Source organism: Pelophylax lessonae, assembly GCF_965119305.1.
Source record: "Pelophylax lessonae genome assembly, chromosome: 1".
Classification (NCBI taxonomy): domain Eukaryota; kingdom Metazoa; phylum Chordata; class Amphibia; order Anura; family Ranidae; genus Pelophylax; species Pelophylax lessonae.
In genome coordinates, this window is record NC_138768.1 from 206,298,811 (window position 1) to 206,442,989 (window position 144,179).

At 43.6% G+C, this 144,179-nt stretch overlaps 1 protein-coding gene across 1 annotated transcript; it reads left to right on the top strand.

The window, feature by feature from the left end:
* Positions 1 to 26,081: 26,081 nt before the first annotated feature.
* ISOC1 (isochorismatase domain containing 1) lies at positions 26,082 to 117,498 on the top strand. The gene is made up of 5 exons (XM_082243798.1): positions 26,082 to 26,599; positions 66,909 to 67,028; positions 69,149 to 69,352; positions 83,509 to 83,625; positions 117,126 to 117,498. The coding sequence occupies exons 1-5, from the start codon at positions 26,261 to 26,263 to the stop codon at positions 117,270 to 117,272; spliced, it is 927 nt and encodes a 308-aa protein (XP_082099924.1). The 5' UTR covers positions 26,082 to 26,260; the 3' UTR covers positions 117,273 to 117,498.
* The last annotated feature ends 26,681 nt before the right edge of the window (positions 117,499 to 144,179 follow it).

Below are 144,179 nucleotides of genomic sequence, written 5' to 3' on the forward strand. Positions count from 1 at the left end.
GTGGCCTGGGATGAAAACATCAGTACAAAAGTTTGTTTCCTCTTGTGACACCTGTGTTAGGTCTAAATCTGACACTTCAAAACCATTTGGGCTACTTTGTAGTTTACCCACACCAAAGGTTCCATGGGAAGTAGTGTCCCTAGATTTCATAGTGGAGTTACCACCTTCCAAGGGATTCACTACAGTATTAGTGTCAGTGGACCATTTGACTAAGATGGCACATTTCATTCCTATTCGGAGATTACCCTCTTCTAACGAGACAGCTGAACTACTTGTTAAACATGTATTCAAATTACATGGGATCCCTAAGACTCTTATTTCAGACCGGGGCTCACAATTTATTTCAAAGTTTTGGCAATCCCTATGTCGTATTCTACGTATTGAACGAAAACTAACTTCGCCTTATCATCCACAAACTAATGGACAAACTGAGCGAGTCAACCAATGCATCGAACAGTACCTGCGCTGTAATACCTCCTACCTACAAGATGACTGGGCAGATCTTCTCCCTCTGGCAGAATTTGCCTACAACAATGCAACACATAGTACTACTAAACAAAGTCCTTTCTTCCTTAATTATGGGTTTCATCCCACACTTCTCCCTCCACGTATTCTACCTTCCAGTAATCCGGTAGCCACTGACTACCTCACACAAATAAAGGACTCCCTGGATCTGCTTAACACCACCATCTCTCATGCCCACAGCCAACAAAAACGGTACTATGATCTCCGTAGAAGACCTTCTCCCCAATACACTGTTGGGGATCTTGTCTGGTTATCTACAAAAAATTTGAGATTGCGAATCCCCAGCAAAAAACTAGGACCTTTGTTTTTGGGACCTTTTCCTATCGAGAAACTCATTGGAACATCTGCAGTCCGTCTTACATTACCAATAAATTTAAAGATACATCCCATATTCCATGTATCTCTACTAAAACCCTACATACCAAATCAGGGAACTAGATCTACCACCTTGCCTCCACCTCCGGTGCAAGTGGAAGGAGGAGAAGAGTATGAGGTACAAGAAGTTTTGGATTCTCGAATTCATAGAGGAAAACTCCAATATTTAATCAGGTGGAGAAATTATGGACCTCAAGATGACACTTGGTTAGATGCTTCAGATGTTCATGCATCCAGACTTACTCAGAGGTTCCATATCAAACACCCTGAGAAACCAGCTTTGTAGGCCTTCTGGAGCCGGCCTTACGGGGGGGGGGGGGGGGTACTGTAAGATCCTTCGGTACTTTAGAGCTTTCATGGTTCCTTTCTTCCGGGTTGCGTTCCACCGCTCGGTCAGGTGGAACGCATATGGGCGTGGTGTAGATTGACAGCGCTCTGACGTCATCATCGGGCGCCTATTTCAACTAGCGGTTTGCATGGACACATTGTTCGTGCAACCACTCTCAGCAGATGCCTAACCTGACGCTGCCGAATCTTCCAGTGACACACCCCATTGCTGGACCGACCGGAGCTTCGCTACCCTATGCTAACCATTGCTTGCTTCTTGGATATTGATAAGTACCCCACAGGGGACCCCTCCTTATCAACACCGCTTGCCACCTATTAACTGCATTGCTGAACTTGATTGCTAGCTCTTGTACATCTTGCTCTCTAATAACTATTACCTGCATTGCTGAATTAGATTGCTAGCTCTTGTACATCTCGTCTACTAATACCTGTACCTGCACTGCTGAACTAGTTTGCTAGCTCTTGTACATCTTGTCTACTATTACCTACTGCCTGCTTTGATGTAACTGATTGCTAGCTCTTGAGAACACTAATCATTACCATTTACTATTGCACCGCTGAACCTATACTATAACTCCAGTGTATCATATTCACTGCTACTTGCATTAGTACCTGTCACTCTTATAACATCGCTTGCTGAGTGTTTGTACATGTGCATACTGAACCAGGCTGAACCACTATGATGAGTCAAGAGAGTTAAATCAGGTGATTTGACATACCTCTACAAGACTACTGAGTGGAACTCTGCAGCTGTAGATCCAATTCATTAAATAATCAACCAGAACGTTACATTCTGCCCACTGCATACCTCCACCATATGTAAGGGATTAGCTCGGTGGTAGGCGTGGATGACCCCTTGGGGGGTGCGTTTTCACAAGAAGATAGCCGAGAAATGCTTGCAAACAACAGTTTGGTTTATTAATGCATTTTTTCTTCACCAGACTGCGAGCGTCAAAAACCAGCAAAATAAAATAAAAGACAAAATAAATCCTTGCCTCTGTGGGCGGCTACCTTCTCACACTGGAACCTACCTAAGAGTCTGTCCCCAACCTACTGTTGGGCAGACTTTCTTATCCTACAGCGGATACTCAACAGTCCATGTTTTATCTCTTCACACAGCACATGTTCATTTAACAGGTCCCTTTACTCTTCACAATGAGAATGTCCCTCTTGCTTGTCTCTTCACATGACAAACATTCCTTTATTTCTTCCACATAGAAAGTTTGTTTTCTCACCTTTGAGAAGTCTTCACAACTGGTTAATTTCCCCTTCACACAGGAAATGTCCATTGGTTTCTTTTCACCTAGAAACGATCCAAGAGCTCACTTCAAGTAGTTTTCACACTTGTTACCCTCCTCAGCTTCACATCGCTTTAGGAGGTCTTACCCATGCTCACACAGCTTTCAGGGGGCACACGTCTGTCTGTCCTCCTCTCCCAGCCCACACGGCGACAGGAGGCAGCAGTCCTTCTCCCAGGCTTCCTCAGCGTCGGGAGGCACACATCTGTCTTTCCTCCTCTCCCAGCCCACACGGCGACAGGAGGCAGCAGTCAATAGGACTTCCTTTGGACAAATTATAGAGGCCTTCATTTCCTCATTCTGAACAGCTGAAGTCTGTTCAACTTCCTGCTGGCTAGCTCTGTAGCCAACACCCTATATTAATTGGTGAACTTTCTAAATCAGGTGGAAATGTATCTCCTGCCTGTGACTACATTCCCAGATTTACCTGACTTCCTGTCACATACCCCCCCTCTTGTTTCAACCCTAGGGTTGGGACACAGATTTCCAGACACGCATGTGTCAGGCACTTCTCTTGACTCTCACTGATAAGCCTCCTAGTATCCTCAAGCTTCCGGATGAAACTGTTTCTGTCATCTTCATTGACATATTTCTCATAAATGTCACACAGTTTGTCTCTCATCTCATATACACATTCCCCAACTGCATTTTTAGCATCATTTCGCTTCTTCTCAAGTTTCTCTTGCATACAAGTTTGTCCTATCCGCCATGGAGGACCGTGATCCATAGGCAACTCAATTGGGCTAGTCTTAATGTCTTCAACATTCTTGAGCCGCCTCTCTCTGCAATCCATAAATGTTTTCCACAAAACTTTGAGAACCTCTGCTTCACTAAGCTTTGTTCCAAGTAGGGACTCTTGATGTCCCTCTGTGACTTGAGTTGCCTCTCCATACAGCTGTACACAATCATTGACTCTTTGTTTCTTGAGCTTAGCTTGCTCTAAGATGCTGTGCAGAGGGCCTTCCATTTGCCACAACAGGCTGTCACACATTTCTTCAAAGTGACCCCTGTTCATTTTTCCAGAGACATCATCAACTTTCCTTCCACCAACATATGGGTCAAAGGCAACAACACAGTTGAACCCAGCGATCTGGGTGGTATCCATTATAGACCTCCTCTCTGCATCAGTGAAGAAGCATGGAACTGCAACACTTTCTTTTACAGGTTTCTTCAATGCACTTTCTGCTGAACTATTTGACCGCTCAAGGTCACCTAGTTCCTTTTCTCTATCTGAATTCCACATGGAATGTATCTCAAGATCACGATCAAACTTCTGCCACCTGTCTTTCACCAGTTCCATTTTGGAAATATTCCCTGAAAGGCACTTGAAATTCATTTGCTTCACGTTTTCATCAACAGCCTTAGTTTCCTCCACTAGGTGGCGTTTGCTTTTTTTCTCCCAGATTTATATCACTTGCTTTAGTTTTCTCCACTAGGTTTTCAGCCTGAACTGAGAAATCATCACATTTCTTACACAGCTCCTTTGTTTGCTGAAGCTCTAATGATAAATTTTCCAATGCTTGAAGTTTTTGAAGGAAAGGTTTATTCCAAAGGGGTGATTCAAGCCACATGTCATCACATTTCTGACGCTCACTCAGGACAGACCCCAAAACACTGATCCTTCTAAAAACTGCATCAGGCACACTATCCCCTCTTTGGGACAGATCCTCTGTTGCCTGTAATTCCTCTTCCAGTTCCTGCAACGGAATCTTCATCTCTTCTACTTGCTGTTCTAAGGCTCGCTTAGACTTTTCTAGCTCCTGAACGCTTTTCACAACATCATCCTTGGAGCTGACCAAATCTTCCATTTCTGTACACAGCTGTTGGTTAACTCTTTCTAGTTCAACCTTACACTCTAGAGCTTCCTCCAAGGAGCGAGCCAAGAACAGGGCTTTGCTCTCGTTATCACGCGCCTCCGTTGTCGCGTTCTTCTGCATATTTTGCAGACACAGTCTTCTCCTCACCAAGCATCTGATCAAACTTCTTTTTCACATTTTCAACAATTTCTAATGAACCAACGCTTTCTTCCATGCGTTTTTTCACATCCGCTATATGAGCTTGCAATGTTGTGACTTGCTCTGATAGGTTTTTCTTTGCTTCCTCCTCCTCTTTTAATTGTTCCAGGAAGCCATTTTTCTCTGCTCAAACTCAGCCTTTGACACCTCTCTTCCTGTAAGAGTTCCTGCGTGTCTTGCAGCTGCGATTCCAAGATAGAAAAATCTTCCGCAATTTCTCTAGATTTGCTGTCTGCTTGAGAAAGCTGATTTGTGACATCGTCCAACTCAACCTGCAGTCGGTTTGCCTTCTCTGACAGCTTAGCACACAATTGGTCACCTTCTGACACCTTGACTTGCGATTCCAGAAGCTGCGCCTCTACTCTTTCCCTCTTACGTTCACAATCTCCTTTTCCCTGCATAAGAGCCTTCACCTCATTGGCTAGTTTCTGGGAATGAGACTGTAATTCTGCCACACAGGCTTCTTTCTCCTTTAACTGCTGCTGGAAACGTTGGGCTTCACCTTTCCAACTTTCACAGTCTGCACGTAATTCATCTACCACATTGCTCAAAGTGGTGAGCTCATACACAGTCCTCAGTAATTTTTCCTCTCTGTCACTTTTCTCCTTGTCGCTGAGTGACAATGTCGTTTTCAGAGTGACATTCTGTTCCTGCGACTCCTGCAGGTCTATTTTTGTAGCTCCCAAAGACTGAAGACTTTTTTCCAGCTGATTACGCAACTCCAACATTTCACACATACTTTGCTCCTGCAAAGTCTTAACTTCAATTTCCTTCTCCATAAGGATGGTATCTTTCTCCTTTATAGTGTCTTGACGTTTTTGCAACTCGACCAAAAGAAGAGCAGTGGTTTCTTCCCACTGTGACACATGAGACTTGAGTAGTTCATTCGTTTCCTGCAAGTTTCTATGCTCCATCTTAAGCAATTCCAAGGCTTGTTCCTTTTCTTCCATTTTCCGTTGCAAGGCATCCAACTCAGCCCTGCACACATACTCGGTTTCCTCCAAACCGATGGCCTCCATTGGCTGCTGGCGTCTCTGTTTCCAGCCTGCCATGCTCTCGTGGTGAGCCTTTTGTTGAGCTGCAAAGCTCCGCTGTTTCAGCATCTCCCCCATTTTGAGTTTACTTTTCATCTGAGCACACTGCGTCTCCATAGCAGTTTCATCAGTGTTGCTAGGGACAACAACCTTCCTCTTTAGTAGACTCTCTTTAGGCATGGATGGGGCTGGTTCAGATGGTAGCATCCCCTCCATCCATAGAATCCAGTCTCTCATTTCATCTATCTTTGCATTTTTCAGGCGTTTTGATCGCCCCATCTTCAATAACTCCACAAACAAATTTTTCACAGTCCAGCAAAAAATTTTCAGACCACTGTCTCTTTAACACATGTAGTTTTTCCTCTCTCTTGCAAGATCTCTTTTCCTGCGCACACAGTTTGTGCAGTCCCTTGCACCAGACACAACAAAGTTCATCAAAAATTTTGAGACCGCTGTCTCTTTAAAACACGTTTTTTTCTCTTTCAGGATCTTCTCTCCTGCACACATAGATTGTGCAATCTCATGCACCAGACAAAGTTCATCAAACATATGCACTTCTTTGCAGGGATCTCTGCTTCTGTGTAAGATCCTTCGGTACTTTAGAGCTTTCATGGTTCCTTTCTTCCGGGTTGCGTTCCACCGCTCGGTCAGGTGGAACACATATGGGCGTGGTGTAGATTGACAGCGCTCTGACGTCATCATCAGGCGCCGCTGAGGGCGCCTATTTCGAATAGCGGTTTGCATGGACACATTGTTCGTGCAACCGCTCTCAGCAGATGCCTAACCTGACGCTGCCGAATCTTCCAGTGACACACCCCATTGCTGGACCAACCGGAGCTTCGCTACCCTATGCTAACGATTGCTTGCTTCTTGGATATTGATAAGTACCCCACAGGGGACCCCTCCTTATCAACACCGCTTGCTACCTATTAACTGCATTGCTGAACTTGATTGCTAGCTCTTGTACATCTTGCTCTCTAATAACTATTACCTGCATTGCTGAATTAGATTGCTAGCTCTTGTACATCTCGTCTACTAATACCTGTACCTGCACTGCTGAACTAGTTTGCTAGCTCTTGTACATCTTGTCTACTATTACCTACTGCCTGCTTTGACGTAACTGATTGCTAGCTCTTGAGAATACTAATCATTACCATTTACTATTGCACCGCTGAACCTATACTATAACTCCAGTGTATCATATTCACTGCTACTTGCATTAGTACCTGTCACTCTTATAACATCGCTTGCTGAGTGTTTGTACATGTGCATACTGAACCAGGCTAAACCACTATGATGAGTCAAGAGAGTTAAATCAGGTGATTTGACATACCTCTACAAGACTACTGAGTGGAACTCTGCAGCTGTAGATCCAATTCATTAAATAATCAACCAGAGTGTTACAGATTGCACGAACCTAAAAAATGGATCCAGCAGATATAGCCACTCATGTCATGCACCTAACCCAAAAAGTAGAAGCACTAGTCCATACCATCACGGAAGTGCAAAAAGAAAATCATACCCTAAGACAGCAGGTAGCCCGTGTATCACAGCTTACTGCTGCTCAACCCCGTGAACCCAAGATAAATCCTCCACAAGTGTTCACTGGTGATCGGAAAAAATTTCGTGAGTTTACAAATGCATGTCAATTGCTATTCAGTCTAAAACCTCGCACTTATAATACAGATCGCATTAAAGTCTGTACCACTATCTCTTACATGTCAGGTGATCCACGGGCCTGGGCAGATTCCTTTTTTGAAAAAGATGACCCTATACTCAACTCATACGCTGTGTTTCTGGCAGAATTTTCTCGCCTATATGAAGATCCAAATAAGCAAAGTACTGCTGACAGTCATCTTAGAGCATTAAAACAAGGAAGGAGACCTGTTGAGGACTTTGTAGTGGAGTTCAAGAGCAGGACCCTTGATTCAGGGTGGAATGACGCATCTCTGCGAACCCAGTTTAGGCTTGGGTTATCTGAAGCTGTTAAGGACGAGCTCGCCCGGGTGAATTTACCTGGCACCCTGGACGCTTTAATACAGCTCAGTATCAACATTGATAGACGGTTACGAGAAAGGAAGGCTGAAAAGACGGGAGTCTCACCACCTAATCCTTCTCGTTTTTACCATCTGAACCTACTCCTATGGAGGTAGGCATCATACGCTCTCCACTATCAACTGTTGAACGGGCTAGGCGGAAATCTCTGAATCTTTGCATGTATTGTGCTTCTGCTGAACATCTAATAAGCGTCTGTCCACTTGTCCGCAAAAAAGAGGGTGAGTTTTCACATATATTATTGGGGGGGTTAACGACTTCATTATCTAATCCCTATCTTTTCGTTCAATTGATTTTGCAGTGAGACCAAAATAGGATTACTACCAAGGCTATGATCGACTCTGGATCTTGTGGGAACTATATTGATACTAACTTCGTTGCTTTGAATAAAATACCTATTATTGCAAAATCCACACCTGTCTCTGTCAGTTTAATTAATGGTGTTCCACTATCTTCTGGCCCAATAACTAAACAAACCCAAGCACTTCTAGTTACTGCAAATGACACTCATACTGAGACAAACATCTTTGATGTGCTACCTTCACCACATTTCCCAATTATTTTGGGACTCCCCTGGTTACACCTGCATCAACCTAAAATTGATTGGAACAACCGCACACTGTCTTTCCCTTCTCATTACTGTGAGACAACGTGTAAAATCCAGTCTTACCCTAATATTCTTTCAATGGTTTCAAATCAAACCACACCACCACCATGTTATCAGGATTTGGCTGAGGTCTTCCTTGAGAAAAATGCTCAGGTGTTACCTCCACATAGGGATTATGATTGTTCCATTGATTTACTTCCTAACAATAAGTTAACTTTTGGACATGTGTATCCTCTGTCTCAGGACGAACTTTCCCATCTCAAGCAATACTTGGATGAGAATTTAGCTAAGGGGTTTATCAGACCCTCTACTTCTCCCACAGCTGCAGGACTTTTCTTTGTCCGCAATAAGGATCAAAGCCTTAGGCCTATCATCGACTATAGGCAATTAAACAATATCACAGTAAAGGATCGTTATCCTTTGCCTTTAATACCGGAATTAATTGAGCAGGTGCGTGGAGCCACCTATTTTTCTAAATTGGATTTAAAAGGTGCATATAATCTCATCCGTATACGTAAGGGGGATGAGTGGAAGACGGCATTCAGAACCAGGTATGGACTGTTTGAATACCTGGTAATGCCTTTTGGATTATGCAACGCTCCCGCAGCATTCCAACGCTTCATAAATGATATTTTCAGAGATCTACTTGATGTTTGTGTTGTAGTATATCTGGACGATATACTTATCTACTCACAATCTTTGTCTGAGCATGTGAGACATGTGCGACTTGTTCTTGCGAGATTACTCTCACACAACTTATATGTGAAACTGAAGAAATGCTTATTCCATATGGAAGAAGTTCCATTTTTGGGATACATCATATCAAAAAATGGCATCAAGATGGATAAAAGTAAGATCTCATGCATCTTAGATTGGCCTATACCAACTACACGTAAAGCATTACAGCGATTTCTTGGTTTTTCAAATTTCTACAGGAAATTCATCAAAAACTTCTCCACCATTGTAAGACCGTTACATCAACTCACTAGTCTGAAAAAGACTTACAAATGGACTGAAGAAGCTAACCAAGCTTTCTGCTTGTTAAAATCAAGCTTTACATCTGCTCCCATATTACGTCATCCTTACCCATCTTTGCAATACATCTTAGAGGTGGATGCATCTAATATGGCTGTTGGGGCAGTTCTCTCCCAAAGGCCAACAAGTACATCTCCTTTTCACCCAGTTGCCTTTTTCTCCAAAGCGCTAAGTGCCCCTGAGGTAAACTACCCAGTGGGTGAAAAGGAATTACTCGCCATAAAATTGGCTCTTGAAAATTGGCGACATTTGCTTGAAGGTACTCAGTTACCAATAATTATATACACTGATCACAAGAATCTTCAATACCTTCAAACCAACAAAACACTTTCTCATCGACAAGTTCGTTGGTCATTATTCTTTCTGAGATTTAATTTCCTAGTGACCTACAAACCAGCAGAGAAAAATAAGAAAGCTGATGCACTATCCCGGTTGACTGAAGATAGTTATGTAGAATTTCCTCCACGGCCTATAATACCTCAAGACCATATTGTGGATGTCGTTCGTTCTTTGAAGGAAGAGATTCTGCATAGCCTAAGACTGGATTCACCACCACCCCAATTACATTCCGATTCAGAGGGGTTTCTCTACTTTGGTGATAAGCTTTACATACCTCCTGATGTTCGTTCAAAGATTCTGGAATTAACACATGATGTACCTATGGCAGGACATATGGGAATGACTAAAACACTAAATCTGCTCACCAGGCAATTTTGGTGGCCTGGGATGAAAACATCAGTACAAAAGTTTGTTTCCTCTTGTGACACCTGTGTTAGGTCTAAATCTGACACTTCAAAACCATTTGGGCTACTTTGTAGTTTACCCACACCAAAGGTTCCATGGGAAGTAGTGTCCCTAGATTTCATAGTGGAGTTACCACCTTCCAAGGGATTCACTACAGTATTAGTGTCAGTGGACCATTTGACTAAGATGGCACATTTCATTCCTATTCGGAGATTACCCTCTTCTAACGAGACAGCTGAACTACTTGTTAAACATGTATTCAAATTACATGGGATCCCTAAGACTCTTATTTCAGACCGGGGCTCACAATTTATTTCAAAGTTTTGGCAATCCCTATGTCGTATTCTACGTATTGAACGAAAACTAACTTCGCCTTATCATCCACAAACTAATGGACAAACTGAGCGAGTCAACCAATGCATCGAACAGTACCTGCGCTGTAATACCTCCTACCTACAAGATGACTGGGCAGATCTTCTCCCTCTGGCAGAATTTGCCTACAACAATGCAACACATAGTACTACTAAACAAAGTCCTTTCTTCCTTAATTATGGGTTTCATCCCACACTTCTCCCTCCACGTATTCTACCTTCCAGTAATCCGGTAGCCACTGACTACCTCACACAAATAAAGGACTCCCTGGATCTGCTTAACACCACCATCTCTCATGCCCACAGCCAACAAAAACGGTACTATGATCTCCGTAGAAGACCTTCTCCCCAATACACTGTTGGGGATCTTGTCTGGTTATCTACAAAAAATTTGAGACTGCGAATCCCCAGCAAAAAACTTGGACCTTTGTTTTTGGGACCTTTTCCTATCGAGAAACTCATTGGAACATCTGCAGTCCGTCTTACATTACCAATAAATTTAAAGATACATCCCATATTCCATGTATCTCTACTAAAACCCTACATACCAAATCAGGGAACTAGATCTACCACCTTGCCTCCACCTCCGGTGCAAGTGGAAGGAGGAGAAGAGTATGAGGTACAAGAAGTTTTGGATTCTCGAATTCATAGAGGAAAACTCCAATATTTAATCAGGTGGAGAAATTATGGACCTCAAGATGACACTTGGTTAGATGCTTCAGATGTTCATGCATCCAGACTTACTCAGAGGTTCCATATCAAACACCCTGAGAAACCAGCTTTGTAGGCCTTCTGGAGCCGGCCTTACGGGGGGGGGGGGGGGGTACTGTAAGATCCTTCGGTACTTTAGAGCTTTCATGGTTCCTTTCTTCCGGGTTGCGTTCCACCGCTCGGTCAGGTGGAACGCATATGGGCGTGGTGTAGATTGACAGCGCTCTGACGTCATCATCGGGCGCCTATTTCAACTAGCGGTTTGCATGGACACATTGTTCGTGCAACCACTCTCAGCAGATGCCTAACCTGACGCTGCCGAATCTTCCAGTGACACACCCCATTGCTGGACCGACCGGAGCTTCGCTACCCTATGCTAACCATTGCTTGCTTCTTGGATATTGATAAGTACCCCACAGGGGACCCCTCCTTATCAACACCGCTTGCCACCTATTAACTGCATTGCTGAACTTGATTGCTAGCTCTTGTACATCTTGCTCTCTAATAACTATTACCTGCATTGCTGAATTAGATTGCTAGCTCTTGTACATCTCGTCTACTAATACCTGTACCTGCACTGCTGAACTAGTTTGCTAGCTCTTGTACATCTTGTCTACTATTACCTACTGCCTGCTTTGACGTAACTGATTGCTAGCTCTTGAGAACACTAATCATTACCATTTACTATTGCACCGCTGAACCTATACTATAACTCCAGTGTATCATATTCACTGCTACTTGCATTAGTACCTGTCACTCTTATAACATCGCTTGCTGAGTGTTTGTACATGTGCATTCTGAACCAGGCTGAACCACTATGATGAGTCAAGAGAGTTAAATCAGTTGATTTGACATACCTCTACAAGACTACTGAGTGGAACTCTGCAGCTGTAGATCCAATTCATTAAATAATCAACCAGAACGTTACATTCTGCCCACTGCATACCTCCACCATATGTAAGGGATTAGCTCGGTGGTAGGCGTGGATGACCCCTTGGGGGGTGCGTTTTCACAAGAAGATAGCCGAGAAATGCTTGCAAACAACAGTTTGGTTTATTAATGCATTTTTTCTTCACCAGACTGCGAGCGTCAAAAACCAGCAAAATAAAATAAAAGACAAAATAAATCCTTGCCTCTGTGGGCGGCTACCTTCTCACACTGGAACCTACCTAAGAGTCTGTCCCCAACCTACTGTTGGGCAGACTTTCTTATCCTACAGCGGATACTCAACAGTCCATGTTTTATCTCTTCACACAGCACATGTTCATTTAACAGGTCCCTTTACTCTTCACAATGAGAATGTCCCTCTTGCTTGTCTCTTCACATGACAAACATTCCTTTATTTCTTCCACATAGAAAGTTTGTTTTCTCACCTTTGAGAAGTCTTCACAACTGGTTAATTTCCCCTTCACACAGGAAATGTCCATTGGTTTCTTTTCACCTAGAAACGATCCAAGAGCTCACTTCAAGTAGTTTTCACACTTGTTACCCTCCTCAGCTTCACATCGCTTTAGGAGGTCTTACCCATGCTCACACAGCTTTCAGGGGGCACACGTCTGTCTGTCCTCCTCTCCCAGCCCACACGGCGACAGGAGGCAGCAGTCCTTCTCCCAGGCTTCCTCAGCGTCGGGAGGCACACATCTGTCTTTCCTCCTCTCCCAGCCCACACGGCGACAGGAGGCAGCAGTCAATAGGACTTCCTTTGGACAAATTATAGAGGCCTTCATTTCCTCATTCTGAACAGCTGAAGTCTGTTCAACTTCCTGCTGGCTAGCTCTGTAGCCAACACCCTATATTAATTGGTGAACTTTCTAAATCAGGTGGAAATGTATCTCCTGTGTATCTAAAAAAGTGTGATAATAGAAAGTAAATATATATAAAATACATCAAAAGACATAGATATATATAGTACACAATGATAAAGGATATACAAGGGTATAGAGTTTTTCAGAATACGAGTAAAAAAAGAAAAAAGGAAATGACAAAGGGAGGGAAGGGGGTGGGCGGGGAGAAGGAGGAGAAATAACGCTCACCAGAAAGAGGTATATTGAGCATCCACTGTGGCGGAGGGTTACTTCATAAATACACTCTCCCCGGCGGACACAGGGGATAAAATCTACATGATATCATAGAATCAACAGGTAAGATAATATAATATGAGAATGTAGAAAATCACCAAGCATCTCAAAAAGAGGAATTGCTATTAGTGATATTCGTTAACTACCTAACTAACCTATAGCCAGGAGCTGAAGATTTATAAGCCAGGGTGTGAACACCAAAAAAAATACTCACGAAGAACCCTTAAAAAGGCATTTAAACGGGCTCTGGCACAAAATCAAACGCATTTACTGTACAACTCACCAAAACCCAAACACACAGGTACTGTCAAAGCTATCACTAGATATATTCGGCCCAACACCAACAACTACGGAATATATTGTCTCAACTTTGGCATCTTCTAGCCGACCATCATATTATAACCAAGTATGTTAGAGACAATCCGGAGTTGGTCTTTCGGAGAGCTGTTTCTCTCCGAGACCGACTAAGGGTCATTATACAACTGATTTTAATTCTCAGATTGAAAAATTAGGTACTTTTCGCTGTGGCCAATGCCCATAGTCTTCGAAGGTACTACAGTACTTTTAGACTACCTAATAGGGACTTAGTTTCACCACGTACTCATGCACACTGTGGAACCAGGGACTTAATCTATCTAATGATATGTAGTTGCAATGCATTTTATGTTGGTAAAACTATTCCTGAATTCCGCCAACACATTGGCGTTCACCTTTACTACTCTACCAGTGGTAAGTTTACTACCATTGGCCGTCATGTGGGTTTACACCACAGGTTTGACTTTGAAGTAGTAAAATTCTCTGTCCTAGAAGTGATTCCCTAGAACCCCCATGGGGGTGACTGGGATAAGACAATACTAGAACATGAAACTATGTGGATCGAAAGGCTCAATGTCACCGCCCCCCTTGGTCTCAATGAAAAATTGTCCTACAAACCTTTCCTGTAAGTGCCAACCATCCCCTTCCCTTCCTTCATCCCCCTTTTCTCCCTCCCTCCCCCCCTTTCTTCTCTTCCATTCTGTTTCCTTTCCCCCCCTCCCCCGCGCCCCTCTCCCCCCCTTTCTTTTGGTTTCCCCTCCCCTCCATTTAACAGTGATTGCATTATGTTCCGTTATTAGAATTGTATTCTCAATTTATGCTGTAGATTGATCAGCCTGTCTGTTTACCATGTTGTCTAACTGTAAGAATAAATTCAATTTCTGTTTAAATAAAGAATTATATCAACGATACAGCCAACCTGCGGATTCAGTAGAGCGTACACAGCACCTGTTTTTAACATATACCGGCAGGTATACAGTTTTGACCATCACTGCACAGAATGTAAGTCATGATTATCTCTTTGAGTCTTCCTATACAGTCTTCCTATACAAACTGATGTATTATATTAATATCTGCATTGTTCTGTTCAATTGATTGATTTTTGTCTGATCAATTACCTACAGACCACCACCCAGGGTCTCCTCCCTCCCCCTTGAAGAAGGAGTATTTGTATAACTCCGAAACTAGTCGGGTCTGGAGCCTTCACCCTGAATTGGTGTGATTTATTCGAAGTGCATATGTGATGTATCCTACTTAACTTGCCTTTTATACTATTTTGTTAATTTTGCTTTTTCAATAAAATATTTAAACTTTTTCAAAAATTATTTTGTGTACATGTGAGTGCCTTAAAAATCCCACCAACAGGGGAAATTCCTTTTCTTTAAATAAATGTATGTTCTTTTTGTTTTATTCTATTAAGTCAGGGAGTTTTTCTCGTTCACCGGTGCTCTCCTGCATCCTGTGTGCGTGTGAGGGTGCTCCCTTCTTGATTTCCTCTCCAGCGGACGCGTGATGTGCCAGGCAGGGTCAGGGAATTTTTCCTCCCCGCTGCCGTGTATGCAGTCCAGCTTGGACTGCGTCCAGAGCGCATGCCCTAGTCGCGCATGCGCGATACAGCACATCCGACCCGGTTTTGCGTCATTTCCTGTTATATATAATGAATATCACTAATAGCAATTCCTCTTTTTGAGATGCTTGGTGATTTTCTACATTCTCATATTATATTATCTTACCTGTTGATTCTTTGATATCATGTAGATTTTATCCCCCGTGTCCTCCAGGGAGAGTTTCTTCATGAAGGAACCCTCCGCCACAGTGGATGCTCGATACACCTCTTTCTGCTGAGCGTTATTTCTTCTCCTCCCCCTTTGTCCCTTTCTTTTTTTACTTGAATTCTGACAAGCACTATACCCTTGTATATCCTTTAATATTGTGTACTATATATATATATATATATATATATATATATATATATATATATATATATATATATATATATCTTTTGATGTATTTTATATATATTTACTTTCTATTATCACACTTTTTAGATACACATTATAATCATTACCCTCCTGATGAAGCAGCCTTGATCTGCAAAACATGTTGGGGATTGCCAAATAATCTACCATGAAGGTGGTATATGGCTACACCTTGTATAATGTGTATTTATTTTCAATGTAAACAGATGAAATGCCTGAGCAGGCATCTGTGACGTGTATATATATTATTTTATGTAATGCTGAATTATGACATTATGTGCTATTGTTTTTAAATGGCTTGTTTAATAAAATATATATATTTTTTAGAAAAAATATATTTTTTTGTATTTGTCTGCATAATTAAGGTATCTAGAAAGACCCGTTTGGCCCTCCATGAGGAGACAGGTTAAATGGGGAACTTGTCTCCTCCCATTTTTGTATATGTCACAGCACATGTTGGCATTCATGGTTCCCTCAATGAACTGTAGCTCCCCAGTGCTGGCAGCACTCATGCAGCCCCAGACCATGACACTCCCACCACCATGCTTGACTGTAGGCAAGACAAAGTTGTCTTTGTACTCCTCACCTGGTTGCCACCACAAAAGCATGACACCATCTGAACCAAATTAGTTTATCTTGGTCTCATCAGACCACAGGACATGGTTCCATTAATCCACGTCCTTAGTCTGCTTGTCTTCAGCAAACTGTTTGCTGGATTTTTTGTGCATCATCTTTAGAAGAGGCTTCCTTCTGGGACGACAGCCATGTAGACCAATTTGATGCAGTGTGCGGCATATGGTCTGAGCACTGACAGGCTGACCCCCCACCCCTTCAACCTCTGCAGCAATGCTGGCAGCACTCATACGTCTATTTCCCAAAGACAATCTCTGGATATGACACTGAGCAAATGCACTCAACCTCTTTGATCGACCACGACGAGGCCTGTTCTGAGTGGAACCTGTCCTGTTAAACTGCTGTATGGTCTTGGCCACCATGCTGCAACTCAGTTTCAGGGTCTTGGCAATCTTCATATAGCCTAGGCCATCTTTATGTAGAGCAACTATTCTTTTTTCTGATCCTCAGAGAGTTCTTTGCCATGAGGTGCCATGTTGAACTTCCAGTGACCAGTATGAGAGAGTGAGAGCGATAATAACAAATTTAACACACCTGCTCCCCATTCACATATGAGACCTTTATAACACTAACGAGTCACATGACACCGGGGAGGAAAAATGGCTAAATGGGCACAATTTGGACATTTTCACTTAGAGGTGTACTCACTTTTATTGCCAGCGGTTTAGACATTAATGGCTGTGCGTTAAGTTATTTTGAGGGGACAATAAATTTACACCATTATACAAGCTGTACACTCATTACTATACATTGTAGTAAAGTGTAATTTCTTCAGTGTTGTCACATGAAAAGATATAATAAAATATTTACAAAAATGTGAGGGGTGTACTCACTTTTGTCAGATACTGTATAAACAGTGTTCAAACCACACATATGCGGTATTGCCGCAATCGTTAGAGCGAGAGCAATAATTCTAGCTATAGACCTCCTCTGTAACTCTAAACTGGTAAACTGTAGACATTTTAAAAACGTTGCCTATGGAGATTTTTAGGTACTAATGTTTGAAGTCATTCCACGAGTGTGTGCAATTTTGAAGCATGTTACATTTGTGTCCCCAGCAATTCCTCCAGATACATTTGTGTCCCCAGCAATTCCTCCAGATACATTTGTGTCCCCAGCAATTCCTCCAGATACATTTGTGTCCCAGCACTTCCTCTAGATACATTTGTTTCCCCAGCAATTCCTCTAGATACATTTGTGTCCCCAGCAATTCCTCCAGATACATTTGTGTCCCAGCACTTCCTCCAGATACATTTGTGTCCCCAGCAATTCCTCTAGATACATTTGTGTCCCCAGCAATTCCTCTAGATACATTTGTGTCCCCAGCACTTCCTCCAGATACATTTGTGTCCCCAGCACTTCCTCTAGATACATTTGTGTCCCTAGCACTTCATCTATATAGATTTGTGTCCCAGCACTTCCTCTAGATATATTTGTGTCCCAGCATTTCCTCTAGATACATTTGTGTCCCCAGCACTTCATCTAGATACATTTGTGTCCCTAGCACTTCCTCCAGATACATTTATGTCCCAGCACTTCCTCTAGATACATTTGTGTCCCCAGCACTTCTTCTAGATACATTTGTGTCCCCAGCACTTCCTCTAGATACATTTGTGTCCCCAGCACTTCCTCTAAATACATGTGTCCTCAGCACTTCCTCTAGTTACATTTGTTTCCTCAGCTCTTCCTCTAGATACATTTGTGTCCCCAGCACTTCCTCTAGATACATTTGTGTCCCCGGTAATTCCTCTAGATACATTTGTGTCCCCAGCACTTCCTCCAGATACATTTGTGTCCCAGCACTTCCTCTAGATACATTTGTTTCCCCAGCAATTCCTCTAGATACATTTGTGTCCCCAGCAATTCCTCCAGATACATTTGTGTCCCAGCACTTCCTCTAGATACATTTGTGTCCCCAGCAATTCCTCTAGATACATTTGTGTCCCCAGCAATTCCTCTAGATACATTTTTGTCCCCAGCACTTCCTCCAGATACATTTGTGTCCCCAGCACTTCCTCTGGATACATTTGTGTCCCTAGCACTTCATCTATATAGATTTGTGTCCCAGCACTTCCTCTAGATACATTTGTGTCCCAGCATTTCCTCTAGATACATTTGTGTCCCCAGCACTTCATCTAGATACATTTGTGTCCCAGCACTTCCTCTAGATACATTTGTGTCCCTAGCACTTCATCTAGATAGATTTGTGTCCCAGCACTTCCTCTAGATACATGTGTGTCCCAGCACTTCCTCTAGATACATTTGTGTCCCCCAGCAATTCCTCCAGATACATTTGTGTCTCCAGCAATTCCTCCAGATACATTTGTTTCCCCAGCAATTCCTCTAGATACATTTGTGTCCCCAGCACTTCCTCCAGATACATTTATGTCCCAGCACTTCCTCTAGATACATTTGTGTCCCCAGCACTTCTTCTAGATACATTTGTGTCCCCAGCACTTCCTCTAGATACATTTGTGTCCCCAGCACTTCCTCTAAATACATGTGTCCTCAGCACTTCCTCTAGTTACATTTGTTTCCTCAGCTCTTCCTCTAGATACATTTGTGTCCCCAGCACTTCCTCTAGATACATTTGTGTCCCCGGTAATTCCTCTAGATACATTTGTGTCCCCAGCACTTCCTCTAGATAGATTTGTGTCCCCGGTAATTCCTCTAGATACATTTGTGTCCCCAGCACTTCCTCTAGATAGATTTGTGTCCCCAGCACTTCCTCTAGATAGATTTGTATTCCCAGCACTTCCTCTAGATAGATTTGTGTCCCCAGCACTTCCTCTAGATACATTTGTGTCCCCAGCACTTCCTCTAGATAGATTTGTGTCCCCGGTAATTCCTCTAGATAGATTTGTGTCCCCAGCACTTCCTCTAGATACATTTGTGTCCCCGGTAATTCCTCTAGATACATTTGTGTCCCCGGTAATTCCTCTAGATACATTTGTGTCCCCAGCACTTCCTCTAGATAGATTTGTGTCCCCGGTAATTCCTCTAGATACATTTGTGTCCCCAGCACTTCCTCTAGATAGATTTGTGTCCCCAGCACTTCCTCTAGATAGATTTGTATTCCCAGCACTTCCTCTAGATACATTTGTGTCCCCAGCACTTCCTCTAGATACATTTGTGTCCCCGGCTATTCCTCTAGATAGATTTGTGTCCCCAGCAATTCCTCTAGATAGATTTGTGTCCCCAGCACTTCCTCTAGCAGGGTTCATACACATTTTCACCAATAAAATTCCATGACTTTTCGTAAATATTCATGACCTAATGTTTCATGAAATGTCTATGTATACATATTAAATAAGAAGAAAATCTATGTCACACCCAGCATATTTTTACTAAAATAAATGACAATCTTTGTAGTGTACAGTACCTCTGCAGTTAGGGTTTCGTTTCTGGATACAGCGTGACTCAAAATGGTCCCTTGTTTTACAGTGGATGAGATGGAAGCACCGCTGCTGCAGCTGGGAGCCGGTGTCACTTCAGGCGCACGGGTGAAAAAGCCAGCGATCGGATTGGAAGCTGTCAAGCACACAGCTGCAGACTGGTGCTTTGCACCTTTAGCGTGGCTAGACAAGGCTGCCTCTCCCATGTTCGAAATGTCAAAAGTTTTATGACACACACTGTACATTTAGCGGACATGATACAGGAGGTGGTCAGAGGCTGCGGACATGATACAGGAGAAGGTCAGAGGCTGCGGACATGATACAGGAGGTGGTCAGAGACTGCAGACATGATACAGGAGGTGGTCAGAGACTGCAGACATGATAAAGGAGGTGGTCAGAGGCTGCGGACATGGTACAGGAGATGGTTAGAGACTGCAGACATGATACAGGAGGTGGTCAGACACTGCAGACATGATAAAGGAGGTGCTCAGAGACTGCAGACATGATACAGGAGGTGGTCAGAGACTGCAGACATGATACAGGAGGTGGTCAGAGGTTGCGGACATGATACAGGAGGTGGTCAGAGGCTGCTGACATGATACAGGAGGTGGTCAGAGGCTGCGGACATGATTCAGGAGATGGTCAGAGACTGCAGACATGATACAGGAGGTGGTCAGAGGCTGCGGACATGATTCAGGAGATGGTCAGAGACTGCAAACATGATCCAAGAGATGGTCAGAGGCTGCGGACATGATACAGGAGGTAGTCAGAGGCTGCGGACATCACAGGTAGGTGTCCTTCTGGGTCCGCAGTTTGCCCTACCATCAGTCACTGGCCAGCAGCAGCCGAGGAGATGATCGTGAACCAATCACAGGTAGCGGGGAGGGCCGGCCGCGGTTTGCCTGGAGACACTGTGACTGGCCAGCAGCAGGGAGATAACAAACCAATCACAGGCAGCGGGAGCGTCACTGGAGGGCGGGCCCGGCCGCATGAACGTGATGACACGGGGGTGCGGTAACCGAAACGGTTACCGCCCCCTTCCGCGTCATCATCACGTTCATGCGGTCGGCCCGCCCTCCAGTGACGCTTCCGCTGCCTGTGATTGGTTTGTTATCTCCCGGCTGTTATTGCTGCTGCTGGCCAGTCACATCCAGGCAAACCGCGGCTGGCCCTCCCCGCTGCCAGTGATTAGTTCACGATCATCTCCTCGGCTGCTGCTGGCCAGTGACAGCGCACGGGCATACCGCGGACCCGGAAGGCAAATAGTATGTGGCACTGGCAATAATTTATTAAACATTATGGAATAAAATAATAAATTAAACTTTAAGCATCCTCTCCCCGCTCCTCCCCAGTATATATTTCCATGACTTTTCCAAAACCTTAGTGGAATCCTAAGTTTCCATGACCTTTCCAGGCCTGGAAAGTGTCATCTCCAAATTCCAAAACTTTTCCAGGTTTTCAAGGACCGTACGAACCCTGCTCTAGATACATTTGTGTCCCCAGCACTTCCTCTAGATACATTTGTGTCCCCAGCACTTCCTCTAGATACATTTGTGTCCCCGGCTATTTCTCTAGATAGATTTGTGTCCCCAGCACTTCCTCTAGATAGATTTGTGTCCCTGGCTATTCTGCTAGATAGATTTGTGTCCCCGGGACTTCCTCTAGATAGATTTGTGTCCCCGGCTATTCCTCTAGATAGATTTCTATTCCCAGCACTTCCTCTAGATAGATTTGTCCCCAGCATTTCCTCTAGATAGTTTTGTGTCCCTGAATATTCCTCTAGATAGATTTCTATTCCCAGCACTTCCTCTAGATAGATTTGTGTCCCCGGCTATTCCTCTAGATAGATTTTTATTCCCAGCACTTCCTCTAGCACTTTCTCCAGATATATTTGTGTCCCCAGCACTTTCTCTAGATACATTTGTGTCCCCGGCACTTCCTCTAGATATGTTTGCGTCCCCAGCACTTTCTCCAGATAGATTTGTGTCCCCTGCACTTCCTCTAGATAGATTTGTGTCCCCAGCACTTCCTCTAGATAGATTTGTGTCCCCGGCTATTCCTCTAGATAGATTTTTATTCCCAGCACTTCCTCCAGATATATTTGTGTCCCCTGCACTTCCTCTAGATATGTTTGCGTCCCCAGCACTTTCTCCAGATATATTTGTGTCCCCGGCTATTCCTCTAGATAGATTTCTATTCCCAGCACTTCCTCTAGATAGATTTGTCCCCAGCATTTCCTCTAGATAGTTTTGTGTCCCTGGCTATTCCTCTAGATAGATTTTTATTCCCAGCACTTCCTCTAGCACTTTCTCCAGATATATTTGTGTCCCCAGCACTTTCTCTAGATACATTTGTGTCCCCGGCACTTCCTCTAGATAGATTTGTGTCCCCGGCTATTCCTCTAGATAGATTTTTATTCCCAGCACTTCCTCTAGCACTTTCTCCAGATATATTTGTGTCCCCAGCACTTTCTCTAGATACATTTGTGTCCCCGGCACTTCCTCTAGATATGTTTGCGTCCCCAGCATTTTCTCCAGATAGATTTGTGTCCCCTGCACTTCCTCTAGATAGATTTGTGTCCCCGGCTATTCCTCTAGATAGATTTTTATTCCCAGCACTTCCTCTAGCACTTTCTCCAGATACATTTGTGTCCCCAGCACTTTCTCTAGATACATTTGTGTCCCCGTCACTTCCTCTAGATATGTTTGCGTGCCCAGCACTTTCTCCAGATAGATTTGCGTCTCCTGCACTTCCTCTAGATAGATTTGTGTCCCCAGCACTTTCTCCAGATACATTTGTGTCCCCTGCACTTTCTCCAGATATATTTGTGTCCCCTGCACTTCCTCTAGATAGATTTGTGTCCCCAGCACTTTCTCCAGATACATTTGTGTCCCCTGCACTTCCTCTAGATACATTTGTGTCCCCTGCACTTCCTCTAGATAGATTTGTATCCCCAGCACTTCCTCTAGATAGATTTGTGTCCCCGGCTATTCCTCTAGATAGATTTTTATTCCCAGCACTTCCTCTAGCACTTCCTCCAGATATATTTGTGTCCCCAGCACTTTCTCCAGATATATTTGTGTCCCCAGCACTTTCTCCAGATATATTTGTGTCCCCTGCACTTCCTCTAGATAGATTTGTGTCCCCGGCTATTCCTCTAGATATATTTTTATTCCCAGCACTTCCTCTAGATATATTTGTGTCCCCAGCATTTTCTCCAGATATATTTGTGTCCCCAGCACTTCCTCCAGATATATTTGTGTCCCCAGCATTTTCTCCAGATATATTTGTGTCCCCAGCACTTCCTCTAGATATATTTGTGTCCCCAGCATTTTCTCCAGATATATTTGTGTCCCCAGCACTTCCTCCAGATATATTTGTGTCCCCAGCATTTTCTCCAGATATATTTGTGTCCCCTGCACTTCCTCTAGATAGATTTGTGTCCCCAGCACTTTCTCCAGATACATTTGTGTCCCCTGCACTTCCTCTAGATACATTTGTGTCCCCTGCACTTCCTCTAGATAGATTTGTGTCCCCGGCTATTCCTCTAGATAGATTTTTATTCCCAGCACTTCCTCCAGATATATTTGTGACCCCAGCACTTTCTCTAGATATATTTGTGTCCCCTGCACTTCCTCTAGATATATTTGTGTCCCCTGCACTTCCTCTAGATAGATTTGTGTCCCCGGCTATTCCTCTAGATAGATTTTTATTCCCAGCACTTCCTCTAGCACTTTCTCCAGATATATTTGTGTCCCCAGCACTTTCTCTAGATACATTTGTGTCCCCGGCACTTCCTCTAGATATGTTTGCGTCCCCAGCATTTTCTCCAGATAGATTTGTGTCCCCTGCACTTCCTCTAGATAGATTTGTGTCCCCGGCTATTCCTCTAGATAGATTTTTATTCCCAGCACTTCCTCTAGCACTTTCTCCAGATACATTTGTGTCCCCAGCACTTTCTCTAGATACATTTGTGTCCCCGTCACTTCCTCTAGATATGTTTGCGTGCCCAGCACTTTCTCCAGATAGATTTGCGTCTCCTGCACTTCCTCTAGATAGATTTGTGTCCCCAGCACTTTCTCCAGATACATTTGTGTCCCCTGCACTTTCTCCAGATATATTTGTGTCCCCTGCACTTCCTCTAGATAGATTTGTGTCCCCAGCACTTTCTCCAGATACATTTGTGTCCCCTGCACTTCCTCTAGATACATTTGTGTCCCCTGCACTTCCTCTAGATAGATTTGTATCCCCAGCACTTCCTCTAGATAGATTTGTGTCCCCGGCTATTCCTCTAGATAGATTTTTATTCCCAGCACTTCCTCTAGCACTTCCCCCAGATATATTTGTGTCCCCAGCACTTTCTCCAGATATATTTGTGTCCCCAGCACTTTCTCCAGATATATTTGTGTCCCCTGCACTTCCTCTAGATAGATTTGTGTCCCCGGCTATTCCTCTAGATATATTTTTATTCCCAGCACTTCCTCTAGATATATTTGTGTCCCCAGCATTTTCTCCAGATATATTTGTGTCCCCAGCACTTCCTCCAGATATATTTGTGTCCCCTGCACTTCCTCCAGATATATTTGTGTCCCCAGCACTTTCTCCAGATATATTTGTGTCCCCTGCACTTCCTCTAGATAGATTTGTGTCCCCGGCTATTCCTCTAGATATATTTTTATTCCCAGCACTTCCTCTAGATATATTTGTGTCCCCAGCATTTTCTCCAGATATATTTGTGTCCCCAGCACTTCCTCCAGATATATTTGTGTCCCCAGCACTTCCTCCAGATATATTTGTGTCCCCAGCATTTTCTCCAGATATATTTGTGTCCCCAGCACTTCCTCTAGATATATTTGTGTCCCCAGCATTTTCTCCAGATATATTTGTGTCCCCAGCACTTCCTCCAGATATATTTGTGTCCCCAGCATTTTCTCCAGATATATTTGTGTCCCCTGCACTTCCTCTAGATAGATTTGTGTCCCCAGCACTTTCTCCAGATACATTTGTGTCCCCTGCACTTCCTCTAGATACATTTGTGTCCCCTGCACTTCCTCTAGATAGATTTGTATCCCCAGCACTTCCTCTAGATAGATTTGTGTCCCCGGCTATTCCTCTAGATAGATTTTTATTCCCAGCACTTCCTCTAGCACTTCCTCCAGATATATTTGTGTCCCCAGCACTTTCTCCAGATATATTTGTGTCCCCAGCACTTTCTCCAGATATATTTGTGTCCCCTGCACTTCCTCTAGATAGATTTGTGTCCCCGGCTATTCCTCTAGATATATTTTTATTCCCAGCACTTCCTCTAGATATATTTGTGTCCCCAGCATTTTCTCCAGATATATTTGTGTCCCCAGCACTTCCTCCAGATATATTTGTGTCCCCTGCACTTCCTCCAGATATATTTGTGTCCCCAGCACTTTCTCCAGATATATTTGTGTCCCCTGCACTTCCTCTAGATAGATTTGTGTCCCCGGCTATTCCTCTAGATATATTTTTATTCCCAGCACTTCCTCTAGATATATTTGTGTCCCCAGCATTTTCTCCAGATATATTTGTGTCCCCAGCACTTCCTCCAGATATATTTGTGTCCCCAGCACTTCCTCCAGATATATTTGTGTCCCCAGCATTTTCTCCAGATATATTTGTGTCCCCAGCACTTCCTCTAGATATATTTGTGTCCCCAGCATTTTCTCCAGATATATTTGTGTCCCCAGCACTTCCTCCAGATATATTTGTGTCCCCAGCATTTTCTCCAGATATATTTGTGTCCCCTGCACTTCCTCTAGATAGATTTGTGTCCCCAGCACTTTCTCCAGATACATTTGTGTCCCCTGCACTTCCTCTAGATACATTTGTGTCCCCTGCACTTCCTCTAGATAGATTTGTGTCCCCGGCTATTCCTCTAGATAGATTTTTATTCCCAGCACTTCCTCCAGATATATTTGTGACCCCAGCACTTTCTCTAGATATATTTGTGTCCCCTGCACTTCCTCTAGATATATTTGTGTCCCCTGCACTTCCTCTAGATAGATTTGTGTCCCCGGCTATTCCTCTAGATAGATTTTTATTCCCAGCACTTCCTCTAGCACTTCCTCCAGATATATTTGTGTCCCCAGCACTTTCTCCAGATATATCTGTGTCCCCAGCACTTTCTCCAGATATATCTGTTTTGTGTCCCCAGCACTTCCTTCTCTCGGCAGCTTCCAACGAACCGACTGTTGCGGCCACGCCCCCTCATGAGACCAGCTGACGTCAGCACGTGTTCGGTGTGTGCCAGAAGTGAGTAGCGGGGATTGCTGGGGCGGCGGGCGGTGAGGGGTCAGGGGTCAGGTAAAGGAAGTTGCTCTGTTCTAATGCCTAGTCTCCGAGGGGAGGGGGTCCGCTCTAGCTGGGCAGCCACAGGTTGGTGAGATGTGGGCGCACAGAGCCGGGTGTCAGGCAACCTCCAATCACAGAGCCCTTCTCACTTCCTAATCAGAGACACGCTGCTTCGTGCAATGTATTGCAGGCACAGGAGGGGGAAGGGGGAGGGGAGAGTGTGAGGAAGGAGAGAAGGCAATGACAGGAGGAGGAAGGAGTGTGTGTCTATCACCTAGGCTCTCCCCTCCACCCACTGCTTGCATCCTCCTCTCTCCTCCTCCCTCCTCTGGGCTGGCACTGACACTTGGTGTGAGGGGCTGGCCAGAGCACTTCGGTATAACCCCCTTTTTTGTGTCTTTGTCCGCAGCAGCTGGTGACCATGGCAGAGCAGCCAGTGTGTGCAGCACAGGTGAACAGCTGTCCCGGCATCCAGAACAACAGCAGTAGTGCTGCCCTGGGAGGCTGTGGTGGCAACAACAGCAGTGTGCCCGTCCTTTTCTGCTTCTCCGTGTTCGCCCGGCCTTCCTCTGTGCCCCACGGCGCGGGCTATGAAGTCCTAATCCAGAAGTTCCTCAGCCTATACGGGGATCAGATGGACATGCATCGGAAGTTTGTGGTGCAGCTCTTCGCTGAAGAATGGGGACAATACATTGACCTACCCAAGGGCTTTGTGGTCAGTGACCGGTGTAAAGTCCGCCTGGTCCCTCTACAAATTCAGGTCAGTGCCACCATCATCGTTACATTGCAATCATGTGAAATAGTTCTCATCCGTCATAGAGATTGCTTTAGGTTGAAACTCACCGGCCATCTGAAACTGATATTTCAGTTATGAGTGGGTGCTGGTAGGTTGGAAGACTTCAGCAACAAGATCTCCTCACTGACCCTGGGTCCAGCTACCTGCCATAAGGGGGGTTTCATTCAACCTGGTGTATGTGTGCTGCCCATATAATGTGGTGACTATAGTATTGCTGGCGAGAGACCATCCACAGCAGTAGGAGCCATGGGAATCCAATGTCAGCAGGAGCACAACCATCAACTCCCATAGGGAGATCTTTCTTCTCCGAAGATCTCAAGGGATAGAAAGGAAGCAACAAGAATATTCACTCCCCTGGGGTCCATCCATAGGTACTCATCAGTGTTGGGTGGAAGGAATGACGACAAGGTAGCTCAGATTCCCCAGAGTCCATTCATTACTAGCTCATCTTTTTTGGGTGGAATGAATGACTACAAGGTTATTTATTCGCTCAGAGTCCATCCATAACTCCTCTTTTTTGGGTGGAATGAATGACTATAAGGTTATACATTCCCCAGAGTCCAGTCATCACCAATTGATCAGTTTTGGGTGGAATGAATGACTACAGGGTTATTCATTCCCCCAGAGTCCATTCATCACCAATTGATCAGTTTTGGGTGGAATGAATGACTACAGGGTTATTCATTCCCCCAGAGTCCACTCATCACTAACTGATCAGTTTTGGGTGGAATGAATGACTACAGGGTTATTCATTCCCCCAGAGTCCACTCATCACTAACTGATCAGTTTTGGGTGGAATGAATGACTACAAGGTTATTCTTTCCCCCCAGAGTCCATCCATAACTAACTTTGTCTTGGGTGGAATTAATGACTACAGGGTTATTCATTCCCCCATAGTCCACTCATCACTAACTGATCAGTTTTGGGTGGAATGAATGATTACAACAAGGTTATTCTTTCCCCCAGAGTCCATCCATAACTAACTTTGTTTTGGGTGGAATGAATGACTACAGGGTTATTCATTCCCCCAGAGTCCACTCATCACTAACTGATCAGTTTTGGGTGGAATGAATGACTACAAGGTTATTCTTTTCCCCCAGAGTCCGTCCATAATAAAATCGTCAGTTTTGTGTGGAATGAATGACCACAGGGCTTATTTCTCCCCCAGAGTCCATCCATTTCTAACTCCTCTGTTTTTGGTAGAAGGAATGACTAAAATGAGCAGCATAAGTCATTCAATGTTTAGGCAGTTAATGTGCCAACATTTCCTTTCGTTAGCGACTTAGTGTTGTCATTGAGGTCTTTCATGTTTAGGACTAAAATATAGGGTGCATCAATATTGTGTAAAAGTAGCCCAGCTTGTTTCCTTGGTAGCTAAGGCACCAATGATTAATGCTCTTTCAGCGCTGCGTGCTTAAAAAAAAAAAAAAAAAAAAAAGTCTGGATGCTGCTGGCCTGAATAATTCTTAGTGGCTGTCTCCAGAAGAAAGAGTAGAAGCTGCTTCCACCATGGAATAGGTAGAAATGATCAGCTGAAATGATGATACAGTGGATCTGTACATGATTTACTGTAATCTAATAAATGGATTTTGCGGAGGAGTGCTGCAACCTGCGGTGTATTTTAAACCACAAAAGAGCTATTAAACCCTTTTTAACATTGCGTGCATTAAGCTGTTATTTTCCTTTTTCCTTTGTCTGGATGAGTTGATTAGGATAAAAGCTTTTCAAATAGTGAAAAACAAGCAGCAATCCTTCAGAGAAATCTGGTTATGGGTTTTGGAATACACTTTATAGCTTTTCATCCCCGTCAGAGCAAAAAAGGAACTCGTAACATGTAAAACAGAAAATTTCCCCCAATCTGTCAAATTTCTTCTGCTGATTTACTAGGGGAAAGAAGAAACTCCTAGGCTAAACGTCATAAATTTACCTTGACCTAGTGCATAAAAAAATAAATAAAATTAGATATGTATTGCATATTACATGACTGCTGTGTCCAGTCCTGGAGACTTCACTTACAAACAGATATTGGTAAGACAGAACGAGTCCAGAGACAGCTAACAAAAGTGGTGAAAGGTCTGAGGGATAAAACGTATCAGGAGAGACTTCAGGAACCTAATATGTACAGTCTGAAGGAAAGAACGGAAAGGGGAGACACGATGGAAATCTTTTATATACATCAAGGGGGTGAATAGGGCTCAAGATGGCAGGATTTTCAATAGGAAGCCAAGATCAAGAACACAGGGACAAAACTTCAAAATAGCAGATTTTCAATGCTTTCAGAAATAGAAGTGTTATTAGTTTATTTTAAGCAATTGACAAAATGGAAAGTAAATGAACAGAAGAGATATCCAAATCAATATTTGGTGTGACCACCCTTTGCCTTCCAAACAGCATCAATTCTTCTAGGTACACTTGCACGCAGTTTTTGAAGGAACTCGGTGGGTAGGTTGTTCCAAAAATCTTGGACAGCTAACCACAGATCTTCTGTGGATGTAGGCTGCCTCAAATCTTTCTGTCTCTTCATGTAAAACCAGACCAACTCAATGTTCAGGGCTCTTTGGGGGCAAAACCATCACTTCCAGGACTCCCTTGTTGTTCTTTATGCTGAAGATAGTTCTTAATGACATTGTATGTATGTTTGGAGTCGTTGTCCTTAAAGAGGTTGTAAACCAAAATTTTTTTTTTCACCCTGAAAGAGAAAGACATAATGAGCTAGTATGCATCGCATACTAGCTCATTATGAAATACTTACCTTAGAACGAGCCCCCGCCGTGCCGCCCGCTTACCTCTATGACGGGCGACATGTCCAGTCGCCCGTCTTCCGGGATCGCGGCATCCGGCCATCTGATTGGCCGGAGCCGCGGTGACATCACTCCCGCGCACGCGCCGACGGTCACGACACGGGACTCTGAAGGAACGGCACAAGCGGCCGTTCCTTCAGAGTGCATGCGCCAGTGACGTCACTGGCTGCATGTAAGGTAAATATCTCCTAAACGGTGCATGTTTAGGAGATATTTACAGTACCTATAGGTAAGCCTTATTATAGGCTTACCTATAGGTAAAAGTTGCAGAGGAGGGTTTACTTCCTCTTTAAGCAGAATACATTTGGGACAAATCACACTGCTCCCCGATGGTATGGCATGATGAATAAGTATCTGCCTGTTTTTCTCAGCATTGAGGACACCATTGATCCTGCCCAAATCTCCAACTCCATTTGTAGAAATGCAGACCCAAACTTGCGAGGAGCCTCCAACATGCTTCACTATTTCCTGCAGACACTCATTATTGTACCGCTCCCCAGCCCTTCAACGAACAAACTGCCTCCTGCTACAGCCAAATATTTCAAATTTTGACTCGTCAGTCCAGAGCACCTGCTGCCATTTTTCTGCACCCCAGTTCTTATGTTTTCATGCATAGGTTGTAGAAACAAGTTTGAGACTCAAATATGCATGGAAACATAGGAACTGGGGTGCTCAAAAATGGCAGTAGGTGCTCTGGACTGATGAGTCAAAATTTTAAAATATTTGGCTGTAGCGGGAAGCAGTTTGTCGAAGGGCTGGAGAGCGGTACAATAATGAGTGTCTGCAGCCTACATCCACAGAAGATCTGTGGTTAGTTCACCAAAATGTTTGGAACAACCTACCTGCTGAAGTCCTTCAAAAACTGTGTGAAAGTGTACCTAGAAGAATTAATGCTGGTTTGAAGGCAAAGAGTGGTCACACCAAATATTGATTTGATTTGGATTTCTCTTCTGTTCATTTTACTTTCCATTTTGTTAATTGATAGAAGTGTTTAATAGTTTGTTTTTTATTTCTGAAAGTATTCTTGGGGCCCTTTCACACGGACGTTCCGCATGTCCATGAATCATCCTATTTTTTTTGCGAATGATATACGGACATAATGTATGTCAATGGCATCGCGGATGTCAGCGGATGACCATCCGCTGACATCCAATTTTCTTCCTTTCAGTTCTGTTCCGTTTTTTGGAACGGAACAGAACCCTATTTTTGTTCCGTTTTAAAAAACGGAACGGATGCAAAATCGGATGTCAGCGGTGTCATCCGCTGACATCCGCAATGCCCATAGACTTACATTATGTCCGTATATCATCCGCAAACGGATGGGATGATATGCGGACATACGGAGCGGGTGACACAAGTGTCATCTGCTTCGTGAAAAAAAAAAAGTGCCGGAGTGGATCGCAATGCGGTCTGCTCCGTGTGAAAGAGCCCTTCAGGTGGGACTTCACCCAAACATATAGCTAGACTGACTTTTATGTTTACTTTCTGATACTAGGTACAATTTAAAGTAGTACAATTTAAAGCCCTACTTCAGCACTACTGTGAGATTTGATATGACTTCAGTGCTACTTCAGTGAGAGGGACCGTCCATGTCACAGGGAGGAACAGTAATGTTATGAACAAAAGTTTAATTAGCAAAGGGTTAATATGTAACTTCTTTCAGGCTTAAGTAAGAGAGGTGCCTCTAAGTGAAGCATTATGGTTACATTTAATGAAGGTACAACATTTAGCAACTTGCATGATTGATGATTTAAAACCGGCACATTTAAGTATGCAGGCATCCAGGATAAAGCTGTCCGCATAGACTGTCCTCCGCACCGCGGGCTGTCAGTTTGCAATCATGAGCGGGCTGACTGGCCTGCAGTAGAGAGATCCGAAAGCTTGAAGGACTCCTGTAAGTTGCTAAATGTTGTACCTTCATTAAATGTAACAATATTGCTACACTTACGCCCCTTTCACACTGTAGGGTCTATCGGCGGACTCTGTTTTTCTCAGCGGGGGATCGATCTGCCGATTCCCCCACTGAACAGGTCCCCGCTGTTCTCTATGGGGGAATCAGATGAGAACGGACCATCTGTCTGTTCTCATCCGATCCGCTGGACGGATGGAAAATAGGGTTTCCATCCATCCAGATTTGATGGATCGGAGGTCAGAGGACATGTCTCCGCTGACATCCGATGCCCCATAGGGATGAATGGGGCGTCTGTTCAGATCCGCCAAAAAAAACGGACAGGTGGATCTGAACGGTCTGCCTGTGTGAAAGGGGCCTTAGAGGCACCTCTATTCTCTACTATACTCTGTAGCTCCTGCTGGTTTCTGCTTTATGCATTCCCTATTGACACTTCACTTTGATATAGGAGTGCTTTAGATTACAAGTACGTTTCCAGGAACAAAATTATGCTCTCAATCCAAGGTTTTACTATAAAAGCGAAAATAGGATGCTGTGGGCATCAGATCCTTAATGAAGCGTATGTTATTTCACAATGCAAATTTCTATTTACTTTAAAAGAAACAATTGGTAATTTGAATCACCAATTGTTATAATAGGGCAGTCTTACCTCCAAAGCATGCTTAACATGTCTTGTTAGTAAAACAAAACTATCAGGTCAGTTAGCTGCTACGACTGTCTTGTTTTTAAAGGTACATGCTTCACAGGTATCTTTGGGGTCTTTCACACAGGCGATCCGATCAGATCCGCCTGTCAGTTTTTTAGGCGGATCTGATCGGATCCTCCATGCAGCTCTATGGGGCAGCAGATGTCAGCAGAGACACCTCCGCTGACACCCGCTGACACCCGTATCCGATCCTGTCCGTGAAATCTGGACGGATGGAAACCCTATTTTTCCATCCGTTCAGGGATCGGATCGGATGAGAGCGGACAGGCGGTCCGCTCTCATCCGATCCCCCATAGAGAGCAGCGGGAGCTGTGACACCTCCCTCTCCGCACTGCAAGCGGAGACGGAGCTGTCATCCGCCGGCTCAGCGGGGATCGGCGGATCGATCCCTGCTGAGCAGCACGGATACGCCTACGGAGGCGGACTTTGTGAAAGAGCCCTTCCTTATTCTTCCTTACTACTTGAGGAAGTCATTGACTAGCATGTGTGGTTAAAAGTATTTAAAGTACAAGTTCACTTTTTAACTAAAATTTGTGTATGGGTTTACCAACAGCACTCTTATTATACCCTTATACAGATCTCAGGTGCAGCATAAATCTTGTTTCTCACTCCCTGTACTTCCATTACGCTGGTCAATGTTATATCCATTTTTCCACTGGTCACCTGTGCTGCAGTGCTCAGGCATGGAAACTAATTCTGTAGTGATGAATGGGAAAGCTTTCTCCCATTCGTTTCTTTAGCACTTGTAGTTGTGTCTGCAGCACAAGCTGCTGGCGAAAAAATAGAGGTTAACCTTGTTCTGCATAATAGAGGTTTGGAAAGTGGGGAGCGGGTCTGCCTGTGAGGACATATTCGATAAATGGGTGGGGAAATAAATACAAGAATTTTAGTTCAAAATTAACACTGTGTAGATTAAATAAGAGGCTGGCAACAACACATTTCACATGTAGAGGTAAACAGTGGCAGCCTTGATATTTCCATTAAATAATTTTTTATTAGGTTGCTTTGTTTCCTCCTCAAGACAGTGCAGTATAGGCTCAGTATGTGGCTGTACATCCTCTATAGATCCTGCCTCTGTCCAGTGCTGAAGACAGGCACACTCTTAAAGCTGCATAGAAGAGTAAACCTGTCAGTTAATAAAGGCCTTTACCTTTCATTTATGTGCTCCAAAACCCACCTTCGTTAAGTTTTATTAGGGTCTATTGTCGGCACTGAACTTGTATAGGTAACATGTTTTCTGTAAGGGCTCATTCACACAGGATGTGCTTTGCTCATTGTTCTCAGAATCCATGTGATAGTTTTTGAAAACCTTCATTCAATTAACTTGCACCACATGGAAATATACCTTCTGTTTCCACCACAGACAGGTGCATAGCAATGTTAGAAAGAGACCATCAAATGGTAACCTATGTATTTCTCTAAATATAGGTATCCTTTGAATACACAACATGAGGTCCGCAAAATGAAGCATGCAATTTTCCACAAACATTGTAATGAAGCTCAATAGTAAAGCAGGCATTGTTGCAAACACTGTTTTTTCTGATGCCCTTTCATTGGAAAATACAGCAAAGTTTTTAAAGGGTAATTTTATTGATATTCAATGAAAAGACAATTCTAACAATATCCACAATGTATCAAAGTATAGAATACAGGTATTAGTCCATTCGATCACATAGTCTTGCAGTATCAAAATTTACAACAGTAGTACATCTTCCATGTTACAGAAATGGGTATAAGAAAGTCTGCGCGTTCTTAGGCCATAGCCCCTTGATCACTGTAGGAGCATATAGAACTTAACATATAAAAACAAAAAAAACTTAAAACTAAATTTTGGAGTATTTGTTTCCGCACAGAGTGAATAGTTATAGGTTGTAATTGTATCAATTTTCTGTAAATTGGCCTATTTTCCATATATCTCCACTTTAATATATACCACATCTACACATCTCTTAGACATTAACATCCCCAAAGTGAACCAACCTGCCCAAATTTTCTAAAAATGTTTGGGGCATCCCCTAGAAATGTACGTTAAGTTATACATAGGTAGTGCTTTGTTAACCTGGTCTATCCAGAATTTAAGTGTGGGGGGGGGGGGGGTAGGTTCTTTCCACATAAGTGCCAGGGCTTTTTTAGCGTAAAAAAAAATACTATCCTCTATAGAGCCTTTTTAGTGCTGGTAAGATCCTCTTCCCCAAAGTCCCCCAAGAGACACCTAGCTATGGAACAGATATTTGGAAGAACTAACTTGTCTTCTAGGAACCCAAGGATTGCCTTCCAAAATCTCTCAGTACAAGAACACATCTTAATCTTGTGGAAGTAGTCACCCACCTCAGCATAACAACAATGGCATTGTGGTGTGGTCGCTCTACCCATTTTCTATAAACGTGCCGGAGTATAAAAGACTCTGTGTAGGTAATGAAATTGTATAAGCTTGTCTCTTGCTGATATAGAGGATAGAGGACAGAGGACAACATAGACTCCACTACCTCTGCCCATGTTTCCTCCATTGGTGAGGGAATGTCAGATTTCCATTGATCAGTTATCCCAGTGTTTCTCAATACCGGTCCTCGGCGCACTAACAGGCAAGATGTTAAGTATTACCTTGGGGAGATGCAGACTAGAATACTGCAATCACTGAGCAGCAAATTATATAACCTGTGATTTATTTCAGTTATCTTGCAAACCTTGCCTGTTAGTGTGCCCTGAGGACCGGAGTTGAGAAACACTGAGCTATCCTATCCATCCTAGGAGAAGAGGAGGTCAGAAGGAGTAGATAGTATCTGAAAATAAGTTTTGAATGGTCGTCCTCAAATAAAAGGTTCTCTAATGTAGTAAGAGAGAGTGATACCTCTGTTGGCCCAAACTGTGCAGCTACCGCATGACGTAGTTGCAAGTATCGGAAAAAATTTTGATTAGGGATCTTGTACTCAATCTGGAGGGCCCTAAATGTTTTAATGGTATGATCCTCAAACAATTGGTGCACATATTTGATTCCAAAAGTAGCCCAACACTCCTCATCTGGTATCTTTTATATTTCAGTTAGTTGAGTATTATGCCATAGAGGAGCATTAGGTGAGTTGCTCAGAGGAGTACCCCCTATTCTGTTATTACATATATGAAATATTTTGTGTGAGAGTTTAGAAATATCTGCCTCGAGTTAGGTGTAGGGGCTGTTTCCATGTAAAACAATCAATGCCTCATAAGAATGAACCACAGCGGCTTGAGTAGCTACAGAGGCAATTTCTAGGTTATGAAAGAACCAACCAATGTATATGTGTTAGTTGAGATTCCAAGTAATAGCATTGCAGATTCGGCAAAGCCAAACCTCTAGCCATATTGGGGAAAATGCAACGTGTCAAGGGAGACTCTAGGTGGTTTAGGATCCCATAAAAATGAGGAAATTATATTGTTTATCTCCCCGAATTGTTTTTTGGAAATTTAAATTGGGGCATTGATGGAAATATATGTATTTAGTGGTAATTGGATCTCAATCCCAAGATACCTGAATTTAGTAACCACTTGTTAGGGGGCATCTGGAGTCATTTTAGGAGTAGACACAGGATCAAAAGGGAAAACAGTTGACTTGTTCCAATTGACTTTGAAACCCAAAAAATCCCTCAATCTTGAGATTAAGTGCTGTAGTTAAGGAGCTTATTTATCCAACAGCCCCTAACATCCCTATCGGCCCTTAAGACAGCTGCTAAAGGTTCTATAGCAAGGGCAAACAATAGGGGCAATAATGGACATCCCATGTGCCCCGTCCTATTTGAAAAGCATCAGTAATAATATTATTTACTCGTAAATGAGCCACAGGGCAAGAATAGATCAACCCCACCCATGCACCAAAATTGGGTCCAAAACCCATCCGCACAAGGCCCGCTAGTAAATAGGGCCTTTCAATAGAATCAAAGGCCTTATGAGTATCTAAGGGCACTACGATTCTAGTATCTGGGTTAGGCCCTACAGACTGCAGGATCATGAACAATCGGCGCATATTTGTAGCCGTTGATCGCATTGGTATGAAACCAGTTTGATCTGGATTTATAATAAAGGCTATTACCTTATTCAATCGTCTAGCAAGAAGCTTGGCTAGTATTTTAGCATCTACATTAATTAACAATGTTGATCGGTAAGATTCATAGAAGTTGTGCTTGTGTGGCTTGGGGATGAGGACAATTAATGCTTCCCTATCAAAAGCATCTTTATAAACTGCTAAAAAAAAATTGTGCCAAAAATTATTTATAGGTACAATACCATTCAATCGGGTATCTATCTAGTCCTGGAGTTTTATTGGGGTTCAGGGAATGTTTTGCTGCCTCTATTTCAGGCACAGAGATGGGAAGATCCAACTACGCTGCATCCCCCTGGGATATTGCTGAACCTCCTCTGCTCCATAACCCGCATGTGAGGTATAGAGGGTAGAATAAAATTTAATAAACGCATTTGCTATGTCACATGGAGAGGTGCAAACAGTTCGATGTTCATCATAGATGCAAGGAATAGAAATGGGAGAATGTTGGGAATGAACTAAGTCAGCTAGGAGTTTGCTATTTTTGTCTCAGAATTCAAAAATATGTTATTGGTAAAGTCATTTCTTTTGTGTCTTTTCTACTAGCACTAATTCCAGTTGGCGGGCATAATCTCTCCAGATCCTAAAATTAGAGGAGGATGGGTTCCTAATATATTCCACTTCAGCTTCTGTAGGGATCTGTTTACATTCTTTAACCTTCCACTCCCTGTCCGATCTAAATTTTATTTATGTTCCCCAATATATCTCCCCCTAATGGTTGCCTTAAAGCAGGGGTCTTCAAACTATGGCCCTCCAGGTGTTCAGGAACTACAATTTCGATCATGCCTAGTCATGCTGGAGTGCCATAGTTTGAGGATCCCTGCCTTAAAGGAATCCCAGGTAACTCCCTATGGGACTTCTTTATTTTCAGACCAGAAATTGCCAATAGAGGCAGCAGTCATTCTTTCAAAACATTCTTCCTTTAACCATAGTGGGCTTAGTCTCCAAAGTAAGTATCCTCATGACTGGTCCAAGGCCATAGTTGGTAGCAGAGGGGAGTAGTCTGATATAGCCCTCGGGAGATACTGGACCTCTACCACTCGAGGCAAAACATCTCTAGGCAGACAGCACATATCTAAATTAGAGTATTGTAGGTAGAGGAGAAACCGGAATATGCTCGGGCGTCTGGGTGTTTCCATCTCTCGGCCTCAACTAAATGATACTGTGTCAAACATGCTTTTAAGAGGGTATTACCTTCAGATGCAGCATTTAGTCTTTCTACATCAGGAGAAAGCACCGTGTTCAAGTCCCCTTGCCAATATAATTGGTCCCTCTGCCACTTGGAGCACCTTTGCCATCAGCACCTCCCACATATCCCACCACCTTTCACAGTGGCTATAAACTGCTACTACAGTATGGGGTAAGGTATTAATTAATAAAACCACCACCATGAACCTACCAAACGGGTCCATAACCGTCTTAGGGGTACACAATAGGGACTTGGTCACTAAAACAGAGACCCCTCTAGCATAGTTAGAGTACATGGAGTGAGAAGCGTGACCTATGAACGCCCGTTTAAGGGCTGGAGTTTTAGAACCTACCAATTAGGTTCTTGTAGGAGAATGATGTGGGGTTTGCATTTTTTGAATGTGATTAAAGACTAGAGCACGTTTTTTCTAAAGCCCCATACACACGTGCAGATTATCTGCAGACTTTTGTCTGCAGACTTACCTTTTCTATGTAGTGCAAGGGCCTGCCCGATTGCATACAAATTGAAAATGTTTAGGTTTGACCTCATATTATATGGTTTTGGTAAGTCTGCAGACAAAAGTCTGCAGATAATCTGCATGTGTGTATGGGGCATTAGAATTAAAGCGGAGTTCCACCCTAGTTTTACATTTTCTTACAAAAATACCCCCGGGACAGTCAGGGCTAGCACATTCCACAATGGCTAGCCTCTGATCTGTCCCGGGTTGCACTTACCTTTCAGGAGAAATACTTACCTTGAAATTGTCTTCTCCAGCGCTGCCATCTCAGGTGTGGGCAGCTTGAAGCCAGCGCGATCCTCTTCCGCGTCCTCTTCGGTCCTCTTCCTCCTTCTTCGGTCCCACGATGCACTGCACCGGCCCCGACGTCACTTCCGGGTCGCGCGCGTCATCCCTCCACAGCTTCTGGGCATGCCCAGAAGCTGTTTAGAAGGGAATGACGCGCGCGCCCCGGAACTGACGTCGGAGCCGGTGCAGGCGCAATGATTCCTGGGAGCGATGACGTTCAGCTCCCAGGAATCATTGCAAAAGCCAGGAAGTAACGAATCGCCGTGGCCGCCGAGGGGAGGAAGAAGGAAGTAAGGTGAGTATATTTTCTCTAAAAGGTAAGTGAAAAAAAAAAAAAAATTGCGATTATCCATTTGTTTTTCAGGTGACCGGGAGCGAGAAGATGGAGGTAAGTATAAATTTCGGGTGGAACTCCGCTTTAAGACCTCTCACATTCCATAAGTATGTTAAGGGTTTAGATGTGTGGTGCCATAAAACTGAGTAATTAAAACATAACTCCACTTTTGCTCAGAAAAAAACATTCCCCTCTGGGAGATCTATGTACATTACAAGGATTTTAACAAATCTTGTTGCAGATTCCTATCTTTTGTTATTCTGAAGAAATCATTGTTTGTTCCTCTGTGCCTCTGTGCTGAGTGAGTCAAATGGGAGTGATTTCATAATTGTCTGTCAGTTGTGGCAGCTGTTGGGCTCTAAAGAGGGAAGCTGCTGGGCCAGCATCCCTTTAGATGTATTCCTATTGGGAGTATCTCACCAAAATTGACTTTTTTGTTGCATGGAATGCCAGAAATCTGATTTGTATCTTATGCAAACTTCTGGGAAAATTGGTGAGCCAATCACACAAGCAGGACATTGTTTCTCGGGTGTGGTCAGTACACATTTTGTGTACAGAACAGCTCCAGGTAGCCATATTGCATTGCATTGCATTTTCAGAAAATGACAGTGGCTGCAAATTGAAAAGGAAAGGTAATTTTTAATAACATGCAATTACATTATGATTTGCGTCAAAATTGTATAAGTTATATTGTTTTTCCTTTATTTGCTATTTTTTTCCCCCCCCACAAAAGTGGAATCACCCTTTAAATCATAATACCGTCCATGATGGCGTAGTGGCAAAGGGCTCGTAGAAAGCACAGAGAACGATGTTCATTGTCTGGTCCATAGCATGTGATGGTATCAGTGGAAAGTATGGACATTCTGCAAAGCATGGAAACCTCTTCGGTGTGGACTAGAATAGAACAACAAAACTAAAGCAACAAGATTAGGTAACCAAATACGAAATGTTCCAAATCGTAGAAACGTGTCTCCAAACCCCCCCACCCTGCCCGCAATCCCAAACATACTACAGGCTTCCACCCCAAACATCAATGTAACAATGTCACCCTTGTGGGGATTCTTCTTTGTCCAGCCAGAGAGGAAGAGAAGGGTGTAGGTGCAATGAGCAGGAAAACAAGCCATGGACCGCACAGAGTTCATGTCCATTAGTATCATGCGGCAGTCTGAGCTTACTTAAAGAGGTACTACAGTCTTGATTAGTTGTGATAGAACAAACAATGGTAAACGCAAATAAGAGGGGCCTCGACCCACTGCCCTTAGATAATGTACTGTGAAATAGAGAGGGTGGATCAATGATCAAGTGCTTCCCAGAGATTCCAGCCACCTGTTAGCTTCCTTAGGCGAGGTGAAGAACTGCTTTGCCCCTATATACTACTTGGAGCCTTGCAGGATACATCATACTGTATGGACTGCGTTCTCACAGATGTTGTTTCACACTTTAAAATTCTGCATGCTGTTTCTGCATTGCTGCGGTAGTATGGTTGTTGTTGCTATAGAGCAATTCAGGTATATTCCTAGCATGTTGAAGGATTATTTCTTTATCCTTGAAGTACAGGAAGCGAGCCAGCAATGGTCTGGGATGCTGCCCTGGTGGAGGGGCCCTGAGTGGCACTCGATGAGCTCTTTCAATTGCAAATAATTGGGAAAAAAAAATCCTCCCCAAAGATTTGTCCACCCGATTAGAAATTCTTCCGGATTTTTGCCCTCAGACCCCTCTGGAAAGCCCAAGAACCTGAGATTGTTCTTGCGGAGTTGATCCTCAATGTCTCCCAGTCTTGCTTCCTGGGACTTTTGTTCCCCCGCTTCATCTCTAACAGTCACCAGAAGTGGGTTTAAATGATCCTCCACTGCGCTAATGCGCTGTTACATCAGTCCCTGCTTATAATCTAAGGTCCCTAACTCCCATTTATACATACAAATATTAGGGGCAGTTTAGACTGGTGCCAATTAACCTACCAGCATGTCTTTGGAGTACCAAGAGGAAACCCACACAGGCAGAACATGCAAACTCCCGAGCGTGCTTCCATCTCCATTGGGGGCAGCTGAAGCCCACTATTGTCTAGTTCCAGGTGTACAACGCTGCTTACGATATTATACATAAACAAAGCATGGCGGCGGGTTGCCATAGGTGCAGAGACGCATTGACTCCTGGGATTGATGACACTCCTATCCCAGGAGCCAATGCGCAGCTGCCTTGTGGCGAGATACACAGGAAGATAACCAATAAACAAGGTAAATTGAACGAAAAAAAAAAAAAACTGTCAATCCAGTTTTAGCCTACTAAAAAGACATGGGGCAAAGTGTGTAATGTGGGTGAAACTCCTATTTAAGTCCGAGCAAGAGCAAACGGATGAAAGTCCAAGTGAAGTTGGAATGGCCTGATCTACAGTATGTATAAAAAGGTTTAGAAACTAAATGATAGAGACACTGAACTAAGTGAGTAATTCCATGGTGCACCTTGTGCACGGAGAAAAGGTGTTGGCTGAGCATGCATAGAATAAGAAAATGTACGGCCGCATTCAGATGCAACTCACATTTATTCAAATGAATGAAATCCACCCAGCATCATAGAGGTACAGGAACAAGATAATCTTTGACACGTTTCGCACCCACACTAGTGCTTAGTCATAGCTACAGTACACATAGCAGAATCCGAGGTGTGTATATATAGATTAGAAAAAACAAATCACTAAATTGTTGATGCAATCCCTCTAATCATGTGCACTCCAAATTAAACACAGCCTGGGTCAGCCAGTGCAAATAAGGATAATCAAATTGACCCATGATATGTTGTTAAAAACACATCCTAGATCATTTTGCTACTTGCAAGCACCATCCATACTTCTATAAATAAATTTGTTACATGATATTTATCAAAGAACCTCACTATGCATGAGGAACAACATAATAAAATCTATGTAAACATAAAAAATGAAAACAGTATGTGTGTGCGTGTTATATATAATATAGAGAGAGCGAGATGTATGTATATATATATATATATATATATATATATATATATATATATATATATATATATATATATATATATATATATATGAGAGAGAACTCTTAATTTCTAGCAAGAAAAACTAATTTACACTGTGGGTCAGAAAATCTATTGCAGCGGGTTGGAGACATTTTTACATGTGTGTTGTGTTTTTATTTTTTGAAAAATAAATAAAATTGACCAAGGTTAGGCACTTTGCAGAACAAGAAACAAGACTTGAGAGTGTGTTCCCCACGCTCATTCATGCAGCCACTGATTAAATCTGAATAGAAAGAAAATTCCTTTATAATGGTAATATGAAAAAGTTGGGTAAATGGCCTAAAGATTTATGATGGGCTATCAGAATTACCCAAGGACATTAATCCTCCTTTTAGGCCCCTTTCACTCTTGTACGACTCCAAAGTTGTACCGACTTTGGAGTGCAACTTTGATGCATCTTTGACGCAACTTTGAATGGGTGCAACATGGATACGACTTTGGCTTTGACCAGTTTTAATGGACAACTGTTGCACACAAGTTGCATAGTATAACAATTTGGTATGACTTTCATGCAACTTCTGAGGGTTAACATTGAAGTCTATGGCCCTGAAGTTGCATGAAAGTCAGACCAAAGTAGTGCGTGAACTACTTTGAAGTTGCTGCAACTTTAAGTTGTGCATATATGAATGGTTATCATTGGAAAACATGGGGAACGACATGTCGTGCAACTCTGATGTCCAAAGTTGCATGACAAGTTGCACAAGTGTGAAAGGGGCCTAAAAGGTACAGAAATATAAAAAATCTCAGTGAACAAAAAGATTGAGTGCTTGTACGCATCTGCAGCTTCACTTAACACCAAATGGAATCCGTGCAAGTCTTCTTCAGAGTCCAGAAATCATATCCACCTTATGCGCAGCAGCACATTGTATGACTGATACATCTGCGGAAGCCTTCAGGATATCGGCAGGGGATTCAGACTGCAAAGGAAAAAAAAAGGCTGTGGAACAGAAGTTTGGACTCTTCACTTACTGTGAAATGTGAGAACCTAAATAAATGTTTCCTTCCCTGAGATCAGATTGGAGCATCTTTAGATTGATGGATGTCGGATCACGATTTAACAAGGACGCTTTTTGATTCCCTAAGGATAAGATGCAGTCACCATGGACACAAGTGGGGTTTTGGGGCTCGAATAGGTGAATTGCACATCCAATAATCCTAATCTGAATGCACTTGTTTGGTTTGTCATGAACTGCTTTGCAAGCATCAATTGACAAGCAGCAAGGGTAAGATTTGAATCACTCATCTGGCAACATTCACAGTAAAACGGTTAAACTGTCATGGAGTATACCATTACTTTATCCGCCAGATGGGTAGTGATTTATCTTCTGCTATCGTTCAACATTTAATCTGAAGCGATCTCTGGACAGGAGAGTAGATTTTCTGTAAGGAAGAAGAGCCACCCAGTAGACAAGCTAGAGGTAAAACTGGACCGCAATCTGCCATTAATGTGAGGCTACATTTATATTTACTGCTGTGGGTTTAATAACACTTTAAATTAGAGCAATGGTCTCCAAATTACAAATATGTGCTCCAGCATTTAATTACAAGTGTATCTGTACCTACAGTTTTTTTATTTTATTCCCCCTGCAAAGTCTCACTAATATCTGTTGATCCTGCCAGTTAATCGAACCTTATGCAGCTTCTTGTGATGGTGTGGCAACAATGCTGCACTGCTTCTGAATTCAAAAGAGTGGTCACTGTAATATATTCTGTATCTGCTTACACAATAAAAGGATTAAAAAATGTGGCAGGGATTGTGGTAAAAGGCATTCAGCACCTGGCTACATCTAGCCCTGCCCATTGCTTGAAACCCTCCCACGGTCAGCTGTAGTGTCTGGCAGGTGGAGCATGTGAGACAAAAGTAGATTTGGCTCAGTCAAGAAGGTACATTTTTTTTTTTTTTTTTTTTTTTTTGTATTCCTTTGAGGCTTGTGCATCACATAGTAGCTAGATTTGAAACTTGTTTAAACTGTCATACAAGAGCTGCTGTTCTTTTAATCAAAGAGGATTGCCGACTTACAAACTGTTTAAGCGGCCTTTGATGACTGTTCTTAAGCATCTGATTATTCTGAGGTCTGTCTGCTTCAAGTTTATTTTTTTTATTTATTTTTTATATATATATATATATATATATATATATATATATATATATATATATATATATATATATATATATATATATATATATATATATATAATATATATACACATTTGAGATTGGCTTATATTAAATTAAATATCTACAGTTTGTTTAACTATTTACACAAGTTTTCGCTCATTCTATGTGTGCAGTACTACCTTCCTAGTAGTGCTACACAGTGTTGGGTCTGATTTTCCTATCTCATTGTACAATAATCATAGGGGTTACTGTGAGTAATAAGCGTTTTCTCTTTAACCACTTAAGCCCCGGAGGATTTGGCTGCGCAAAGACCAGGCCCTATTTTGCGATTCGGCACTGCGTGATTGTAACGGACAATTGCGCGGTCGTGCGACGCTGTACCCAAATGAAATTGACGTCCTTTTTTTTTTTTTCCACAAACAGAGCTTTCTTTTGGTGGTATTTGATCACCTGTGCAATTTTACTTTTTGCGCTATAAACAAAAAAAGAGCGACAATTTTGAAAAAATAATATTTTTCACATTTTTTTTATATGAAATTCTCAAAAAAAATTTAAAAATCAAACTTTTTTAACATTTTAGGCCAATTTTTCTGCTACATATTTTTCGTAAAAAAAAATCGCAATAAGCGTATTTTGATTGCGCAAAAGTTATTGCGTTTACTAACTACGGGAAAGATTTGTCATTTTTTATTTATTTATTTTTTTAACTAGTAATGGCGGCGATCTGCGAATTTATTTATTTTTGCGGGACTGCGACAGATCGGACCCCTGACTGACATTTTTGACACTTTTGGGGGTACCAGTGACATTACTACAGTAATCAGTGCTCTAAATATGCACTGTTACTGTAATAATGACACTGGCAGGGAAGGGGTCAACTTTATGGGTGATCAGTGGGTTAAATGTGTCCCTAAGGGCATGATTTTAACTGTCAAGGGGCTTGGCTTGTTAGATCATAACAAGAGACATACGATCCTACATAGCAGGATCGCATAGCCTCTGTCATGATCTAAGGGAAAATGACCAGACGTCTGTGTTTACGTAATCGGAAATCGGAGCCGCCGGTCACTCGCGCAGGAATGTCAGTGAACGAGCGGGGGCGGGAGCGTGCCTCCTGGGCGAGCGACGTAGTACTACGTCGGTTTGCCCAGGAGCGGCTGACTGCCACAGTAAATATACTGTAGGCGGTCGGCAAGTGGTTAAAGGGTAACTCCACTTTCGTGGGGGGGAAAAAATAGCAAGTTAAAAAAAAACAAATACTGTATACCAGGGGTGGCGAACAAGTTCGACAAAAGGAGCCAAAATTTTAAACTGTGAGAGTCAGAGAGCCACACCACGCAGTGACCTGCCAAAACAGACAAACACTCACACCAAAGCATATAACTTTAACAATAATATATTAAACACACACTATAACATGCTCAGTCAGGTGTTTTTTGTTACCTTGTTGAAATGACCCCCACACACATAAATGTCCCCCATCAGAGACCCCCACACACATAAATGTCCCCCATCAGAGACCCCTGCACAATAATGTCCTTATCAGAGACCCCCACACACATAAATGTCCCCCATCAGAGACCCCTGCACAATAATGTCCTTATCAGAGACCCCCACACACATAAATGTCCCCCATCAGAGACCCCCACACACATAAATGTCCCCCATCAGAGACCCCTGCACAATAATGTCCTTATCAGAGACCCCCACACACATAAATGTCCCCCATCAGAGACCCCCACACGCATAAATGCCCCCCATCAGAGACCCCCACACACATAAATGGCAACTGAAGCATTGAAATCATTCACTGACCCAAAGGAGCTTACAATCTAATATCTGCAATAGAGAATAAGGCACACACCTTGAGGGGGAATAGGGGGATGCCAGTTAACCTACCAGGGATTACTCTGGAGCCAGCAAAAAAAAAAAAAAAACCTATGCAACAGGGAGAACAAAAGGATAGTTGCTGCGGAGCCTCGGCGGGGAAGATGCAGCTGAGGTGGGAGGGAGACACACGGGTCCCCACGCTCTCTGGCCCGTGCAGTGTTGGGAGATGGGAGACGTGATGACACAACCTAGGGGCAGGACTACGCACTTGGAGATCTCTCCTCGGAGGTCCCGCTAGACGAGCCACAGTATACCATAAGAGGCAAAGAGCCGCATTCAGTTCGGCCGGGAGCCGCATGCGGCTCGAGAGCCGCGTGTTCGCCACCCCTGCTGTATACAATTACAATACAAATCATATTGTAAATTGAATGTTGTTAAAAAATTACCTTTCCTTTTCAATTTGCAGCCACTGTGATTTTCTGAAAATGCAATGCATTATGGCTACCTGGAACTGTTCTGTACACAGAATGTACTGTATACTGACCACACCCCAGAGACATAATTTCCTGCTTGTGTGATTGGCTCACTAATTTTCCCTGAAGTCTACACTAAGATACAAGTCCGATTTCAGGCATCCCTTGCAACAAAAATGTCATTTTTTGGTGAGATATACTCCGAATAGGAACACGTCTAAAGCGATGCAGGCCCAGCAGATTTCCTCATTAGTGTCCTGCAGCTGCCACAGCTGATAGATAATTATAAAACCTCTCCCATTAGACCCACTCAGCACAGAGGCACAGAAGAGCACACAGGGATTTCTTCAGAATAACAAAAGGTAGGAATCTGCAACAGAGCTTATTATAATCCTTGCAATGTACATAGATCACCCAGAGGGGATTTTTTTTTTCCCTCAACAAAAGTGGAGTTACTCTTTAAGGCTCCTTTCACCTGGGTGTCATCAGTACAGTCATATGTTTTTTGCTAAGAAAAAACAGATTAATAACTATTCAAGTTACATCAGGAAAGAGTTATCAGAGGAAAGCTCATGGGCACCGCATCCCATCATTTAGAAAGAGGACACACGAGAAATGCTCTCACCAGGAGCTGGGATTTTTAAGGTGCCTATGACCCGATTATAGAGACTGATATTAAAATTCATAAATGTTATGTTGGTTAAAAAGTATGAACATGGCAAAAGATATACATATACACTGAACAAAATTAGAAACGCCCCCCCTTTTTCCTGAGCTGAACTCAAAGATCTAAGACTTTTTTTCTATGTACACAAAAGGCCTATTTCTCTCAAATATTGTTCACCAATCCGTCTAAATCTGTGTTAGTGAGCACTTCTCCTTTGCAGAGAGAATCCATCCACCTCACCGGTGTGGCATATCAAGATGCTGATTAGACAGAATGAATATTGCACAGGTGTGCCATAGGCTGGCCACAATAAAAGGCCACTCTAAAATGTGCAGTTTTATCACACAGCACAATGCCACAGATGTCGCAAGTTTTGAGGGAGCGTGCAATTGGCATGCTGACTGCAGGAATGTTCACCAGAGCTGTTGCCTGTGAATTGAATGTTCATTTCTCTACCATAAGCCGTCTCCAAAGGTGTTTCAGAGAAATTGGCAGTACATCTAACCGGCCTCACAACCACAGACCACGTATAACCACACCAGCCCAGGACCTCCACATCCAGCATCTTCACCTCCAACACTGTCTGAGACCAGCCGCCCCGAAAGCTACTGCAACAAATGGTTTGCATAACCAAAGAATTTCTGCACAAACTGTCATAAACCGTCTTAGGGAAGCTCATCTGCATGCTCGTCATCCTCATCAGGGTCTCGACCTGACTGCAGTTCATCATCGTAACCAACTTGAGTGGCAAATGCTCACATTCAATGGCCTCTGGCACTTTGGAGAGGTTCTCTTCACGGATAAATCCCGAACAGAAAAAAATTTAAAATTACTGGATCAAATAATTTTGGATGTTGACAAATATGTTCGATAGTTGATGGTAACTATGGAGTGATAATGCCGACATGTTTTCGTCAATGGATTCAGCTTCCTCAGGGGTTGTCACACCTAAGTAAATAAATGCATTGAAGTATAGTCATCACTGTATACAAGGGTATGTGTTAGTTTTAAATGATTTTAACTGTACAATATGAAACATATAAGCATTACATATAGATAAATATTAAATATAACTCATACAGTGCAGCGATACATATAAAGATTGGTGAGGGGCATCTTACCACTATACAATATTGATGGGTGTAGTAATCCAAAAGGAAATTTGTATTGGAAATAAGGTCCAAAATGTTCAGCAAACAAAAAAAGACACACTGGTTGTGGGATAGGCAAATCCGATCCTTGGCCACTAAAAATAGTATACCATAGAATTATTCCAGGAAGTAAATGGACAAAGCAACGCCCACAAACTGGGTCAACCCCCCTCTCCAAAACCACACACAGTCAAAAACACCACTGCTCAACCCCTTCAATGGTTATCAAATTAGGCATCCCAGATAGAAACTGCATAGATTGGAGAGCTATTTAATGGTCAAAAAGATGTTGGGTGGTTGTTTCTCTACAGCTACACGGGCACTCTCTGCGAGTGCAATGCTTCACAGGTTCCGAACAAAAAACATCCTATCCTTTAAAACTTGACTTTTAGTAAATTAAGAGCAGTGGCACTCTCCATTCAATCCACAGTTAAAAGTGTAGCACCTTGTTGAAAGTTGCATAGGTATAGATACTCATTATTTGAAATGTAGGATACAGCAATTGTACAGCTTTCATCTAGGTTTAAAGTTTATATTAAACATGTAGTGTGCCAGGTTACAACAGTTGATCTGAAGCTCCAGGCTCCTTCTAGAGACTAAACAGCCTCTCAGCTCTGGCTCCAGTCAGCTTCTGAAATCCCAGTTTACGCTGTAGTCTAGAAGTACACCAAAATATTTTTCTCCAACCCCAAAAATGCTTTCTATGCATTTCTAAAAGTCTCTGTGCTCTACTGTGGCAAAATCATTTCCACTTATTTGCATTTAGTCTACATGTTTGTCAGCCTTATTTTCAATAGGATACCCTATATGTTTGTGATATGTTGCTTTTAAAACAAACTAGTGAAAGCCAATTAACTGTGATGTTTCCCTTCTGGTAAAGGGTATGCAAAATCTATCAAAGAGCCTCTCCTCCTTTTTTTTTTTTTCCATCCCTTTTGGTCTGTAAATATACCATTGAAAGTGATTTGTTATATCTGTTGAGGGCTAAAAACTGATTCTGCTGGATATCTTGTCAACTAATAACTTTGTGTTGTCTGCCTGTGCTGCATTATTATCAGTTATAGTCTCAGTTATCTCTGAACTACAGCATCCCTCCCCTGTGTTATAGAGAAAGAGGACAATGCAGCTTCTCTATAGATCAAGTATGATGAGAGAGCGTTGTCACCCAATGATATGTGTATTATTCTATGTGCTACAAGACGGAATCACTGGGTAAATGTAAATGGAAAATAAACGTAAAAAAAGAAAATGTATGTGTCCACCGCATCAAAGAACAAGTAAGCTGCAGTATATTAAAATGTTTATTTGTTTAGATTTGCAACAACCCTGATTCCCAAAAAGTTGGGACACTGTGTAAAATCTACATAAAAACAATGCAATGATTTGCAAATTTCCATAGTCCATATTTTATTCTCAATAGAAAATAGAAAACACATCAAATGTTTAAATTGGGAAAATGCATAATTTTAAGAAAAAAAAAATATTTTGAAATTGTTAGCAGCAACATGTTTTAAATTTTGGAGGACAACAAAAAGCTGGCAAAGTATAACCCCAATTCTGAGAAAGTTGGAACATGGCCATGTTTACTACAGTGTAGCATCTCCTCTTTTTAGCAACATTCTGTAAACGTCGGGGAACTGAGGAGACCAACTGCTGGAGTTTAGGGAGAAGAATGTTGTCCCCATTTTTATCCGAGCATATGCTGTTCTAAAACCTGAATATATCTTTCAGCAGTGATGGTGTCTTTCCACATGTGTAAGCTGCCCAATCCATATGCACTAATGCACCCCCGTACCATCAGAGCTGCAGGCTTTTGAACTGAGCGCCGATAAAAAGCCTCCCCTCTTTAGTCTGTAGGACATGATGCCCTTGGCTGCCAAAAATAAAGTCAAATTTCAATTCATCTGACCACAGAACAGTTTTCCACTTTGTTACAGACCATTTTAAATGAGTTTTGGCCCAGTTAAAACAGCGGTGTTTTTGAATCCTGTTCAAATATGGCTTCTGACATGACAGAGCTTTACTTTGCAATTTTGGATGGCACAGTAAACCGTGTTCAGATTTTCGTAAGTATTCAAGAGCCCATGCCGTGATGTCCATCACAGAATTATGCCTGTTTTTATTGCATTGCCATCTGTGGGCCTGAAGATCACAGGCTTCTAATATTGCATTTTGGCCTTTTCCCTTGTGCACAGAGCTTTCTCCATAGTCTCAGATTCTTTTGATATTATGTACTGTAGATGCTGATATGTTTAAAGTCTGCAATTTTATGTCAAACATTATTCTGAATTTTTTTCAATTAGATGCAACTTTTCACAGATTAGTGAACTGCTGCCCATCTTTAATTCAGGAGACACTCTGACTCTCTAAGATGCCCCTTTTTATACCTAATCATGTTACTAACCTATTGTCAATTAACCTTATTGCAAAATGTTCTTCCAGCTCTTTTTGGAGACGTGTTGCTGACATCAATTTCAAAATATACCTTTTTTTTCTTAAAACGGTGCATTTTCTCAGTTTAAACTTTGATATGTTTTCTATTTCTGAATAAAATATGGGTTCAGAAGACCTCTGTGATCAAACCCTGGTGGGTGGGGCGAAATGCATCTGAAAGTGTGGCTGAAGCAGTGCTGGGCAGGTAAATGCATACAATTGCTGCCTGTTGCAGCATAATGGGGGGGGGGGGAGGTTGGCAGGTGGAAAAAATGCATCCCATTAATGCATTTTATGCTGTTCCAAAAATCAAAGCCTTAGTCAGCACAGCTCAGTTTAGAGTATTTCTATTTGGATAGTAAGCAAGAATAGAAACCGTATATATATATATATATATATTTTTGAGTGAGCTTCATGTTATATTACTGCCATTCCTAATGTAAATGGATAGAGAGGAATAGTATCTCTCTAAATGGTACTTTAAACTCGTAGAACAGGTGTGTCTCCAGGGCTGTCCACTTTCCCCTATCCTATTTGTATTATTCCTAGAACCCCTCCTGCATAGTTTACGAACCAGTGAAGGAATAAAAGGCATGCCCATTGCGGTCCATACCTATAAATAAGCGTCTTTCGACGACTATATTCTACTTTTGTCTCATGCTCTTAATATATCCCTTCCAAAAGAAGTAGTTACTCAATGTAAGAATAATTTCCCAAACCTGATGTGATTAAAAATGTAGGAATCCAGCTAACAGCACATATGACAGATCTATATGCAAAGAACTACTTACCAATACTACGCACTCTTTCAGATGACTTGCATAAATGGGATAAACCCCAATTCTCTTGGTTCGGTCTCGCAGCTATTCTAAAGATGAATATCCCCCCCGCATGTTATATAACCATTTCAATTAGGCTTACATTGACCTTTTTTCAGACTTGTAAGCGGCTCTGCATATAGTTTCTATGGAAACAAAAACGCCCTAGGATAAGCTTTGAGCAATTAACAAAACCTAAAACGAAGGGTGGAATTGGCCTCCCAGACCTTAGGAATTACTACCAAGCTTGCCACTTATTCAGGATTGTAGACTGGTCAGTTCACGACCGTATCAAAGACTGGGTCAAACTAGAAGACTCCTTCCTCTACGGTCCACACACTGGATTCTTTCCTCCCACATCCATCGGACCCTAAAAGACCACCCTCTAATTAACTCGACCCGAAGTGGTTTTGGAGAGGTATGTAAGCAATGTCAGCTTTCCTCAAACCCAGGACCCCTTATGCCTCTACAATAAAACCTGGCCTTTCTCCCTGGGATGTCTGCCCAATTCTTAGCAGACTCTTGGCCCTATTCTGACATACCAGCACACCATTTCTTCCATAGGTGTGCACAGCCTATTGCATTAGGGTGTGCACCCCAAAGCCCAAACACATATCCATGTGTATATACTGATGGTGTCAGTAGGGAAGAGATCGGTGTCTGTAGTTCTATTGTTGTTATTTTTTTATTCTTTTTTACAGTTTAATTTTTTTTGTTAGCACAGTTAGGGAGCTTTGGTGAAATATCAGGGATCTAAACAGGGGGAATCTGCACCACAAGGGGTAATTAGGGTGTGCCCAGGCACACCCTGTGCGCACGCCTATGATTTCTTCCGAGATGGCACTCTCTTGGACTGCAACATGCTCCCTGCATGTCTTAACAACAATCCCTTCCCGGATTTACTTTGATGTCCGACATTTCCTCCGCAGCATTAACCATCATTCCTCTGTATCTCGCTCCCCTACTCCATTTGATATGCACTCAAACCTCACCCCCAACAAGATAGGATTTCTAACATCCATACCATGATTCCATTTCCCTCAAATCAAGGAAGGCATGCCGCATATGGGAAAGGGATCTGCAGGTGAATTTATCTGAAGACCAATGGGAACGTATCTACACTATAGCCCATAAAAGCTCACTCAATGACATGATCCAACAGAATAACTATAGGACCCTCGCCCGATGGTAACAAACACCTGCCTTACTCAACAAATTGAATCCAGATGCCCCAGACAAATGCTGGCGATGCTCCAGGGAACAAGACACCCTTCTACATATTTGGTGGTCATGCCCATCAATTCAATCATTTTGGACACAAGTCTATGAATTAACCTCACAAACTTCCACTTAATCCCTAGAACATACCCCAGCCAAGTTCATTCTGCATTATTTAACTACACCCCCCGCTGACTCATACCGGAAATCCCTGGTCATACACCTGGTCAACGCAGCTAAGATGTGTGTCCCATCACATTGGGGATCCGCCCAAGGCCTGACCGACTCTGAATGGCTTGCTCGCATTGAGAAAATCGCAGAAATGGAAGCACTAATTCACATTGCACGAGACTCTATCAAAGTTCTCACGAAACCTGGGCTTGCTGGATCCAATTTCGCACCACAGCTAGATACTCTACCCTAACGGGATTACATAATCCCAGTCCCCCTCAGTAGCCAATTATCCACTTCAACCAATAATCATTCTTGTAACATGCCTGCAATTTGAGACAAAGGACCTCCCGCCCCTAAACAAGCGGTGAGTATGGGAGGACCCCTTTTTACAGGAGATTTTGCATGAGCGAGTATATTAACTGATCCCTAATTTTAAGTTGCCCTATGTGAAGACCGAGGAAGTTAATTACCTCTGCTCCCCTCCTTACCCTTAATCCTCTCCCCTTTAAGTCCCTTGCCCCCTCATATTCTCCCTCTCTACTCCCCCCCCCCCCCTTTCCTCTTTTCTCCTCTCTCAAGTTCATTCCTACCTTTCTCTTTTCACTCTTGCCATCTTTTCTCTCATATATATATATATATATATATATATATATATATATATATATTTATATATATATCTTCCCCATAACTTTAACATAGAGTGTGAGCTGTCATCCCGACATCCAGTGATGCTAAATTTACCAATTTTTCACCCCTTCCAAACAGACACAATCTATCTCTAGAAACCACCCTGTTATTCCTGAATAAACACCCAAGCTTGTATTTCAACCCATTTGAGCTAGCCTTAACACAAGAAGGAAAAGAGAGATACCACTTCAACATGCACCATGCTTCACAGGTTTTGGTCTGGTTGACTTTCTTGTTCTTGTTACAGCATAATCTCTTACTGAATGTCAGGACTCTCGGCTATTTAAGAGACTTTGATATGTACCAGTGATTGCTTTCACGTTCACAATGTACATCTCCTCCTATGTTTATCTATGTTTAATATGTCGACCATTTATATTGATACTGTTTTTTAATAAATCTTGTTTGAAGGAAAAACAGGTGTCTCCAAACGTTCTAAACAAAGGACCAGTTTACTGTCCTTCAGACTTTAGGGGGGCCGGACTGTGGCCAGTGGGACTACAAAACTGCCCTGATGTCAGTGCCTTCTCATTGATATTAGAGGGAGGAATAGTGCTGCATTTTTGGTGTCAGTAATGGGAATTATGCCTCATGATTGGTGTCAGTGGGAGAAATAGTATCTTGTATTAATTGGCCGGATAAAGGCAAGCAAAGGGCCGCATCCAGACCCCAGACCATAATTGGAGACCACTGTCATAGAAGATCAATCTGGGAAACAACTTTGAAAATTATTATGTAGCTCCTGTTGGACCAACTAATCTTATTTGTAAGAACAGTGAGACTTAAGTTCTTAGGAGAGAGCTCTATCCCTCCCTACAGGACTCTATGCTCTCCCTGTTAGTACTAAGACACATTGATTTGTGACTCTATGTAATGAAAGTAAGATCTTACATTTTGAGAAATAAAAGGTTTGGGCCCTAGTGGGTGAGATGTGTGGTTAGTTGAACGCATCACCCCCAGTTTATTGTTATTCCCACACTGTGGCCATTTGTATGTGTTTAATGATAAACTGGCTTCTTTGATTCAATACAGAGAAGAATGACAGATACTGTGTTTTTGCACAGTTTTTTTGACAGACTTTAAGAGCAGCGGGCAAAAGTCATTAAGAACAAGTAGTTAAAATTGAAAATTAGGCACAGTTCACATAAACATACAACCACTTTGCATTTCAAACAGTTTAGCTGTAGCAAAGTAAAAAAATACAATCTAACTTTCCACCATATGAAGGCAGACGGGGAGAATCTTTTGAATACATCTTATGCATATTGAGTTTAATTTAATTCCTATTTTATTTTAAAATGTAGACCCAAGTAAGGTGACAGTTTGTAAAGTAACCCCCTCCTACCACCACCACCCAGTTATACTCCTCTGAAATGCATAGTGTCAGCTGGTGTTAATTACTAAGGGGAGCAGTAATATCACTTCCTCAGTTGTATGAGAGTGCTCAGGGCTAGAAATTGTCTTAGACCTGAATGCTGTCACATGCTGTTATGTTCTCCACATACTTAGAAGCACTGGGTATTGTGGCTGTCTGCAATAAAGGCTTACTTGGCAAATGGTGTATTTCTGGAGCTTGTGGTTAGACAGGCACTTTGATGCCTTGCTCTGCATGAGCAAGGGGACTGTCACTTTAACCACTTGCTGACCGCCCTATAGCACTTTTGCTGCTACAGGGCGGCAGCTTTGCGCAGGACGTGATCCTGCGGGGTGGGGGTTTAGGGGCACGCGGGTCACTTCTGCTGTGATAATTCACAACAGAAGCCAATCTGCAGGTCCTTGGGACTCGATGTCCTCTGGCACCCGCCAATTGCCAGTAAAACACAAAGAACTGCGATATGCCTATGTAAGCAAGGCATCTCTCAGTTCTGACGGGGGAAGGGACCAATCCTGTGTCCCTGCAAAGCAAGGGCTAGAATCGATCTCTTCCCCTAGTGAGTGCAGCCCACTGTGTACACAATAACACTGGCTAGGCACACAGTTAACCCTTTGATCGCCCTAGATGTTTAACCCCTTCCCAACCAGTGTCCTTAGTACAGTGACAGTGCATATTTTTATCACTAAAAATAAACTGTATTAGTGTCCCTGGTTTCTACAAAGTGTCAAAAGTGTCAGTGTCTGCAACCACAATATCGCAGTCCTGCTATAAGTCGCTGATTGCCGCCATTACCATAGTATATAAAATAAAAAAAAAAGTAAATAAAAATTCCATAAATATATCCAATAGTTTGTAGACGCTACAATATTCGCGTAAACAAATCCATATACGATATATTGGTATTTTTTTACCAAAAACATGCACTAGAATACATATTGGCCTAAATTTAAAGATATTTTTTAAATTAGATGACCAGAGTTTTTTTAAAAATAAAAACCCCAGAGGTGATCAAATACCACCAAATGAAAGCTCTATTTGTGGGGGAAAAGACACAAATTTTATTTGGGTATAGTGTTGCACGACTGCACAATTGTCAGTTAAAGTAACGCAGAGCCGTATCACAAAAAATGGGCTGGTCATGAAGGGGGGTAAATCTGAGGGAGGTCAAGTGGTTTTAATCTTTCAGTCTCATGTAAATGAATATGCTCTCTGTCTCAGTTATGTTCTGAAATATGGCAGTATTATTGAGCTGTAAATTAATTGCGTGCGGACATTGGGTCTAGCTGATCTTTTAATGCTTTCTGTTAGAGCCCCAGTTTCCCATTGTTTCATTTTATTCCCCAGGTCTTTGGAGTTTATTTTTAAAAATTCCTTGGTCAGGTTCCATGAATCACCATTGTTTATAGCTGTTCAAAAAATATTGCTAAAATTTTCATGCTGTTTAAGATCATAGAGGAGTTTGGAATGTGTTCTCCTAACAAAGCTTGCTCATTTCATATGTGATGAAACATACAATATGATACATCCTATATATATCCCCTTGGTGACTGGACATATACAATACAGTATATCATCTTTTTTTTTTTTTTATCAGTGTAAACCAGTTTTATTTTAGGGAATTTTATACAACCTGCAGCTACCTAAAGTTCAGTTTAGCCAATATTGTTTATTTATCAGAGCTGTTTTTGGGTGTTATGATTTCAGGGCTTAAAAAATTTGCTTTGAATCTAGGAGCAAGTTTTTTTTTTTTTTTTCCAGTAAACCCTTTTGGGTAGATGTAACCTGTTCCCAAAGGTGTACATATCTTTTAACACACGCTCTCACAGCTGTTCTTGCTTTTTGTTTGCACACGTTTATGAAATAATTTTAGGCCTGAAGATTACATAAAACTCCCAAAACATTTATATATTTTCTGAAAGCAGACCCTAGAGAATAAAATAGTGGTAGTTCCAATTTTTTATGTAACATATATTACCGCAAAGGTCTAGGAAACACAACATTTCAGTAAAAAACAAATTGAAGTTAATTTTAGTGGGCAATAAATTACACAATTTTTGGTAAAATAAAAGGGCCGAGGTTCCACTGAGTAAATATATACCCAGCATGTCAAACCTTAAATTTGCGTGTGCCTATGAAATAGCGCCAAACGCCAGTACCCTGTATTTTCCATAAGCAACGCTTTAAAAGCCCCCTATGGTGCTAGAATTATTGCTCTCATTCATTTGTTTTTTTTTTTGGGGGGGGGGGGGGCGAGGCACAATTTTATGTGCTTGGGTCTAATTAACATTTTTTACAATTTCCAATTTCTTCTTTCATCACATGGGGGACAAAAAGTCCCCCTATGCGATTAACTTTTGGGTGATAGGTTCTCTTAATGAGACATCCAGGATCTAAATACAGTACACGTTGTCTCCAGGTCAGCAACAAGAAGGGGAGGGGAGCGGATGTGTGTCCGCTCTCTTCCCGGCAGCACCCGCTATGCTGGTCCCAGACAAACGTAGCTCGGGATGCATAGAGGGATGGCATGCTGGATGTGTGGAAGCATTCGGGCGGCTGCCAGATGCCTGGACGTACTTTCTTGTCACCATGGCGACCTGGGGCCTGGTATTTTTAAAGCCCTGTCTCATATGACACCTTGCTTAGGGCTAAGCTAGACAAATGTTTCTAGGATTCAGGAACCAAAAAGTATACAAGGCAAGAGGTTCTTAAAGGCCAATGGAAACCTTATTACCATGTTGTATCCAGGCTTACATATGCAGTAATAAATATGGGGCTCTTTTCTCTCACTCAAAGTGGTGTCCGGCTCTGCTGTGGTCTGACGTGCCTCTTCCAAACACTGTTCCAATTAACAGCGCTCTAGCTCCCTGAGCACTGCCGTTCATTGCAGCAGTGTCGGGAGGGAGGGGGAACATGTCGGACTGCAGCCTTTTTTGAACGAGCCAACTCTGTGCTGCCAGCACATGCTTTAACCTTTTCTGCAGTACTTACCAGTGCAAAAAAAGCTGTGAAGCTGGTCATAGACTGTAAAATTTATCTTGTTGATTCCCACGGGCTGAACAGGAGAAATCAAGAGAACTCTTATCTAATCTCCAATGTGGGCTATTGTATTCTGATAGACAGCATCCACAGCTATCCAAAGTAGTGGCTACATCTGATTGGATGCAGCCGCTGTTCAGCCCACATTTTCCCACCCGGCACTGCTTCGGTTTTCAGATCAAAAAATGCCTGGTGACAAGACCACCCATTGCTCACTCTGTTTATGGCCAGGTTTTGGAAGCTAGTCTCAGCAGCTTCAGGTACATTGTTGTGTGTCCAGCCACGTCACCACTCTTTTATTACAACAAACCTACAGAATACAGTCTAAATTGCTAGGGTTTTTTTTTTTTATCTATCCATGACCACAAACACAGATGGAACTCTTCTGTTATTTTTATCTTTTGTTCCTGTTATGTGAAATGACCTCCTGTGCATCAGCTGTAGCTTTCCTCCTAGGGAGTTAAACAATCCCAAGTGTGTCAGCATCGCTTCTCAAATTACTGGAAATAATAAGAAAAGCTGTATCATTTTCCACTGATTTTATTATCTTCATTACTACTTGATAAATGAAGTGCTAATACTTAAGCCTCCCAGCATCCCCGAAACTCTGGATATATTAGGCTATACACTGTATTCTACATCATGCTCATTTGTACCATACCTGTGCTTTTTTTTTTAGATCTTGGGACCACAAATCTGTAGGTAGATATTTTGTTATGTAGTCCTTGAAGGCTAACATTTGAGCTTTGCTTGATTCTTGGCAAGTTGTATTGTATTATGAACTATCTGTTATCATGAGGACTTGCAGTGGCAAGATACTCCTGCCAGAATTGACAGCTCTGTGGAATTGCAGCTGCCATTACAAAGCTAATTCACCATTATGCTGAATAATCAGATATTGTGGGAATCCAGCAGCAGGAAAGTGGCACCTACATCCTGGAAAATTTGAGGATTGGAATCAGGGCCAAGTATGACTTTAGTTATGGGCAGATATTAAAAAAAAATATACACAAATAAACAGTTATATTTGTAAAATATTAAATTGGAACTCCAGCTATGGGGTTTGCCCACAAATTTTCCATTGCCAATACATTTCTGGAGCAGAAACTGACAAGATTATATGCTGTTGGTATTGGGTGCCAACAACTCTCCACAAAATCTTTTTACTAGTATCTCCCCCCAGTTTATGTTGCGGTCAAGAGGAAAGCTCTTACTTGTATGTCTTTTGGTACTGTTCACAAATGTTGCCCAGTTTGGGAACCAGTATGGTGGTGGAGTTGGACAAAGAATTTGAACTTCAGATAAAAATGTAATCTGCAAGTATGGCGTGAATATGTCTTTAAATTTTTTTCTCTTTCGTTCATTGACAGACACCGCTCGGTATCTTCTAAACCCTTGGGTTTATGCTGCCCCCTACAGGAGTAGGACACTAGGCAGAAAAAAGTTTGACTGCGCCTATAGGGCAGGCCCAAGAGGTATACTCCCACTTCCTACTATAGGTCTTCAGTTTTTTTCTGCATAGTCAGGAGTAAGGACCTTGTTCCTTACTGGGATCTCTGGTCCTGGCATTTTTTCCTTTTTGAAACTGAATTTTTTTGCTTCTTTTTTATTATTTTCTGTTCCAGTTAGAACTACAATTAACTGCTGGACTGGGCGACAGACTAAATGTTCTAGAATTCTTACGGGTCCCCAGTCCAGCCAGCGAACACAACCTGACCTCTGCTAGGTCAGCGGCGACATAGCCCCACTCGACGGGAGGCTTGCTGTCAAGTAACACCTCGCGAGGACACATAGCCCTGGTCACAATCTGAGTCGCAGGGTGCCTCTGGCCTGCAGCACCCCATTCCAAGATAGTGCGGTGGTCTGCCTGGAGCGGTGCCCGTCTAGTCCCAAGGTGTGGTGAGTAGTGTCCCCTCTTCCCTTCTGGTGGTTTTTCGGGGTGGATGTGCGCCCCTCCCTGGGTTAGTCGGACAACCGAGTGCCCTTCCTTCCCACGTAACGCTCCCCCCTCCCTATCGGGGTCCCTCTGCGGCCTCTGCAGACCAACCCCCCCCCCATTCACCTATGCCTAGGTAATTATGGCCCTCCAAAATAGGACGAGCAAAAAGCGTTTCACTAGAAGGTATCCTTTTGAAGAGTCCCTGTTAAAGAACTGACAGTACCACCTGTGGTGGACTCTCAGGTTTCCAGGTTGAATAAAGCCACTCTTCTGGGCCACTGATTGAATTTCCTCCACTGCCCAATGAGAATCCTCTCACAAAGCCAGTTGGGAGACTGCCCTCTCAGTAACCAAATCTGGGAGACGTGACAGCCCAGCCAAAATCATGGCCCTGCTGTTAGGCACCCAAGGCCCATTATACTTTTACCTAGCACCTAACTGTAGGGTGCTACATCCAACCCACACCAAACTGAGTCAGATCCCTCTAAATCTGAGGCAGCCGCCTCCTATCAAAAACACTGCCAAAAATTCAGGAGTATCCCACAAACCTGGAAAGGGGGAGAAGGGAAAAACGAATGTACAAATAAATTACGGTGAAAAAATATAGCTTTACATACTCTGCTGTACAAATATACAAACATTTTAAGGTGCATGAGAACTGATGCACCCCCCACCAAACAAACTCGCTTGGTGGGGACCACGAAGAAAAATACAATGCAAATCTCCTAACTAACTATGTCTAAGATGATCCCACCTGTAGAGAGAAATGGAAGCAAAAGTTAGTCAACTGCATACTCATAGGAACATACAAGACTAACTATCTTGACAGTTGAATGGAAAGACCCTCCTTTTTGCTTTAAGGGCGACCTTTACACTCACTCCCTGACTACCTCTGCTGACCAGTATCTTGACTCGCCGGGTCCACTTCTTTCCAGTAAGAAGCCTGTACCCTGTCACTGGCTAACAGGCAGAGTCCTTTAATGAAGTAAAACACAGCGCCCTCTCTTGCTGCCTTTAAAAGTACTTCTTAAAGGAACAGGGCAAGTCACAGTTCTGTAAGACCTGCAGTCCTGCTGAGTCAGGGAAGTAGCACAGGGGTTCTGTAGGGCACCCCCCACCATAATTCCTGGTCACACTTGAACTTGCAACAAATGACATCTTCACCTTGTCAAAACTGTGGACAATTTCCCTCACTGTTATTTGTAATCCACAGAGACCCTGGCCCGATGGCCCAAGGGGTCTAATATAACAGCATTCCTTTCAGGACCCCGGCCCGATGGCCCAAGGGGTCTGCATTGAACTTAAACACTTTCAAACTTGTGAATTCAGCACCATATTTTTAAAGTTCCTTGATCAGTTGTGATGGCCGGCCGGCAAAACACAATTTAATTGAAATTTTCCAGATAAACTACTTGCCCCCCACAGATATAATAGTCAGGGTGAGGGAAACGCCTTGCACATCTTTAACTCTGATGGACCAGGCGTGACCTGATCCATCCGGGCAACGGATCTCCACCCTGTCTATATAGATGGAGCGCCCAAAGTTCCATTGAGTCTTTATACTGTTGCAGTTCTCCTTTAACTTCTCTTTCGGGGAGTCCCTGTGTGGCTTGGAGGTAAACAAGAAATCCCAAATCATCTCATCACACCAAAAGTCCCGGAATTTTTCCACCATCAACATCACTTCTCTGGGTGCATATAGATAGTCATAACTATATTCAAGTGCCACTTTCTTCTGTAACCATCTCTGCATGCGGGACAACCGGGGAATAGTCCTCCTGTTACCCCTCCCTTGTGGAGAAAATGGGGTGCACACTCTTTGTATCATGCTCTCATAGGCCACGTTCTGATCTCTGGCCCTAGCAATGTTTCCTGGAAGGGTGATGTCTGGGATCCTTTCAACATAAGCTTTGCAGAACCCCAATTTCTGATCCAAGGCCCTCCTCTCCATGGCTTCCTTAGCCTCTTGATCAATTACCACTGCTGCGTCAGGACCCGGGGAGCTGCTCCCAGCTTCTGACCCCCAGTCACACTCGGCTTCTTCCACGGAACCACCCCAATCATCGATCCCATCTTCTACTGATTCATACTTGTGTTGAAAAGACGGGGATCCGATGGGTACAGGCTTTTTTCTTCCTCACTACTGGTGCTAGTGGGTGAAGCTTGAATTGCTGCAGGTGTTTCAAGCTGCCGAATGCTAATGTTGAACATTTGCATTGCTGCGAGCAACCCTTCATATGTACTTCTAGCTTCATCCCACTCTCCCGCAGATCCGGCCTCACACTTGGCTTGATACTTGAACAACAGTTCTGGGCACAAAAATTAACTTTTCCGACTTTTTCTTCTGCCATTACCAGGGGCAACCGGCCCAGTAACCAATGGCAAAATCCCGGACGAGCCCCCAAATGTAGCAATATTTCCAGGCATTGGGCCTGAGGTGGGTCTGCCATTGTTACCGGAAACACTTCCAACACATTTAAGTTGAAAACCCAAGTGTGAGAACTGAGACAATGACCATTCCGGCATCTTTGGTTTGTGCGGTTCTTTTATAATGGGGATGGGAGAAGGGAATGAGTGGGATACTCCTCTGGCTCAACTAGGTTCAACTGGGACACTTTGTAGAAAAATGCCTATTAGGGCTGTCCTGATGCCAGCTGAATGCCGACCAACGCTTCTTGGCGCTTTAAATACTGTTCTTCTGAAACTTCGATTTTAACTCCTTGGTTAACTCCAGAAGATCCAGGACTGTAATGATCCTTGACTCTTTGACACTCTGTCTAGCTCAAAAGTCATATGTATGACGCCCTCCACTGACTGAGGTAGCTCCTTGTAACTGCTTGTACCACTGCAACTCTTAACACTGTACACTTAACTCTTCAGGGCCCAACCGATGGCACCCCCTCTACACTTCAGGGTCCTTTCACTAGGCAACCCCTTTACACTTCAGGGTCCTTTCACTAGGCAACCACCTTTACACTTGCAGGCTCTATGATCCCTGGGACCTTCACCGGAGTGGTCCCCTCTACACTAGGCAGACCCCAGGGGCAGTTCACAGTACTCACGACCTTGGAAGGCTTTCCTAGAACTGAACCCCTCTTTCTCCACTGGCCCTCGGCACACCGGATCCTCTGCAGCTCAGCTCTCCCTTCTGGATACTCAGGCAGCCACCCAAGACACCCGATCCTTCTGACAGGAGGAGACACAGCTGTACTCTCCCTCCTGGGACACTGCTTCGTGCCAAAGACGCTGCGTCATACGCTCCCCTCAAACTTATACCGACTCCCAGAATCCTCTGCGGCAGAATCTGCCTTCTGGGGGTAGATACAAGCCCGAATGGGCCACTGATTGGATTTCCTCCACTGCCCAATGAGAATTATCTCACAAAGCCAGTGGGGAGACTCCCCTCTCAGTAACCACACCTGAGAGATGTGACAACCCAGCTGAAATCATGGCCCTGCTGTTAGGCAGCCAAAGCCCATTATACTTTTACCTAGCACCTACCTGTAGGGTGCTACACCTTTATCCCAAAAGGAAAAACTGCTGCTGTAACTGATGATACAGTGCTAACTGGAGTTTGGTTTTACTTTGTTAGTGTATTTAAATCTGCTAGTACATCTAATTCTCCCATTCCCCCAGACTGATAATGTTGCTGTCTAAAGGTGCCATGTTCTCCCTCATTCAGAGTTGTCTCAATAATACAGGAGGTGTGTTACTGGCCAGATCACCAGGTGAAAACAGAGGGGAAAAAAGCCTAAAAAAACTAATGCAGCCACCACTGCTAATGATTGGTAAGCTGCAACATATTGTAGTTTTTGTTTTGGGTTTAATACCACTTTAACTGCTCATTTGTATCAAAGGGACTTGGTATAGCACTTTTACTTGCCTGATCCTCTGCTCCAGCAGACTCTTCTCTCCTACTTTCCAGCAGTGTAAGGGACACTATACACATTACAATCTGATCATACAATCTTTATACAGTCAACTTTAGGTCTATCAAAACTGTAATATGAGGACCTACCTAATTTTTTCAACAGTCTGTATCCAATTAGGCAGACCTTTGCACTACGTTTGTTGGTAGATTTAAAGGAGATTGTACAATCCGATTGGAATGTGAGTGGTGGGATTAAGGTGCTCTGTTGTAGTCAACATTGGTGTAGAGACCATAGCCCTGCATTTGACTTTAGGATGCTGAGGAACAGTCCAGTGTCGGCACATGGGAGAGCACCATCTACTGGGGTAGTAGTTGATTGGGTAAGTAACAGTACTTTTCTGTCCCCCTATTTATGGGTGTGTTTATGAAAATCTATACAAAAGCAGAAGTTGCTAGAAAGTACATATATAGCCTGCAGAGGCTTGTATAATACATTTCAGCATATTAACATTAAAAAATAACTAAAAAAGAAATTCGGAAAATGCTTCCAATGGTTGATGATCTCATCAATTCAAGATAAATTTTTGCAGATGAAGGTTTCCAATGATAAAGCACTGTCATCAGTTATTTTATATCGAAATTACTATATTGCATTCAATATTCTTATTTGGAACTTGTCCCCTTTGCTGCAGTAACTATTATAGATGATGAGAAATGAGAGTAGACCTGGGAGCCATTTTCTATTTTTATTTTTTTCTAGTTTTTATAAACTACAAATGATTTCCTCGGCATCTAAAGTGGTAAACCTAATCATATGCTTGTTAAACATTACATCAGCTGTGGAATGGTTTACGAACACATTGATTTTTAGATTTGCAGCAATGCCGCTTTAGTTCCATCATCATTGCTGGAATGCAGGTGGACTTATTTATGATGTGCAGGAAATTCTTATGTTTATGTATCATTTCCTGGACTGGAAAATATATGTCAGCAAGTTTTATCTATAAAATTCAACAATACTGGATTACAAAGTACAGTTGTACCTTTTACTAAAAATGTTTAGTTCCCAGAGTTTATATTTCGCAATCCGATTATAAATCCAACTTTTCTTGGTAATTTATATATTGCATTATGACCTAACAGATGTTTCTACTTCAAGTTATACAATGACAATTGGATCGGCGCTAGTTCATGGGCTGTATCAAGTCTATTCTGAACTTACAATGTTTTAAAGTTTAGGGGGCACCATAAGAAAGTAAGTCTACATGTCTTCTAGGCAGCCATCAGCAGGTGGGGGGAATGACGGAAACAATATTCCCAATATTTGCAAAGAAAGGGAAAACACAGAGGCGACCCTAAGTGCAGACTGTAGAAATTTAATAAAAGCATACAGGTACTTAGAAACACATTTTCCATACTGAATAAAGCCTGAATAGGGAGGGTAAGAAGTCCCTTTGTGAGTCTTGGACGAAGGGTCTTTATGCTTCCAGCAGGTTGATTGATTTCATCCTCTTCGCTTTCTCCGTAAATGTGGATGTGGAGCCAGCTTCCGGATGAGTGAAAGCGAGGCCTTAACCGCACCTTGGATCCTCTCCTGGTCAGTGAACATGCTCCTCCCACTGGTCTTGTAGAGCGGTACAGTTATCTGCACAGCCGGCTCCTCTCCGCCGCAACTCCAGCAGAAAAAACCTGCTGGAGTTGCAGCGGAGAGGAGCCGGCTGTGCAGATCCCTGTACTGCTCTACAAGACCAGTGGGAGGAGCATGTTCAGAGACCAGGAGAGGATGTGGCCCAATTCCACGCTTCCAACCACCTCTCTTGTGTAGATGGAGGAACCTGTTCACTTTTTCTTTCAGCCTTCTGAATGACAAAAATTGTTGAACAGGAACAGCTACACGTAGATCAAAATTCATCCAGTCCTTACTGAACTGGTTGAATTTCAGTCCATATATGGCCAGTTTAAAGTATACGTTTACCTTTTGTAATATGTTACACCCATATTCCGATTGTAGAATAATATAGATGTACCGGCCCCAGATCCCCCGGTCTGACAGCTAGCAGGGGATCCTCTGAACCCACCCACCCCCCTAGCTGTCACAATCTGCAACAAACTGAGTTTAGTCATCCATTCAGTGTTCTGTGTGGCTCTCGGCTTGTAGTTCTCAATAAACTACCACCGCGCTATTGAGCGCTGTGGTAGTTCATTCATGCTTCCGGTCAGTGTAACTGCCTAGCGATATCAGGAGTACGGCCAGACAGATACACAGATAGTCTGCAGGACTGTGGCATTACATCCATGATCTGCTGATAGTGGGTGCAATGTGTTACATAGTCGGGTTGAAAAAAGACACAAGTCCATCTAGCTCAACCAAAAAAAAACAAAAAAGAAAACACAATCCTACAATCCCACATACACAATTCTTTACCCACAGTTGGTCCAAAGGAAGGCGAAAAACCCCAGCTAAGCATGATCCAATTTGCTACAGCAGGGGAAATATTCCTTCCTGATCCCCCGAGAAGCAATCGGATATTCCCTTGATTAACTTTACCTATAAATTTAAGTACACTTAGGAAAGAACCCAGGCCTTTTTTTTAAAGCAATCTAGTGAGCTGGCCAGAACCACCTCTGGAGGGAGTCTATTCCACATTTTCACAGCTCTTACTGTAAAGAAACCTTTCCGTATTTGGAGATTAATCTCTTTTCCTCTAGATGTAAAGCGTGTCCTCTTGTCATCTGTGATGACCTTAGAGTGAATAACTCAACACCAAGTTCACTATATGGACCACTTATGTATTTATACATGTTGATCATATCCCCCCTTAGTGCCGGTTCACACTAGGGCGACCTGTGAGGCGACCTGGTCGCCTCACAGGTCGCCGCAGGTCGCTTCCTATAGGGAAGCTGCGGACCCGTTCTAATAGGAGCGACACAAGTCGCTCCGACCTAGAAAAAGGGTCCGGAGCTTCTTTGGGGCAACCCGGAGGCGACCACCATAGACTTCAATGTTATGAAGTCCGTGGCGGCCGCTCCGAGGTAGCGGCGCGCTGCTCGCACCGCGACCTCGGAGGTCGTGGTGCGAAGTAGCGTCGCTGCAGTGTGAACCGGCGCTTTATCTCCTCTTCTAGAGAGAATAAATTCAATTCCTCTAATCTTTCCTCATAGCTGAGCTCCTCCATGCCTCTTATCAGTTTGGTTGCCCTTCGCTGCACTTTATCCAGTTCCCTGATATCCTTTGTGAGAACTGGTGCTTTACAGATCCATTACAAAAAAAATAATAATAATAAATGCATATTTTTTTTAAATCTAAAAAAAAGTGCATATATTTTTATTTTTTTGTAGAGGTGAAATTATCCTTTTAAATATGGGCCTGGAGTTTGCACAAAAACAAGTTGGCAGTAGTGGCTCCTACTGTTTGTTTCTCCCTAGGCAGTTGCCTTTTGCATATCAGGAATAATTTGTATGTAATGTTTGTATTTGTATTTTGACCATGACAAGTTTAATTTTGGATTTTTAGTTGCCTTGTGCATATCAGGAATAATTTGTATGTAATGTTTTTGTATTTGTATTTTGACCATGACGAGTTTAATTTTGGTTATTTGTGAATTATCTGTCTTTCAGCTGACAACGCTTGGGAACCTTACTCCTGCTAGTACTGTGTTTTTTTGCTGTGACATGCAAGAGAGATTCCGTCCTGCTATCAAGTATTTTGGAGATATAATAAGTGTGGGCCAGCGATTAGTAAGTTTCTTAACCCCTTCACGCCTAATAGTAAAACAAATCCTAATGCACAATTTTGCAACTTTGAAATGCGTTAGTAAAACCGTACATATCATCACTATTTTGTGCATCCAGATGGATTTTACAATGTTTTTTTCAGAACAAATTGGGTTTTCATTTGGTGGTAAGTGGTAATGGATATCTCCTGTGTTTTTTTTTTTTTTTTTTTTTCTATATTTAAAGAAAAACTGACCAAAACAAAAAAAAAATGGAAATTTAGCTGTGTATTTCTTGTTACTATTCTACTACCAAAGAACAACCCAAAATAAATTCTTCTCCTGATGATCGCAGCTATACCACATATGTGTAGGTTAGTCCTTGTTTGTACCCGTGGCATGGCCCAGAATAGTGAGCATTTTTGCTTTTTTTTTTTTTTTTTCCTGCTCAAAATATACTGACCTTGACCCAAACACTAACCCTGGCACTGACCTAGATCAAGCCTTGATCTAGGTTATTTTTTTATTTTTTTTTTTATTTTTCCCTCTGCAAGGAGAGAGAAATATACAAATATGTATCTTTCCTCTCCATTCACTGTGAGAGAGAAACAGAGGGGCAGGCTTCAAAAGTGACTGATCACTGTGGTAGCCAACCGGGAGTTCCAGGTCCCAATCGTTGGTACAGGGCCTGGGGCTCTCGGTGGGACCCCGGTCTCTGTGCTGGGAGGCGCGCTCCCAGCACAAAGGGTGATATGCATATATGCGGCTCCACGGCAAAAAGCCCATTTCAGTGGGGCCGCATATGTGTTATGTCGGCGTCAAGAGGTTAAAGGAATAACCATTTTTCTTCTTGCACAGCCATAAAGTTTAAGAAGTTATATAGTCATACTTTTCTTTAAACCTCTAAACTGTTTTTTTTTTTCTTTAAAAGAAAGGAGAAAAGTAGACAGAGGAAAACGGGGGGCATACATCTCCACTTGTTGGTTGCGTTTAGAAATAGTGATCTGTATTATTTCAGATTTTCCTAGGAGGGGGGGTGGAAGCAAAACATTATACATAATCATTTTTCTTCTTGCACAGCCATAAAGTTTGAGAAGTTACAGTGCCTTGCGAAAGTATTCACCCCCTTGAACTTTGCGACCTTTTGCCACATTTCAGGCTTCAACCATAAAGATATAAAACTGTAATTTTTTGTGAAGAATCAACAACAAGTGGGACACAATCATGAAGTGGAACAAAATGTATTGGATATTTCAAACTTTGTTAACAAATAAAAAACTGAAAAATTGGGCGTGCAAAATTATTCAGCCCCTTTACTTTAAGTGCAGCAAACTCTCTCCAGAAGTTCAGCGATGATCTCTGAATAATCCAATGTTGACCTAAATGACTAATGATGATAAATAGAATCCACCTGTGTGTAATCAAGTCTCTGTATAAATGCACCTGCACTGTGATAGTCTCAGAGGTCCGTTTAAAGCGCAGAGAGCATCATGAAGAACAAGGAACACACCAGGCAGGTCCGATATACTGTTGTGGAGAAGTTTAAAGCCGGATTTGGTTACAAAAAGATTTCCCGAGCTTTAAACATCCCAAGGAGCACTGTGCTAGCGATAAGAGACATACCCCAAGCGACTTACAGCTGTAATCGCAGCAAAAGGTGGCGCTACAAAGTATTAACTTAAGGGGTCTGAATCATTTTGCACACCCGATTTTTCAGTTTTTTATTTGTTAAAGTTTGAAATATCCAATAAATTTTGTTCCACTTCATGATTGTGTCCCACTTGTTGATTCTTCACAAAAAAATTACAGTTTTATATCTATGTTTGAAACCTGAAATGTGGCAAAAGGTCGCAAAGTTCAAGGGGGCCGAATACTTTCGCAAGGCACTGTATATAGTCATACTTTAAACCTCTAAACTGTTTTTTTTTTTTTAAAGAAAGGAGAAAAGTAGACAGAGGAAAACAGGGGGCACACATCTCCACTTGTTGGTTGCGTTTAGGAATAGTGATCTGTATTATTTCAAATTTTCCTAGGAGGGGGGAAAAAAAAGCAAAACATTATATATTACATTTCTTAGGGTTAAAACTTTTTTTTTATTAGACTTTAGTAACTGTATTTCAATGGTGTTACCCTATTTTGTTACAGTTGCAAGGTGCACGCATTCTAGGAATTCCTGTTATTGTCACAGAACAATACCCTAAAGGGCTTGGAAGCACAGTACAAGAACTTGATCTAACTGGTGTGAAACTTGTAGTCCCAAAAACAAAGTTCTCTATGGTCTTGCCTGAAGTTGAGGCGGCTTTGGCTGAGATTCCTGGAGTTCGTAGTGTTGTATTATTTGGAGTTGAGGTAAGTGGGGCTCTGTTTTAAATTTGTTGTATGTATTTGTGTTTCTGTCTTTTTCTGGTCTTTGTGAAGGTGTTAAGCTTCGGTGCCAATCATTGAAAATTGATCACACCTGATGTTCTGACGGCCTCTCTCATTTCCTTAGACATTAACAAGCCAGGATAGTACAAATACCCCCCAAATTACCCCCTTTTTGGAAAGTAGACATTTAAAAGTATTTTGTTAGAGGCATGGTGAGTTTTCGAAGTTGTAATTTTTTCCCACAATTCTTTGCAAAATAAGATTTTTTTTTGTGTTATTACCAAGTTATTTCTCACACACTGTATAGGCATACTTGATGCTACACCCCAAAATACATTCTACTTCTCTTCCTCAGTATGGTGATCCCACATGTGAGACACCTTTTTTACACAGCCTGGCCACATACAGAGGCCCAACATCCAAGTAGCACCTCCAGGTATTTTAGGAGCATACATTACACACATCATTTTTTGACAACCTGTCGCACTTTTGAAGGCCCTGGAGCACCAGGACAATGGAAGCCCCCACAAAATGACCCCATTTTGAAAAGGAAACACCCCAATGCCCTAGGAGGCATTATGAGTCTTTTAAACATGTCCTTTTTTTTCCACAAGTTTTTGGAAAATGTGGAAAGAAAATGAAAACGCATTTTGTCTTTCATTCATTGACAGACACAGCTCCTCATCTTCTTGACTACGTGGGTTATGCTGCCTCCTACAGGAGTAGGACACTAGGCAGGAAAGAACTTCACTACGCCTTTGGGGCAGTCCCAGGGGATATACTCCCACTCTCTGCTATACTCAGTTTTTTTTTTCTACCTAGTCAGGAGTAAGGACCTAGTTCCTTGCTGGGATCTCTGGTCCTGGCACTTTTTTAGTTTTAAATGGAATATTTTTTCCTCTTTATTATTTTGCTCCTGTGAGATCTAAAATCAAGTGCCGAACTGGGTGAGAGACTGGATAATCTAGATCCAGAGGGTCCCCCAGTCTGGCCAGCGAGCGCGTGGGGACTGTAGCTCTGTGCAAGGTCGGCCGCGACATAGCTCCACTGGACGGGAGCTGGCCTGTGAGTTAAATGTCTTGCGAGGGCGCATATGAACTGGCTTCGGCCTGAGTCACAGCGTATCCTTCTGGCCGACAGCACCCACTGTACGATGGAGCGGTGGTCTGTCCGGAGCGGTTCCCACCCTGTTCCTAGTGTGGTTAGTAGCTGTGCCCCCTCTACCCCTGGACTGATATTGGGGTGGACGTGGGCCTCTCCCTGGGATGGTCGGGCTCCCCTCCCTCCCCCCTTCTCCGTCTTCTGCAGGCACTTGGCTTCATTTTCTTGTAGCCTTATATGCTACAGATTAACGGCCATATTTGTGTAGCCTCGGCAGCCATTTTCTTGTGGTTTCCCATTGAAAATAGTGGCAGCCAAGTTTTTGGAGCCAGATGGGCAGTGATTCGGTGGTGGGAGCCACTCCTCTGCCTCTAGTGCTGATCCCTGGATATGCCTCTTCCTGATCGCTGACTGGTGTGCAGTTAGTTCGATACTGTGAGTACCTGACTGGTGGTGGTGGGTTCGTTTGTGGGGTTCTCTCTCCCTCTCTGCTGTTGCAGCAGTAGTGCTCTGTGCTGGTCCTTGTGGTGCCGCCAGCGCAGTGGGGTGTCCCTTGCAGTGTTCTACACTTTTTTTGTATGAGTTCCTCTCTCCATTAATGGAGTCCCTGGAGCATATTTCACTACCTAATCCCCTCTCAGAGGCTGTCGGTCCCTCCGGGTCCCAACAAATGACTGCACTGACAGAGGTCCTGGAGTCCTAGGTAGATTTGGTCCTTGGCAAACGGGCTAGCAAAAAGCATCCCATGCCTTGTCCTGCTTCCTCTGTCTCATCAGTTCCAGAATCTGATTCGGCCACCGCAGATGCGAGTTACCCTTCGGGGGCTGCGTCTATGCACCCTGCATTCTCAGATAGTGAGGATGATTCCTCTGCTCCTCTAGCCACGCATGAAAAGGTGTTCGTGGGTGTGCTGATTGTATCAGTGCGGGAAACCTTAAAGATAGAGGATACGACTAATGCAGCATCGGAGGCGCGGGTCACCTTTGGCACCCACAGGTCTTCCAAAGCAGTAGAAGGTGTTCCCCTTTCTCGCCGCCTTTGACAATATTGTCACAAAACAGCGGGGGGTGCCCAAAACGCACCTTTGCAATCCCTAAGCATTTTGCAATGTGGTACCCCTATGAGGATTCCCTCCTTAAAAAATGGACTGTTCTGTAGAGGACTTCCTGTTTCCAGGTTGAATAAAGACTCCATAATCCCGGTTGAAGAGTCCCCGGTCTTCTCAGATCCGGCTGATAGGAGGTCGGAGGCCTTGACCCACCATATGTTCACTGTGGCTGGTTCGGCACTTAGGCCGGTATTTACTATTGCCCTGGTGTCGCAAGCTATGACAGAGTGGGCAAAACTTCTACGCCAGGACCTAGAGGGGGAACAGCTCCCCCCTGCCTTTGCGGAGCTGGCAGATCAGTTGGTCCAAGGGCTACAGTTTGTCTGTGACGCCTCTTTGGATGTTGCTCCCTTGATTTCTAGACTGTCTGTCTCAGGGGTGGTCCTGCGGTGCATTATCTGGCTGAAATGCTGTTCTGCGGACCAGGCTTCTAAGAAGGCCTTATCCGATCTTCCTTTTGTGGGGGATCGCCTGTTTAGAGCTTCCTTGGATGACATTGTCAAAGGCCTCACAGGGGGAAATAGTACTCTTCTTCCTCAGGCTTTACAAGGGTAAGGAGTCCTGTCGCAGGCAGGGGCCTTTCTTTTCGGCTCACAAGAGCCTTTTTTGTTCCTCAGCTTCTCAAGAGACCCTCAAGGGATCTAAGCCCTTCAGAGCCTCCGCCGAGGGGTTTTACGAGTACCTGGTCTGGCAAGCCATTAGGGGGTTCTGCCAGACCTGCAGACAAGGCTTCCTCTGCATGAAGGGGCGCCCTCACCCGTATCTCAGGTGGGGGGACATCTTTGCGACTTTCCGAATCTGTGGACCTCCCTGATAAAGGACAAGTGGGTCCACAAAGTTATTCGCTCCGGCTACAAGATCAAATTTAGATCATATCCTCTGGAAATGTTCTTCCCTTCCAACCTGCACTTGTCCCCAGATCGATTAGGGGATCTCTTTGGGGCAGTGTGTTCTATTCTCCGTGTTGTGAGAGACACAGGACTCTGGTCTGGAACAACGGAAGTTTATTCAGCACTCTCTGTACAGCATTACAGGACAGCTCTGTATATCAATATCTCTACATGTCTCCAAGATGGCCACTCTGCCCCTTGACCCTTGTCATCACTCCTGGGTGGAGCCAGCCTTAAAGTGACAGTACATGTGAAACCCTTCAGGTATAACACCTTCCATCCATCCCTAAAAAAAAAAAACAACAACAAAAAAACACAACAAAACGAGAACAGGCATAAAACAGTAACTCATAATTGTCCCATACAGTTCTCCAACTCAGGAGATTTACATTGCTTCTTCTGCGTCCGAATGTGAGAACAACTTCCAGGGACGCTACGGGGAGAACATGGCAGCGGATCACTTTCGGCAGGCCCGTCGAAAGTCTCGTAACCGCTCTTGCATTTGAAACCGGTCAGGAGGGCGACAGCGTCGTTGAGGATGGACACCCAGGGCCTCGGGGCCGGAGGAAGCAGGGCTGGCCGGAATGGACACCGGCGGGGGCCAAGAGGGGATCCCCTAGCTCAGAGGTTGAACAGACCTCTGGACCAGGGCTGGAGGGCTCTGTTGGAGCTGAGTTCAAAAGTTCAGAGTCCTCCCAAGCATCAGTCTCAATGCCTCCTGATCCGGTAGGAGCAGATGCTTGAGACACTGGAGGTGCAGCCGATGTCAGGGATTCGGGCAGCTGAGAACGGGGATGCAATTGGTCCGCATGCCGCCTTCAAATGGAACCATCTTCCAGGCAGACCCTATACATTTTGGGTCCCAAAGTCTCTGCGACGATAGCAGGAACCCAACGAGTGTTGGAAGCCCATACCTTTTTCTGGGCTGTAAACCGGGGAATCTCGTCGTGTTCGACCCTCTTGTCTTGGGACTGCCATACATGTTCCTGGACCGTTTGAGGGTGGAGCATATCCAAAACAGTCCATGGCTGCCGACCCAAAAGAAGTTCAGCTGGAGTTTTCCCAGTGGTTGCATGTGGTGTGGTTCTGTAAGCAGAAAGGAAGGAGTCCAGCTGCTGGGGTGACAGGGACTGTTGTTTACTTGTAGCCACAGTAGCTTTGAAATAGTGTTTGAAGGTCTGTACAAAACTTTCTGCTTGACCATTTGTAGCCGGGTGGTAAGGTGGGGTCAACTTGTGTTTGATGTTGTGGGTAGTCAGGAAACCCTGAAACTCCTGGCTTGTGAATTGTGCACCGTTGTCTGTGACAATTTCTCTGGGGTATCCAAACGTAGCAGCGAGATGTAACAGTATGGAAATCGTCGCCTTAGTCGTCGGCTGGGTAACAGGAATGACCTCAGGCCACTTTGAATGGGCATCAATAATGATCAAAAAGGTGTTTCCTCTGATCGGGCCTGCAAAGTCCAAGTGTAGGCGAAACCAGGGAACCGTGGGCCAAGTCCAGGGCTGGACGCACCCTCGAGGAGGGTCTCGCAGTTTGTGCACATCCAGCACACGCATTCACATATGTCGTGATATCTGAGTCTAGGTTCGGCCACCACACATAAGCTCGGGCCTTTTGTTTCATACGTGTGCCCCCGGGATGACCAGTATGTAGTCCAGAATGTGTCTCCGGTGGGTCTGTGGAACGATCACTCGGTCTCCCCATAAAACACAGTTGCCAGCCACAGTTAATTCCAGACGCTTACGGAAGTAAGGTTCATAATGTGACAGTTGCAGGCCAACCGTACCGTACCCAGGAGAGTATTGTCTTAAGGAAGGTATCCTTGGCTGTATGGGCTGCTACTTCCCCGGAAGACAGAAAGGACTGGCTGGTGTAACGACAACTCTTGACAGGTGGAGAAAAGTCTGTTAATGTCCTTGTCAGACGGGACATGGCGTCGGCATTAGCATTGGCATCATGGCTGCGATACTGGATTTTGTAGCTATATGCTCCCAAGAATAGGGCATAGCGTTGAAGACGGTCCGCAGTCATCTGGGAGATGCCTTTGTCAGGGCTAAAGATCTGAAGGAGTGGTTTATGATCAGTCAGTATGGTGAATTCCCTACCATACAGGTAAAGATGAAACTTCTTAATTGCCCATATGAGCGCCAGAGCCTCTTTGTCAATGTGAGAGTAATTGCTTTCTTCTTTTGTCAAGGACCTGGAGGCGAATGCCACAGGTTTCTCTGACCCATCTGGTAAAACGTGAGATAGTACAGCCCCTAGACCATAGGGTGAGGCATCACAAGCCAAGGTGAGAGGCCTTTGGAGGTCATAGTGCACGAGCATGCATGACGCCAACAGCTTTTGCTTAGAAACTTCAAAAGCACGTTGACATGCAGCCGACCAGTTCCATCTGGAGTGTTTCTCCAAAAGCTTGTTTAATGGAAACAAAGTGTGTGCTAGATCCGGCAGGAATTTGTGGTAATAGTTCAGCAAGCCCAGGTATGATCGCAGCTGTTGGACGATGGTTGGGGCTGGAGCTTTTACTAAAGTATCAACTTTGGCTTCCGTGGTGTGTATACCCTCTGCATCCACAAGGTGGCCACAAAACTCCAATTTAGGTACCATGAATTGGCATTTCGCTAAGTTCACTTTTAGACCCTGCTCTTGGAGTCTGGCCAACACAAGCTCCACGTTACACTTGTGTTCCTGGTCCGTCAGGCCCGTGATGAGCATGTCATCTAACAGGCACTGTGTGAAAGGAATGTCCGCCAAAATCTCATCCATTTTGCGTTGCCAAATGGCTGGGGCGGAGGCTACCCTAAACACCATCCGATTGTATTCATACAGTCCCTTGTTAATGTTGATGGTTAGAAACTTGCGGGACGAAGGGTGGACCTCAAACTGTAAATAAGCTTGCCTGAGATCAAGCTTGGTGAACTTTTGACCTCCTGCAAGAGGGGCAAAAATGTCATCTACTCTGGGTAGGGGATACTGGTCTATCTCCAGTTGAGAATTTAGTGCCATGCGGAAATCGCCACAAATACGTAATTCCACATTCGCTCTCTTTACTGGTACAACTGGTGATGCCCACTCGCTGTGCTCTATCTTTGAGATGACACCTTGTTCCTCCAGCCGGCTTAGTTCAGCTTCCACACCTGCTCGGAGTGCGAAAGGTACCGTCCGAGCTTTGAAGAACCTAGGCTTGGGTTTCAGCCTGAGTCTCACACAGTCATGCTTTATTTTTCCCAAATGGTGATCAAAGACTTGTGGGAATCGCTGTTTCAGGGATTCCGCCCTTCCCACTTCATCCCCTGATGGGATGGTCACGGTGTTGCAGGGGTTAATGGCGATGTCTGGCATGCCAAAGTAAGCAATCCAGTCTCTCCCAAAGAGAGGGGGTCCCCCATGTTCTAGGATATACAATGGCATTCTCTTTGTCTAACCCTAGTAGGATACCTGTACTTTCACGTAGCCCAGTGGAGAAGTTTTCTCCATTGTTTCTGGGTGATAACTGAAACTGCTGCTCCTGTGTCTACATCCATCTTGAGTTTCTTTCCTTCCACGGTTACCTCTACAGTCATTGCTAAGGGTGCTGAATGCATATGATGTATGTCTAATCTGTGGAGCACTTCCTCATCCTCTGATTCAGATGACGATGTATATCTTCCCACCATATATGCCTTTGTCCTGGTGTTCAGAGGTTGTTTATTTCGCACCTTCTTACTACGGCAGACTCGTTTCAGATGGCCTGCCTTACCACAATTATGACAGAGCTGATCCGTAAACCGGCAGACTTTGTGATCATGGTCTGTATTCCCACAATGGTAGCAAGCTGACGTCCGGGTTGGTGAGGTTCTATATTTACAGTATGCTGCAGTTTGCTTGACTGCTGTTCTGAAAACTTCCTCTTTAACCTCTTCCCTTCTGCTCTGGGGGTTCAATGCCTCTGTATCTTTCACAGCCATTTCCATCACTGAAGCTATCTCAATTGCCTTTGTAAGGGTAAGGTCTTTCTCTGTTAACAGTCTCTTTAGGCTAGACTCACTTTTTAGTCCCATGACAAACTTATCCCTCAGTGCAGTTGGTAAGTACTCCCCAAAAGAACAGGTTGAGGCTAGTCTGCGAAGGGCGAGCACATAAGCCTTAATTGGGAAGAAAGGGGAAGTGTTTGGCGCTGCCAATGTATATGTGAAGTACAATATGTAAGTGTATATGTAGTGGGAGATCCTATGTATAAATATCAAGGGAATAAATAACGACCTGCGCTCTACCCCTGTGTGGGGAGTTCTTCTGGTAAGCACGGGATTTACTTGAAAGGGGAGCACCGGACCCACGGGACAGGGGAGCACCGGATTCTTCACCTCCTTAAATACCCACCCCGCGGCACCTGGGATATTAGCTCCCTACTATAACTGTGGACTTTTAGAATTACATACGTTTCTGGAGACTCTTCTTTCGCACATTTTGTGCATTTTTTTGGTCACATATTCTTGTGAATTTTTTAGTGGCACGTCACTGCTTTTGATGTACCTTATATAGGATATATATCTAATTTTTTTGAGCTTATAATTTTTTTCACGTTTCAATTGGAATTTTTCATCAGTGCACTGAAACCTTTTAACCAGGTTTTTAGAGTCCTATGTGACATAGACCACTGTGGACTACTACTACCAGCACCTGGCACTTTATTTATTAAGGAATTCCTTTAATCAATTTACTGAGTCATTTTTTTTATCACTCTATTTACCTATCTCACTTTGCACTTTAATAAGTACTTATTGCACCTTAATTCATTATTTGGCTCATTTCACATTAATTTGCACGATTATTATTCTAGCCACTTTTTGCCACAGGATTCCTTCTTTTTTATAGTGGTGTTTACCACATACGTTGCACCTTTTTTAGTGTTATCTTCAAACTTTCACCCTATGGGCACTGGTCTATTTATATTCCGATTATTTTTTAAATTCTGATTATTTCTTATTCACACTATTATATAGAATATTAAGCTTATTTATTGTTGCCATTGATTGAAAGGGTCCTACATTACAGATTGAATCTTACCTTTTCTTAATTTTAAAATAACCCTGATATATAGTACAGGGCATATTTATATATTTATTGTACTCTACTTCCTGCACATTTTTTTTATTGTACATTTATTTATTGTTATTTATTCCCTTGATATTTATACATAAGATCTCCCACTACATATACACGTACATATTGTACTTCACATATACATTGGCAGCGCCAAACACTTCCCCTTTCTTCCCAATACATAGCGTATTACCTCTTTTGAGGTTGTATTCTGAAGTGGGCTGCAGCCAATTGGATCACATATATTCTTGTAACTTTTCCCTATCCGTTTCTCTATCCTAAGCGCGGATTCTTTTCTGGTTTTCACTCACATAAGCCTTAATATCTTCACCCGGCTGCTGCTGCCGCTGATAGAACCGGAATCTTTCTGCAATCTCTAGTGGTTTAGGCTGGAAGTGATTCCCTAACAGTGTCAGGAGCTCTGCCAAAGTCTTAGTTGCTGGTTTTTCAGGTAAAAGGAGATCCCTAAGAGTGTCATATGTCCTAGCACCAACCAGTGTCAGAAATACTGCTACTTGCCTGTCGCCTGGGATGGCATTTGCAGCAAAATATTGTTCTAGTCTCTCAATCCAGGAGCTCCACTTTGTCTGTTCTCCATCAAATTCACTTAAAGCGGAGTTCCGGGCACAAAAACGATTTTTTTTTTTGTGCCCCTCCGCTAGGTAGAGCTCACCTGAAAAGGAATTGGATAGTTATTTTAATTTTGTTTGTTTACTCCCCTTTTTATTGAAGATCGTAAATACTCACCTCTGACTGCTTCCTCCCTCGGAGCCGCGGCTCACCACGTCACTTCCTGCCTCGCGATGATTCCTGGGAGCTAAACGTCATAGCTCCCAGGAATCAATGCGACGGCACCGGCCCCGCTCGTCATTTCCGGGCGACGCCGCATTCCCCTGCTAAACAGCTTCTGGGCATGCCCAGAAGCTGTTTAGGAATGCGGCGCCGCACCGGAAGTGACGAGAGGGGCCGGTGCAGTGCATTCTGGGACACGAAGACGCGGAAGAAGACAGAGAAGAGGACCGCGCCGGCTTCAGCTGCCCACAACAGAGATGGAAACGCTGTATTTCTTCTAAAAGGTAAGTGCGAACCGGGACAGATCAGAGGCTAGCCATTGTGGAATGTGCTAGCCCTGACTGTCCCGGGGGTATGTTCAGCAAAAAATCATTTCTGTGCCCGGAACTCCGCTTTAATGTCCCGATCAATGACATTTTCCTGCTGGGCTCTGTGGGTGTTTGTATTCAGCTGACAATCCAGAGTTTTTTTTTTTTTTCTTCTTTTCCTTTCTCACACGGATAGTAACCTTGTAAATCCCAACCTCGTCGCCACAGTTATATTCTCCGTGTTGTGAGAGACACAGGACTCTGGTCTGGAACAACGGATGTTTATTCAGCACTCTCTGTACAGCATTACAGCACAGCTCTGTATATCAATACATCTCTACATGTCTCCAAGATGGCCACTCTGCCCCTTGACCCTTGTCATCACTCCTAGGTGGAGCCAGCCTTAAAGTGACAGTACATGTGAAACCCTTCAGGTATAACACAGTGCAAGACTTGTTACGTCAAAGGGCGATTGTCCAGGTTCTGACATCGGAACATTTTCAAGGTTTTTACTCAAACCTGTTTACAGTTCCCAGGAAGGAAGGCAAGGTGCATCCAATTCTGGACCTCAGAGCGCTAAACTGCTGGTACAGAAGTTCCAAATAGAATTGATTCGCACAGTGGTGGCGTCCCTACATCAGGGGGATTTCCTTGCCTCCATCAACCTCAAGTATGCCTACCTACACATCCTGAATTTTTTTGGCCACCAGCGTGTCCTCCGTTTTGCCGTGGGCGAAGAGCATTATCAGTTTGTGGCGTTACCCTTTGATCTCGTCTCCGGTACTCGGGTCTTCACAAAAGTATTGGCCCTGGTGCTAGCATTGCTGCGTCAGCAGGGGATAGCAATACTGGGGTATCTGGACGATTTGCTTTTACGAGCAAAGTCTTTGACTGCTCTGTTGGACAACTTGGAGATTACTTTGAAAACTCTGAGGGAGTTCGGTTGGATTCTGAATCTTCAGAAGTCTGCTCTGGTTCTGTCCACAAGCCTGGACTATCTGGGTCTGACTCTGGACTCTGCATCAGCCAGAGTGTTTCTTCCTCTGGAAAAACTTCAGAAATTCCAGGAGGCTATTTAGCTTCTGCTGTCCAGATGGTCATCTCTTCGGTCTTGCATACGGGTACTGGGCCTGATGGCGTCTACCTTCGAGACAGTTCAGTTTCCACAGTTCCTACATGAGATCCCCGCAAATAGAGATTCTGGTGAAATGGAACAAGTCTCTAAACAATCTAATCTTGTTAAGTCAGAGTACGAGGGGGTTCCTGGTTTGGTGGCTTAGCTCTCCGGCACTTCTTCCTTTGTACTGGACGGTCGTCACCACGGATGCCAGCCTATCCAGGTGGGGAGGTGTCCTCGGCACAGAATGTGCTCAGGGAGTCTGGAAGATCAATGTACTGGAAATTTAGAGCGATCAGACTGTCTGGATCATTGGACATGTTGTCTCCAGGGGTGTCTGGTATAGATTCAATTGGGCAATGCCAGGTCCATGGCCTATGTCAATCACTAAGAGGGGAAAAAGAAGTGTCATGGCGGTTCGTGAAGTAGCCGGCTTCGTAAGGGAGGCAGAACGATTTGTTCTAGCCCTCTCGCTACGTACATTTCAGGGGTAGAAAATTGTCAGGCGGATTAACTCGGCCGACAGGCGCTCGACCAGGGGGAATAATCACTTCATCCGGAGGTGTTTCATCAGTTGTGTCTACGGTGGGGTACTCCCCATGGTGGATACAACTGAGGTGGATCTGTTGGCCTCTTGACTCAACAGGAAAGTGCAGAGGTTTGTGGCACAAGGGATCCTTTATCTGACACCACAGGCTTATTAGTGACTCCTTAAAGTCTGTATCGTCTGATTTACACCTTTTCCTCCCCTCAAGCTTCTGCAGAGACTCCTGCGCCGGATCCAGAAGGGGTTCTGGTCATCCTAGTGGCTCTAGACTGGCCTCGCCAGTCTTGGTATGTTGATCTGGTACGGCATGTTGCAGATGCTCCTTGGAGACTTCCTCTCAGGGAAGATCTGTTGTCGCAAGGGCCAATCTTTAAACCTGCTTTACAGTCGCTGGCTTTGAGGGCTTGGCTGATGAACGCCAGGTGCTGAAGGATAGAGGGTTGTCTGACTCTGTGATTCCTACGCTGCTAAAAGCTAGAAAATCTACCTCCTAGGAAGATTTACCATTGTCCTTGGAAGACGTACATTAGGTGGTGTGAATCCCTCAGGGTTCACCCTCGCTCCTTTTCAGTTACTCTGATCTTGGCCTTCCTCCAACGAGGGATTGAGCACTGCCTTGCCTTGAATACCATCAAAGGCTAAGTTTCGGCTTTGTCAGTTTTCTTTCAATGTCTTTTGGCCACACACTCCTTTGTGTGTATCTTTCTCCAGGGAGTGAGACACTTGGTTCCTCCAGTGCGGTCTCCATTGCCGCTGTGGGACCTCAATTTGGTGGTGTCAGTTCCCCAGAAGCCTCCTTTTGAAAACATTCAGGTTTCCCTGCTTACATTTTCCCAGAAAGTGGCCTTTTTGGTGGCTATTACTTCTGCGCGCGGGTTGTTGGAGCTGGTAGCGCTGTCTTGTCGTTCTCCTTACCTGATGGTTCACAGGGATAAGGTGTTTCTTCGTCCTTCCATGTCCGTTGTTCCTTCTAAAGGTCGTCCCTGATTTTCATTTGAATGAAGACATCGTGTTGCCCTCCCTGTGTCCCAGGCCTAAGCATCTTAAGGAAATTGCCTTGCATTCCCTGGATGTGGTTCAGGCAATAAGGGTGTACCTGGCAGCTATGGAGTTTTTTTTAGAAAGACTCACTATTTGTCCTCACGGATGGACCTCGCAAACGGTTGGCTGCTTCTGCTGCGACCATTTCCAAATGGTTCAGACAGACTGTGATTCAGGCTTATTCCATTAAGGGTCAGGTTCCTCGTTTCCCTGTTAACAAGTTAGGCCTCATAATGGCAAAAAAATGTTTTCTATTTTTTCCTTTTATGAGATCTGTGATGAGCTGCTTGTCCTGCTGTGCAATTCCAAGGGGACCTGTTTGGATAGGTGTTTTTTTTTTTTTTTACAGTTATTTTTTACAGTTCTATTCTATGCATGAGAGTAAAAAGCCTTCAGTGTACAGCTCCCCCTCAGCCCTGTCCTATGTACACAGAAAGCCCGCCTGGGAGTGAACAGTGTGCAAAACCATTGCATGGAGCAGGTAAGTATGACAAGTTTTTCCTAATTTTATTTTTATTTTTTTCTTCTAAATCCTTTTTCTTTTACAAACCCTTTAAGCCAGAATTCTTAATTTGAATACTTGTTTCTGGCAGTGATTCACAGTGTTGAGGCATAGCGTGACAGCCAGGAAACTAGTATTTTCACATAAAGGTCAGCAGTTGCATCCCTCTTATTACCCTGGCCTGTTTATATTGTTTACTTTCATAGTGTAGCATATGACTGCTTCAGAGTATGCTCCAGTTAAAGACAAATTTGGCATTGGCACCTCCCCTATGACCGGTTCCCTTTTAACTGAAGATTTAAAAGTAGATAAATCCAGAAATCTATCCTATAGGCATAGGCTTGTTAGATTGCTCTTTGTTTTGTGAGCCTGCATAATAGCATCTCTACATCAATGTTACATTTTGCAGTTCAAGGCTCCGTTATTCATTATAGCCTTACCTAAAAAGATGTGAGCCTCTTTGCATAAAGCTTTTCCTATGGCTTTCAGGTTGAGTAAAACTGTCAAATTTGACCTTGGTCTGTATATAATAGCAAAGTTTTATTCATGCCCAGGGATAAGCAATATTTAAACTCTTCACTAAGTTGAACACATTGTAAAGAATATTGTTTAAACCTCTTTATCTGTTGTCTGCACAGGTACTTACAAATAGAAATTAAGGTAACCTAATCCCATATGTAACTAGCCCCTGCTCCTAAAATCTCTTAATTAATTCTTTTTTAATTAAAACAGCTTGTGAGTTTCACATCACATCAGCAGCAGTTAATTCACTTAGAGCCAGAATATAAATATAAAGCACTATGGCCAAAGAACATTTCTGAACCTTTCACTTTCTACAAACATGCATATATTGGCTTACAAACTTTAGCTAAGAGATGGTTGTAGTCCCTGTGACTGTCTATCTTTTATGTCCAAAAAGTAAAAGATAAACCTTTAAAGCACAATTCTAATATCCAGCCACTGCAAGTATTTTTACATTTTTTTATTTTTTTTTTTATTTTTTTATTATATAGATTTACCTTTTTAGTAGATTCCTGGTCACATGAACTGCAGGTTCTTCTGTCTAGTAAAATCTTGGCTGTGGAAGTTCCTTGGGCAGAAAGGGGCCCTGGCTGCTATCTGCATTGTTGTATTTAATTGTATATTTATGACACCCTGCAGTCACAGGATGTTCTTGGTCTTCCAGGTTAAATGGCATTGAGGGCCACTTAACCCAGAAGACTGAGGACAGCTAGTGCCATGAAGGAATTGCTGCAGGGAACCGTGCTGAAAAGGAGTGGAGTATTGAAGCTACTGCACCTTTTTTATGGTTTAAAAACCTGCTTGGCGACTCTTTTTAAAAAGTGCCCACAGTTGGGCTTTTAACTTGCCACACAGTAAAGTCTGGTTGCACCAATCACTATGCAGTGTCAGGGCCTAATGACAGGATGTGAATTGAATAGATTGCTTTCATACTGTAGGTCCTTCCACTGCATGCTGTTGGTTCGTTATCATCACATTGTAGTTTTGTTGCCAACGTATAGCAGTGTCAGTTGGTAGTTATAAAACCTCTACAGTATAAATATTATTTGGCACATGACTGCTAGAGGACACACTGTAAAATGTTGAAAATCTGTTTTAAGTTGTACCTTTTTATTCTTTTAGACTCATGTTTGTATTCAACAAACAGCATTGGACTTAATTGGACGAGGTGTAGAGGTTCACATTGTAGCAGATGCCTCTTCTTCACGAAGCATGATGGATAGGATGTTTGCCTTGGAGGTATGATTAAATGTGATTGATTTAAAATCTGATTGTAAAGTCAGCCATCTTGTTATCAAATGCAACTCCGATTATACATGAAAATGTTGCATTTAGGTTTTTTCCACACCTCACTTCCCAACAAGCGAATCCATGTAATTACAGATGCCGAATGTAGCAAGACTTGAAAACTAAATTGAACCAAATTATTTTTCTTTCCTCTGACAAGAATGAAATAAAATGGGTATTTTATACAAGACAGCGGAAAACATTGTGCATTTACCTGTACTAGCTGCCATAGAAGATCTACATTTTACTGTTCTTGTTAGAAAATGCAATACACTCATATAAATTTGTCTCCTGGGATGCTTCAAGATCTCCTTTGAGAGAAAAGTTATTCTTGGCAACACTGGCCGGTAATGAGGTGTAGATATAAGCCTGGTAGTTGAAGTGTATAGAATGTGTTCCATTTAAGTCATCTTTAGGCTCACTTTCCAAATATTGAGAACTTGTGTCACTTTTTTGATTCCTGTGGGAGGAGAGGAGCATCCAGTACTTTCCTATAATACTGAACATTCTCTAATAGCCAATTGTCACGAATTTCTCTACAATGTTGATTCTTCTTGGTTTCCTTTTGGTGTGGACTTGTACATAAAGAATGGCGTACTGCCTGTTTCACAATATATTATTTAGATGCAGCTTCAAATATGCTGTACCGGTCATATTATATGTATAATCTTCATTTAAAAAGTGCAGTTGTTCCCAGATAATCAGCAGGATTCCTTCCTGTCACAGGAGCAGAGTACTCAGGGATTTGCCCCTTTCCCCTGTGCCCCCCCCCCCACATTTCACACCCAGTTCCCCGCCCCCAGCCTTGGGGTTGTTTCTGGACACTGGACATCTGCCTTGGGCACAAGGGGGTGGGAGACAAGAGCACCTTAGGCAGGGAGCAGTGTTTACCAGGGCTGTTGATACACATTTTGAAAAATTTGTCGCAGCAAGGCTTAGGGTGTTTAGTCTTTATATCTAGCAATCCTCTTTGGCTGTGGAAGGGGGTTACCCCACCACCACCACCTTTACTGGGCTCTCCTATTCCATGGGGGAGCCCAGTACTGATGCGACTGGTCAGGTTGCATTCCCTAGAAAGAGTGGAAGGAACAGAAGTTTCCAACCTTCTTCTGTGACATCAAAAACCGGAAGTGAGGCGGATTTAGTCATTTCCGGTTTTGGTTTGTTTTATATACAAGCGTTACCAGCTTGTACAGCATCTAATCAAAACGATCTTGGTTTGATCTGTGGCTTTGGAGGTCAGAGGAGAGATCTGGGGTCTAATTTACCTTAGATCTCTTGATAAAGAGGACCTGTCTTGGCCCATGCTATCACAAGGGATGTTGTTTCATCCCTTGTGATAGCAATAAAGTTGATTACATTTTTTTTTGAGGGTACAGTAAAAAAAAAAAAAAAAATTAAAGCACCCCCATGCTCACGTGTATCTAGGTCCGAAACTCATGTGCACAGTGTTCGCGCCATACATGTGTGGTGTCACCACAAACGTCAGAGCAAGCAAAATAATTGTAGCACCAGACCTGTGTAAATGGTAACCTGTAAAAGCTTTTAAAGCATTGCCTATGGATAATTGAATGTACCATTGTTTGTCACCATTCCACGGGCGTGCACATTTTTAAAGCGTGACAAGTTTGGTTACAATTTAGTCGTCATAACACCTTTTACCAAAAATTTGGATATTCAATTGTGTTTGTGTTAACTAAAATTAATGAAAGGGAATTCTTTCCAAAAAATTGTGTTTGGAAAAACCGCTATGCAAATATCCTGTGACATAAAAAAAAATTACAACACCCACCACTTTATTCTCTAGGGGCCTCTGCTTAAAAAATATTTATTGTTTGAGGATTCGAAGTAATTTTCTAGCAGAAATACAGATTTTTACATGTATGAGAGAGTTTGAGTTGGCCTGGTGGTCAAGTGGTTAAGGGAAGGTATGCCTGGAGGGATCCCACTCCTCAATAGAGCTGCTTCACACTGCCCTTCTGCACTTCTGCTGTGGTGAATGTGCAGCTAACCCACAGTTTTCGTGCAGGTTTAGCTGTGCTTTCCCATAGACTTTGATCGTGTCCTGCAGTTTTGGTGCCTAAATGTGCATTTTCCCTAAAACGTCTTTCAGGACAGCACCTTAGAGAGATGGCTCCTCCCTCTCCTCAACAGGAAACACCCCATCCACCAGATTTTAAAAGGAGGCTTCTCCCACCATTCGTCAGTTTTTGTGTTTCCTCCGGCCGAGGAACACCTCTGTGGGGAGTCTGAGCTCTTAAGGTGCTATCCTGAGAGACCGGGCTTCCTACGTCCACCTTACCCTATTTGGAGACGGTTGCTTCCTCCCATTCACGCGACCGACTGCAGTGCATAGGCTCCTTCTTCCTCTTCAGTGCTCTAGGCTCTAGGACGGCATTTCGGGCTGGCGGTACGGTATTTTTTCTTAACCCACCGCTACTTTTTCAAATTTGCCGCCACTTTCCCGGATCGAGTGACGCTCATCCGGCCGGAAGTGAGGTTTTCCGGAAGGGGCAGGGGGCGCATGGCGTCATTTCCGCCGGCGCAGGGGAAGAAGGGAGGAGCAAGCTGGTGCCTATTCCGGTTCTGGACCAGTGCAGGTGCGCTTTTGGTCTCCGGAACGGTACCGAAAGCCACGGTGATATCGCTGCCAAGCGAATGGATACAGCTTCAACAGCGAGTGGGACAGGCACAGGCACCAGTAAGGCCCAGGTAAGGGGTGTCTCTGTTATGGCCTATCTTACTGTGGGGTCTCTCTCCATCCTTTTTTCCTATCCCCCCGGTGGCTGGGGGCCTGTCAGGGCACATGGGGCTTCCCTTAAATGTCTTCCTGTGCACCTTGGTGGCCCTGAGAATCAGGCTGACTCATAAGAAGGATGTGTATGTTTTTTCATGTCTTCCAGGCTAAAAGATCTGAAACCGTTTTCAAGCGGAAATGTCCCTCATGCAAAGCAAAGTTGTCCGAACACTGGAAAAAGACACTTTGCCAAGGGTGTATTTGATGCCTTAGTAAAAGAAGAAGCATCTGCAGTATGTGGCGATTTAGTCGCATCTGTGAGAAAGGAATTGGATGCTACCATTCAATCCTTTCGGTCATCCCTGCAGGATCCTGCCCTGAGTCAGCCATCAGCCTCACATTCTTCTCAGGGTTCACAATTGGTTTCTTCGGTGGGAACAGAAGGGGTCCCTCCCACCCAAGGAGATCATTCCCCCTCACATTCCAAAGAGGAAGAAGAGGAGGAAGGGGCACAAAGTAGGCCCTCTAAATACAAACTCTCCTTAGAACAGGTGGATGGTCTCTTAAGGGCGGTTTATATCACCCTGGGTCTAGAGGAAGATAAGAAGGAACTATCCCTGCATGATCAAATGTATGCGGGCTTGGACGAGCCTAAGGGTAGTACCTTTCCAGTGCATCAGACCATCTCAGATGCGATCAAACATGAGTGGGCTGATCCAGAAAAGAAAACCTTCTTCCCTAAAGCCTTTAAGAGGCGGTTTCCTTTTGATGAGGACCCAGGGGCTCCCTGGAATAAGATGCCAAAGATTGATGCAGCCTTCTCCCAGGTTTCTAGGTCAACGGACTTAGCATTTGAAGACATGGGAGTCCTGAGGGATCCCATGGATAAGAAGATGGACCAGCAACTTAAGAGATCCTGGCAATCCATCATGGGTAATCTGAAACCTGCCATGGCAGTTACCTGTGTGTCCAGGAATCTGGAATACTGGCTTAGCCAGCTAAAGGCACACATTACGGCAGATTCACCTAAGCAAGAAATTTTGGATTCCTTCTCCACGCTCTCCACGGCCATAGCATTCATTGCAGATGCCTCAGCAGAGTCAGTGAAGATGACGGCAAGATCTGCAGCATTAACCAACTCGGCCAGAAGAGCTCTTTGGTTGAAGACATGGCCTGGAGATACAGCTTCTAAGAATAAGCTGTGTGGACTCCCATTCCAAGGGGATCTACTATTCGGTCCAGAGTTGGACTCTGTTCTAGATAGAACAGCGGACAAAAAGAGGTCTTTTCCCGTTAAGAGAAAACAGCCAGCTAAAAAGCTTTTTCGACCTCAAAAAGCTCAGCAGAATAGCAGACCCCAGGAGAGGAGAAGAAACTGGTCGACACAAAAACCTAAAGGAAAAGGAAGTGTTCTCTTCCATCCTCCTGTGTCAACCAGCAAAACACAATGACAAAACATTGCCGGTGGGAGGAAGATTGAGGCAATTCCTCCCCTATTAGGCAGCCATAACAGAAAGCCAATACATTCTAGATATGCTGTCCCAAGGCTACAAAATAGAGTTTTCGGAGATGCCACCCGAAAGGTTCTTTGTCACAAACCTCCCAAGAGATGCAGCAAAAGCCCTGGCTATGATGGACCTGCTAAAGGACCTGAGACGACAGGGAGTTGTCTGTCCAGTACCAGTGGAGGAACAACATCAGGGATTCTATTCCCACATATTCTTGATAAAGAAACCATCGGGGGATTTTCGTCTTATATTAAATCTGAAACCACTAAACAGGTCAGTTCTGTACAAGAAATTTCGGATGGACTCAATTCTTACAGTCAGACCTCTATTAGCCAAAGGATGCTTTATGGCATCAATAGACTTAAGGGATGCTTGTGAAATATATATGAAAGGAGGTTGTAACGGCGCTACCTTAAAGTGAATAAGTGCTTATTGTGTGTGCCAACTTAAAACAAAGTGCCAATAAAAAAATGTGTCATGAAAAAAACGTTAATTTAAAATAAAGTGCACTAGTGATTTGTGGTGTGACCAAGTTAGCTGGTTAATAACCTGGGCCCATAAGGTGCAACTCGGTAAAGTGCAAGTGCTGTGCTGCATATACTTAACGAGTAAGAAATAATGGGTTCCCAATGTGCATTTATTTTGTGATGACAGTTGATAATAACAGCAAATAAGTTAAATTCATAAATAAATCAGTGATTTAAAATACATAAAGCAGTGAACATAAATTCATCCGTGCTGTGCGTGGAGTTTGTATTACCACTTAAGTGAAAAGTGCCAAATTAAATGAGAGAAAGTAATAGATAAAAAATGGGGTTGCAATTCTGTTGTACATCCACTAGATGTCGCCCCTAAGTATACGACCTGTGCTTGAGGAAAAATGGTCGGTTTCTTCCGGGGTTCTCCAGTGAGCCAAACCAGGCTTTTAGTACCTCAAGTTAGAAGAAAAAAACCCCATGATGCAATGTGTATCTGTAGCGTGGAAAAGAGAGCATAAAACTCACGTTTGAGGCTGCCTAGGATCAGCGGTGATGGCCGGGAAGCTTCCGCGTTCCACGGCCCAGGCTCCGAAACCGGAAGTGACGTTGCGACTCCGCCCTACGCGTTTCGTCATGTGACGTCTGCTGGAGCGGCGTCAACGTAACAAGCTTCCGGCCTTTAAATAGCGTGTCCGTCTCCTGGCAACCAATCGGCCTCCCCCGCCGCCATATTGGTGCGCGCAAACTGAAGCCGGACGGAGGACATGTTGGGCCTCCCTGCAATGCCTCTTCAGATGCCGGAACGGAGGGACAGCTATTTTGGAACATCATTTCCTGACAGCCTATATCTGATACCGTAGTAGGGTTAAAACATGACATTTATTAAAGATCATTAAAAAAGAGGAAAAATCTTAAAAATATATCATGAAAAATGAAAAATAAAAAATAAAAACCGTGCAAAAATTCATAAAAATCATTCAAAAAAGACTATTTAGCGGAGTTTTCATTAAAAGTACACAAAAGTCAAAAAATGAAAAAAAATGAAAAAAAAAAGGAAAAATAATTATAGGTAATACCATATGCCCGGAGGTTAAGTGCATATTATAGTGATCATGGACTGCAAAGGGTAGAATGTACATAATTTGTAGATGTAAATCGAGCGTTTTTTTAAAGGAATTTTACAGTGTTGCAGAAAAAAAGGAAAGATAAAAAAGGTGGAAGAATTGTGAAAATAGTGGACCAGATAGTCAAGAGAGGGAAATGGAATTTTCTAAAATGGGTTACCCATAAATAGAGAGTCTCTAAGAACAGTCATTCATTCCTGTTGTATTTAAGAGGGGCTACCAGGGCCCCCCAAATATGTCGCAATCCGGACTAGGGTGTAAGACAGCTCTTTTATTTTTGGGATGTTGGATGAGAAGGCCTCATAACTAACCCCTGATAAAAAAGAAGTTTTGTGGTGTTTAAGTGGTTGTACTGTAAGCAAACCTCATACAAGTGTTGTGGGTTACCCCAAACTTTGAAAATATAAAGGAAAAGTTTTTTTATATAAATGTGTTGAGCTTAGCGGATGATATGCTCAAGACGCCGTGTAAACTACACGGATATAGGGTGTAAAAACAATGTGAATGGTCTAGGTTTAAAAGCACAATGTTCTTAGTGATGCTGGATGAGAAGGCCTCAAGGCATTGTTGAGTAAAATGAATGGCGTTGGATGGTAAAATTGATCAGAATTATTTCTTTTGATGTAGGAGGTTATGGTCAAGTGTAAAAGTTTAAAACTAATAAAAAGTAATAAAATGTACACCCAAAAACCACATAAAACCAACTAATCATAAATAAAAATTTATAAAACTATTTCAAAGGATTGTTTCAAGGCAAATTTTCTGTCCCAAAGGGATTACATACCAACATAGGATAAAAAGGTAAAAAAATATATAAAAAAGGTAAAAAAATTAAATTAAAAAGTAAGAACATCAAAAATGAGAAAATCACAGGAAAAAAAGGACATTAAAAAGCCATAAAAGAGCCATAGCAAAAGCTAATAAAAACATTAAAAAACATTAAAAAACTTTAGAAAGCAAGGGACTAAAAACTTAGAGGCTAAAAACCAGGATAGAAGAAAGGTGTTTTTGTTTTCATGAGGTTTTCATGAAACAAAAACAATTTATGTGTCTGTGATGAAACAATTGAGATCAATGTCTACATTCAACCCGTCAGGGCGAAGAGATTGCATCAAAAAAATCCATTTTGTTTCATTTCTAGAGATCATTCTTGTTTTATTTCCTCCTCTCCAATCTCCCTTTATTCTATCAATGCCATAAAAAATTAGTCCTGAAGGATTTTTGGAATGCACCTCTTTAAAATGTCTGGGAAGATTATGCTTATCAAAGCCCTTTTTGATATTCTTTATATGTTCTCTGATTCTCACATATAGGGGTCTGGTTGTTCTACCGATGTATTGTAAATGACAAGGACACTCAATGACATAGGTGACATGTGTGCTGTTACACGTGATGGTGTCCTTTATTTTGTATTCAATACCGGTAGTTCGAGATTTAAAATTGTTTTTTCTTCTTGGCTGGTTTCTATTATTTCTGCAGGGTAGGCACTTCCCACATCTAAAAAAACCATTAATACTTGTGGCATTGATAGAATAAAGGGAGATTGGAGAGGAGGAAATAAAACAAGAATGATCTCTAGAAATGAAACAAAATGGATTTTTTTGATGCAATCTCTTCGCCCTGACGGGTTGAATGTAGACATTGATCTCAATTGTTTCATCACAGACACATAAATTGTTTTTGTTTCATGAAAACCTCCTCCCAAGAAAACAAAAACACCTTTCTTCTATCCTGGTTTTTAGCCTCTAAGTTTTTAGTCCCTTGCTTTCTAAAGTTTTTTTAATATTTTTTAATGTTTTTATTGGCTTTTGCTATGGCTCTTTTATGGCTTTTTAATGTCCTTTTTTTTCCTGTGATTTTCTCATTTTTGATGTTCTTACTTTTTAATTTAATTTTTTTACATTTTTTATACATTTTTTACCTTTTTATATTTTTTTATCCTATGTTGGTATGTAATCCCTTTGGGACAGAAAATTTGCCTTGAAACAATCCTTTGAAATAGTTTTATACATTTTTATTTATGATTAGTTGGTTTTATGTGGTTTTTGGGTGTTCATTTTATTACTTTTTATTAGTTTTAAACTTTTACACCTGACCATAACCTCCTACATCAAAAGAAATAATTCTGATCAATTTTACCATCCAACGCCATTCATTTTACTCAACAATGCCTTGAGGCCTTCTCATCCAGCATCACTAAGAACATTGTGCTTTTAAACCTAGACCATTCACATTGTTTTTACACCCTATATCCGTGTAGTTTACACGGCGTCTTGAGCATATCATCCGCTAAGCTCAACACATTTATATAAAAAAACTTTTCCTTTATATTTTCAAAGTTTGGGGTAACCCACCACACTTGTATGAGGTTTGCTTACAGTACAACCTCTTAAACACCACAAAACTTCTTTTTTATCAGGGGTTAGTTATGAGGCCTTCTCATCCAACATCCCAAAAATAAAAGAGCTGTCTTACACCCTAGTTCGGATTGCGACATATTTGGGGGGCCCTGGTAGCCCCTCTTAAATACAACAGAAATGAATGACTGTTCTTAGAGACTCTCTATTTATGGATAACCTATTTTAGAAAATTCTATTTCCCTCTCTTGACTATCTGGTCCACTATTTTCACAATTCTTCCACCTTTTTTATCCTTTTTTATCTTTCCTTTTTTTCTGCAACACTGTAAAATTCCTTTAAAAAACCGCTCGATTTACATCTACAAATTATGTACATTCTACCCTTTGCAGTCCATGATCACTATAATATGCACTTAACCTCCGGGCATATGGTATTTCATTACCTATTCTTATTTTTCCTTTTTTTTCATTTTTTTACATTTTTTGACTTTTGTGTACTTTTAATGAAAACTCCGCTAAACAGTCTCTTTTGAATGATTTTTATGAATTTTTGCACGGTTTTTATTTTTTATTTTTCATTTTTCATGATATATTTTTAAGATTTTTCCTCTTTTTTAATGATCTTTAATAAATGTCATGTTTTAACCCTACTACGGTATCAGATATAGGCTGTCAGGAAATGATGTTCCAAAATAGCTGTCCCTCCGTTCCGGCATCTGAAGAAGCATTGCAGGGAGGCCCAACATGTCCTCCGTCCGGCTTCAGTTTGCGCGCACCAATATGGCGGCGGGGGAGGCCGATTGGTTGCCAGGAGACGGACACGCTATTTAAAGGCCGGAAGCTTGTTACGTTGACGCCGCTCCAGCAGACGTCACATGACGAAACGCGTAGGGCGGAGTCGCAACGTCAATACGTCACTTCCGGTTTCGGAGCCTGGGCCGTGGAACGCGGAAGCTTCCCGGCCATCACCGCTGATCCTAGGCAGCCTCAAACGTGACTTTTATGCTCTCTTTTCCACGCTACAGATACACATTGCATCATGGGGTTTTTTTCTTCTAACTTGAGGTACTAAAAGCCTGGTTTGGCTCACTGGAGAACCCCGGAAGAAACCGACCATTTTTCCTCAAGCACAGGTCGTATACTTAGGGGCGACATCTAGTGGATGTACAACAGAATTGCAACCCCATTTTTTATCTATTACTTTCTCTCATTTAATTTGGCACTTTTCACTTAAGTGGTAATACAAACTCCACGCACAGCACAGATGAATTTATGTTCACTGCTTTATGTATTTTAAATCACTGATTTATTTATGAATTTAACTTATTTGCTGTTATTATCAACTGTCATCACAAAATAAATGCACATTGGGAACCCATTATTTCTTACTCGTTAAGTATATGCAGCACAGCACTTGCACTTTACTGAGTTGCACCTTATGGGCCCAGGTTATTAACCAGCTAACTTGGTCACACCACAAATCACTAGTGCACTTTATTTTAAATTAACGTTTTTTTCATGACACATTTTTTTATTGGCACTTTGTTTTAAGTTGGCACATACAATAAGCACTTATTCACTTTAAGGTAGCGCCGTTACAACCTCCTTTCATATATATTTCACACTTTAACCCCTTGTGGGTTTGGTTGTTGGCAGCTTACACCTTCACCATTGTCTAAGGTCTTTACTCCATAGCGCTGGTCACCCCTACCTTTCTACTGTTTAAGGGATGCTTACCTACATATCCCTATAGCCCCTCACTCACAGAGATTCCTAAGGTTGGCGGTAAATCTGGGAAAGGAAATGCTTCACATTCAATTCAAAGCACTCCCTTTCGGGCTATCATCCGCCCCTCGTATTTTTACGAAAGTAATGGCAGAGTGTCTAGCTCCCCTCCGCCTTCAGGGAATCTCTATGGTGCCTTACTTGGACGACCTGCTTTTCTTTGCCCCTTCCAAAGAAAAGCTTCAAGAGGATCTGCACAAGGCAAGAGGTCATCTAGAGTCTCTGGGCTGGATAGTGAATATCCAGAAGTCGAACCTTACACCGGCTCAACGGGTTCAGTTCCTAGGGTTTCAGATATGCTCTGTGGAACAAAGAATCTTCCTACCAGAAGACAAACAGGTCAAAATACAGAATATGGTAGCAAGACTACAAACAAATCAGTGGTGGTCAATCAGAGAGATCATGTCAGTCCTAGGAAACCTGACTGCATCAATACCAGCCATCCAATGGGCAAGGCTTCATTTTCAAACACTCCAATATTTCCTCCTCAGAATCTGGGATCACAATCCAGAGACTTTGGATTTTAAAGGTAAAGATCCCCACCAAGGTCAAGAGATCCCTCTGGTGGTGGAGAAATCAGATAATCTTGTCTTAGGGATTGGCCTGGGCCTTCCCAGCAGACCAAAGATTAACAACGGATGCCAGCAGATGGGGGTGGGGAGCCCACTGGAACCAAAACCTGGCACAGGGGATTTGGTCTCAGATGGAGACAACAAAATCCTCAAATTGGAAGGAGTTGAAAGCAGTCGGCCTGGCTCTAGCTGCCTTTTCTCAAAACCTTCAGGGGACTCATGTTCAAGTCCTTTCAGACAACGCCACTACAGTGGCATATCTAAACAAGCAAGGGGGCACAAGAAGCAAAACCCTACAGCTTTTGGCAACAGAAATTCTGCAGTGGGCGGAAAGTCGGTTGCTTTCCTTATCCGCAATCCACCTAAAAGGTACACTAAACAGTGTGGCGGATTATTTAAGCAGGCAGAAGATCCGAGAAGCGGAGTGGAGCTTAAATCCAGAAGTCTTTATGTTGATAATCAAGACCTGGGGAAGACCTGAAGTGGATCTGTTTGCAACAAAAGAAAACGCAAAACTTCCACTTTACTTCTCACTCCACAGAAACGACAACTCTCTGGGAGTAGATTCTCTGGCACATCCCTGGAAGTTCAGTTTGGGGTATGCCTTCCCTCCCTTCCAACTTATTCCGCTGGTGTTGAGAAAGATCCAAACGGAAAGAACCTCAGTGATCCTGATCACTCCTTATTGGCCCAAAAGGGTCTGGTTTTCAACTGTCCTTCAACTGACAGCCAAACCTGCCTTTCAGCTCCCTCTTCCTCAGGACTTGCTGCTTCAAGGTCCAGTCTATCATCCAGAAGTGGAAAAGCTAAAGCTCACCGCCTGGTATCTGAGGAGCAACTGCTGAAAAGGAAAGGACTTTCAGACGCAGTGATTGTTACTCTACTTTCCAGTAGGAAAAAAGTCACAAGGGATATATATGCAAAGATTTGGAAAACTTATAATACCTGGTGTGAATCAAAAGATCAAAAATTGGACAGTATAGTTTCAATTTTGGAGTTCCTACAGGAGGGTGCAGTAAAGGGTTTGGCAGTAAGTACCCTCAAGGTGCAAGTAGCAGCTTTAGGAGTATTCCTAGAAAAGCCCTTTTCCTCAGAATCTCTGATCATCAGATTCTTCAGGGCGCTTACCCGCTCCAGACCAGCACCTATCAAGAGTTTCCCCAAATGGGACTTGTCAGTGGTCCTTCAGGCATTTACGAAGGAACCTTTTGAACCACTAGAAACAATTACACTAAGAAATCTTTCCCTCAAAACGGCTTTCTTGGTGGCAATAACATCAGCAAGAAGAATTAGTGAACTGCATGCTTTATCGGTTATTGCACCCTTTTTGTCCATATATCCAGACAGGATAATTCTCAAGACGGATCCAGGGTTTCTCCCAAAAGTAGCTTCAACGAGAAACCGATCACAAGAAATTGTGTTACCAACCTTCTGTCCTAATCCATCAGGAGATAAGGAAAAACGCTTTCATTACCTAGATGTAAGAAGAGTTCTTATACACTACTTGGAGGTTACTAAAGAGTTTAGATCCTCAAATTCTCTTTTTGTTCTTTTTTCTGGCAAGAAAAAAGGTCGCCAGGCATCAAAGGGATCAATAGCCAGATGGCTTAGATCCGCTATTTTAGAGGCTTACTCCCAAATGAAATTGTCTCCCCCGCAGGGGATCAGAGCTCACTCTACTAGAGCGCTAGCCACTACATGGGCAGAGAAAGCTGGTGCCACTCCAGATCAAATCTGCAAAGCGGCTACGTGGTCAAGTTATTTTACATTTGCAAGACACTATTGGTTGGACCTTTTGGCAGCTGAGGATCTGGCTTTTGGCAGAAAGGTCCTTCAGGCTGTGGTAGCTCCCTAAATTAAGTAAGTCTCGATGATAATCCTCTCTAAGGTGCTGTCCTGAAAGACGTTTTAGGGAAAATTCAAGTTAGACTTACCGGTAACTTGTTTTCCAATAGTCTTTCAGGACAGCAGGAGTCCCGCCCTATTGTATAAAATTTATTGCTGTGATTAACCATATCTGTTTGTGTTCCAGCATGGGCCGGAGGTACTCTTCTACAAACTGACGAATGGTGGGAGAAGCCTCCTTTTAAAATCTGGTGGATGGGGTGTTTCCTGTTGAGGAGAGGGAGGAGCCATCTCTCTAAGGTGCTGTCCTGAAAGACTATTGGAAAACAAGTTACCGGTAAGTCTAACTTAAATTTTCATACACCTCAAACCACATGGTGCCAGTTTGGTGCAGCATATTTTTGAAAAACTTCTAGGGAATTTTCAGTGTTTCTTGGGCATAGGGCAGCCTATTGAAATGCATGGGTTGCCGGATGTGTGGGCATGCACACGTATGCATTTGCTGGCACCTGTAGGTGTGATCCTAACCTAACTGATTTCGCAATTTTTTCTTTCTATTTTCTAATTAAAATTTTGTCACCCACAGTCTCTATCAAGTATTCACACAGGTCCCTTTGTGCATTCTGTCATGGTTCCATTAACATCGACTCCACTTAAGTGGATCATGTTCTGCCTTTGTAGCCTAAGGATGGGAGGGGGAGCCACAGTAGAAAATGTGGCTCACCGACCTGTTTTTATCATCCCCTAAGCTAAAATGTAAACCAAGCCTTAAGGTTAATTCACATGGGTGAATAGGTGGTGCGTGTTAAAAGCAGGTGGTTGAGCCATGGTTTTACTTTTCCAACCACCCACCTGAACAAAGTGATGCAGCCACTCAGGGCATGTTGCCATTAATGTGGGATAAGTAGTTCCGTCCTGAAATCATGTGCAATAAACACAGTAGGGACATAGTAGGTTGGCATCTTTTAGGGTTAAAATGGGTGGTGAGGATTTAAAATCTCGCCCGCTAACCTGTCAAACACCAGCAGGAACATTTTATTCTTCCAATGACACCATAGTTGCAGTGACATTATTTTAATTTAGTGACAACACTGACTCGGGGACCTTTTTCCTTTCAGTGACATTTCTGATACAGGGATGTTTTTCCTTTCAGTAACTTCCCAACGCAGTGCCATTTTTCCTTCCAGTAACTCAACCGTTCCAAATAGTTGTACTATTTTGTTGCTGTGTCCCTCATAGTGCATTTTGTTAATGGGTGGGCAGATTCCGCTCACTTAGGGCCCATTCAAACTAGAAACTGCACATTTGCGTATTTTTTCCATGTACTGATTAGGGGTCAACCCATTATCGGAGCGGTCAATTATTGGGTCCGATATTCGCAAATTTTCAATTCGGTATTGGTCAAAAACGTACCGATATTGGTCAGACCTCCCCCTGTTGCCGTGCACAGGGGCGGACTGACTGGTCGGTCACTTCGGCCGTGCTGAAACTCTCAGGAGACAAAAAACTTGCTGCCGCAGCGACCATCTTTTTGGGGCCCAGCGTGCACTACTGTCTTCATCATGGGAAGGAGCCTGGCCCGGGTAGAAGAAGCCAGGACTCAGAAGGGTTGCAGGTCCAGTGCGCAGAGGCACACGCAACATTATGTATGTTGCGCCACGCACCTCCATGCAAAGGGCCTGCAATTTACAAACCTGAGTCATGGCTTCTTCTACCCGGATAGGTCAAAGGCGGCTGCTTCGGCAAACAGTGAGCAGAACTGGACCAGAGGGGACACACCAGCCAGCCACAGCAGGGCCAGGGAGCCAGGCCACCCACCCACAGCAGGGTGCATCGTCTGTGCCAGCCAGCCACCCACCCACCCACAGCAGGGAGCCTGGCCAGCCAGCCACAGCAGGGTGCCAGCCACCCACCCATTCACAGCAGGGTGCCAGGCCAGCCACCCACAGCAGGGTGCACCGTGCCAGCCATCCAGCCACAGCAGGGTACAATGTGCCAGCCACCCACAGCAGGGAGCCAGGCCAGCCACCCACAGTGTAAAGTTTATAGGTATTTATGCCATTTTTTCCAAGCACTATGGGAAGCCATTTAATCATTTTTTTTCCCAAGCACTTTATTTTTTACCAGTCGTTTATTTTTAATGTTTAAAATTTTAATAAACATGTTCAGTTTATACCAGATTTGTGCAGAAATTGTGTTGATTTTTCAGAACTTTAAATGTACAGAATATCAGCACCTGTTACCGGCTATCAGTCTGAAAGGCGGCCAATTATCAGTCCTGAAAAAACGATTTCAGTCTGTCCCTAGTACAGAGACATGGGTTTGATGTCCGTTTTACATGCAGTTGATGCGCATTTACATGCAGTTGACGCGTGTTTTTCTATCTGCATTTGTCCTGTGAAGTCCCTTCCTTCTTCTTTCTTTCCCTGGGCTTTTATGTGCACTGTGATGCTTTGCAGTGCATTTGCAGTTGGAGTGCAGTCCAAAATGCATCCTGGGTTATGTTGACGAAATTCTGAACAGGAGTTTGAAGCTCCACACCCAGACGTTTGATCCTGAAAAGGAGTTTATTTCAAGTATTACGGACTATAATTGACAACAGCCACTGGTTGTGAAATTGGTCTGTAGAAACCGTTTATAGGATAAATGCTTAAAAAGGCTTTTGTTTGATGGAGAACATTCGTTTACGGAGTCACTAGACCACTTTTATTAAGTACTTGCTTACCGCTCTATATCGGTTTTACTGCTACAGGGGGGCAGTTCTGCGCAGGATTATGTATATATGTTATTCTGCACTTCCATCTGAAGGTGGCACACCGCCAGCAGGCCGCTTCCGCTGTGATAATTTACAGCAGAAGTTGATCTGCGGGTGCCGGGCACTGGATGTCTTCTGGGACCCGCCGATTGTCAGTAAACTGCACAGAATGTGGATCTGTCTATGTAAACAAGGCAGATAGCCATTCTGACAGGGCAAAGCAGTCAGGGACTAGAATCCATCTCTTTCCCTAGTAAAGGCAGCACGCACAGTACACACAAAAACTGTCTAGGCAGACTGTTAACCTTTTGATCGTCCTAGATGTTTAACCCCTTCCCAGCCAGTGTCATTACTATAGTGATGGTGCATATTTTTGGCACCAATCACTGTATTAGTGTCACTGGTTCCCGCAAAGTGTCAGTGTCAGATTGTCCGCTGCAATATTGCAGTCCTGCTATAAGTCGCTGATCGCTACCATTAATAGTAAAAAAGAAAATGTAAAAATAAAAATTCCATACATATATCCCACAGTTTGTAGACGCTACAATGTTCGCATAAACCAACCAATATACGCTTATTGGATTTTTTTTTTTTTTACCAAAAACATGTAGCAAAATACATATTGGCCTAAATTCATGAAGAAATTACCATATATACGCTAGTAAAAGCCGACCCAAATAGAAGCCGAGGCACCTAATTTTACCACAAAAAACTGGGAAAACTTATTGACTCCAGTATAAGCCTAGGGTGGGAAATGCAGCAGCTACTGGTAAATTTCAAAAATAAAAAGATACCAATAAAATTACATTAATTGAGGCATCAGTAGGTTAAATGTTACTGCTGGTGGTTTCTGCCGGCGGTTACTGCTGGCAGTTACTGCTGGCGGGTAATCTTGGCGACTACTGCTGGCGGGTAATGCTGGCCGGTAGTATTGGTGGGTAATGCTGGCGGTTACTACTGGTGGGTAATGCTGGCGGGTCCTGCTGGCAGTTACTACTGGTGGGTACTTCTGGTGGTTACTGCTGGCGCGTAATGCTGGCGGGTAATGCTGGCGATTACTGCTGGCTAGTAGTATTGGTGGGTAATGCTGGTGGGTACTTCTGGTGGGAAATGCTGGCGATTACTGCTGGCGGGTAATGCTGGCTGGTAGTATTGGTGGGTAATGCTGGCGGTTACTGCTGGCGGGTAGGGATGATCGAACTTTTGAAAAGTTCGGTTCGGCCAGAACATCCGAACTTCCCGAAAGTTCGGCCCGGATTTCAGAACCCCATTGAAATCAATGGGACCCGAACTTCGGTAATCAAAAAACACCATTTTTAAGCCCTAAAACCCAATAAATGCCCCTAAAAAGTCCCTAGGGTTCTGGGTCATGCCCCATTAACTATTAATCACACAAAAAAAAGTTCTTAAAAATTGTCATTTTTGATATTGAAAAAAAAAAAAAGAGAGATTTTTTTATTTTGACTTTTGTATTTAGTATCTGGGGGGTCTAAAAAGAGTACATGTGAAGTTTCAGCTCTGTAGCATGTCCAGAACCATGAAAAAAAAAAAAAAGATAATTTTTCAGTAGAACAGGGACGTGGGACCCTCCTTTTACACCTATATGATCTTTTTATTCTGGTTCTGGACATGCTACAGAGCTGAAACTTCACAGGTACACCTTTTAGACCCCCCAGACACAAAATCACACAAAAAAAAAGTTCTTAAAAATTGTCATTTTTGATAAAAAAAGCCAATTATTGAAAAATTAAAAAAAAAAAAAGAGATTTTTTGATTTTTACTTTGGATTTCGTATCTGGGGGGGGGGGGGGGGTCTAAAAGGTGTACATGTGAAGTTTCAGCTCTGTAGCATGTCCAGGACCATTAAAAAAAAAATGTTTGTATTAGAACACTTTCAGCACAGGAGTTTTCACACCTTGCCGGTTTAATAGCAGGCATTTTTTTGGGTTCTTTGCAGTCAGGAAAAACATCTGAACTTGTGTATAGTGGTACTGTGCACAAGTTCAGATGTTTTGCCTGCCTCCAAAACCCCCCAAAAAATGCCAGCAAAAACACACCTGGGCATTTTTTTTTTTTTGACTCTAGCATTTTTTTGCATTTTTTTGGGTTCTTTTGAGGCAGGCAAAACATCTGAACTTGTGTATAGTGGTATATATACACACATAATTATATGTATATAGACACCTAGCCATATATAGGTGTGATTGTAGCAGAAATATATTACTGTAAATGATTTCATTAGCGCAAGCATATATTTCTGCTACTATCACACCTATATATGTCTAGGGGTATATATACAGACATATATGTGTATATATACCCCCTATACACATATTCAGATGTCATGTCTGACATCAAACATGTCCTCAAAAAAGCACTGGTAGTGGCAACCCCTGCAGCATGAAAAATGCTTGCTGGTGAGAAGCCATATTCCTGTCCCTGTCATTTCTCTATAGCGGTCACCCTGCTATTGAAGGGTTTTGTCACCCTTCCATAGCAGTCACTGTCAGTTAACCCTACACTACACTACGGTCCCCTTACACTTAACACTTTCCCTACAGAAACTAGATTTTTGAAGCTAACTTAAGTGTAAAGGAGCACTCTAACTACACTAGATATCCCTTTCCTCACACTAATAAATGCTAAATGACACTTTTAAAGTAAAATTAACAGAACTGCTTCCATGTCCAGTATAACCATGCTAGGAATATGGCGGGGGCTATCTTATATACTGGGGGGTGTATTCACGAATGATTGGTCTAGGGACCCCCTAGTCACTCCAATCACATTCCTAGCATTCTCCTGCCCCCTCAATTGGCTTTTGCTAATGGTTCTGGTCCAATCACGGGCTTTTAAAGCCCATTTCCTGAAGCATTGCATTTTGGTCGGTTCTGGTTGCCGAATTCTGAACTTTTTGGGCAAAAAGTTCTAAATTCGGCCGAACCTCGAACACCCAATGTTCGGGCCGAACCGATGGTGGACCTGAACCGTTCCATCATCCCTACTGGCGGGTACTTCTGGTGGTTACTGCTCGCGGGTAATGCTGGTGGGTGGCAAGGTTCAGGAATGCGTTGTACAGTGTGCAAGGTTCAGGAGTTAGCTAAACTGCAAAGACACCAATTAGTTAAATATTGCACACTTATCTTAAAATCCTAGCAGCACGCAGGAGCCGAGGGAAGAATGGCGGCATCAGATGAAACATAGATTGCAGCCTACAGCAGGACATGCAGCAGTGTAACATTTATACAGTATCCAGGGATTGGTGGGCAATCCTGGGCAGCCACAAGGAGAGTGATTGGAGCTGTCAAGTTGAAACACTGATGTCGGGTGTGGTATGTGCATCCACAGCGGTGCATAATTCAGGTTTAATATACACCACCGTGGGTGCACATACTGTAGTTACAATTGGTTCCGCCCCCCTGCCACCTTCCTCCCCGGCCAGCTGCTGTTAGTCTATGCACGGAACAAAGGAGCGGAGCCCTGCATACCGGCCCCGCCCACACCCAACATCAATGCTTAAACTTGAGAGCTCCAATCACTCTCCTTGCGGCTGCCTCAGATCGCCCACCAATCACTGGATGCTGTATAAATTTTACATTGCTGAGGTATGTGGTCAGTCACCCCCCCCCTGACGCCACTGCCCTCACTCGAGTATTAGCCGAGGGGCTTTTTCAGCATAAAAAATGTGCTGAAAAAGTGGGCTTATATGCGAGTATTAGATGATTTCATTTTTTAATTGGATGTGTTTTATAGCAGAAAGTTGTGGTTTGTTTTTTTTCTTTAATTGTTGGGGTTTTTTTTTGTTTATAGCGCACAAATAAAAACTGTATTGGTGATCAAATACCACCAAAAGAAAGCTCTATTTGTGGGTAAAAAAGGGCATACATTTTATTTGGGTACAGTGTCACACGACCACGCAATTGTCAGTTAAAATAACGCAGTGCTGTATTGCAAAAAACGGTCTGGTTATGAAGGGGGATAAATCTTCTGGAGGTCAAGCAGTTACAGGTATAAAAAACACTCTCTATCCAGTAAAAATAAAGCTAGAGCGCCCATGGGGAAGTCTGCCCATTTCGGTAGACTTCCTTTTGTTCCTCCTAGATCCAAAAGCCAAGTTCATGTTTTGCTCCCTATCCCCTCCCCGATTTATGCCTTCCAACATTTTTTTTGCACACATGCCTAGAAAGTCATTTTGGGCCTGCAGATTACTTAAAAACCTCAAAACCTTATATATTTTCTGTAAATTTATTCAAAAAGTTCAATCTGTACACCTAAAATAGCACTCAAAAACTATATGTAAACAACTCCATCCCTTTTAGGTTGCTGCTGTAACATTGGATCCACAGCACTCCCCAATCTTAGGTCTAGCACCACAAAGTGCAGCACAGCCATATAACATCAGCAAAAATAAAAAAAAATTCTAAAAAGATTAATAATTATGAATAAATACAGTCCAACATCAAATTGCTTCCACAAGAAAGGTGCACATTTATTTGTAAATTTTTGTAAATTAAGTTGCGCTAAGTATGATCAATGGAGGTGTAAAGTCCATAAAGTCCCAACAATAAATGAAGATGACAAAATCCTGGATGTGATCCTGGACCAGACTCCCTTATGGGTATAAGCTTACCAGATTGAGGTAGGAAAGAAGCAGATGCTCTATATATCTTGTCACCTTGATAGAAGATCCAGGCCCACGTGAGCGGTATACTCAATGGTCATTGGATCATGAAAAAAATGTAAAAATACGCAATAGCGTAAAACCCAACAACTAAATAAATTATCACCACAGTGTGACTTGAAGGATGAATTATGTGTGAAATGAACCGCCACCAAGGATCACTGATGACAGTGAACTAGTATATAAATAAAAAAAATGATTAAGTGATAAATACCCCTTACCAAATAAAGATAAGGGTTAATGCAGATAAACAATTAATGTGTTCCAGCTGAAGTTGCCTCTTACCAGACGACAATAATAAAAAAGTGAAAAAAACAATGATGAGGAAATTGGGTGTTGAACCATCACCAGCTAGATCAGCCTCTTACCATGTAAAAATGAAAACGAGTGTGTACAAATCACAATCCAATGTGACACCAGGATTTAATACCAAAAAAACACCAGTAGGGGTCGCCTCTTACCAGATCTATTATTCAACCAAGCCTGTAAGATAGTCAATGATATGGGGGCCCTACCATGGACTTGAACAACTGGTCCTCAGATGTATCCAAAAGTTCACCAATCAAAAAGAGAGAAAGAGGCTCCCATAGCGTAAAACCAGTAAAATGTATTCAAGTAAAAAAACAGGAACACTTACAGAAGACCAGGAAGGAATGAGCAATTGTGTGCAGCCGACGGCCGGACTGCTTCGCTCACCCGCACTCTCTGGTCGCGATCCGATGACGTCAGTACGCCGTGCCCTGACGACGTTTCGTCACAGATGACGTTTTCAAAGGTGCGGACGGCGTACTGACGCCATCTATTTGTGCAGGGAGGTGAGCAAAAACCGGAAGCAAGCGAGCATCATCCCGCCATCTTAAGTGGGGGAAACCGGGACCGGAACGATGACTCACATGCTACCCAGAGATTGACACCTACAAACAGTATATATAAAACAACATTGGGAGTTTCAATATACCCTGCAAATTAATTATATTTAATGTAGTGCTTTTAACAGCAATCAATTGTCAAATAAAAAGATAATTATAACCACATATGAAGGATCGAGTATACCGCCATCTAGTGGTTATGAATCGGTATTACAGAGTTATAAACATAATAGTCACATCAGGACAGCACCCTAATTAACCCTCACAATATAATAGAAGGTTATGGATGGAAAAAATTAATGATGTTGATAAAAATTAGTTTTAAATCAATTTTTAGCAAACCCAAATAGCTATTGGTTAAAAAACCAGACCTGCATGGCTATCAATTGGATGAACCCGAACCCATGTAAAGCCAATAAGGTCCATTAGGTGTCAACACATATATGCTGGTTGCATGTAATTAGTGCTGTCCTGTGGCGATAACAATACAATATGTTAAAATGAATATATGAAAAAGATTAAGAATAAAGGAAACCCGATTAAACTAGATATATTAAGCATTGTCTATAAATGCGTTTGTTTCAATATCAACATTGAGTCCAAACGGTACGTATGTTTTGACCCGGTGAATCCAGGTCATCTCTAGCTTTGAGATGCCTCTAACCAGAGGTTCGCCTCTCCAATGAGGTACAAATTTATCTATCCCAAGGAATAAGGTATTCCTGGGATTTTTATCATGGACAAGGGCATAGTGTTTGGACACCGAATGTTTAGGGAAACCTTTGAGTATATTTGATATATGTTCGTTGAGTCTTACTTGTAGCGGTCTTTTCGTTCGTCCTATATATTGAAGCCCGCATGGGCACTGGAGCAAATAGACAATACCAGTGCTCATGCAGGAGATAAATGGCTTTATGGCGTGTACTCTGCCTGTACCAGTAGATGCAAATTCTTTAACTGTTCTACATTTGTTAGAACTGAAAGAACAGACTCGGCATCTGTTGCATTTGTAGAATCCAGTTAACTGGCTTAGAAAGGTGGATTTGGGAGCAGGTGGTTCTAGAACATTAGGTGCCACTTTGTCTCTCAAAGTGGGAGCCCCTTTGAATACCACACGTGGTTTATCAGGCAGAGTACTGCCCAAAACTGGGTCATTGCCAAGAATATGCCAGTGGCGACTAACTATATTTTTTACACTCATATGTTGGGTTGAAAAGGGGGTAACGAAAGGTAAATTATATGAGGAGTCTTTATTATCAGCTTTAGACACATTGTTCAATAATTGCGTTCTATCCAATCTACTAACCTCCAAAAGTGTTGCATCAAGAAATTTTTCACTGTATCCTTTATCAAGGAACCTCTCAGTGAGAATGCGAGCCTGAGATTGGAACTCTTGAAAATCACTACAATTACGCCTAATGCGAAGGTATTGGCCTTTGGGTATAGCCCTTAGCCATGGTGCGTAATGACAACTGTCGACAGGAATATATGAATTCCTGTCGGTTGTTTTGAAATATGTACATGTGGAAAATTGACCATCCTTGATGCTTATGGTGAGGTCGAGAAAGTTGATAGAAGACTGGCTACACTCATAGTTTAACTGAATACCCCGATCATTGGAATTCAAGTAGTCCAAAAAGGATAGTAAGTCACTGTGGTGGCCATCCCAGAGGAGGAGCACGTCATCTATGTACCTAGCCCAGAGCAGTATCTGCGGCCTGCGATGGGAATAGATGACATCCTTCTCCCACTGGGCCATAAACAAGTTGGCAAGTGACGGGGCATATTTAGCGCCCATGGCCACCCCAGTGACCTGTTAATAAAACTGCCCATTGTACCAAAAATAATTATGGTGAGTAGCAAACTCCAGTAGCTCCATAATAAAGGATATCTGAATTGTTGGTAAGTCAGAATCCCTATTGAGGTACATATTGACCGCATTTAACCCCACATTGTGTGGAATAATTGTATAAAGAGAGGAGACATCAGCTGTGACCATCCAAAGATGATCAGTGGGGATCAAACCCGTTAGGAGGCTAATGACATGTCTCGTGTCTTTAATGTAAGAAGGTGTGGTTTGCACCAATGGCTGTAAATAAGAGTCGATGTACTTCCCCACCCAGGACGTCACAGAGTCAATGCCACTGACAATGGGACGACCCGGGGGGGAAGTCAGACTCTTGTGCAATTTTGGTAGATAGTAAATGACCGGAGTGCGAGGGCACCTAGGGATCAAGAATGCTTTTTTTTGTTTAATATATTTTGATTATATCCTCTCTCTACAATGCCCTCCAGAGTCTTTTTGTAGGAAACTTTGGGGTCCCTGGAGAGTGGAACATAAGTTTGATTATCACCTAAGATACGCTGCATTTCTCGATTATAATCACTACGATCAAGTACAACGATCCCACATTTACTGCTTCCAATCTCCACCACGTGATTATTATTACCTGCTCACCTCAATGATTTGACCCATATAACAATTTTGAGGTCAAATCAAGCTTGTGTCTTAGGACCAAACACAGTATGCGTCCGCTTTAAGAATCACAATGGCCACATTGGCCAGGGAAAGTAACAGCAGAAGCCAGAAGTGAGGTTATACACATTGCTCCTGGGTTCATACTAGGTAGGGGGGATCAGCGGATGGACATTCTGTTGTCTTCCTCCCCTCTACCTGCCAGCACCTGCCACGATAGCCCCTGGTCTGTGGTTGGGTGCATGGAGCCCAGGAAACATGGGGGGTTTGTCAAGAGTGTGTTTAAGCAATCAGGCTGAAAAATGTCAGTTAGATTTAGACACATTACTGGTTTCTACGGTCTTCAAAGCCCCCTGTTGCTGATGTATGGCATACTGTACATCGGCGGCAGCAAAGCGATTCTATGAGCCTGTGTCTCGTACTATACTCCAAGAAAAGGATTTTACAGAGAAGTAAAAAAATCCTTAAGTTTTTAGAACCCCTAAAGTTTCAGAAGCCGAGATGGTTTTAGCTTCTATTTCAAAGCTTAAACAACGCTTTCTAATTAAAATTTTTCGAAGAGCTTACTTGTTCAGGAATTCTTCATTAGGTTGTTGATCTGGTCTATACAGAGGTGATGTTTGGAACACATTTTCTTTTACACTATATTTGACTGGTCTTGATTGTTATCTGATGTATGGCAGCCAGGAAATTAAGAATGGGTGAAGTAGGAAGGCAGATTTGAGCATTGAATGACCCAGCTAAATTGCAGTGAGACCTTGCTTTCTGTGCCCCCAGCTAGTGTGTGCTGAGCCACTAAATGATTGTAGCATAAGGGCAAATTGAATTTTCATACTAAATGCACTGCTGACATTTACAGTTTTGAAAGTTACCGCAGGCACAATCCATGCATCATTTGTTGTGCACTCCAAGATCATCACACATAACTTACTTCTTATACCAGTTAAACATCAGTGAACTTCAACTAAATGTTTTATGCGGTACTGAGCTAAGGGTTTTACTTTGTCACTGTATTCTGATTTGCTATGGCAGTGTACAATACTGATGAATGTCTTCTCAAACCGCTAAAGGAACAAGCAGCAAATCATTTTTTTACATTTGCAAGTCCAGCTAAAAACATTTTACTCATCAATTGAAGGATACGCAAAGTTTTAAGTCCCGGTTCACACTACTGCGACTTGTCAGGCGACTTGTCAGCCTGACAAGTCGCGTGCCATTCTGTGCTACGGGAAGCGTTCTAATAGGAGCGACTCAAGTTGCTCCGACTTAGAAAATAGTACCTGTACTACTTCGGGGCGACATCGGAGCGACTTGCATTGACTTCCATTATGTGAAGTCCGTGCAAGTCGCGTCGAAGTCGCTGTGCACGCGACTTCACAGGTCGCCCCCGAAGTCGGATCGCCATAGTGTGAACCGACTCTTAACCTTCTGGTTATATTGCTGCTTACAGTTGGATTAACCACTTTACCACCGGAGGATTTTGCTGTCTTACGTCCAGGCCACTTTTTGCGATTCGGCGCTGTGCGAATTTAACTGACAATTGCGCGGTCATGCAATGCCGTACCCAAACTAAATTTACGTCCTTTTTTTTCCCACAAACAGAGCTTTCTTTTGGTGGTATTTGATCACCTGTGCGATTTTTACTTTTTGCGCTATAAACAAAAAAAGAGCGTTTATTTTGAAAAAATAACAATATTTTTCACATTTTTTTTATATGAAATTCCCCCCAGAAAAATGTAAAAATCCAAATTTTTTTACATTTTTGGCCAATTTGTTTTCTGCTACCTATGTTTGGTAAAAAAAAAATCACAATAAGCGTATTTTGATTGGTTTGCGCAAAAGTTATTGCGTTTATTAACTAAGGGAAAGATTTCTGTCATTTTTGGTGTTTTTTTTTTTTAACGCGTAATGGCGGCGATCTGCAATTTTTTTTTTTGTGGGACTGCGACATTGCGGCGGACAGATCGGACCCTTCACTGACATTTTTGACACTTTTGGGGGTACCAGTGACATTACTGCAGTAATCAGTGCTATAAATATGCACTGTTACTGTAAAAATGACACTGGCAGGGAAGGGGTTAATTTTATTGGAGAGGGAGGGGTTAATATATGCCTGGTGCTTACTAACGTGTGGGGGGGGGGGGGGGGTGACTAAGTGACATAAGGACAGATCGCATGTTCAGCTATGCTGAACACTGCGATCTGTCACTCCTTGTCACTGAAGGGATCCGCCCGCTCTGTTTACACAAGTGGGCGGATCTCCAAAATAGATTCCCCGATAATCGGGGAAGAGCAGCGGCGATCGCCGCCGCTCCTCCCCTAGCCCGACTCCCGCTGTGACTGAAAACAGCAGGAGCGAGCCTCCGGCGGCGGGCGCGCGCCGCCCACAAGGGGCAGAGTCCAGCGACGTAGGTCTACGTCGCTGGACAATAACGAGCCACATTGCAGCAGTAGCAGCAATGTGAGCAGTGTTAAAGTGGTTAAACACTGGCAAAAAAAATAACTGAAGACCATCCCTGGGTATAATGCCCCATACACACCTGCAGATTATCTGCAGACTTTTGTCTGCAGACTTACCTTTTCTATGTAGTGCAGGGGCCTGCCGGATTGCATACAAATTGAAAGTGTTTAGGTTTGACCTCATATTATATGGTTTTGGTAAGTCTGCAGACAAAAGTCTGCAGATAATCTGCACGTGTGTATGGGGCATTACTCCTCTCTCTACTAGTATTCTTAAGCTGGCCATACATGGGTATTTTTTTTTCGAGCGTGTTGAATGAATAAAACTGACCCAATTCCCCCATCCACACATTTGAAGTGGATAGGGGAATCCTCGCTTTGCTATTGCATTCTGACAGCGGGTAGACTTCCCCCGCTCTCAAAATACACCGATCAGTACTGCAGCATAAACAAAACTTATATAACATATACAATTGCTACACGAGTCATATTGTAATTGAATTTTTTTTTTAATTACATTTCGTTTTCAATCTGCAACACTGAATTTCTCTGTAAAATGCAATATAATCTGTCAGCGTGGACGCATTTTGTACACAGATGGTGTACAGAACGTCCCAGAAAAATGTCATTTTCTGCTTGTGTGATTGGCTTACTGATTTTCCCAAAAGTCTGCACTAGGATACAAGTCAGATTTTGGGCATCCCCTGCAACAAAAATTACACTTTTCGTGATATACTCCCAAAAGGAAATCGCATCTAATGGGACGCAGACCCTGCTACTTTCCTCATTAGAACTCATGTGCAACAGCTGATTTGATCATTATAAAATCACTCTTATTAGAATAAAGGAGTTGTAAATTCAGAAGGGTTTTTTTATCTTAATGCATTCTATGCATTAAGATAAAAAGCCTTCTGTGTGTAGCAGTCCTCCCCAGCACCCCTAATACTTACCTATGCCCCCTCCCTATCCATCGATGTCCATGAGTCCCTCGGCCTTCCTGGGACTCTCCCTCCTGATTGGCTGAGATAAAGCCGCAGAGCCATTGGCTCTCGTGGCTGTCAAAGACAGCCACTCAGGAGAGAGAGAGGGGGCAGTTCTGAACGGCAGCTCCGTGTCTGAATGGACAAATGGAGTTGCAGCTCGGCTCGGGTGCCCCCATAGCAAGCTGCTGCTCTGAGTACACTCGATAGGAGAGGGAGACCAGGAGCAGAAACGAGGGACCCGAGAAGAGGAGGATCCAGGCTGCTCTGTGCAAAACCAACTGCACAGCACAGAGGTAAGTATAACATTGTTATTAAAAAAAAAAAAAAAAAAAAGACTTTACAATTACTAACTTTCCACACAGACACAAACTGCTATTTCTTAGGAATAACAAAAGGTAGGAATCTGCAACAAACCTTGGTAAAATCCTTACAATGTACATGGATCAACTACAGGGGAATATTTTTTTTCTCAAAAACAATTAAATTACTCTTTATTATTTAGTATTAGTTTGGCACCTAAAGTGCCCTATTGTTTCCTAGACTATGTGTTAATCAAAACCTAAAGTGACAATTTTTGCCTTGTAATGTGCTAAGGCTAAACATAAGCCATATAGTTACACAATACCTAATTTTTAATCTATAAGGTGGAAGTGTTAAGCAAACTGTGCTAACACAGTGTGTTAACCAGTACAATCTACTTATGTGTGAACAAAACACAAAAAGTTCATAATTGAAATGAATCATTAATATTCACCACACAGATTTTCTCCTGAAAGTGCATCTGAAGTGTGAAACTATACCTGGGGGTTAAATATATTGTTACACGCCTACTGTGAAGGTGTGTGCAGACACCTAGAGATTCCTATTTTTATAGTTATACTACCTCAACATTTCATATTCCTGATATCTGTTGTAACATGTACTTGTATTAAAAAGTATCCTGTTCTCTTTGCACTGCTTCCTTTGTGTGAAATACCAGGTGTTTCTGCCAGTGCTTTCCTATTTCACACTGACCACGCCAGGGCATGGAAGAGCATCCATCCCATCATGGTTGGTTTGCTTCTTTGCATTCTCCTGCTGACACCACCCCCCCCCCCCCCCCCCTGCAGTCTCCACCCTCACCTTTCAAAGTCCCTTATACAGCGGACAACAAAGATCATATGATCACCTATCCAAAAAAAATATATATATTTTTTTTAAAGTTTATTTTTACAACCCCAATTCAAAGTAAGTTGGGATGCTGTGTAAAATCTACATAAAAACAGAATTTGTAAATCTCATAAACCTACATTTTTATACTTAATAGAAAACATATCAATTGTTTAACCTGAGAAAATGTACCATTTTAGGAAAATAAAGAAAGTAATACTGATATTTAATGGCAGCAACACCTCAAAAAAGTTGGGACAGGGCAACAAATAGCTGGCAAAATAAATTGTACTAACCAGTAAGGGCTGGAAGGTTAATTAACACGTAAGTAACTTGATTGGGAAAAAAAGTGCATCTTAAAGAGCCTCAGAAAAAAAGATGGGCAGAGGTTCACCATTCTGTGAAAAGCTGCATCTAAAAATTTGTGTAACAATTTCAGAACAATGTTCCTGAATGTAAAATTGCAAAGACTTTAAATATCATGACAGTACATAATATCAATAGATTCAGAGAATCCAGAGAATTCTCTGTGTGCAAGGAACAAGGCCAAAACACAATATTGAATGCCCTTGATCTTCGGGCCCTCAGATGGCACTGCGTTAAAGAATGGCATGACTCTGTGATGGACATCACTGCATGGGCTCAAGAATACTTCCAAAAATCACTGTCTGAGTACAGTTTGCTTTGTCATCCAAAAATGCAAGTTAAAGCACTATCATGCAAAGAAGAAGCTATATCTGTACATGATCCAAAAACACTACTCTGGGCCAAAGCTCCTTTAAAATGGTCTATTGCAAAGTAGAAAACTGTTCTGTGGTCAGACAAATCAAAAATGTGACTATTTTGGCAGCCATGAGTGCCAAACTAAGGAGGAGACAGCCCTTTTGGCTTGATATCAGCATCAAAAGCCTGCATCTCGAATGGTATGGGGGCATGAGTGCGTAATGGAATAGGCAGCTAGCACATCAGAAAAGGCATCAGCGATGCTGAAAGATATATCCAGGTTTTACAGCAGCATAGTCTCCCATCCAGATTACGGCTTTTTCAAAGAAGGCTTTGCGTATTTCAGCAGGACAATGCTAAACCACATAAAGCATCTATTACATCTATTACAACAGCATGGTTTTGTAGTAGAAGAGTCAGGGTGCTTAACTGCCCTGCCAGCAGTCCAGACCTTTCATTGTCTGAAAATATTTGGCACATCTTCGAATGAAAAATACAACAAAAAATAAGAACTATTGAGCAATTAGACTGCTATGTCAGGCAAGAATGGGACAACATTCTTTACCCAAAACTCCACCAACTGGTTTCTTCAGTTCCCAGACATTTACAGCGTTTTGTTAAGAGGGGAAGTTACACCGTGGTAAACATGGCCCTATTCCAACTTTTTTGAGACATGTTGCTGCCATCAATTTTAAAATTACTTTATTTTTTTTTATTTTTTTCAAAATATGGTACATTTTTGCTTAGTTTAAACATTTAATATGTTTTCTATTGTGAATAAAATGTGTGTATGGGATTTGCAAATCATTGCACTCTGTTTTTATGTTTTGGAACTGGTGTTATAGATCCACTTAACCACTTTACCACCAGAGGATTTTGCTGTCTTACGTCTGGGCCACTTTTTGCGATTTGGCACTGTGCGACTTTAACTGACAATTGCGCGGTCATGCAACGCCGTACCCAAAATAATTTTGTCATTTTTTTTCCCACAAACAGAGCTTTCTTTTGGTGGTATTTGATCACCTGTGTGATTTTTACTTTTTGCGCTATAAACAAAAAAAGAGCGACAATTTTGAAAAAATAACAATATTTTTCACATTTTTTTTTATATGAAATTCCCCCCAAAAAATGTAAAAATCAAAATTTATCATTTTAGGCCAATTTGTTTTCTGCTACATATTTTTGGTAAAAAAAATCACAATAAGCGTATTTTGATTGGTTTGCGCAAAAGTTATTGCGTTTACTAACTAAGGGAAAGATTTCTGTCGTTTTTGGTGTTTTTTTTTTTTTTTTTTTTTTTTTTAACGAGTAATGGCGGCGATCTGCGATTTTTTTTTTTATTTTTTTTTTTTTTGCGGGACTGTGACATTGCGGTGGACAGATCGGACCCTTGACTGACATTTTTGGGGGTACCAGTGACATTACTACAGTAATCAGTGCTATAAATATGCACTGTTACTGTAAAAATGACACTGGCAGGGAAGGGGTTAATTTTATTGGAGAGGGAGGGGTTAATGTATGCCTGGTGCTTACTGACGTGTGGGGGGAGGTGACTGAGTGACACAGGGACAGATCGCAGGTTCAGCTATGCTGAACCCTGCAATCTGACCCTGCCTGTCACTTAGGAGATCCGCCCGCTTTGTTTACACAAGCGGGCGGATCTCCACACTCAATTCCCCGACGATCGGGGAAGAGCGGCGGTGATCAGACGTCGCCAGACGTTATCGAGCCACTTTGCCGCAGTAGAGCTCTAGTGAGCAGCGGTAAAGTGGTTAAGGACCCAACCTTTCTCCGATATTTGTTTACAACAAGTAAAAATCAGTTTGTTTGTTTATTTGCTAGAAAATTATTTAGAACTCCCAATATATATATATATATATATATATATATATATACATGCAAAAAAAGAGAGGGTTGGGACTTTGAATGAGAGTCATGAAAGGTAGACAGGGAAGGTATTCTAGTATTTTTTATTATTGCCATTTATTTTTCCAGCATTTTTCATACTTCTAGATTTCACTGGCCTGCTATCTGGTTGGCTCTTGTGTTGCTCCCCAGGAGCTGCGATGCGTGCCGTGCGTCCTCCCTCTCTCCCTCTGCTTCTCAGTGTAGGGGACTGGGTGGGCGGTACCGCCGCGCATCTGCGCCATGCCTCCCGCTGACGCGTGATGTCATTTTGGCGCCATCGCGCCGGCGGTGTCTTATTCCATCCAGTGTACAATAGCCAGCCCACGGGACGGTAATGCCTATGGCATCTGCCCTCCACGTGGTGCTCTGGGATGTACACCATCATGATGCTGGGCTCACTGTGCAAGGTGGCTTCCTGGCTGACACGGAGCACTCTGTCTGTGAGTAGGACTCTTACCTTGGATTCCACTCCTGTTATCACTCTTTCACTCACCCTCACAATTTCTTTATTCCCATTCTTCACTGGTTTTGGCTAATTTTCACCAGCTTGGATACTCTTTCTCTTCCCGTTCTAGTTTCCTTTCACTTCACTCTTCGGTCATTCGGTCATCACTGCATTTTAACCGCATGTATTCTCTGGCATGCAGGCGGATTTCTCACACATCCTGTCATCCCTTTTCTCACACTTATGTTACACCTACTCTTCATTTTTATCACACTCCGCTTAGGAGTATTCTGACACCTTAATTTGTATACAAATATCCAAATTTTTACAAATTTACTTACATATACAAATATATATTATACTCCTTTACAGATATTGTATACGTTTATCTACTCTTGGCTTGGCACCTTATATATCCTAGCCCATAATCACCACGTGTGCAACATGTTCCATTTATCCGCCTGCCTGTGCGCGCTCAGCTCCCGGGGGGGGGGGGGGGGGCGCATTCGGAGCCTATACAGCTTCAGTGCCATGTATTCAGAGCTGTCATGTAAGTGTTGGGGAGTAATAGGGTTTTTTTCCCCCGTTCCCTCTCTTTTCCCCTCATTCAAATTGGCATTCATCAACATAGTCCTTTTTCCTTACTCATATATTTTTTTAGATTTTTACAAACATCTACTCCTGATGAAGTGGCAATGTGCGTCCACGAAACGCGTTGAGGCTATGATGTTTACCATACACTCAATTACTTGGAATCTGAATCCTATATGATGTTAACATATGCAATATTGTACTATTTTCTGGAATCAGCACTGTTGTCTGTCAAATTCATGAATTTGGAGATGCCTTACCAGCTTGTCATTACTTGTGCAATATATATTTATTACTATGTTTAAAACTCATTTGTTATGTACCAATAAATGTATTTTACCTTCCCTGTCGACCTTTCATGACTCTCATTCAAAGTCCCAACCCTCTCTTTTTTTGCATATTTAATAGGGATGGAGGCGCACGCAAATCCCACCGTGCTCCTCATTCAAAGTCCCAACCTTTTTTGCTATATATATATATATATATATATATATATATATAATATATATAAAATACATTTTTTAGCAGAGACCCTGGAGAATAAAATGGCGAGCGTTGCCATTTTTTTATGTGTCACGGTTTTTGCGCAGCAGTTTTTCAAATGCAATTTTTTTTTTTTTTAAATAAAAAATCCTCTCCAATTTGTTGTATAATATGAAAGATGGTTTTACGTTGAGTAAATAGATAGCTAACATGTCATGTTTTAAAATTGTGTGCTTGTGGAATGGCACCAAACTATTGTACATTTATACAGGTTATCAGTGTAGAGTTAGAGGAGGTCTAATGCTAGAATTATTGCTCTTGCTCAGACGTTCGTGGCGATACCTCATGTGTGGTACAAACGTTGTTTACATATGCGGGCGTGACCTACATATGCGTTCAGTACTGCGCGCAAGAACGCTGGAAAGGATGCGCCTTCAATTTTTTTTTTCTGCATTACATTTTTACACTGTCCTTTTAAAAAAAATATTTTACCACTTTTATTGCTATCGCAAGGAATATAAACATCCCTTGCGATAACAATACAGTATGACAGGTCCTCTTTATGGAGAGATCTGTCCTCTACCCTTAAAAGCAAAAGGTATTTTTTTTTATCTTTTGCTTTAAGAAAAAAATAAATCATGTTTACATGTCCCAAGAACCGGAAGTGAGGTTGACGTCGCTCTGGCCCTCCAAGGGCATAGAGATGAGCGGTGGCCTTCTTGCCATCACTCATCCCTATTAGAAAACACTGCCGACACTGCAATCTGTAACGGTAGCCCAGGAAGCGGCGGGAGGAGCACCTCTCCCACTGCTTCTAAGAGTGATCCTGCAGCGAATCTGCCACGCGGATTACTTTTTTATCGGAAAGCTGGCTGCCTGAAGGAAAAGAAGACATATAGCTGCTATAACCCCATGTGTGTATAACAGTTCCATATACTTTAATTCCCTGTACAGTGATCCTGAAAACCCATGGTACTATTTTAATGCAATAGACTGTAGTGAGTGTAAAGCTGGGCATACACTAGTACATTTTTGAATGACAATGCTCAGAACGTTTGGTTCCTTGACAATTTGTCATTCGAAACCTAGTTTACTTTTAACTTTCGACTTTGAAGTGAACCATATATACTGTTAGCAAAACTTGGAAAAATCCTGCTCCTTTGAATTTTTTTTGTCACTGCAGTCAAAAACAAACATCAATTTGACCCCTCATGATTAGAAAAACGTTCTTACAATGTTCTTGTAACGAAAAATGTTGAACAAAGTTCCACTAGTAGATGCCCAGTTTAAGGTCTAATGGTTGATCTTCTGGGAAATTAAAGGATCACCAGTGCACGACTTTTATGTCTGCTTCTTGTACCTCAATAAATATAGACTGAAGATATTTAAAGAATTGCCATGAATGTTAATTCTTTTAGCTGGTTCTTTCATGTATAATGAAAAATAATTTAAAAGACTGTGGTTTTCCTTTCATATGCAATATGTACTTCACTGATTTTTTTAATGTGCTTTATTTTCAGCGCCTAGCGAGAAATGGAATTATAATCACTACAAGTGAAGCTGTACTTCTGCAGCTGGTAGCGGATAAGGACCATCCTAAATTTAAGGACATTCAAAACCTTATTAAAGCAAGTGCCCCTGAGTCTGGACTCCTCTCTAAAGTGTAACTGCAAACAATTGGAATCCACTTTCTTGTGGGTTTTGCCAGTTCCATTTAACTGCAGTTCCGCATGTGATTTCTTTACAGCAAACTAATGCTGACTTCAATATCTACATGGACTCATCCATTAATGAAAAGATTGTTTGCCTGTATGTAAAATGAAGTGAATAATTTGTAAGTGTAGCTTCATTAGGGTGTTTTTTTCTCTTTGTAAAGAGATTCAGGGTGTTTGATAAAGGTGGTGCGATGTGTTAGCCTTAAGGCTTAAAGTATTTGTTTCTGTTCTGCTCTGTTGTCAAAATTGCTTTCTACAAAAAATGAGATTGATTGACAAAAATGGGTGCAATAAAAACTGAAAGAACTATAGGACAAACTTTTTTTTTTCTTCATTTTGGAAAGAGCAAGGAAGGGTTTTAACCCCTGTCAGGTTTTATTTTTGCCATTTGTGTCCTATTGGGGAGTTTTCCCTTCACTTCCTGTCCCATAGCTAAACAGGAAGTGAGAAAAAATCCCTGTAAATTAAGGATCTTCTTTGAGGACCCCCAAGTCACAAGAACTAGTGTCCCCATTGGAAGATTTCCCCATTATTTTCCAGGGACAACCCAAAATTTGGGACTTTCTTTTACTTTCAATGATAACGGTAAACAGGACAAATAGAGGGGGTGAATCTCCGTAATGGGGACACAGACAAAAACCTGACATGGGCTCTAATCCCTCTCCAATTTATCCAAAACTAAAAAAAAAATATTGCCTTTAATTAAACTTTAGTATAAAATGGGCTTGTTGAGACAAGTTTTTATTTTTTCTTTATATTCGAAAAACAAAAAAGAAGAGTTTGGTTAATTAGGGCAACAGTAATACTTTCACTAGAGATTGGCCCCTAGTGGATATATACTGTTCTCTCACAGATTAAGGCTTATTTTTTTAGGGCAAACGCCAAAAAACAAAGCACAAAAAGCCACCTGCTATTAAATACAAATATAAAACGTATCTAAATAGATGTATATTTTAACAGCAATAGGATAAAACATCAAGCATGCAGAATGTTAGGGGCTGTAGTTTGTTTTTTGGTGTATGTAGTCCACCAATCTCTCTGGTGTCTGTAAAAGCAACTACCTGTAATAAGAGTAATAAGATTTTCCACTGGATTGTAATTTAAGTGTTGGCGCCTTAGGATTGGTGTTTTTTTTTTTAATCATATTTATTAGGCAAAGAGCATAGTGCAGCAACCCCTTAGCAAGTAATAGTGGCTCTGATTGCACTAAACTGGTAAAAGGTATAATCTGGTTGGTTGCATGTTAAGTGTATGATTTCCATTGCTTCTTCAGTGCCTCAAATAATAAGGCTAACTGAGATCATATAGTTTCACATTGGTACAAGTGCACATTTTTCCGAAGCATGTTACTAACACCCACTACTGAGCAGTGGTTTCAGAACTTCTTGGGAACTCAAGTCAGGGTCACATTTTACATGTTACATACTATTATTGTGTACGTTTTCTGTGAACTTGCACATGGGGTGGATTTCTATACCACTGATAGTTGGCTGTTCATACAAAGGAAACCAATCTGAGCATCTCTAGTAAAAACTGGAGCATAAAATATTGCAAGCACTTGTAATTGTCATCAGTGATCATTACCACCGATTTTCCTACATATTAAAAAAATGTGTTTGTAACATATACCTAGCCATAACCATTTTTGTGGAGAGAAAAGGAAGCAACCATTTCTCTATCGCTCATTGACAGACGTAGTCCTCGGTGATACAGCACCTTCGGGTTATGTTGCCTCCACAGGAGTAGGACTAGACAGGAAATGAAAAATGCTCTGGCCACACCCCAGGGGCAGTCCCCGAGGGTATATCCTCTCTCTCTCTGCCACAGCAAATCAGTTTTTTTCTGTCTAGTCAGGAGTAAGGACCTAGATACCTTGCTGGGATCTTCGGTCCTGGCAGGATTTTTTTCTTAGAAAATAATTTTTTAAGACAGCTTTTTTTCTCCAGTGTTCCTGTGAGATCTTCAAGCAAGAAAGCTGAACTGGGCGACGGGCGGGATGTTGAGATCCAGTGGTCACCCCAGTTCAGCCTACGAGCGCGTGCAGGCCATAGCTCCGCGCTGGGTCGGCCGCGACATAGTCCCACTGGACGGGGACTGACCCTGCGAGTTAAACGTCTCGCTGAAACGCCAAAGACCATGAGTCACGGCGCCCGTATTGGTCGACAGCCCTCCTACCTCGGTGGAGAGGGGTACTGTCAGGAGTTGGCGCCCGCCTGGTTCCGGTATGGTGAGTAGTATGTTCCCCCTTTCCCCCTGATGGGTCTTGTGGTGAACGCGGGCCCCTCTCTGTAATGGTAAGGATGGGTTCCCCTCTATCCTACAACATGTCACAGATCCCCCTAATTGAGTGTGATTTTTGTGTACAAGAAGCCAGGAGGCTTGGTTTGGGAGCTGACAATCTAATTGTAAAAATGTGTAAATGATTGTAGTCAGTGGCAGTACTAGAACTTTACTGTGATAGTATAAGGTATCCTACCTGTCAGTAGAAACAGGGCGATGTCTATACATGTATACTGCATTCCAGATCATTCCTCCAGCTAAGCAGATGGCATACGGCCCGCTAGGGTCCGGTACCTCCGACCACGCTGACCACCATGAGGGTGAAGGGTTGTGAGGCCGAGATCCTTCTGCAGACATGTAGATCGCACGAGGCCGCCATTTTGGTGTAGCCTCGTGTCTCCAGCATGGGGGCGGCCATGTTTGAGGTGACTCAACACCTCATGGAGCCAGGGGGAGGAGCCGGCAGGCGTGTTAAGGGGCGGAGCCACCTCTTTTACCCAGGAAATAGGGCCAAAGACTTCCTGTCTGTAACAAGACAAGCACTGAGCAAGCTGATGAAAACTTCTGTGCATCAGGGATGAGCCTTGGGGTCTGTCTCTCTCTCTGTGGGGTCCAAAAAGGCAGGTAACACTGAGGGGCGCTGTTGCGACTGGGGGACACAAAAAAAAAAAAAAGTATTTTTTTACTTTGTCATTTTTTGTCGCTGGCAAGTGTCTTGTATAATCATTGACCCTGCCGCATAGGTATCCCCACCTGATCCCCTCAAGGTGGCCGCAGGACCCTTCAGTACCCCACTTGTTTTTAATGCATTATCGGCAGTTTTGGAGTCTTTGGTATCCCGGGTGGAGGTGGCCTGTCAGGGACGGGGATCAAGAAGCGACCCCCGCCTACCCCTATTGTTTATCAGATACTTCAGATACGGATTCGGAACTGGTCAATGCAGTTGCAGGTCCCTCTTAGGGGGCTGTTGTCTCAGGTAATATCTCCTCAGCAGTGAGGAGCACGTTTCTGCCTCCGCCATAGCACAAGAGTGGTGGATGCACTAGTTGTGTCCGTCCGGGAAACCTTTAGTCTTGAGGTTACACCGGCAGAGGTAGCTGAAACTGAGATTCCTTTTTTGGTACTTGTTAGCCTACCAAAAGGGCGAAGGATTTTCCTTTACCCAAATGGGGTCGTTTAGAAACGAACCCCTGTTATTTCCAAACGCATGGCTAGGTGCTATCCGTTTGAGGAATTCCTCTTTATAGGATAGACGGTACCACCTGCTGTCTTGCCACAGACTGTTAGGATAAAAAGACCTCGTAACTAACGAGGACCTTCCTTTTCTGCTCATATAGAGTTGTTCGTTCCGCGAGGGCGGGCGATAAGGCGAAACCCTCTAAAGCCCCTTTAGAGGGGTTTCAAAGGGCGCTGGTCGGGTAAACAAAGAGTCCGGCTCAGCCAAGCCTGAAGAATATAGCCTGATGCGCCCCTACCCATCTCTGGGGTGGGGGGGGGGGATGTCTTCACCGGTTTCTGGAGGACACAGGATCGAGTTTCGATCACTTCCACCGGTGCGATTCTTCCCTTCTAACATTGAACGGTTTCAGGGGTTCTATTCGAACCTATTCACAATGCCCAGGAAAGAGGGCAAGGTGCGTCCAAATCTGGACTTGGGAAGAAATAGAGTCCATCCGTACAGTGGTGGCCTCCCTGCATCAAAGAGATTTCCTGGCGTCCATAGACATATAGGATGCCTATCTTTATATCCCCATCATCGCAGGACATCAGCGTTTTTTCGCTTTCCCAAAGATCATCCCTGGTTCCCACCAGGAGACTGAACTATCTGGGCCTAAGGTTGGATACATCCTGGGCAAGAGAGTTTCTCCTTGCTGGGAAACTCCAGAAGGTTCAGTCAACGATTCGGATGTTGCTGTCCGTCAATTGGCTGGGACTGATGGTGGCCTTCTTAGAGGCAGTACCGTATACCCAGTCTCATACCCGAATTCTCCTGAAGGAGATTCTTTTTTAATGGAATCAGAATTCCGATTCCCTGGACAATCGGATCCGGTTGAGCGAGCGGACCAGGAAGTCTCCGATGCTCAACCAGGGGAAGTAATTTCTTCCGATAGTATCCAGATTACCAATAAGGGTATCGGAACTGAGAGCGATCAGATTTTGTCTGATTTTACTGGATCGAGCAGCTCTAGAGCAGCCCGATTCGGATCCAATCGCATATGGCCTCTTCATCCAGAGGTTTTTCCCTAGCTGTCCCTTCATTGGGACATCCCGGATGTGGATCTGTTGGCACCTTGGCCTAACAGGAAGGTGCGGAGTTTTGTAGCTCGCGCCACAATCCTCTAGCGGATGCAGCAGAAACGCTGATCGCCCCGTGGGGGCAGTATCAGCTACGGCATGCCTTCCATCCTCTCAAGTTGCTGCGGGAACTTCTTCGCAGGATAGAGGTGGAGGGAATTCCAGTTATTCTGGAAATTCCGGATTGACCTCGTCGAGCCTGGTACGCCGACTTGGCGAGGCTAGTCGCGGACGCTCCTTGGAGACTTCCTCTCAGGGAGGATTTGCGGTCTCAGGGACCGATCTTCCATCTTGCTTTACAGTCGCTGGCTTAATGGCCTGGCCATTGAGACCCAGGTACTGAAGGACAAGGGAGTGTCAGCTTCAGTTATTCCTACTTCCAGTTAAAGCAAGGAAAGCGACTTCCAGCACATGGAAGTCTTCTATTGCATGGTGTGAATCTATTGGATTTCCCCCACAGACCTATTCGGTGACCCGAATTTTGGTCTGTCTGCAACAAGGGGTTGAGCAGAAATTATCCTTGAGCACGATCAAGGGTCAGGTTTTCGGCGTTAGCAATCTTCTTTCAAGAAACCTTTGGCTAATCATTCCTTGGTGCGGAATTTCATCCAGGGGGTGCGACATCTGGCTCCGCCAGTGTGCGCACCCTTACCGCCTGGTATCTTAATTTAGTGTGGTCGGTTCTTCAGAAACTTCTCTTTGAAGATATTAGGGAGATTCCCTTGCTTACATTCCCAGAAGGTGGCCTTCTTGGTGGCCATTACTTCTGTACGCAGGGTGTCAGAACTGGCCGCATTATCCTGTCGTTCCCCAGATCTAGTGGTTCATAGGGATAAGGTGGTTCTTCTTCCGAATCCATCCTTCCTTCCTAAAGTGGTTTTCGTAAGACGGACTCACTTTTTGTGATCACGGATAGCCCTTGAAGGGGGTTGCCTGTGTCTGCCGCGACCATATCTACATGGATCAGTCAGACGGTGGTACAGGCTTATTCTATTAAGGGTCGGAATCCTCCGTTCCCTGTTAGGGCGCACTTCACTCGAGCGCTCAGTACTTCCTGGGCCTTTCGCCATCAGGCGTCAGTGGTCCAGGTATGTAAAGCGGCCACCTGGTCGTCGGTACATACCTTTACAAAATTTTATAAAATTGATGTGTTGGCATCGGCGGATGCCTCATTTGGCCGCAAGGTTTTGCAGGCCGCAATTTGAGGAGACCGGTGGTCTACCTCGAGGGTTTTTTTCTGTTTGAAAATTTTTTTGTTGAGTCTCATCATTAAGGATGAGCATTGTAAACTTCTAGTTGGCACCGGTTGGCCCTTCTAGATTTGATTTCCATTTTCCCACCCCTCATTTGTGATACTGCTCTGGGACTTCCCGAAGGTGCTGTATCACCGAGGACTACGTCTGTCAATGAGCGATAGAGAAAAATGGATTTTTGTAAAATCTTACCGTAAAATCCTTTTCTCTTAGCTCATTGACAGACGTAGTACCCGCCCCTCTGTTTTTGAGTTGGGTTGGGTTAAATTCTCTAAGCACTGCTTTTGTGACATAACTGATTTGCTGTGGCAGAGAGAGAGAGGATATACCCTCGGGGACTGCCCCTGGGGTGTGGCCAGAGCATTTTTCATTTCCTGTCTAGTCCTACTCCTGTGGAGTCAACATAACCCGAAGGTGCTGTATCACCGAGGACTACGTCTGTCAATGAGCTAAGAGAAAAGGATTTTACGGTAAGATTTTACAAAAATCCATTTTTTACCAAGCATGCACTGTATGTGTCAGCCAGATTAGGAAAATGCTGGGTCCTAATGGGACACAGTTCCCAGACAGGCAGCCATTTTGTGGTTCATTGGCCATCTGCCTAAATATGACTAGCCTTTACAGAGGTAATGCAAATGCTTTACGCAGACATTCGAATATTGGGTATACATACAGGGTCCACATTTAGTTTTTTCAGCAATTTCATATGCTCTGCACTAGTTAAATGTCAAATCATCCTATAGCCACTAACAAAGAATGAGAAAAATGTTGTTTTTTACAGATGATATTAGCTAGAACTGCTCTATTTTCTGTGTAGTAATACACTGTTTTCATTGTGCTATAAAAAAATGGAATTGGTTGCCTGTTCATTGACTTATTGCAATGTGTTTTTCCTATTCCTAAAAGGCAACACTACTTAAGCATGCCATAGACAGTGCAAATTTATTTTCTGCAACCACCATCAATACAGACAGTGCTGAGAGGGGAATCACTCCTGCTGAGCAATTGTCTTCTCCTGGGGGGTGGGGGAAGCGGTCCCCACCGAGAGAAGACAGTGATTTATTGCTGGTGGCTATAACAGCCACTAACGATAATGTCAAGTGAATCTGGCAAGCTGGTTGTACCCAAGGCATTAAACCTGCCCACACATTGTTCGAATCTCGGCCAGTTCCTGCTAAACCAGCCGAGATTCAAACCATTGATGGCTGGCCTAAGAGCTGATTGGTAGAGGGAGGCAAGTGTAATTTGTATAACTTTAACCTCCATGATCCTATTCCATTTAACTCTACATACATACATGTACATGTGAGCTGTGTTATCCTGCACTTCAAACTAGCTTCATTATGTGTTGGTTCCTTGGGAAGAACATGAGAAATCTAACAATAGTGTCAAATTGGGCCAGGCTTATCTCCCCAATAAATTCTTGATGTTCTTCTTAATGTTATCTGTTCAGATCCACTACATATTTTTTAATCAAAGTATAACCCAAAACTGTTATTTCTGTTCTACCTGGTTGCTGACTTGTTGCATCATTCACTAGCCACTTCTTTTAAACAGATGGTTAGATCTTCTCGCTTGAGAACTCCGCTTTGACCATGTGTCAGTATGTCTAAAGCTGGCCATAGATGGATTGAAATTCTGCCAGTTTGCAGGGACCAGAGAAATTTCGATCCATCTATGGGCAGGTTGGTTGCACAGAAGTTGATCTCGTGTTTGGCTTCTATGCGACCAGTTTGTTGGAAAATGTTCGCTTGATCAGTGCTGCTGGCTATAACCAGAAGTGCTGATTAGTGTATTTTGATGGTTGGGAAGTTGTCCTGCAGTGAGAATACAGTAGTTCCACAGGAGGGATTCCCCCATCCATTTCGACTGTGTGGATGGGGGAATCTATTTAATTTTCCTATCTTCAACCGCTGGTTGAATGAAAGAAAATTAATCATATAAGGCCCGTCTTAAGCCCCGTACACACGAGAAGAAATTCGGCTGGGAAATTTCGTCCGACGACCGATCTGCCGATTTTCGGCTTGTTAGTATGGTTCTTTCGACAGCCGACTCCAACTTTTCGGCTGACAAAATCCTGATTTGCAGGCATTAAAATTTTTGTCCTCCGTCAAAACACGTCCGATTTTCATTTCATTAGTACAGATTTCGATGGGGAAAAAATCTTATGAGCAAGACTAGGCATGCTTAGAGATGCTGAAAGAACACATAGAAAGCAATCCAACACATGACATCACTTCTGAAGTAGAATTCTGTCGTACCGGAAAATTTGTGTGCAGTCTAGAGCACATTCCAACCAACAGACACGCACTCTGGACAAAAGAAGGATGACCGGTCGGCGGAAATTCGTACCGTGTGTACGAGGCTTAACTCTCTCACTGCTGGATTTTCCATTTATTTGGCTTTCTGGAAAACACTGCAGTGAGAATACCTCTTGACTTCATCACAGCCCCCACCAGGGGGCCTGACTAGGAATGCATATGAATAGATCTGATCACAGGGGTTCCTATGAAAAGCCACCAGGATATTGAACCTGGAGCTTTGCCTGAAAACCAAATGATCACTTGTGGGTGATATGACAGAAAGCAGATGCTGGGCTACTTCTCTGAATCCGAAGTAGTTTTATTTGAGGAAAACTTGTACTTGTCTAGAGTCGTTTTAACACTCTTTCTATGTTTTGTACTTTGCGCTGCTTTCATACTTCTACCTTATGTTAATGATGTCATTGAATTGATCAAATTGGTAGGTCCTACTAATGTTTAAGGGTTTTTCTTTCTACATCCATTCTGAGATGTGCTGACAAAGTACTAAGTGCCCAGTCCATATTTAAATCCCACTTCATGTACTGCCTCATATGTATACTACAGCAATGCAGCATTTTCCAGCTGCTGAGACATGGCTTTCAAAAAAATGTCATGGATTTCCTAGGGTGGTAAGGAGGGCTTTGTAAAACACTGTCTGCACATTATGAATATCTCTCTCTCCAGTAAGCCTTGGCTTTCCTAATGGAGCAGTGCAAGTTCACAGACAATTTGTCATTGTGGTGCTTGCATGCTCAGTGGTGGAAAATGCTTGTCATAGGACCATTTTTATACCCATAATGATTAGCAGTTCATAAATATGGCATGAAAAGCTTCATTTAAATGTCCCTTATGCTAAAGCCAGAATATTACCTTTGTTAGTGATTTAGGAGGCACTATACAAACATTGTAATTTCTTATTATACTAATAAATAAATAATATTTGTTCTATTGAGCAGGCATCAATAAGGGCCTCAGAGGGGAGAAATATACCTTGACCATCAGTGTTCAAGATTACTATCTGATAGTTATGCATTTCAATAACCAAGCTTATAGCAGCACTGTGTAGAATGTGTCCAAATCAAAAGGAGTTCTATTTCTCCTGAATTACATTTAGTATGTCAGGCATTTATGTTAAATAAGCAGGTTTTCGTATCCACTGTACATGAGACTGATTAGTGCTTTACCTGTTTTCTAGTTGGAACAGGCCTTCTGTTACCTGGCAGCATTAAAATGAGTCTCATTTGATTGCAGAGAATGTGGTGTTGTCACATACAGTAGGCTCCAGTGGCTTTAATACTGTTCATTTGAATTCTCAGTGCTACTGGTATACCAGAAACTTTGTACGTCCAATGTTTTATTCTGTAACTACAGTGACTTCAACTATAGTGCCTGCGTGTTCTGTACAGTACCTCTGTTCAAATACAGCTATAAAAAGTGCAGTTTTTTTCTGTGTGAAGATCTTTCTAGACTGTACTCTTTGTATGTTTCCATTTTTGGCCAATCCTTGTTAAATAAAATGTGACTTTTTTTTTCTCCTGTGTTCTATAATTTTTTTTTATTCATGCACTTGGTAGGTAGTTTAGTGCATTAAAATGTTTAAAAATGTAAAATGAAATTAAAACATAATTTGCATGATATTCACATGAATATAAAAAAAAAATAAAAAATCTTTTTGACAGAGTTTATGCAGTAGAACTCTTCAGCTTCCATACATTTCTTGTTGTTCCGTTGCTGGGAATTGTTGCAGTTTATCGGTTGTCTGAAAATGCTAACCTATAAAAATAAAAAATGATGACAATCAGCGCAAACAGTAAAGGTACGAAATGATCCTAAAATCGCAAGCTGAACACTGAAGACAAATCCCTCTCATTCCAACATAGTAAAGTTCATATAAAGTGCAGTGCAATAAAACGAATAAGGTAATAGTCCAGAAAGTCCCAGAGGGTCCATAAAGTGCATAGAAAGATGGTCAATCAAGCCCCTCCACCAGTGAGGTATACACAGTGTTTACCTGAAGGAACCAAATATGCGCTTGACAGGTGGTATCAAAGGTGTATCCAGATAGCCAGGGCATATGCAGGGGGACTCTTCACCGAAAGATCCAGAGAGCCAAGTTATATGCAGAGGAACCTCCTCACAGAATCCAGACTTTGCCCATTCACCAGTGTATGGTCATATAGATAAAAGGACAACATCTAAGTGCTCTCCGTTTAATAGCTACTTTGTTAAAAATCAATAAAAATAACACATTTGATAGTATAAAACCCAGCATGTAAAGTGCTACAAGGATCGCGGCTTCTGGCATCAGAGTCACAGAGGATAACAGCGGGTGACAGAAGGCTCCACCTCCCGTACGCGTATCATCCAACGGGACTTCGTCAGCGGGGGTGGAGCCACGCCATCACACTTTCCTTTAAATAGCATCACGATCGTCAAGGAGACCACCAGCGGCTGAGGAAGACACCTCACAGTGCCATCTAGTGGTGGAACATGATTAAGACATCTAAATGGATATCAATTCATCAGAGATTACATACCAGGTCCAATTCAGACCACAAGAAATCACCCACTACTATCCTCATCAGCCAAACATAATAGGTAAAAAGATAAAAAAACAACATCTCATATTACATAAACATATAGATATAAACAGCAAAAATATACACACAAACCAAGCACAAAATCACACAATAAAAAAAGGGGGACAAAACGGAGACAAAACACCTGTTTTAAAAGTCCAGAAGGACTCCCTCTGGCTGAGCCTTCTGATGAAATTACCTCCCCTCCAATGTTTGTGGATTTGTTCAATGCCCCAAAATTTAAGACCTCTAGGATCCCTATTATGGTAATTACAGAAGTGTTTGGAAACACTTTGTGTAGTTTTCCCCTTTTTAATATTCCCAATATGTTCGGCAACTCTAACATGTAGAGCTCTAGATGTTCTGCCGACATATTGGAGGACACAGTTGCATTCCAACATATACACCACCCCCATGTGATGAGGTCCTTAATACCATCGTTTCCCTTACGTCCTCTGACAGTCGCCGCCACCTCTAAGTCATCACTGTTGGGCATTGACTTCTGCTCCGCAGGAGTAGCTAGGCATAAAGACTTAGTCAAAAGAACAAAGGCATTTGCATATACACACCCATGGGGGCTGTCCCATCTGGTCAATACCCCCCTGCAGTGACCACTCCCAACTCAGTTTCATTCTGCCTAGCGTCAGGAGTAGTTAGGATTCCCTGTGCTGGGGCTACAGTCTCAGCCTAACTAATCTTTTTATTTGATTTTCTTTGAAAATGTCAGTTTTTTTCTTACTTTACTAGCTGTTTATTTTGTCAGCTTTAGTTTTTAGTCGACTCTTCGGATGAAGATGGATCATGCGGTGCTGGTATTCGGACTGACCGCCCTGGTTCTCCAGGGCAGAGGGTCAGATGGACCCCCAGCCCGCCATCGAGCGTTCAGCCGTGGTTCGTCCTGGCACTATGAACGACCCATCCCTGCTCGCAGCAGGGATGCAGCCGTGAGGTGGCTACCTCACAGGACACATCTGCGATGCTGCAGTGTCATGTCCCTGGCTAACGGCACTCCCTGTCAGATGAGGACAGCGGCTTTCCGTTCATAGAGGCCCCCCACGCCATCTGGTACAGGTAAGTACTTCTGTGTGGGGCCTCTGTCTGGGGTGGCAGTCCTGTGTTGCTGTGTGTCCCCCATGTCTGTGCCTGTGTGACTCCCTGATGCGGTCCCTGCGGGGATTGCTTGTGCATGCGCTGTGGTGCTATGTTTTTGCGGGTCCCCTTCCCTGTGTCACTTCGGTGCTTGTTGGGGGTGCAGACTGTGTGTGGGGCGGCCGCAGCGGGGTAAATCCGCACGGTCCGCCATTTTAGGTATGGGCAGGCATGTTTGGCTTCTCTATGGGCAATACTACATGCTGTTTTGGTGCTATCCGCCTTTATTTTGCGGTAGCAGAACGATCGTTCCGACCGCATGTCATGTGGCCATTTTGGCGGAGCCTTCCATGCAATCCTATGGGGCAGCCATTTTCCCTGAGTCATGCAGCCTATAAGTTCAGCCTACTCTAGCAGCATTTCCTTTTCCTCTGCAGCAGGACATCAGTGGCAACACTCTGCGGGGCTCTGCAGGTTATCGCTCTCAATATCTTTCTGTATTGTCGCTTCTGGCTCAGTTTTTTTCTTCTCCTGTTTGGGGGTCTTTGTAGCTGTAGCGGTGGGCTGCGCACTCCGCAGCGATCTTAAAGGGGCAGTACAAACTTTCTTGCACTGTTGTTTTGTAACCTTGAGCAATGGATTCTCAGGACAGCAAATTCCCCCCAGCTCTGGTGGGGGTCCCCAGTTCTCCTGTGGCCCCTCTGAGACCTGATTTGGCCGCTGTAGTGGCGACTTTGGTGTCAAATATGGAATTGCTGATGGCTGAACGTGCTGCTAAAAAGAGGCCCAGATTGTCTCTCTCCTCTGATTCAGATGGTGATATGGCTGCTGCTGCTGCGAGCGTGCCCTTTTCAGGGTCTCGCTCATTCTTGGACCTGCTGGGGTCTGGGGGGGAGGCAGAGGTGGAAGGGGTTGATACCTCCTCCCTGGGGTCGCCTGAAGAGCGGGCGACCATGGATGAGTTAATTGTTTCTGTTAAGGAAACACTACATTTGGAGGATGAGCCCAGTCCTCCGGGCATTGTGTCCTCGTTTGGGACGCACAGGACCCGCAAGTCGGCGCAGGTTTTTCCCTGCCCGGCTGAGTTTCATTACAATGTTAATGAAATGTGGCGCACGTTAAAACGTCTATTTCTGGTACCCAGCCAGTTCAAATTGCTTTATCCCTTTGCGCCGGCTACGGAATCACGATGGTGTGTGCCTCCACAGGTAGATCACACTGTGGCCGTGTTAAATAAGGCTACCTTGGTTCCTTCTGAGGATACCCCGGTTTTCCGGGATCCAACGGACCGGCGGTTGGAGTCTCTAACCCGCCATTCCTATACGGTGGTGTGCTCGTTGCTCAGACCCATTTTCCCTAAAACGTCTTTCAGGACAGCACCTTAGAGAGATGGCTCCTCCCTCTCCTCATCAGGAAACACCCCATCCACCAGATTTTAAAAGGAGGCTTCTCCCACCATTCGTCAGTTTTTGTGTTTCCTCCGGCCGAGGAACACCTCTGTGGGGAGCTGGGCTCTCAAGGTGCTATCCTGAGAGACCGGGCTTCCTACGTCCACTTACCCTTTTTGGAGACGATTGCTTCTCCCATTCACGCGACCGACTGCAGTGCATGGGCTCCTTCTTCCTCTTCGGTGCTCTAGGCTGAGTCAGGACCCCGCAGAGCACAGCCATGGGAAAGCATTTTGGAGGAGCGGAACGACTTTTTAGACCTCCGCCACCTTTTTTTCAAATTTGCCGCCATTTTTTCGGATCGAGTGACGCTCGTCCGGACCGGAAGTGAGGTTTCCGGAAAGGGCAGCATTCTGCAGGGGGCGTATGGCGTTATTTCCACCGGACGCAGAGGAAGAAGGGAGGAGCAAGCTGGTGCCTTATTCCGGTTCCGGTCCAGTGCAGGTGCGCTTTGGTCTCCGGAATCGGTACCGAAGCCACGGGTGATACCGCTGCCAAGCGATGGAAGCTTCATCAGCGAGTGGGACAGGCACAGGCACCAGTAAGGCCCAGGTAAGGGGTGTCTTTATTATGGCCTATCTTACTGTGGGGTCTCTCTCCATCCCTTTTATCTTTCCCCCCGGTGGCTGGGGGCCTGTCAGGGCACATGGGACTTCCCTTTAAAATGTCTTCCTGTGCACCTTGGTGGCCCTGAGAATCAGGCTGACTCGTAAGAAGCATGTGTATGTTTTCCCATTCATGTCTTCCAGGCTAAAGGCTCTGAAACTGTTTTCAAGAGAAAGTGTCCTTCATGCAAAGCAAAGTTGTCCGAAAGCTGGAAAAAGACACTTTGCCAGGGGTGTATTGATGCACTAGTAAAAGAAGAAGCATCTGCAGTTTGTGGCGACTTAGTCGCATCTGTGAGGAAGGAATTGGATGCTACCATCCAATCCTTTCGGTCATCCCTGCAGGATCCTGCCCTGAGTCAGCCATCAGCCTCACTTTCCTCTCAGGGTTCACAATTGGTTCCTTCGGTGGGGACAGAAGGGGTTCCTTCCACCCAAGGAGATCATTCCCCCTCACATTCCAAAGAGGATTCAGAGGAAGAAGAGGAGGGAGGGGCACAAAGTAGGCCCGCTAAATACAAACTATCCTTAGAGCAAGTGGATGGTCTCCTGAGGGCAGTTTACATCACCCTGGGTCTAGAAGAGGATAAGAAGGAACTGTCCCTACATGATAAAATGTATGCAGGCTTGGAAGAGCCTAAGGGCCGTATCTTTCCAGTGCATCAGACCATCTCAGATGCAATAAAACATGAGTGGGCTGATCTGGAAAAGAAAACCTTCTTCCCTAAAGCCTTTAAAAGGCGATTTCCTTTTGATGAGGACCCAGGAGCTCCCTGGAATAAGATGCCAAAGATTGATGGAGCCTTCTCCCAGGTTTCTAGGTCAACGGACCTAGCATTTGAAGACATGGGAGTCCTGAGGGATCCCATGGATAAGAAGATGGACCAGCAACTTAAGAGATCCTGGCAAACCATCACGGGGAATCTGAAACCTGCCATGGCAGTAACCTGTGTGTCCAGGAATCTGGAATACTGGCTTAGCCAGCTAAAAGCACACATCACAGCAGATTCACCTAAGCAGGAAATTTTGGATTCCTTCTCCACGCTCTCCACGGCCATAGCCTTCATTGCTGACGCTTCAGCAGAGTCAGTGAAGATGACAGCAAGATCTGCAGCATTAACCAACTCAGCCAGAAGGGCTCTTTGGTTAAAGACATAGCCTGGGATACGGATTCTAAAAATAAGCTATGTGGACTTCCTTTTCAAGGGGATCTACTATTCGGGCCTGGGCTAGATTCTGTTCTAGATAGAACAGCGGACAAAAAGAAGTCTTTTCCTGTGAAGAAGAAACAGGCAGCAAAAAAGCTTTTTCGACCTCAAAAAGCTCAGCAAAATAGCAGACCCCAGGAGAAAAGAAGAAACTGGTCGACACAAAAACCCAAAGGGAAAGGAGGTGTTCTCTTCCATCCTCCTGTGTCAACCAACAAAACACAATGACAAAACATTGCCGGTGGGAGGAAGATTGAGGGAATTCCTCCCCTATTGGGCAGCCATAACAGAAAATCAATACATTCTGGATATGCTGTCCCAAGGCTACAACATAGAGTTTTCAGAGACGCCACCTGAAAGGTTCTTTGTCACAAGCCTCCCAAGAGATGCAGAAAAAGCCCTGGCTATGATGGACCTGCTAAAGGACCTGAGGGCGACAGGGAGTTGTCTGTCCAGTACCAGTGGAGGAACAACATCAGGGATTTTATATCCACATATTTTTGATAAAGAAACCATCGGGGGATTTTCGTCTTACATTGAATCTGAAACCACTAAACAGGTCAGTTCTGTACAAAAAGTTTTGAATTGACTCAATTCTTACAGTCAGAACCCTGTTAACAAAAGGATGCTTCATGGCATCAATCGACTTAAGGGATGCTTACCTACATATCCCTATAGCCCCTCGCTCACAGAAATTCCTAAGGTTGGCAGTAAATCTGGGAAAGGAAATGCTTCACATCCAATTCAAAGCACTCCCTTTCGGGCTATCATCCTCCCCTCGTATTTTTAAGAAGGTAATGGCAGAGTGTTTAGCTCCCCTCCGCCTTCAGGGAATCTCTGTGGTGCCTTACCTGGACGACCTGCTTTTCTTTGCCCCGTCAAAGGAAAAACTTCAAGAGGACCTGCACAAGGCAAGAGGTCATCTAGAGTCCCTGGGATGGATAGTGAATATCAAGAAGTCGAATCTCACACCGGCTCAACGGGTTCAGTTCCTAGGGTTTCAGTTATGCTCTGTGGAACAAAGAATCTTCCTACCAGAAGACAAACAGGTCAAAATACAGAATTTGGTAGCAAAGCTACAAACAGATCAGTGGTGGTCGATCAGAAAGATCATGTCAGTCCTTGGAAACCTGACTGCATCAATTCCAGCCGTCCAATGGGCAAGGCTTCATTTTCGACCACTCCAATATTTCCTCCTCAGAATCTGGGATCACAATCCAGAGACTTTGGACTTAAAGGTAAAAATCCCCACCAAGGTCAAGAGGTCCCTTTGGTGGTGGAGAAATCAGATAACCTTGTCCCAGGGATTGGCCTGGTCTTTCCAAACAGACCAGAGGTTAACAACGGATGCCAGCAGATGGGGGTGGGGAGCCCACTGGAACCAAAACCTGGCACAGGGGGTTTGGTCTCACACCGAGACAAGGAAATCCTCTAATTGGAAGGAGTTGAAGGCAGTCGGCCTAGCCCTAGCTGCCTTCTCTCAAAATCTTCAGGGGACTCATGTTCAAGTCCTTTCAGACAACGCCACTACAGTGGCATATCTAAACAAGCAAGGGGGCACAAGAAGCAAAACCCTACAGCTTTTGGCAACGGAAATTCTGCAATGGGCGGAAAGTCAGTTACTTTCCTTGTCAGCAATCCACCTAAAAGGTACACTAAACAGTGTGGCGGATTATTTAAGCAGGCAGAAGATCCGAGAAGCAGAATGGAGCTTGAACCCAGAAGTCTTTATGTTGATAACCAAGACTTGGGGAAAGCCAGAGGTGGATCTGTTTGCAACGAAAGAAAACGCAAAACTTCCACTTTACTTCTCACTCAACAGAAACAACAACTCTCTGGGAGTAGATTCCCTGGCACATCCCTGGAAGTTCAGGTTGGGGTATGCTTTCCCCCCCTTCCAGCTCATTCCGTTGGTGTTGAGAAAAATCCAAATGGAAAGAGCCTCAGTGATTCTGATCACTCCTTATTGGCCCAAAAGGGTTTGGTTTTCGACTGTCATTTAACTATCAGTCAAACCTGCCTTTCAGCTCCCTCTTCGTCAAGACCTACTGCTTCAAGGTCCAGTCTATCATCCAGAAATGAAAAAGCTAAAGCTCACCGCCTGGTATCTGAGGAGCAACTGCTGAAAAGGAAAGGATTTTCAGATGCATTAATTGCTACTCTACTTTCCAGTAGGAAAAAAGTCACAAGGAATATATATGCGAAGGTTTGAAAAACCTATAATACCTGGTGTGAATCGAAAGATCAAAAATTGGACAGTATTGTTTCAATTTTGGAGTTCCTACAGGAGGGTGCAGGAAAAGGTTTGGCAGTAAGTACCCTCAAGGTACAAGTAACAGCCCTGGGGGTATTCTTGGAAAGGCCCATTTCTTCAGAATCTCTAATCATCAGATTCTTCAGGGCCCTTACCCGCTCCAGATCAGTACCTGTCAGAAGCTTCCCCAAATGGGACTTGTCGGTGGTCCTTCAGGACTTCACAAAGGAACCTTTTGAACCACTAGAAACGGTTACACTAAAAAACCTTACCCTCAAGACAGTCTTCTTGGTGGCAATAACATCAGCAAGAAGAATCAGTGAATTACATGCTTTATTAGCTATCGAACCTTTCTTGTCCATATATCCAGATAGGATAATTCTCAAGACGGATCCAGGGTTTCTCCCAAAAGTAGCTTCAACGAGAAACCGATCACAAGAAATTGTGTTACCAACCTTCTGTCCTAATCCATCAGGAGTTAAGGAAGAAAGCTTTCACTACCTAGATGTAAGAAGGGTTCTTATACACTACTTGGAGGTTACTAAAGAGTTTAGATCATCAAACTCTCTTTTTGTTCTTTTCTCTGGCAACAAAAAAGGTCGCCAGGCATCAAAGGGATCAATAGCCAGATGGCTCAGATCCGCTATTTCAGAGGCTTACTCCCAAATGAAATTGTCTCCCCCACAGGGGATCAGAGCTCACTCTACTAGAGCGCTAGCCACTACATGGGCAGAGAAAGCTGGTGCCACTCCAGATCAAATCTGCAAAGCGGCTACGTGGTCAAGCTACTTTACATTTGCAAGACACTATAGGTTGGACCTTTTGGCAGCTAAAGATCAGGCTTTTGGCAGAAAGGTCCTGCAAGCTGTGGTCCCTCCCTAAATTGAGTAAGTCTCGATAATCCTCTCTAAGGTGCTGTCCTGAAAGACGTTTTAGGGAAAATTCAAGTTAGACTTACCGGTAACTTGTTTTCCAATAGTCTTTCAGGACAGCAGGAGGATCCCGCCCTATTGTATAAAATTTATTGCTGTGATTAACCATATCTGTTTGTGTTCCAGCATGGGCCGGAGGTACTCTTCTACAAACTGACGGATGGTGGGAGAAGCCTCCTTTTAAAATCTGGTGGATGGGGTGTTTCCTGATGAGGAGAGGGAGGAGCCATCTCTCTAAGGTGCTGTCCTGAAAGACTATTGGAAAACAAGTTACCGGTAAGTCTAACTTGAATTTTCGCGTCCGTTTTGGTGGCTCAGGCGGTGGCTGATTGGACTAAGGTGCTTAGGAGCAACCTCGTGTCTGATGATGTTCCGCCTGCCCGGCTGGAAATGGTGGATCAAATTCACCAAGGAATCATGTATTTGTGTAATGCGGCCTTGAATGAGGCCCCTTTAGTAGCACGCCTGTCTAGTGTCTCGGTACTTAACCGACGACTGATCTGGCTGAAGAGCTGGTCAGCTGACCAGTCCTCGCGGAAAACAGTTGCTGATTTTCCCTATGCTGGCTCTCGCCTTTTTGGTGAGGCGTTGGATACCCAACCCAATGGTGAGGCGAGAGCACTTTGCTGCCCCAGAACCCGAAGAACAAGTCCTTTCGAATCAAGCGGGGTTCTGCGCCTAGATCAACTCTGGGGTCCTTTTGTGCCTTTCGGAACCAATCCAAGGGCAAGCCCTGCAAGGCCCAGGGCAACCAGAAGAAGCCCTGGGCGGGTAAGCAGAAGTCAGGCAATGCCGGCTCAGCGGGTCCGTCCGCCTCTGCCTGAAGGGGCGCCCTCACCCATTTCAGGGGTAGGGGGACATTTGCGCGGTTTCCTCCAACCTTGGCTGCTCAGGATTTCGGACAGGTGGGTTCTGGAAATCATTCGATCGGGGTACAAGATCGAATTCCTTTCCTGGCCGGCGGACAGATTCTTTCCCTCAAATCTTCATTTGTCTCCGGGGCGTCTGCAGGACCTGCACCAAAGAGAAAATCTCCTGTTGGTGGGACTTTTTAGGCACTCACATATACACAAAAAATATATTAAGAATTAATTAAATTTTATTGAAAAAAGTATACAAAGTCATATAAAACGGCAAGTAAAGTAAAATACATCACATGTGCAATTTGAGAATGACCACACCAATTCAGGGTGAAGACGCGACTAGTTTCGGAGTTTACAAGAAATACTCCTTCTTCAGGGGGGGAGAGGAAACCCTGGATGGTGGTCTGTGGATAGTTGATCAAAAACAGATCATTCAAAAAGACAACATATCACAATAATTTATGCGTTACATCAGTTTATACAACAAACTTATAATAAAGAAAGATTATAACTTGCATTCTATGCAGTGATGAATGACACTATACACTTGCCAGGATAGTGTTAAAAACCAAGTGATCTGTATGCTCAGCTGAGTCCACACATTTGCCTTTGTTCATTGGTGTGACTGGGGTGGTATTACCTCATGTACAGTATATATATTGTACAAAGAGGATTTACTCAAATGTATGGTGGATGGCCCTTCAAATGCACCAAGTGGAAATAACTGGATCCCACATTTGGCTGATTCGCTGGAAAGGAGAGACACAGGATTATCAGATAGAGTCCCTTAATTGAAAAATTCATTAAGTATGGCTGTGTTGGGGGGGAGGGGAAGAGGAAAGGGATATATGACAAGAAAGGGGGGAATTTGTTTTAGAGAAAAACTTTCCCGATCTTGTACTGTGTAATTTTACTTATTGCCAGTATTATACTGTGCAGATCAGATTTTAAGTAAGCCTGGATTATGCTATAAGACAGAAAAAGTTCACTAGTCTAGATATATTAGTGGTCCGAAAAACAGCAGCTATAGTTCATTGTTTTTTCCCCCCATTCTACAATAAAAGCCATAATCGAGGATTCTCCAGAAAGGGGATAGAAGAGAAGTGTATAAAGTTACCTTGTTGGAATGGCAGTTAGCTTGTCAGGGGTACCAGACAACCCTCAGTGTTCCCAAGCGGTACAGGACCTTCTTGCTCAGGTGGTGATTGTCCCGGTGCCTCATCGGGACAGGTTTCGGGGGTTTTATTCAAATCTGTTCACTGTGCCCAGAAAGGAGGGCAAAGTGCATCCTATTCTGGACCTGAAAGCGCTGAAACGCTTTGTGCGCGTTCGGAAGTTCCGTATGGAGTCTCTCTGCTCGGTGGTGGCCTCCCTGAGTCCAGGGGAATTCCTGGCCTCGATAGATCTAAAAGATGCGTACCTGCACATTCCCATTTTCGAGGGTCTTCAGCGGTACCTTCGGTTTGCTATCGCAGAAGACCACTACCAGTTTGTGTCGTTACCTTTTGGTCTCGCTTCGGCACCAAGGGTTTTTACCAAGGTGTTGGCGCCGGTTCTGGGCCTGCTAAGGGCACAGGGCATTGCGGTCTTGGGTTACCTGGACAATCCACTTCTGAGATCACGTGCCAGCCAGGACCTTGTGGGCGATCTGTCCACCACGGTACAGACGCTCCAGGAGTTCGGATGGACCATCAACGTTCAGAAATCGTCATTGTCTCCATCGGTTCGTCCTTTCCTATCTGGGAATGATTCTGGACTCTGCTCAGGCAAAGGTGTTCTTGCTGGAGGACAAGCTCCGGACCTTGCAGGACGAGCTCAGGGACAACCCGTTCTCGTCACTCAGGACCTGTATGCGGGGCCTGGGGTTGATGGTTCGAGGCGATACCCTTTGCTCAGTTTCACACCCGGGCTCTCCAGGCGGAGATCCTGGCCAGGTGGGACAGACTGCCTCAGTCTGGTGACTCCAGTCCCCGTCGGTGGCGGAAGGCAAGTCCTTCCGTCCGTTGGTGTGGACGGTGATTACCACAGATGCCAGCCTGTCGGGCTGGGGTGGAGTCCTGGGCAACTTGTCTGCCCAGGGCACTTGGTCAGAGGAGGAGTCCTCCTTTCCGATAAATGTGCTGGAATTGCGTGCGATAAAACTCTGTCTCTTCCAGTGGTCGGACCGTCTGCGGGGCCGTCCTGTCCGGGTACAGACGGACAATGCTACCGCGGTGGCTTACATCAACCACCAAGGGGGCACCAGGAGTGCTCGTACGGCCCGGGAGGTGACCGACATTCTGACTTGGGCCGAGACTCATTTCCCGGCGATCTCAGCAGTTCACATTCCGGGTGTGGAGAATTGGCAGGCCGACTATCTGAGCCGCCAGACCCTGGACCAGGGGGAATGGTCCCTACACCCGGAGGTCTCCCAAATGCTGTGTGCGAAGTGGGGATCCCCGGACGTGGATCTGTTCGCATCTCGACTAAACCGAAAGGTGGAAAGGTTCATGGCAAGAACGCGCGATCCGCTGGCGGACGCCTCGGATGTGTTAGTGGCCCCGTGGCATCAGTATCGTCTGATGTATGCCTTTCCTCCGATTCAGTTGCTATCCAGGTTCCTGGATGTTGTCAGGGCGATCAGGGTTTACCTGTCGTCTACGGAATCCTTTCGGAAGACGGATTCACTCTTTGTCCTTCCTGAGGGACCTCGGAAGGGCATGGCTGCATCTGCAGCGACTATTGCCAAATGGATCATACAGACCATTGAACAGGCTTACGCCTTGAAGGAACGGGTTCCACCCTTCCCTGTTAAGGCGCACTCTACCAGATCTGTGAGTGTGTCCTGGGCCTATTGGCATCGGGCCTCGGTGGCCCAGGTGTGCAAGGCTGCGACTTGGTCGTCGGTACACACTTTTTCCAGGTTCTACAAAGTAGATGTTCTGGCATCAGCTGATGCTTCCTTTGGCCGCAAGGTTCTCAGTGCGGCAGTGCCATGAAGGACCCTTGGTTTTTTATGGGCCCCTGGCTGTTGGTATTTGAGCATTGTTTTCTGTTGCCCAGAAGGTTCTCTTACGATGCATGTAAGATTCCTTTCTCTGCTGTGGGTACTGCGTTGCCTTCTCTACGGTTGCGTCTCCCACCCCTCATGTCTATACTGCTTTGGGACATCCCAACAGTGATGACTTAGAGGCGGCAGCGACTGTCGGAGGACGTAAGAGAAAACGGAATTTTTGTAAAATCTTACCTGTAAAATTCCTTTCTCTGAGTCCTACGACAATCCCCGCCCCGCCCCTCTTTTGGGGTTGTGTTCTTATTACCTACTGCTATGCTACCAAACTGAGTTGGGAGTGGTCACTGCAGGGGGGTATTGACCAGATGGGACAGCCCCCATGGGTGTGTATATGCAAATGCCTTTGTTCTTTTGACTAAGTCTTTATGCCTAGCTACTCCTGCGGAGCGGAAGTCAATACCCAACAGTGATGACTTAGAGGCGGCGGCGACTGTCGGAGGACTCAGAGAAAGGAATTTTACAGGTAAGATTTTACAAAAATTCAGTTTTTTTCCTGTACTCTGAGCAGAAAAATCTTTATACTTCTTTATATTGCACTTAGCCTGTTTGCATGTGGAACATTTTGCAAAAAAAACAGAAAGAAAGGAAAATAATTTTGTCTCCTTATGCACAGGGGGATCAATAACTCCTGGGGCAATGTTGTCCCTAAGTGTAGTTGCCCGCCTATAAACAAACTGTGGGGGTAGGACTGGACCCAATACCCGGTCCCTAAGCAAAATCCCCCAATATTTAGCGATAACTCTCTCCACTTTTTTAAAATGGACCTTATAATCCAAAATGATTTTAAATTCTTGCTGACCCTTCTGTTTCCTTTTCTAGAATCTCCTATTAGGACTCTTCTATCCAGATTCCTGACCTTCTCAACCTGAGCTTCCAAAATTCCCTTACTATAACCCTTCTGAGCAAACAGATTGGTCAAAATCTGAGACTGTGAAATAAATTCGGGCTCCGTGGAACAATTCCTTCTCAGGCGAATGTATTGGCCTTTTGGAATGTTACATAGCCATGAGGCATGATGACAACTATCCAGTGGGATATACCCTGTCCGTAGATTTGAAGTAGTTACTTTTACAGTAAACCCCTTACTTACTGAAGGATTTCTAAGTCTAAAAATACAATTTTTTCTTTAGCGATGTTCCAAGACAAAGAGATATTTTTATGATTTCCATTTAACTTATCCATAAAAACCTGCAGACTGGTATGATCATCCTCCCATATCATGAACAGGTCATCTATATACCTGCAAAAGCACACGAGTTGCTCAGGGTGCTGAGAAAAAAACTGCCTCCTCCTCCCAGTGTGCCATAAAAGGATTGGCAACACTGGGAGGCGGGAGCGAAGCGTGCGCCCATCGCAACTCCCATGATCTGTAGATAAAACTGCCGATCATACCAGAAGTAGTTCCGATTGAGACAGAACTCCAGGAATTTTATTAGATATTTCTTGTGGACATAAGGTAAGGAAGAGCTTTCCAGGGCCCATTTAACAGAGGACAAGGCGTATTATAGTATAAAGCATTGCTTTGGAGATAGAGGGGTGCTCACTGACCACCCTTTATGCCATTCATGGCATTAAAGCACCCCACTCCAATTTTTTTTTAATTTGTTTTCTCTATCGTTCATTGACGGACGCAGTCTTCCGATTTCATATCAGTAGGGTTATGCAGCCCCCTACAGGAGTAGGACACTAGGCAGAAAAAAGTTCTGGCTACGCCTATGGGCAGTCCCAGGGGGTATACCCTCTCTCTTCTGCTACAGGATGTCCATTTTAATCTGCCTATTCAGGAGTAAGGAACTAGTTCCTTGCTGGGATCTTTGGTCCTGGCAAAAGTTTTTTCTAGTTAGCTTTTTCCCTGGGTTTTTTTTCCTGTGAGATCTACAAGCAACTATGCTGGATCTGGAAGACAGGCTGGATATATAGATCCGGTGGTCACCCCAGCCGGCCAATGAGCATGCGCAGACCTTATCTATGCACTGGGTCGCTGCACCAGACAGGGACTGGCCCCGCAAGTTAAACGTCTCGCCAGGTCGCACACGTTCCTTTTTGGCCGACAGCCCCCCCCACATCGGGGGAGAGGGGTTCTTTCAGGAAATGACGCCCGTCTGTTCCTTGTATGGTGAGTAAATGCTCCCCCTCTTCCCCTGGTGGATTTTGGGGTGGACGCGGGCCCCTCCCTGGAACGGTCAGACCCTCGCAATCCCGGGTTACCCTCTGACCTGTAACGCACCCTCTGTCCTGTAACGCACCCCCTATCTACTTGCCCCCCACACACACTACTGGGGATATTGGGATGTTGGCAATTACTCCCGGGGGCTGAATCAGAGTTTCCGGCCGCAAGTGGGGGCGGGGGGTGCGCTGCCGGCACCGGACGAATGATCGTGCGTGGGGGGTGTTCTACCTGTGACTCCAGGGCCCATCTTCCAATCGATCCCATTCAGGAGGCTGAGGGGTCCCCATGAGGGTCCTCAGTGGCTCCGCATTTTCTTGTAGCCCAAGTGCTCTGCATGAAGCTTCATTTGGGTGGAGCCCCTCCCTATACCCTGAGTGGATCAGGATCACTGCTGACACGTGCTGTGCAGACGTTCTGAGCCTTCTGCTGCATCTTTGGTGAAGAGTGGTGAGTCTGGGGGGGTCTCTCTCTCTCTCTCTCTCTCTGCTGGGGGTCTCCAGTGCGCACTGCCTGACCTTTTGGGGGCGCTGTAGCACGGTGGGACGTTCTAAAAAACAAAAAACTTTTTTTCAACTTTTTGCTGACGGGTCCCCTAGGTGCACCTCCGACTCCCATCTGTCCATAGATGCAATTCCGGCGGTCCTGGAATCGTTTGTGTCCCGGGTGGAGGTGGCCTTTAAAGGGCGAGGTGCTAAAAAACGCCCTCCGCCTACCCCTGCCTCATCTGATGTCTCAGATTCTGAGTCTTTTTCAGCCGCTGCAGGTGCTACCTCGCGCTCTGTCTCCTCTGATAGTGAGGATGACATTTCTACCTCCACTATCGTGCAAGAAAAGGTGCTGGTGGACTCACTGGTTGTGTCTGTGCGTGAGACCCTAAACATTGGAGGATGCGACTGAGGCACAGGTTACGTTTGGCACTCTCAAGCCATCCAGGGCGGCAAAGGTTTTTCCCTTTCCTGTGTATTCTGACTGACAACATGCTCAAAAAAGAATGGGACCGCCCAAAGCGCTCACCTGGGGTGCCTAAGCGGATTGCTAGACGCTACCCTTTTGAGGAGTCCCTTATAAAGAAGTGGACTGTGCCACCTATGGTGGACCCTCCAGTCTCAAAACTGAATAAAGCTACCATGATCCCAGTGGAGGATTCCCCATCTCTTAAGGATCCGGTGAACAGAAAGGTGGAGTCTGTGGCCCGTAATATATCCTCCCTGGCAGGGTCTGCACTAAGACCTGTGTTTGTTTACGGTTGCCCTTGTCTCGCAAACATTGACTGAATGGGCTAAGTTAGTATGCCATGACCTGGAGGGAAAACCAGTCCCTCCTGCCTGTGCAGAGCTGTTAGACAAGCTGGTGCAGGGGTTACAATTTGTTTGCAATGCCGCACTGGATACTGCTCCCATATTGGGCCGAGTGTCAGTTTCGGCAGTTGTCCTCCGGCGTATACTTTGGCTAAAGTGCTGGTCTGGGGATCAGACTTCAAAGAAGGTCTTGACTGATCTACCTTTTCAAGGCGATCGCCTGTTTGGGGCTACCCTGGATGACATTATCAAAGGTCTCACAGAGGTAAGAGTACCTCTCTCCCGCAGGCTATCAAGGGTAAGGGCCCTCGTCGCAGACGGGGTCCCTTCTTTTCAGCACAAGAAGTTTTTTCGTCCCTCAGGGTCAGTAGATAAGGCAAAGCCCTTCTGGACTCCCTCATGTGGTTCCAAGCGGCCCTGGTCTGGCAAACAAAAATCTATTTTCTCCAGACCTGAGGACAAGGCCACTTCAGCCTAAAGGTGCGCCCTTACCCGTATCTGGGGTGGGGGGGACATCTTTGCCAGTTCCTAGGCCTGTGGCTATCCCTGACACAAGACAAATGGGTTCAAGAGGTCATATGGTCCGGTTACAAAATTGAGTTTCGATCCTCTCCGCCGGTGAGGTTTTTTTTCCTTCCAATGTGCGACTGTCCCCAGTTACAGGCTCTCTTTGGGGCAGAGTAATAGTTCGATTCCGTGTGCAGAACGTTTTCAGGGCTTTTATTCAAACCTGTTTATGGTCCCCAGAAAGGAAGGCAAAGTGCGTCCAATTCTGCACTGGAAGGCACTGAATTGCTTTGTGCAAGTTCAAAAATTCAAGATGGAATCCATTCGCACGGTGATGGCTTCCCTACATCAGGGGGATTTCCTGGCCTCCATAGACATCAAAGATGCCTACCTTCACATCCCAATAGGTTCAGGACACCAACTTTGCCGTGGGAGAGGATCACTATCAGTTTGTTGCTTTACCCCTTGGTCTTCACAAAGGTGTTGACTCCAGTCCTGGCACTGTTGCAACAGCGGGGAATATCGGTCTTGGGTTATCTGGACAATCTGCTTCTATGTGCAGAGTTTCCCATGGTGCTGGAAACAAAATTTGGAAATCACCTTGAGAACTCGGGAGTGCGGGGGGATTCTGAACCTTCAGAAGTCGTCCTTGGTCCCTTCAATGAGACTGGACTATCTGGGCCTGACTTTGGACTCATCCTCAGCCAGAGTGTTTCTGGAAAA

Bases quoted from the DNA above. Each gene is read 5' to 3' on its own strand.
- ISOC1 (XM_082243798.1), top strand. From the start codon at position 26,261: ATGGCAGAGCAGCCAGTGTGTGCAGCACAGGTGAACAGCTGTCCCGGC. The intron at 26,600-66,908 runs GTCAGTGCCACC...TCTGTCTTTCAG, and splicing joins TGGTCCCTCTACAAATTCAG to CTGACAACGCTTGGGAACCT. The intron at 67,029-69,148 runs GTAAGTTTCTTA...ATTTTGTTACAG, and splicing joins TAAGTGTGGGCCAGCGATTA to TTGCAAGGTGCACGCATTCT.